Genomic DNA, 139977 nt, shown 5'->3' on the forward strand with positions numbered 1-139977 from the left:
ATGGTCCCAATAATATCATAAATTAATAATTATGTAAATTTATATATATATATATATATACTGATATAATAGTGTATGTTTCTCCTAAAGCTCAAATTTATAGAACAATTGTAATGTTGTATTTTCAACCTATAATAATATCTCTAAAATATTTTATAACATGTCATACAAATAATTAAAATTTAAAGTTTTAATTTTTAGATATGCATCATTTACAATTTGATAATTTGACAGATTATTAAAATAGGAGAATTGATATTATTATTCATAGATTTGAATTTATGTGTCTCATATGTATAAGTCAATTTGTCTATAATATTTGTAATTTATTGTAAATAGTGCTTTCTAAATATTACAAGTTCAATTCCTAAACCAAAAAATTTATAACATCCGAAAGTTTAATCTTATTTTGCTATAGTTGTTCCAATTCATAATTTTTTAAAAAATAAACAATTAAAAATATATCTATAAATTAATAATTATTAATTTATACTATAAAATAATAATTATTAATTTATAGATAAATTAATATCACTATAAATTAATAAAATGTCTTAGTCCCAACATTATTAATTTATAGAGGTTTTACTGTACGTTGAAAAACTGTTTAGTGGATTTTCAAAGGTATTATTTGGATGTAATAAAAAAAAAAAAAAGGAGCAAACCAAGTAAGCCCAACACAACTTAAAGCGCGGTACAATAACTCATTTTGTAAACTTTTTTTTTTTTTTTTTTTTTTTGGGTCAAAAAACTCATTTTGTAAACAGTTAATTAATTCCACATATCATTTCTCCTAAATAATGAAGATCTTACAAGTTATACAATCCAACATAAATAGAAAAAAAAAAAAAAAAAAAACAAGTTCAATTAACACTACAATTGGAAAACATCATATCAAGAAGGACGATCTACCTAATTAAGTTTGTTGTTACTTGTTAGTAGACCTAGTATTATCAAATCTTGGAACCGTTTTTGTTCTCGAAGCATTAGGATTAGCTCTAACATGACCCACCATTGAAACCTGAAGTGCTTCTTCTTCATAAGCTCTTCTCTCTATCTCCTCTCTCATCGCTTTCTTCTTCCCTTTCACTACCATCGCCACCACCAATAACCCTAACAAAAACGCTCCAATTATTGACCCAATCACACACCCAACCGCCACTTTCCACCGGCTCAATCTCCCTCCGCCACCTTCATTTACTGCCGGAGACGACGGTGGCGTTACCACTGCACCACCACCACTTTCGTGAGCTCTAACCACGAGGGCGTAGTGGCCTTGTGTTGTCCCCAAGCAAACGTAGGCTGAAACTTGCTCTCTAAACGTTATGTTACCGTTACTTGTGAAGCAAGCACACAATAGAGATGAGTTCTGTTTCGTGTTAGGTTTAGGGTCACCGCTTGCCTTGCTGCTCAAGAATTTGATCAAAATAGGGTTCTGCTCCGTTCCCATTACGTTAATCTCATAAGGGTTCATAGCCACACCGTCCGGGTTAGAATTGTAAGCCAATAAACCGAGAACCGGAGACACGAGCTGGAAATTGTAACCAGTTAAGTTATAACCGGTTAAGTAAAGATAAGAAGACCAGTTAAAACCCAAGTTCTGTCTCACCAGCATCACTCTCTCAACACATGGCTGTACCGTCAAGCCCGGACCTAAGTGAAACTCTCCGATTGTTGCACCGTATCTTCTCAAACTGCCGCATCTAAACCTAGCCGTGGCGATATCAATGGAGGAGAAATTCGAAGGAAGATGAATTTTCTGGATCGTGCCAGTCTTGAAATGTATGTTGAAGTTTCTGATTGTGTAATCTCTGATCATAAGATCAAGGAGATGTGCTGATTCAATCGTCTGAGATTTGGATCTCTGTAAATGAAAAAGAAAGATGATCATGAAGATGAATGGTATAGAGCCCATGTGAGGACGATCCAAAGATTCTATAAGATGAATTAAGTTGTTAAGGCTTTGAAGAGAGAAGTGATGAGGAAGGAGAGAAATAGATTGAGTATGTTTAACTTTGTTGGCATGTGTATGGGGGACATACATGATCAGTGTACAGTATATACTATGTATCTTTAGTAAACATAATAATCAATAAGCATGGCTGATGTTTTATAATGCTTACTATACTATCCTACTTGTTTTCTAGCCTCGTGACATTACTTTACACTTTGTAGTCTTGTAAGATCATTGCTTCTATCTAATTTATTTATTTACTATTTTTGAAAGTTTTGATTATATTCTTTTAACATGTAATAATACATTACAGAAAAGTCTTTACTGTAATGGCCCTAAGGACACTTTTATACCTAATTGTAAGCAAACAACAAAAAGACACTTTTATACCCAATTCGACAGTATGATAAGGTTCTTTTCTTTCAACATTTTAAATCGCAATGATGCAATAATTTATTATATTAAAATCCGGATAGAATGATACAATCCGGTCTAGTAATGTAGATGAAGAAAACTGACAAATGACAATAATTACATTCTAATTCAGTGAATCTTTTGGGAAAAAAATGGTCAAGTAGTGGATTAAATCTATATGAACGCATGTGGAAGCTAGGTCTAATGGTGAGAAAAAGAAATGGGTGAATGATGATGAAGAAGGCATGGGAAGAGGACGATGATGGTCATCATTGCACCTTTTTCTTATTAAGAAGATAGAAATTGGACTATTTCAAAAGGAAACATATTGAATTCATCTTATTAATAGAAATCACAAAGTTGTAGAGAAAAGCCTTGGACCATGTTGACACTACAGTTTTACATGGATTAACAAATATCATTTTTCAATGCAAGATTATGGAACACACATATAATCAAAACTATAACAAACAAACAAAAAATGAAATAAAAGTATTATTTCAAAATCAACCAAGGTGGTGCTATTTTTCCTGGTTTTCTAATGAGAGCAAAGTTTCTCAAAGAAGTAACCATACGATGTTTTTCTTTGATTGCGCCTCACATTACTTACAGACACAGTATAAGTCAATGACAACTACAAGAAAAGATCTGAAGATTATACCAAAAAGCACACAAACAAAGTCTTTTGCTTTTCTTCTTCTTCTTCTTTAATTTCTTCACCTCTTCATCTGTTAGTATATCAATTTTACATACATTTCCCTGTCAGAAAAAAAAAAGAAGAAAAACTTAATCTTGAACTTTCGATTGGATCAAGAATGGTTTGATCAGGAAATTAGAGTTAAGATGAGGATTAAACCTTGGCTCATAGGTTTAAGCTTTGCCACCTTCTGGTAATGTGATCAAACGAGAACCTGAGTCATAGATCATCTCCGTTCCACAGCTAAACCAAAAACAATCAAAACATTTTAAGATACGTTATAGAACTTTTTGTGATAGATTCGAGTCTAAAGCTGAGGCGCTTACCCAGAGCACTTGACATTGTTGGTGTTACCATCGTTGGAGATGGAAAGTATCGTTCCAAAGAAGGATACATTCTCTGTTCCACAGTTTGGACAAGGACCCTGTGAAAGATAGGTTCCAAGAAAATTAATAATCACATCCAAATCATATAAACTGATTTTGCAGTTGAAGAACTGATCTGAGATGATAATTGATGTTTACCTTCAAGATCAAGAAGTCTTTGATGATCAGTTTGGTGAGTGATAGCGCCAGATATACAATTGCAGGCACCGCAGCAAACCATGTGAAAATGAAACTGAACGGTTCCGGAAGCTGCAAAAGAATAATTTAGAAAATGGTGCAAGAAAAATTTGAAATGTTACGCGTATTATATTCTCCAAACCATAAAAGAAGAATCTAAAGAAGTTTTACCTCGAGCAGGTATGTGATTTCAAAACCCGTAACGTCATCAAGGAAGAAAAATCTGGAGAACAGTTGAAGAAAACAGCAATGTTAAATTAACTAACAAAAGCAGAGATCATGTGATTTGAAAGTTGAGAGAGGAACAGAATCGAATCGGTACTCACAGTCCCAAAGCAACAACAGTTGCTGGTACATTCAATAAGAACATTTTGAAGTAATCAATGGCAAGATCACTGTAAACCTGCATAAATCAAGGAGGTCACAAGTCATATAAAATCTCTAGAGTATGTCCCAAACAATGAATCTAATGTTATGTACTGTAAATGTCTAAAGAATAAATGGGCTATCAGAACAATTATACTGTCCTAAAAGTGTTTACCTTTTTACTACGAAGACTGCATCTTGGACCCTCGCACACAATTTCACTTCCATCCATCTACAGAAACAATCATAATGCTCATCCAGTTTACACATGTAACAAGAAAATAGCATTTGTTAAGTATAGAGAGATTTGAAACCTTTAGTTTCATTTTGAGCTTATCGTATTCTTCATCACTCAAGATTGGATTTCCAGAGACATAAGCCATTGAAGCTTCAAGAAATCTTTGTTCATCAGAACCTTCAGGACATAGATAAAACAAAATTGATCAAGCATCAAGTATTTAGGCGACTGGATCATAAAAGGAAAACTATAGTGTTTCATTACTTAGCATGACAACACTGCTTCCTTCCCACATCAACTCTTCTTTAAGGTTATCAAACTCTTCATTAGACATAATCGCCTTGCCTTCGTAATAAAACGACTGCAAAAGATATAAGAAACATAAAAAAAAAACACAATCCTCAGACTTTGAAAACTTCATTTAGGTAACACAAAATAAAAAAAAACTTTATTAATTTGGTGTGTTACTTGCATCGCTTGGAGAAACTCTTGTTCCATTTCGCCGATGGTTCTCTTCTCATTCTTGTTGATGCTACAGTAAGGTAAAATCTTGCTATCAACTTCTTCCCCACCAACCTGACCTGAAGACAAGTCTTATCAACGGTATAAGAACTAAGGAAACTCTCAAGGACCAATCTTTTTAGTTGATTAGATTATAAAAGACCAAAAATCTCAACTTTTTTCCACACCAATTATGTTCCCAAACAATATCAGAATTCAGAGGCATCACAACAAGTGTTGATCGGTTAAGACGCATCACAAAAATCTCAAAATAAAAGAGAAATCTTTGAGATTTACAGTAAGGGAATCCAGATAAAAATCGAAACTTTAAAGTGAGAATCGAACCTGATTGATCGGTAGAAGCTTGAAGGGGCAATAAGAGAAGTCTTCGTCTGAGAGAAATCGATCGTGCATGGCTGAAGTGAGGAACAGAGTGTGTCCTCGAAGGAGAACAAGTGTTAATGGGTTTGCGAGAAATCGAAGAAACTCTAGGGATTGATAGAGTAAAGGCCATCATCTTACTGCTCATTTTCTTTTTCTAATTCTTCTGGGATAAAAATGATCTGAGTGAGATCGTTGTTGTTTCTGGGAAGAAGAAACCAAAGAAAAAAAAAAAAAAAAGTAAGAAGGTTGAGATTTTGTGTGGTTGAGAATTGAGATGTTGATGTTTTGGAGTTTCAGGTTCCTTCTGGTTTTTTTTTTTTTTTTTTTTTTTTTTTTTTGTGTGTGTTTTGTTTCATTTCAACGTGTTTGGAGTTTGGAGGGAGAATTAGAAAGGAGATAAGAGAAGCAGGATCGTGTGGCGATTAAGAGTTCCACGTCAGCAAATACATATCTAAAGTTTTTCTTTTCAGACTTATACACATTTGATTGACTACTAGTCTACTACTACGCAATGTAACTGATTTTGCTGTAAAAGTTTATAAAATCAAATTGAATCTTTTCGGGACAAAAAACTCAAATCTAACTTTCAAAACATTTTTTTATTAGTATTGTTTGGAATGTGTAATGCCAATGACTCGATCATTATGTAGTTCTGAACACTAATTTAATTATTCATATGTTTGTTTATTTAAACAAAACTCATGATAGTTCACTATAAATATTTCAACTACATAATCGAATAAATTTCATATCGTCAAATAAATACTGTTTTGATACATCATTTTTCAATTATTTAATAATTAGATTAATATATGAGTTCCTTTTTGATATTAACCGTATCATAAATCAAATAATCATAATGGTTACTGTTGGAATTACAGAAAAATTATAATTGTAACCTATGGTTAACAATATAACTGTGGTCATGCCTAGTTGGTTTAACTGGTTCCACCTAAATCGTATTATATAAGAGAATTTATGATTTTTTTTGTTATATATAAGGATAAACAAAATACTTTCAAGAAATTAATATTAATTTATTTTTATATTACAATATATATATATATATATATAAAAATGAATATACTACCATTCTTGATTAACTGAAATTTCATTTTTTTTGCTTATAATTTATTTCATTGTCCAACTCCCAGAAATACAAGAAAATCCTGCAAAGTATAGAATTAACCACAATATAATATGTTTTCATCACCGTTAATTTTTAAACATATTGATAAATATATATATATATATATATATATATATATATATCAAATTGAAGCCGATGATGAGGAGTTCAAATTTACAATTCAAAATTTAAAATTTTAATATATGTACTTTTAGAAATGTTTAGGATCTGCTTATAAGGATTATATTGCATATTGTGTATATATTTTTGACTTGGTATGATTAATCTCCAATCCATTAATGGGAGATGAAAGGCAAGGCTGAAATAAATGGCACAATTAGAGGATTATTTTGCACAAAACCCATAATTCTTCATCGGTTCCTAATATATTTTGATTTGAGTTTTTTTTCTTATTCCTAAAACATTAATTTAATAATTTATAAAACTCAAATAATTTATCCGTTTGATGCCTTTCCTATATGACATGATATGTAGTCGTAATTCTCTTCACATCTATAAAGAAATCATAAATAATTAATAATTAAATATTTACTGGTTCTTAATTGTGCGTAAGTAAGTATTAAGAAATAAGAGTGTTTGTTGATAAGTATATTGTAATTAGAAAAAGAAAAAAAAACATGAAAACCTCAAAATAATTGTCGATAAGTATCAGCAATCATGAATCTCTTTTAATATATAAAGAATTTTGGACGTAATATATGGTTATGTATAACGCTATATTTTACCTTTGTATATGTTTTCCATAAGAGTAAAATCCAAAAAAATCTTGAATTTTTGTTCATTTATATCAAAAAAATATTTATCTAATCTTTGCTAGTATGAAAAAAGATTCAACTGTTGTAATTTTCCAACAAAATACTCTTGTATTATATAATATGTAGAGATTTATTGTTAACAAAAAAAAAACTATACGCACCAAATTATGTGGGAATTAATCAGATTAGACGGTATAATCGGATAATGGATGCTAGGCGGGGATTAGTCATTAATCGAGACGGAGAGGGTGGGCCTAGCGATTTTACGGGCATAATCGGTGCTAGGCGGGGATTTTTAAAACAGGGTGTACAGCCCCTGTTTTAGAAATCGCTAGGCGCTAGTAGGGCGGTCGGGATGGGCCTAGCGCCTAGCGAGAACATCGGAGATTAAACGGAGATTAATCGGGGACTAGTTTTTGGATTATTTTATTAAAATAATAGTAAACTAAAAATATATAGTACTAAATATATGTATAATTGTGTTTATGTGAAATGAAAAATATTAAATAAAATATAAAGCTATAGTATTGTCTTTAAAATTACGGTAAAAACATAAAAACGTAATTTTAAGAAAAAAATAATGATTTTAATTAAAATTTTATACATTAGTTATCGTAAAACATCATAAACTCTTAATTTAAATGTCTAAATAACAGAAATATATATATTTGATTTATATTTGGCTCCAAAAATAATCGGTATATACAAAATTATGTGGGAATTAATCAGATTAGACAGTATAATCGGATAATGGATGCTAGGCGGGGATTAATCATTAATCGAGGCGGAGAGGGTGGGCCTAGCGATTTTACGGGGCGTAATCGGTGATAGGCGGGGATTTTTAAAACAGGGTGTACAGCCCATATCTTTTTGTTTATCTTTTGGTTTAAACGTTGATTTTGAGGTTTATTTACAGATAATCTCATGATAATAGAGAAGTTGTGGATTGTCTTTATGATGATATTAAAAATCAGCGTACAGAACAAGTGCTTGTAGATAAGTAAGAAGAATTAGGACATAGCCTCACTCATGTAGTTTTACCAATTATGTAACTAATATAATAAGTGTGATACAAAGACCCAAAGATTTTAATTAATGTATATATTAGCATATTACAAAAAATCCTTAAAACTGACTAATTGTAATTTTGATCTGGTGACTCTTAACCTGTTGCTCACTTACATTAAATGGAAGACGCCTAGTGGCCTGCATTGCACGCCAAATAGGAAGAGGTGTGCGCTGATCAAAAGGAAGGCTCGCTAGCACTTCATTATAAATATCGGTGCATGCTTGAGACCATCTCCCTTCATTCAAAGACCCCCTCTTCATCTTCCCAACATGAGCATCTATCTTCTCTGCAAAAGCAGCTTCTTTCTCTGCAAAATACTCTCACAGTTCCTTCTCTCTTGCAACATTTTCCTTCCCTGCAAGAAATGACTCTTCCACTGCAAGGTGGCGGTGGAACCGAGCCCTCTCTGTCCAAAAAAACAATCACATTTAAAGATCTAAAAAAACAAATAGAGAAAAGATAACAAGTCGAGAAGAAAAGTAGGACTTACTTTTCTTAAGCATATTTAATGCTACCGAAACATCATTCTTCCCACTCAGAAGGGAGATCTCACGTTCGAGGATCTCGACATTCGTTAATAGAGTTGAAATTAAATCACTATGTGGCAACCGATTATAGGGAAGAAGCATTTTAAAATACCACTATAAAAACAAAAAAAATCTTTAAGAACTATACTCTAATCTCTCTAAAAACCTAAAAGAAACAAAGAGAGGAAGTTCGAAACTAACTAGCAAAACGAAAACGACGGACGTAGACGGAGAGAGGACGTTCGAAGCACGACGACGACAACTGACGGAGATGGAAAGAAGCGGAGAATGTTCGTTCTCGTGAAGCAAATGGTTTATATAGTGTGACTTTTTTTTAAGGCAAACTGCGTTCGTCGCTTTTTATACCTATATTGGGCCGTTGAAACTTTTTTAGTTTATAATTATATTTTTTGAGTGGTTAATCTTGGAAGGATTGTAGATTTTTGGCGAATTGATGTGATATATTTGATAAGGCTGTCCTAATCCAAACTGAAAGATGATGAAAAGCTACTTGGTGCATTAATTAATTGTAAGGTGATTTTTATATCCAGTAATTTAGCAACTCAAATCTCAGCAGAGCTAAGGATTTTGTGGAATAATATGGATTGTTGTGGGAAAAAATATCTTATCAGGCTTTGAAGGATAGTACTGTATTATGTTTTTATTCCAAAGATGTCAAAGCGCCATAATCACCGGTAATATGTTAAATAAATTTTTAACTTTAAAATGTACAAAAAAATCACAACAATTAAGTAATGTGAACCACTTCTATCGGTAAATTGACATTAACGATCATAAGAATACACATACTAAACTTCATCCAAAGCTGTTGTATTCAATTAAAATTCTGTAAAATCAATTTGCCATGAATTTATTTAAAATTAAGCCTTCAATACATACTCAACATACTTTTTTTTTTGGTGAGGCATTTGTAAAGCACAAGGAAACAAAAGTCTCTTTGCAATTTATTCAACTACTAGGAAAAAAATTATAACCGAATCTGTTTTGAAACAATGTTCCTTGAATATCATCTCTAACAATCAACTCCATATAAACTTCGTGAAAGTGAAATAAAATCTGGGACTTATTTGGTGAATTAGCCATTTTTTTTTTTTTTAATTTATCTAGAGTTTGGTTTGAATTATGTGTTTTCCATTTTAGTGTCATAGTATGTAAGTATTAAATTAAAAAATCAAGTTTACTATACATCGAATCATATATTTTAATATAGTTCTGTCTTACATTAATATTTAATTTTCTATTGAATTTATCTTTTTTTCTTTTCCTATCTATTAAATTGGTCAAATTTCATCTTTTAGAGGTTTTAGTTTTTTGGATTCTAAAATATAATAATCAGTAGAGAATTAAATTTGCAGTGGACTGAATTATATACATACAAATATACAATACTATCGCTGTTTCGATATGAACCATTTTTGATTGGATTTTAAGCTTTCATAGATTTTAAAATTTTAGGCACCAAAAAGAATTTGATTAATATATTAAAAATTTAATCGTATTGAAAATTTGAAATTTTGGTGAATTAAATAGAGATATAAAATCGATTGTGTGTACTCTACTCTGTTCTTATACTCTGTTGTAAACACAGATCTTGATTTTGGTTCTTAATAAAGTCATTGAAAGGAAAAGAAAAAAAAAACACCTATAGTGAAAGATTTGGTCGTATCTAAGACTCAATCGTTGAGGCCTAATATTGAAGAAGGCCTCATCGTTAATGTTATATGAAATTGGCCCTTTTAACTAATTTTGAGCCCATTGTTCTTTACTAACACCAGCGGTTTACTTAACCCTTAAACAGCCAAATCTTGTACCGTTAGATTAAATCACTCATCTCATCCTGACCGTTCGATTTACATCTTTCCTCACCTACACGTAACCCTTACCATAATCAGAGCCAAATCGAAAGAAGAAGAAAAAAAAAAAAAAAAAAAAAATTCAAAACAGAGAAGAAGAAGAAGCGAGAAAAGAGAGATGTCGAAGCCGAACAGAGAAGATTAGGGCTTTCGTTGGATTTTCAAATACCGAAATAAAATTAGTATCTTAGTCTTCTTCTTCTTCTTCTGTACTTGTGTTTCTCTCTTCTGCTTTTTGATAATTTAAAGGTTCGTTTTTTTTTGTTTTTCCTACTGTTAACTGTACTGTTCTATGTTCTTCATATTGTCACTGTAATATGTCTGCTGTTTAATGGGTTTCGTTGCTTTTCTTTGGAATTATTGTGGGAATGTATCAAAATGGTTAATTGTTTTTTCCTTCTTGCTTCAGATTTGGGGTTCTGGGTTCTGTTTGGTTATGTTGGGATATCAACAATAGAGGAAGAATTAGGTTTCTGACTTTAGATTAGATATTACTTCTTTTGAAATGTTTTGATTCGGTGAAGAAGTGTACTTTATAGCATTTTGATCCTAAGTTTAGTTTCATGGATACTAATTTCTCATTGTAGTAGACTAATGACTAAATGAGTAATGATTACTAACTATACTAATCTTATTAGTAGACTAATTTGGTAAAATGCTTACTAACTACACTAGCTTCTTATTGGAGTGTAGACAAATGTAAAGTGTGAATTTTTCTTGTTGTGTTTATTGTTGCACTGTGATTTGATTCTTATTTTTTGTTCTTTAAAATGGCTTTAATGTTACTTCTGTTGGTGGTGGTGATTGGTCGTTAATCGTTATGCTCTCTTTGATTAGAGTGGATTTTATGCTTTTGGTTGATGTTTATTTCCTCACGGTTTGCTGCCAAGTTTTATTGTTTTTTCATTTAGTTTTGTTTTGTTCTTGTGTGTTGTTTATATAGGGTATAAATAGGCATGTCTTCTGATACGGCTAAGGAAAATGCATCTGTTGTCGACTCATCTTTGACTTATTGGAAACAAGATTTAGGAAACTCTGATGATCCAGGTAAATTGTGAAGCTGTGTCTAGTTATTCACTTTTTCTTGTCTTTGTTTTTTTTTTTTCTATTGGAAATCTGTGTTGTAATCGTGTTTGAATATAATTTGGACAGAGAATTCAAGTCACAGAAGCAAGGAAGACCATAACCTGTCCAAGGTGGATGTTGAACGACGCAACTTTCCTGATCAACTTAAAAGCTCAAACCCGAATAAAGATAGTAAGCCAGGGTACCAGACGAGATATTTCATCATCAAAAGTCTGAATTATGAAAATATTCAAGTTTCAGTCGAGAAAGGGATTTGGGCCACTCAAGTAATGAATGAGCCAATATTGGAAGGTGCTTTTCATGTAAGAAACTCTCCTTTTTAGTTTGCACCATTCTGTAATCTTATATTTAGTGTCAGGTATACTGAGTTTATAGTCTTTATGTAGAAATCTGGTCGAGTGATTTTAATCTTCAGCGTGAACATGAGCGGATTCTTCCAAGGGTATGCAGAGATGTTGTCTCCTGTGGGATGGAGGCGAGACCATATATGGAGTCAGGGAGGCGGTAAAAACAATCCGTGGGGACGTAGTTTTAAAGTAAAATGGTTGCGGTTGAGTGAATTGCCTTTTCAGAAAACACTTCATCTCAAGAATCCTATGAATGATTACAAGCCTGTCAAGATTAGTCGAGATTGCCAGGTATACCTAAAGTTTATTCCATTTGCATCACCTCCTATAATTTATGCATTGGTTGTCTCGAAACCATATAATGACTCAGGGCTAGAATAGCCTAAGGTTTATGGAAATGACTTGACTTATGTTCTTGAAATGTGTGCATGCTCTAGGAATTACCTGAAGATATCGGTGAAGCACTTTGTGAACTCCTTGATGCAAATAGCTGCGATGACGGGTTGCTCAATAGGTATCTCCTCGAAATTTAAGTGGGCTTTTTGGTTCTTACATCTGCTTTTCCTTGATTCTATTCTTTCACAGCTCTTCAAGGGATGATTATTCAACAAAAAGGTCCCGCGCAGAACCTCCGTCTTCCTCAGGAGATGAAGAGTATAATAACAATCTGTGGGGCCATACAGCCATGCCTTACCCTCCTGCGGTCTACCCAAACCAGGATGACCTCAGCAGATTTCATCTTGCACTACAGAGAGGATATGGAGTACACTCGGAATATCTCCATACATCATCAGGTGCATCTAACTCTCACACGGAGCAAGAAAAGTCTTTACGATTCAACTGGTGGGGTCTGCCTTTGGAAAGCCCTCTTGCGAGTTCCCTAACCGATGATGATTTGCTTAACATGGTAGTGGCATATCTGCTTGTAATTTATGCTGAGAATTTCATCCAATTACAGCTTCTTGTTTTCGAACTAGATATTTTTTGTAAGTTGTGCTGTTTAGTTGAATCAAAGATGATCATGACAGACTACTGGAAACTTGGTGATAACATTTGTAGTATATTTCAAAATCTGAGCTATTTAAGTGAGCTATTCCTGATCAGGGTCTGGATCAAGTTTAGCCCTTTGGAATGATGTTACAGGGACTTCCTTCTGTTTGCTTGAGAAGCATCATGAGCTCAGGTTCTGTTCTGTGGTTTTCTAATTTTTGACAAAGTCTTGTGATTGTGTTTTTTTGTTGTTTTTGCAGTCTTATGAAGAATACCTTGAAACCCACAGCAGATGCATGAAACAACTTGATCATCCTGTCAGTATGTTTTATCCATCACTGTTTAACAATCATTCATTATTGCTATTTTTGGATTAAACTTCTGGCTCGATCTGATAATACTTTTTGAGTTTCCTTACTTTTTTACGAGGTGTATATGTCTTGATTCATTTTTTGTCATATTATCCTGGAGATGCTCATAACTTCATAATAATCATCGGTTGATTCTTACATGGTGAACCATCTTTTTCTCTGCAGGTGATGCCACAATCACGGGCCACTCAAGAGCCATCAAGTAAAACAGATGATGTGTAAGCTTGCGAAACCTTCTGATGAACCAAAGAAAGCTTCAATTTTCCCTGCAGTTTCCTGATTGTTTCTTGTCTTTGTCATTTTATCAGAAGCAATGGTTCATCAAAAGACAGGTCATCATCAAGAAAGAGAGGACGAGATTCATCCTAGAATTCAACTCCAAACTCCAAACTTAGCAGGATAGTATGGTGATCTGAAGAAGTTGTTGTTATGTTGTAATTCATGTTCATTTGGTCTGGTGGTTTATAGAAATCAGAAGATTGTAACTAAAAGTTTTTTCATTTGATTGCCAAAACTTGTACAGTTTCAAACTTGGCAAAACGTAAACTTTTGGAAACCTAAACCCGAAATTGGGGTTTGTAAGATCTTTTAGTTATAAAAGATGAGTTTCCAATCATACTTGGTACCGTGTTATAAAGTCATAACCGCAATAGAACTAAAATCTCCTTTTGCAACATTACAACATCTAGTCTCGATCTATGTATCTGGCTTGAGTCAATCAGAGATCTGTAGAAGATCCAGAGATGGATTTCAGTGTCTGGGCAGGAGACCCTCTCTCTGAGCCATTTCGTAGAGACCAATGCTCACAAGAACCTTAGCGTCAGCTGTTTTGCGCCAGAGCTCTCTGTATGGGATGAGTCGGACTTTGATGAACTCACCATGTTCACGGAGTCCTGTCTCTTTGCCTTGCAAGTGTCTGATAGTTTCTTGTTCCACTTTTCCTCTGTAAAGAAACACGCTCATCTCTTCATCACAGCCTCCCTGAGCCAGAGAGACACCAAATGAATAGAAGCAATCAATCAGGTTCCAAACACATTCTAAGACTACGAGATAATGAAACGTTTTTGAATTTCTGCAGCTTGTTACCAAGACTACTAATATGAGACAGGTATACTAGACAACCAGAAGATGGTTAGAGCAACGATTACTTACGGGAGAAGGGAAAATCCTGTGACCTGTAGATGGGTCAAGGAAAGCAGTGAGATCAACCATGTCTTCTTTTTTCAGTTTTATACCAATCTCCTCTTCGACCTGATATATCCACGAAGCAAAAGCCATTTAACTTGCGCAAAAACACGAATCTCAGATAATTTTTCAGACTCCTTTTTGAGTTATATATACTTCGAACTCTCTACAATTTCAGGTTCCTTTGGTAAAACAACTAAAGATCCAAAACATATAAAGGAAAACTCGTTTGCAGCCACAGTATATATCAACTCAAAAACTGCTACAATATTTCATCTTAACACTCAATTCCTTTCGCAAAGTTGTCAACAAAGACAGAGAGGTACCTCACGAACAGCAGTTCCAACAAAGTCACCTTTATCATCATCCAACATTCCAGCAGGTAATTCCAGAAGTATCTTCCCAGCTGGAACCCGAACCTTCAGTATACCAAGTACAATGTGATATTTTGTTTCGGGAAAATATTAAACTACATGAAGATTAAATCGATACCTGTTCTGTAAGAACCGCATAAGATTCACCATCCGACTCCAAGAGAATGAGCACGGCTACAGCTGGTCCTCGTGCAAATACAATACCTGGAACCTAATGGCGTTTTAGCTTAACAAACTAGCATATATATATATATATATATATATATAATGACTACATTGGTTGAAACAGAACACAAGAAGATGATGATAAAGATACCTTCTGACCAGTTTCATTATCGAAAATATCCGCTTTGAATTTGAGAAAGCCAATTCTTTTATCAAACATATCAACTCCCTGAATTCATCATATCATTGAAGACCATTTTGATCACTACACTAGCAAAATCTCAATGTGTGTGTTTTAAGATCAATTTACCTGAATAAGAACTTGCTTTAACGTCATTGTCCCATCAGCTAAGATACCAGACTCTGATTCCAAGTTTCTTAGCCAATTCCTAAACAGAGATGAATCTATTGCATCCCTACACACAAACACAAAAATTGAAATCGATTCACTGAATTTTTATGAATTCTAGGGATTTCGAGAACTCACTCACCTGAAATCAGAGGATGAGATCCCCGGAGCTGCAGAGACAAGGACAGGCTCGTTGGGTTGGTTCGTGAGCGTGATGGATTGAGCGAGAGAGGAAGAAGAAGAAGATGACATTTTGCAGCGAAGAATCAGGTTTGCATGGTGATGAAGAAGACGAGGCAGAGAGCGTGAAGGACACGCGAGTAACCGCGATGGAAGAAGAGTAAAGCCAGCCATTGAAAGAGGCAAAGGCAAGCAATTCTTCTGACTCACACTCCTTGGGGAAGATGGAAAGTTCAACACGTGTCGAGTTTTAGTGGGCTTTATTTGTCAAGCCTTAGTGGGCTTCGAATCAAACAGTATAATCCCACAGCCGGCTTATTTGACGTGAGTTATCTGTATAATTCAAGTATACAAAAGCAAGTCAAACAAAAAGGTTTCGTGGTGTAGTTGGTTATCACGTCAGTCTAACACACTGAAGGTCTCCGGTTCGAACCCGGGCGAAGCCATTAATGTTTTAATTTTTTGCCTTTTATCATCGTATAAATCACAGAGCCATATTAACCACATTTTTGTCTAGTCTGAGATCAATATACCCGTGGAGCAGACACAAGAATGGTCTAGTCTTGTTAAACTTGAGGACTCACAAGTTTAGTCTTTACAAGGTTGAGTAATCATCGGGAGATGAGAAGGAGAAGAAGTCTATGGATGGTTGCATCATGAGACATAGGCGGTTGCAATAGTATATGGCTTCATTCATTCATTCATTCATTCATCACGTAAAACCGCAAAAGTGATGTTGAACCTCTCTTTCTATTTCATTCATATTAAGAAATGAGTATCCACAATATACATATCCTTTGCCAAAATTAATCGACCACAATGTCATACCACACCCCCCTTGAGAGACAGATTTTAGTTCTTCATAATGTTAGCCTTCTTTTTGAATAGTTGTCACCTAAGAGTACCAAGTCTTAATGTACAAAAAAGAATGGAGATGATTCATATAACTAAGAAGGATTTTTTTCTACGATCAGCTACGCTCCTGCGATATCAAAATCAAGTAACAAAAATTATCCACAAAAGCTATATAAGAAGCACTAATATAAGAAGGAAAATAAAGTAAAGTAGTGTCCTTTTGTATATTACCTGTTAATTTAGTTGCACGGCTGCTTCAAGCTTACCACTCCGAGAAGTCCATTGCCGGCTAGTTTCAGGAACTACAGTGTTGTACCATCGGTTTCCTAGTAAACTTGCTTGTTTTCTGCAATGGAGTTAGTAGAAACAAGCTTCAGTCAATAGCTTATTACTTCATTCCCTGCTTGAAAAGAGTTCAGTTTGTTTTCCTTTGAGCTCTTATGCCAAGAATACGATTGTAAAACTTGATATGATTATAAAGCTGGGACATAAAGTTAAATGAAATCATGAGTTGTATCTTTACTTGTTCAGGCTGAGCAAATCTTGAGTGAGATCCATTGTTTTGCTGGAGTTCGGATGATAAGGAGAGCTGTACATTAAAACGAAGTAAGAAAACAAAGGGTTCATCAGATAACTAGAGTACGATAAGAACAATCTCAAGTTAACCCATTGAGGAAAATAGAACGTTTGGGAACCGTGAATCGAACCTTACTGAAAAGGTCTGTTGGCAAATTTGGTTGAGCCCTCCTTTCTGAGTGAAACCTAAGCCCCTGAGTTTGAGTGTAAGAACAGTTTGAGACTATTGTGGGAGATATAGACACCAAGTGTAGAGAATAATCCATAGACAGACATACCACGGGAGTTGAAATTTCTCGCTTGCTTTTTGTGAACATGCCAATGTCTTGTCCACTTGAAAGTATCTGTTCAGTGGAAAATGAGCTCTCTATGAGTGTACCTATTAGTATGTATGCAATAAAATGCAGCACGAGATAGAAAATGTTATACCTTATTATTAAGAGGCCGAGCTTTGAAGAGGTGTTTTCTATCATCATCCTTAGGTGTATCCATAGCTCTTGGTCTGTTAAAATTCAACTCGCAGAATTAATCACATTTCTATTATATAAAAGTTGGTGTAAGCAAGCAAGAGACCCTCATAATTTTTTTAATATCATACCTTCTTGGTTCTCTGTTAACACCGTCAAGATATGCTGTTGTATTAGGCTTATCTGACTCCTGTCAAAATGAAAAATTCTCTCCTTTAGCATCAGCACTTTGAGACTCATTGAGTGGTCCACATGAAAGACTGATTGATATAAAGTGATCTTGTAATATGATTTCAAGTAAGTTGAGTTGATGTATAACCTTACGATTATTATTTCCCTGATATGGCGACGTTGACACTGCTGATGAATGTTGCATAGCTCTTTCCGAGGTCTTCAAGCGAAACTCCTGATAAAACCACAAGAAACATAATCTTAAGTATTAATTCTTGACCCTGAAAACAAAGAGAAAGACCAGCCCAACTTAGTTTTTAATGCTTACTTGAAATTCTGGTAGTTTAGGAGTGCTCTTTTTTCGAATGGGTAATGATGGAGCCTCAAAGATCTACAGGCAACACAACACATGTTTGAGCAGGGAATACAATAACGAAATGAGTTCCATGTTAAGTAATTAGCAGTTACTAACTTTTCGGTTCAAGGGGCGTGCTTTGAACCTATACACTGATGTTGAGTCCTGGTCCAACTTAGCATCAACCCTGTACCTGCAATAATCCATTGGTGCAGATGTATGTAAGATCTGATTTTTACCATAACTATTGACTGTCAGTCAATGTCTAGGTCCTAACCTTATCCTATTTGCTCTATGTGACGTAGCAAAATCAGGCTCCTGAGGGACAGTAATCTTCATCCTGGCATGTAGTGAGTTTTTATCAAGATCCTGAAAACCATATAACAACCAATTGAATGATTAACACTGAAATGCTCTTTTTCAACAGAAAGGTTGATTCCATATGTTCAGGAGTACACAAGAAACAGATAGCAACCTTCTTGAGTGACTTATGGACCAAATTCGTTTCCTGCGTCACTTCAGCAACCTGAAACAGAAGAGAGCTTATTTGAAGGTCAAACGCTTAATTCATATTTTCTTGAAGGAACTAGATACAAGGAAACTCATGGCTACAAGAAAATCGACCTTACGAAGTAGACCTCCCTCGAGCTTCTGTCTTTTAGCAGATTGCATTTCAGATCCAGATGAAGGGAACAAACCTTTCTCCCTACTTTCATCAACTTGCCTTGGGAGATCAACAAAACAACCAACTGTTAATTTCATTGATTTAAAAGTTGACAGAAGATAATATACCAAGAATTATATGTTTCCATAGTCACCTGGCATTATCTAGCTTTGCCAATAGGCTAGCAGTAGGCTTCATCAATGTTGAGCTTCTCGGTATAGGCCTGATGCTTGACTTTGGTCGGTATTTCAGTTTATCAGAAGGAGTCCGACTGCTTAATGTAGGTCCTGGTATAAGTAGAAGGAAGTGAGAACTAATGAGTTTGATCAATAAAGTAAAATACCAAGAAAAGGAGGTTCGACAATAATTCATAACCATAAAAAAACATAGTTGAAACACATGTGTGTTGTTTCCCCACAGTCATGTTAGTAAAAGTGATCACCTTTATGTAAGGACTCATTTGGATCTCTGTTCAAAGTACCACCTTGGATGAATGTAAACACCCCAGACCTCGTTCCATTTCCTGACACAAAAAACAAGATCCATAAATTGTAAAGTTTTCAATTTTATAGTTGGTTATCTAAACCTAAACAGTCCTAAAACCAGTAAACTAGTTTAGAGATGCACGAACACAATCCAACAGCATTCACCTGTTTCATTCACATCTTGAACATCTACTGGAACTTCCCCACCTTCTGATTTTGACAAAGGCTTAGTCTTGGCTTCAGACAAAACCTCCTCTCTCTTTAACAATTTTACTGCAAAAGCTGAAAAAAAAACATTAACACACTTCAATCCTAACATGACGACATTGGTCCTCTGCATTTGTAATAATAATAAATAAAAAAAATTAAAATCCTATCAACGAATTAAAAAAAAAAAACAGATTCCTAAACACAAATCACGATAACATCGAAGAAGATTATATTTCATTACCGCATTGCGTAAGATGACGTAATTAAAAATCCAAAATTTAGAGTACACACAGTTCCACGAAAACACAATCACAAAGGCAGGCGAGTAAGGAGGCGATACTTACGAGACGGTGGATAAGACTGAGCGGTCTCAAACCAAAGTTCAGCAGCACGAGACTCCAAAGCCAACTCCTCCCGAGTAAAATCAAACCAACGAGCAGCATCAAACTCATACTCCATATCGATTTCAGTCACTTCGAACACCATCATATCTGTATCCATATCCTCATCAAACTCCGACTCCGTCTCCGTCTCTGTCTCCATCTCCATATCTCTCTTTAAAACCTCCACTGTGAGACAATAAACGCAATAACAGTAGATAAAAAAAAAACGAACCACTGGTTCCCTCACCGCAAGAAATCCAGGGAGAACCCTAATTTATGTGTGGTTTTATTATCATCATTGGGTTTTTTTGATGAGTAGAACACAGAAGGAAGGAGAAGAAGAAGAAAGAAGCGAGAAGTAAGAAATTGCAGAGTTAAGGAAATAAACGTCACTATTTTTTTCTTTAAATAAAAAAAAAAAAAAAAAAAAAAAGCGACAAAACGGCAAATTTTTTATTTTATGTTTTCCTTCTACAGAACAACAAAACGACACCGTTGTATGAGCGTGCAGTTTTCATGACGTGGATTTATTATCTAGAAAACATAATGTGTTTGAATTTGATTAGACTGATGAGAGGGATGGTGTGGAAAGACTAGAGTGCCCCTATTGAGTCAGAGAATGTAGGGGTGTTTATGTAGTTTGGTCAGGAAGTGACGTAAGGGTTTTTTTTTGGACGTTCGATGAGTCTGAAATTTTCGGCGGGGAATCGAGAAATGTGGATTTTTATTTTCGATTCTGCCACCACCAACAGTTTTGCATTCGTTCGTTTGTCACGTTTTGACCTGGCTTTATCTATCACGTTTTGACTGTTTGATTTAAACCTTTATCTTTGATCTTTGTGACTTTAGAATCTTGTTGGATAAAGAAAAACCTTGTTATTTGACATACTTGATTTTTTTCTTTTTTTTTTGGGTTCAGAATTATTTCATATAGTCATATATGCAGGCCTGGTCATATGTTTGGTTGATGGTCTTGTTTATGTGATTGGTATTCTACGAGAAGTTAGGTCTCGCTTTTCGCGTTTTGAAGACTTCTAATTTGACGTTTTTTGGCGTATCAACGTCGATGTCGCTTCCGAAAGTGAATGATCTTGCTTGTCGTGTTATGAAGTCTTTGGTTCTTGGTTACGAGAGATCGGCTCTCATCATGTTAGGAGGTGGTTGATGTTATTCTTGAGTTGGTCGTGGGCATCCTGGGTAAATCTCATCCGTTTGTGCGTTAGAAGAAGAAGTTATTTGCTCTCTTGGTTCTATTGTTTATGTTAAGGTTTTATGACTGGTTGCTTTTTTTTAGATTAAGGTTGTTGTCTTCTTTCGTTTTTGTTATCAAATGTTCTGTTATGTATGGTTTTTTTTAGTTTTATTGTTAGTTTCCGGGGAAATTTTGTTTTCCTCCGGCCTTTGACTCCGGAGACGTTCTTGTATTCCATCGGCTTAAGTCTCCTCTCTTTTAGGCGTAATATTCCACTTTATATTTTACTTTGGTTGGAACCAAGTGTTTTAATAATAATACAGTTGACAAAAAAAAAAGTCATATGTTTTGTTGATAAAGTTGTATTTGTCTATTAGTGTTTTAACTTTTAACCAAATGAGTCGTGTTTAAACAATAAAAAAAATCTTACTTAACCGAAAATTATCAATTTTGTTGGTGTTTTGTTCAATTTTATATGTATATGAATTATGAAAATAGAAAACACCTATACAAAAAATAATCTAACTAATTTATTATTCTTTATGTATTACTTTAAATGATGTTTTAGGAGTTTTTTTTTTGTATAAACTTAAGTAATGTTTCTATTGTGATGTAATTGATTTTTTTTTACTATTTATAGTGTGCAATATAATTTTTATTGGTTGAATTAGTTGTAGTTGATGTTGTTTTTATGTTAAAAAATAATTAAACGAAAATTTGTGAATTCTTCAAGAAATATATATATATATATATATATATATATATATCATAAAAAAATGCAGAGGATAATCCCACTAATCTCCAAATTAGGTCCAATTAGATATCATGTTAAAGCTTAAAATTTTCTTGTTGACTATAATTAAAAAAGAAGAAAAAAAAAGCCTAAAATTTGCTTAAAGCATTGATATTTACAATATTTTGAATGTGTAACTGAATTTGAAAGTCTTTTTCCTATATGATATAGGCTATATCATGAGCATGTGTTTCACCAGATGACAAATTGCCATTAATTACCATTTATGATAGAGCAATGGATTTTTATTTGCATGAAAGATACAATGTTGTTGACAGTGGTACCAAGTCATAAAGCATATTTAGGCCTTCAATGGCACCTGATTTTGCATCAGTTTTTGGCTTTAGATTATGATGACACCTACTTTTGAAGTCATACACGATTATGAAAAAATAGCTTTTCTAGAATTTAGGAAAATCAGATTTTGGTGGATTTTACCAATTTTTTCATAAAATCAAAAAACCACATTTTGTGGGATTTTAGCGTGACTTTTTAAAAAAATTTTTTTTTTTTCTAATATATATTTATTCTAATTTACTTAAATTTGCATTAATGTGTTTTCTATATACAATAAACCTACGTTTTCTTCTGCATCACTGTATTTTTTTATCTTTTAATAAAAATTTATAATTATTATTTTCCTATTTTTAAAATAATTATTATATATAAAAATCAAAAACTAATCAAGATACCATTCAAGGTTTTGCAAAAATAAAAACTAAAATCCAAAATCTAAAAACGAGTTAAAAACCAGCATCCATTTGGCCTTATTTTGATTAAAAAATGAAAACTATATTGTTTTGACATATCATTTTTTACTGCTAATTGGGCAACTATTTTTGTCGAACAGTTTTAAAAAGAAAAGTATATATATACACCAAAGACCCACGAATTTTTTTGAAGATAATAGGACAAATAATTAATTTTCTGGTTCATAGGTAGGACAAAATGTAAACGCTTAACTTTACATATAAACTTTTTTAGACAAAACTGTGTCAAAAGGATTTCGGGTTTTGTTCCAAAAGCACTTTTTGAAGGGAATTAAGACAACATTTATTTGGGGATGAGAGTGGTTGGTTGAACATATTTGTTTCTCTGTTTATTGTGTTGGAAGAGCTCAAATGCACCAATATGAACAATTTTAAATTGTAACCGATATAAAACCTGTATAAATTATGGGAAAATTGGATATATAGGCTACGTACAGTATACGTTTGGCTACTATATATATATATATATGTATATATTTTAACTGATTATATTTTACATAAGTGAAAATTAAACATATCGATTGACTCATGGTTTACTGTAGTTTATTGAATTGGGCTCACATGCGCAGTATTGGTCATCATAGGTAAGGTTTCTTATTGCACCGAACGCATTTGGAAACAAATTAATAAAAAGAAATCTAAAAGACAAAAACATTGGGCCTTTTCTCAATTTAGGCCATAATATTCAAAGCTGCAAGTTTTCAGTTCTCTCTCATTCTCTGCTTCTGTTACGTTTACACGCACATTATTCTATAGAATCTGGATGATCTGATAGACTGACATAACATCAACAGTCAACACTATTACAACGACTTCGTATTCTGGTCATATTCTAGTTACAAAATAATTTTTAATACAATTATCATGGATCACTCATCACATTCACACGACTTGTACGTACATACCAATTAGACAATTTCCAATCTTCAGATTTTTTCTTTTTTTTTTGGTTAAAGGGTTTGCTTGGATAAATTATGAAAGTCTTACATGAGAACTATAAACAACTATTTTACATGAGAGGACGTAGAATGAGACATGATCTGAAGTTTTCAACTATATAAACAACAAGGTCAGTTAATTGATTATTTTCCAACATCAAAAAGCAAAAGATCCAGAAAAACATATACTAAGATTAGATGTTAGAGAGTTTGCTGGGTTTATAAATTTCTTTTCTACCTTTTCTTTGTAAACAAACCAAAAACAGTAGTGAAGAACTCAGAGACCCAAAAATCAAGAGTTCTTTCACATATTGGACAAAACCTGTACTTTGGGACTAAAAGCAGAGACAAAAGGTTGTTGTCTCTCCATTACTGTAATAACAAAGCTTCCTCCTCCTTCTTCATAACTTCGAGCTGTCTTTTCGCATACTTAGTGATGAGAATAGTTGTCACAACGGTTGCTACAAAACCAATAATGTTGAGAACAATCTGAAGAATCGAGATGCCTTTTTGTTCCACAGTGGATGCATCTGCCAGTGTCCTTATAAGAATCCCTCTACAAACACCAAAACAGCAACATCATCAGCATGCTAAAAACAAATGATTCCATTATCATCAAAATTGCAAGACAATTCCACACTTACGTATAAAGTGCGACGAAAATCTCTGGCGCCATGCCCGCGAGGGAACCAGCTATGTAAGGACCGTACTTCACACGAGTTGCAACAGCGCAATAGTTATAAAGAGCAAAAGGGAATGGAGAAATCCGTATTAACGTTACAGCTCGAAACTGGTGAAACCAACTGCCTCCACCAGCAGCTCTCAACATTGCAGCTTGATCTGGATATTTTTCTAACCAACCCTGGCAACATAATACATTTTCAACAATCATGTTGATGAAGAAGCCAATTACTCATGAGTACTTAAGAAAGACACATACTTGAATTTTGTTGCAGAAGAGATAGCTGATGAAGTAAGGAAGTGATACACCAATAGCAACAGCTGGAAGAGTAAGGAGAAGACCATAGCCATAACCAAATGTAATCCCAGCCACCCACATTGATGGCGTAGTTGGAATAAGTATCACAGGGAATAAAGACACGGATGCAAACACAATAATACCACACACCGGGTGTGTAAATGTCTCCATCTCCCATTTTATAAGTGGGATTAGCTCCTGAAAACAAAGACAAATTGATAAATCCCCACTGTTAGCAACATAGCCAAAGATGTTACAAACTGGATTTGTTAAGAGAATCAGGCAACAATAAAGCCACAGAACATCAAACTACAAAATCTCAATTCTGATTTAACTTTCATTACAGAGCAATTGGGGGACTCGGAACCTGAGCTAATAGGAAAGTACACAACTCCAAGTCACATTAATCCTGAGCTAATAGCAGGGTAACACAACACAACCCCAATCATATAAAGGAACCTCAATTTCATCATTACAAACTTGTGGGAAATTACATATGTTGAAACCCAATTGATTAAAGAACAAAACTTTGAGAAGAACAAAACACATAGAACAACAAACCTTATCCATGATTAAAGGAGCGAGCCATTTGTAACCAGCGAGACACAAAGCAGTCAGAATCGTGAAGAAAAGACCAAGCTTGATCCAAAACCACACAGATCGTTTCTGTCCACAAGAAGAAGAAGAAGAAGAGGACGGTGATGATGATGATGATGAATCTTCTTCTTCTCGATGTTCTTCAAACTCATCATCACTAAGTTTAACGTAATTCCCTGATTTCTCATCTCTATCATCTTCAACTCTCACCCGAAATTCAGAAACCGCATCGTCTTCCTCGTGATAAGTCATCGAGTACGTAGTAGTACTAACCTAGAAAACAGAGACGAACGACTCGATTCTCCGATGGTTATCGGAGAAGGAACGGGAGGACACAACACAGTGATGACGAAAACCTCAAAACGAATCCTCAGAAACCTGAGGAAGAAGGAAGGATTGAGAGAAACGAATAGAGAAGATTTGTGTGATTTTTTGAGGAAAAGAGAAACAAAATCCAAAGTTTTTGTTTATTTCCTTTTTGTTTGTTAAAGTGTCATGGCTAGCCTTCTTGACGCAAGTTCCTTTCTTTAATTTTATTTATTTTCCCATTTATATTGGGTTTTTTTTGCTTTATTTTATTCAGTTTACGAAAAAATAATATAAATATACAAAATGGTTGAACTCACGGTTGACGTAAAATAATAGAATATTAGTTGGTTTGAAAAAAACACCTGGATCATGTCGGCAAAGGCGTGTGGATAATGTTATTTTGAAATTATTTTGGGTGTAATAATCCGATATCTTTGATTTAAAGGTATATATAACTAAAGAAAGACAACTATTTAAAAGAATAGTTTTTTTTTTTTCTAATTATACTATAGTTAACTGGCTTAGTTAAAAAAAAAACAATATTTAAATTGAAATACTAGGTTAAGAAAGAATTATATATTGTTTTTAACTTTAGACTGAAAAACAATATTTGATTATTAGACCGGTTTTGTAAAATCTCTCACTTTCAGCCAGTTGTGTTGAGTACAGGACCAATCAAACATAAGAGGTGGTGGCTTTATTGCCATACACGTGGCCATAACAAAGGACGCTTAGTTGTTTGCTTCCTTTTTTGTAGTTTGTCGTTAGTTTCGTTTTCGTGTGACTCTTTTATAACTTTTCATTTTCTTTTTTTTAGATTGATATCATGGTTTGCAAATCTTTAGAGCATTCGTTAACTGAGTGCATGAACTATGAAGCTTCGTAGACGTAGACATGTATCGCCTAAAGTTCCAAAATAGTTTTTTTTTCTAGCTGCATAAGTAAAGCCAAGATTTAATAAGTTAATTATTTTTATCGTTGTCAATGTTTTGGACCTCCTGTGAATGCACTTGGACTCTGTTCTCTTATTTAACGTGAAGTCTACTTTTACATTAGGATTGTGGCTAATCTTTTATCAAGTTATATTCGTCATTGTTGATTTTTCTAATAGATACAGGGTTCTTGAATATAACAATTACTTAATTATTTTAGAAGATGCGAGTATTTTAAATTAGTTTTGCACGTCCTCTTTATGTCTCTGTTAATGGTGGTGTGTTGACTCTGCATTTGGTATTACACATCTTTAGTATATGTTGGCTAGCTTTTTTTTTATCTATATATACTCATTTGTTGATATTCTTCACATAAATCTTCTTTTTAGTAGTGGAATACTATGGGACTTACTTCAGATTTCATTCTCATTGGAGAAATCAGATGTGTGTAGGCTGTAGCATATTAAATTGAGCATCTTTGATATGAAAGTGACATGGTCAATGTCTTCAATTTTGTATCGAATAACAAAAAGTGATTATGGGAAGCAGGTTTATTTAAAGACATGGATCAATTTCTTTGTCTGCATATTCTTTTGTTTACGAAATCACCTAATTATCATGCTACACATAATCATCATGAACTAATCCTTATTTTTCGATAGAAGATACACATATAATAGGCATTTATTATTTCCTAGATTTTATCACGCTGTGATCTTCTCTTCCTTCTTTCTCTTACAATCTGTTTCTTCACCACCAGCAAACTGGCGAAGTCCTCTCTTGGGTCTAACATCATCCATAACATCATCTAGACCGTAGGAATAGGTTGGTTCGGTCTGCAAACTTGACTGAACTAGTTTTGTCCGTTTCAGCAACATACAATCATCATCTTCATGAACATACACTAAACTCATCCCACATTTTATAACTTCACAAGTTTCCATCTTCTTCCTTGTTTCATCATTCGTCACATAAAATTTGAACGAAGCCTTCGTGTAGCAATAGTTTTCAGTTTCTGCATGGAGATTCTTAACGTGGAAGCAACTATTGTATCCCATGAAAACGTGATCAGAAGTGAGCTTTCTTGGTTCATGGTTAAGCGATCCACATGGCTCATTCCAGCCTGCGACAGTGAAATCAAATCTTGTGAAGGAACCCTCTTGGTTCTCGAATCTGCCACAACACTTTACCGACAAACGTTTCGCACGGTCTTCATAGTCCTTGAATGAGACAACTACAGATAAGGCAAATCCAACAATGTTCGTGTCACACCAATGCGGAGACAATGGGATATCTAGTGAGCGTCCAATCTTTGGTGGCAGAACCAGCTAGGTATATCAGTTGCCGGAAAACTGATTCCGACCAGAGGCTCTGGGATGAATCCCTGCAAAAGACCGACAATAAGATTTTGTTCTATTTCTTTTCATGGTGAGAGCTAGGGAGATAGAAGGATAAAAAGACAATACCCTATAATAACGTTTGACAGATGCATTAGCCATCAATTGACTTTTGATTCGAGCATGACCCACAAGGCTCTCATGTGCTTCTTTGTTGAGTTTGTAACAATTGCTAAATATGAACATAGACTGGATCCTCTCTCCCACATTCAACGGTGTCAATGGATTTGTCAAAGTTTCAAGTGACTCGCACTCATGTGCATCCAGATATTGCAGGTTTTGAGGAAGGGCTGGTATAGATTTGAGGAATTTGCAATACTTTAAATCAAACCATTTCAGATTCTGAAGTTGGTTGAAGCTCTCTGGCAGATTATCGATGTTGTTCCCGCTTAAACATAAAGACTGCAGAGAGGATAGACCACCAATATTATCTGGGAGTTTGTAGAGATTGCATCTTGAGAGGTAAAGATCTGTTAACCGAGAACAGCACAATGTTGGTGACATGAAGAACATACTAATAAAATCTTGACTGCTTGTTCCACATAGCGAAAATGTCTTGATATTGCTCAAATGCATCATCTTTGGCATCTCAGTGATGGCTGTATCATCTAGAAGAAAAATCTCCAAAGCCTCCATGTCTTCCTTGATTTCTGGAAAAACCTCTAGTTGTGAGCAGCCTGAAAGTATTAGCTCTCGTAGACAGTTCAACTTATAAAGACCAGAAGTAAGACGCTTCAGCTTTTTGCAGTTCCTCAAATTCAACAAAACAAGTTTTCTTAAGGTTTCAATGGATTCAGGAAGGGTCTTTATAGCAGTGCCATCTAAAAGTAGAACTTCAACATTTTCTGAGATTAGTGGACATTTCTTTAAGCTGGAGCAGCCGCTGAGAATAAGAGTTTGCAGGGATTGATTTTTTATTTCTTTTGGAAGACTCCTAAGGCTTGTGCATTCCCTGAGATTGAGGTAAATAAGCTTTTCCAAACAATTCATCGATGATGGCAACTTTTCCAAACTTTTACATCCTTCCAGATTCAATCTTTCAAGATTTTGAGCATTTGCCAAACCCAAACACCGGCGTAGTTCCAACGAATGACTGAGGTCGACCCATTTGAGCATTCTAGCATCCTGTGACAGAAGATCCAATCAGAAGTCAAATCATTGATAGAAATCAGCATTCAAGAGTTTAGCTAATGACTGGTGAAACTAGACATGAATATACATACCTTGTCATCACCCCAAATCTCTACTAATTTACTATATGGCAACTTAAGGTCGACTAGGTTCTTGGGGTAAAAGTTCTGAGGGAGACTTTGTAGAGGGCATCCATGCCAATGTAGATAAGTAAGTTCATCAGGAAGGAAATCAAACCCATTTCGAGAGTACAGTTTATGATCCACTTCACACCTACGAGAACACCGAGAATCATAAATTTTTATGTATTTGAGATTGTACATCCCGTTGAAGGCTTTGGATCTTAGACGCATTTCTCCTAGATTTGATGTGTCAAGAAAAATCCCTCTTATTTTTTTAGAACCCTATCAATCAAGTGGTAGTAGATATACAGTAGTTAGTTCAAAGCGAGATGCTAAAATAATATCAAATTTTAAACTATATAATATCACCAAGAATATGCCACTACGTACCATGTCTTTTGTCAGCTGGTCACAGATATCTTCACAATCCCATAGTCTGAGATGCCAATCGCGCTGCGGACGATGTTGTGATATCCACCTATAGTCTCTTATTCCGATTGGTTCTGGTTTTGTACTAATCTCCTTTCCCATCGTCTGCAACATGTCATGCATCTCGATGCGATTATCAACAAGGGTAATCAAACATTTGTCAACGAGTTCTTGTATCACGGTAGACACATTCGTTCCACGACTGTACAAAAGGCTTGTCACGTAATCCACCTTCTCTGATCGAAAGAAACATGCAATATCAAGAAAGATATCTTTCTGCTCAATGCTAAGTTCATCAAAACTAGTTTCAAGAACTTCGTAGATATCTCCATGAGATTTACTTTTGAGTATTTCCAACCTAGCTTCCCAAAACTGTTTATCCTTCTGGCAAAGATCAGATCCTAAAACCTTAAGAGCCAAAGGGTGGCCTTTAGCATAATCAAGAACCATATTTGTCAAACTCTGAAACTCTTTTAGAGGGCCAGTGTCACCAAACGCATTCGAGCTAAAGAGCTTCAAGGCTTCTCTATCATTCAATTTCGGGAGCAAATATTTCCGGCCTTGGATCGTCTCCACCAGTTTACAGTCTCTAGTAGTAACGATGATTCTACTTCCTCCTCGATACCAATTACGGTGCCCCATAAGATCTCTTATTTGTTTCTCATGATTCACATCATCAAGCACAATAAGCAGTTTCTTGCTCTTGAGACGGCTCTCAAATTTCGCATGTGCAGCTTCAGGAGCTCCAATCTCCAGATTTCTTTCGTTTAGCAATGTAGACAAGAGCTTCTCTAACAAATATTCTAACCCGCTTCGACCTAGATTTTCACTGATTTTTGAAAGAAAACAGCTACCATCGAACTGACCTCGCAACCGTCCGTACAAACAATCAGCAAGGGCGCTTTTACCAATCCCAGCCATGCCAACTATCCCTATGACACGAACAGAACCCAACTCATGGCACGATAATAGCTTTTCGTTCACAAGTTTAGCCTCGGACGTGCTAGAAGATGAAGCTTGGTTTTAGAACAAATCATATATATAGTGAAAGTTCACTTAATAATAAAGCATTATTAACCCGTGGACAAGTGGAGTTTTACCTAGATTCATTGATAACATAGCCAGAGATGTTGAAAGCTGTGGTCAACGCAGCTCTCTCTCCATGATGAAGACTCGTCCTCAGTGAAACGCTCGTCTCCCACCATCAACAACTCTGATTTTTCAATTTTGTAGAAGATTGGTATCACCACCTGTTTGTTTATGTCCCTACACTGGAGGATTTTCACAAGCTCTCGGAGGCACCACGCGGAGTTTGTGAAGTTCTTCGAGAAGACAATGATGGCAATCTTGGATTGCTCGATTCGATCGAAAAGCGCGGCGATGTCGTCCCCTCGGCGGAGCCTGTCGTCGATTCCCTTCCCGGAAAGCTTATCTTGTAGATGGCCTGTGAAGTTGTTTCGTGTGTCGAAACCTCTGAAACTAAGAAACACATCGAACTTTGCAGAGGAAGCAGGAGGAGACTCCATCGGTGAAAAAGCTTAGGATCCGGAATCAATATACTCTACAGATTACCTATGTATCCCAAGCTCACACACTGTGTTAGGGATAAGAGTTTTTTTTATTTGTACCGCAAATTGTGTCGGTTCCTATTCCTAAATAGATAAAGTCAAACTAATGGCTTCCCAGAAAGAAAAAAAGAAATTGAAACTCTGAAGAAGCGAAGTAGACGATGAAGAAAGATGGATTTAGCGATAATCTCAAGCTCTCAATTCCAGCTGCTGGGGAGCAATCCAACACCAAGTTCCTGTATATATATTTTTTTTTATCTATTTCTTCATGGATCTATGGATATAGATTTGATGATGTGTTTTTATGTGCGGAAATGTCTGTCTCTGGTTTTGTTTTTGGTGTTTGTGGAGGGGGAACTTAGGGTTTTGTGGTCTCTCTGTAGGACGACGAAGAGCGGTACGTTTAAGGATGGACATCTGCGAGTTAACAAGGATGGAATTCGGATCATCTCTCAATGGGAGCCTGAAGCTGTAAGTCTTCCTCTCTTTCTCTTTTTCTAGGTACTGAATTTCGAAATATGTAACTGTGAATGAATATTTTGCTGAGTTTAGGTTAGTTGGAATGCATAAAATGTAATGTGTTTTGTGGATCTGATCATAATTAGAAACTTTTTTTAAGTTCATTACTGTATTTTTGGACAAAGAGAATTCAGGGATTTACACATTTCAAGCTCATGTCTTCTTGATTACTTTTGTAACCTGTTTTTGTTGCAACTGTGTTTTTCAGGTCTCTCCAATTAAGCCAGCTGATGGTCAACTGAGCTTGTCGGATTTGGTTATGGTTGAAGTCATTGCAAAAGGAAGCAGTGGTGTTGTTCAGTTGGTTCGACACAAATGGACTCGCCAATATTTCGCCGCCAAGGTAACCATCCTCAGATTCTATGTCGTATATGATGAGCTAATTTGGTCTTCTTTTATGTGTTCTGAGCATAATAAATCTTTTTTAAATCCATTTAAAATAGTTCTGGGCCTTTTTCTAATGGTATATGCTACTGTTTCTCCTGTTTTCCTCAATTGCCTTTTCACCCTGCACTTTCTATTTTATTCTTCTCTTTCTCGCATGACTCTTATGCTATATAATTAGGTCTTTCAACTTAACGTCGATGAAGAAATCCGCAAGTCAATTGCACAAGAGTTGAAAATAACTCAATCGTCACAATGTCCATATCTTGTTACCTCGTACCAATCATTTAACAACAATGGAGCAATCTCACTAATTATGGAGTACATGGACGGAGGATCTCTAGCAGACTTTCTCAAATCAGTTAAAGCCATCCCTGAGTCATATCTTTCTGCCATCTTTAGACAAGTAAGCAACACGGGAAACACTAAATACCATACTTTCTTGTATCGGTCGATTGATGTGATTTCTTGAATCTGATAATAGAGGTGACCCAAGGACTGATCTATCTTCATCATGATAGGCATATCATCCACCGTGACTTGAAACCATCAAAGCTGTTGATCAACCACAGAGGAGAAGTCAAAATAACTGACTTTGGTGTGAGTACCGTTATTAAAAACACAGCAGGTTTAGCAACCACATTTGTGGAGACTTACAATTATATGTCTGTAAGTATCTTGTTTGTCTGTTTAGCATTGACTAGTTTGAAACCCTTCTCAGCGGTTAAAAATTGAGATTTTTAATTTTTCCTTTTTGCAGCCAGAGAGAATTGTTGGAAGCATGTATGGTCGTAAAAGTGATATATGGAGCTTGGGATTAGTAGTGCTCGAATGTGCAACAGGAAAGTTTCCTTATGCACCTCAAAATCAAAAGAGAAGATGGACCAGTGTTTACGAGTTGATGAATGCCATCGTTAACCAACCGCCACCTGCTCTTCCTTCAGGAAGTTTCTCCCTTGAGTTATCTTCATTCATCTCCGCATGGTAATTTCTCAAAAAAACAAAAGCAGCTTTCTTACTTGGATTGCGTACTGACTGACTTAATATATTCTACACTACACTCTCTTTCAGTTTACAGAAGGATCCGAACAGCAGAAGCTATGCTAAGGAACTAATGGTTTTTTTTTTTGTTATAAAATCTCTTTTGCATCTTTTTATCGATTCAAACGTTGAAGCATCTTCTGGATCAAAAATGAACTATTGTTGTATAATAATCCCTTTTGCTGATTTTGTTTTATCCATTCAAGTGTTAAACCATCCTCTGGGTCAAAAAAAATTTCAGGAACATCCTTTTTTGAACAAATACGACTACTCGGGGATCAATCTGGCGTCTTACTTCACAGATGCAGGATCGCCGCTTGCAACACGTGGGAATCTATCTGGTACGTTCGCCGTTTAAACTACAGGGAGACAGAGTATCACCTTTTGGTTCCTGTTATCATCTGAGGTTTCTTGTGTTAACTTCCAATTAAAAAAAATGCTCTTATCTTATTATATAACTATTTAAAAAAAACTTTTGAATATATTATAAATAGATCAAGTTTCTTTAAGTTTTAATATAAATGTTATGTTGTTATATATGTGTGTTCTCACAAGTAATTAATAAAAAGGTTAAGATAGATATTCATTATATATTAAAATAATTCAAATGTGAAATAATCTATATCTGAATATACTTGTTTGGTTACAAAAATTCTAAAAATATCTGTTTATAAAAATTCAAATAACATCATATACTAAAAAAAAATCTAAAATTTTATTAACTTAATGTGTTAAATAGTAATTTAAATAATTAAATATAAGATTAAATAAAAGTGAAAGGAGAATTATATTTTAATCTAATATATTGCTTTAAATTAGGTAGATAGATTTTAGGAAATTAATATTATCAAATAAGGAAATTATTGTTTTTGGTTGTAAGGATTGTAGAGAATTTAGTTGGGACTTGTTTGGATACAGAGATAAGAAAGGATGACACAAAAATGTACTCCAAAAATGTTAAGATAGAAGTTGGGTTTTTAAAGTTAGCCATTAACAGGATTGTGACACGTGTCAAGTATACTGATGAGATCTTGACATGAGATCTTGACATGTGTCGAAAAATTATTATTTTCAAAACAGCTAATTAAGATAATAACATTAAATCTACATAAAATTTACATGTTTAGATATATAAATACATATAAATTCCTAAATCAAAAAGAAAAAGTAAGAAAACTAATATATATTCCATTGTACGGTAATTATATTATACATGTTTTCTCAATTAGATTTTGACATGTATAAACAAAAAAATAATTCATTAAGCATGTATGTTATTATTAATCAATAAATAGTGAATAACAAATCTAAAAAAATAACAATAGATCTACATAAATTTACATGTTTATATCGAAACCTTTGATCTTTGATTTTTTTTTTCTGATATAATTTTACTGATCTATTGTGGGTCTTTCATTTATGCGGGTTCTTCAGTGGAAACTATCAGATGCAATAAAATGGAATTAAAATATATAAAGTCCGCTAAATTAATCGAGGATGGAAACACTGATGGAGGTTCCAAAAGTGATTCTATAGTTAGTAGCATTATAATTTTTGAAGATTAGTCGGTGGTTGATGTTTCTGATCAAAATCTAGAGTTTTCTCTTCTAGATAATGTCAATGATTCCAGTACTGATACAAGAGCTGCTTGATCAAGTAATTGAGAAGCGATTTTGAAATTTCGGAAGTTGGAACAGTAAATCATTCTAAAATTGGGTTCAAACGGAATTTATGTGGTTTTCTATCGAATTTGGTTAGTAAACCGTTTAAACCTAGATATATAGAGAAATATATAAGAACTTTTGATTCGGGTAGAAATAAGTTGAGAACTTACGATTCAAGAATATTTGAGACGAGGTCATAGTTCTAAATAGTTTTGGTACAATGTGATACTTCTGAGGTGTAAATAGATCATCAATTAACGTGATTATGACATATGTCATGTTTTGGATTGTTTATAAAGTTTCTATTTTATATATTTGAATTATCTAAGACTTATATATACTATCATGATTATAATTTTCAATTTTTTCTTTTTATTATGTTATATTAACTTTGTTTCAATTTCTTAAATTTTATTGGGTTGGTCATAAAATCATTGTAATCGAGTAGATAATTTTCACCAGTTGTTCATCCAAAATATTTTTGGAGTTAAAAAATTCATGGTCAAAGAAACTATGTCACAAAACAATTTTAATAATTATAAGAACTATAATCATGCCAAAATAAAAGTAAAGCAATATAAAAGTTGTTTAATTTGTTTAAAAGACATTTTATAGGTGGTGATAAAGAACATTAAAAGATACCGTAATTATATGTGGCTACTAATTATATGTTGGTTTGATGAATTCTTTGTATGTAAAATATTTTGTAATTAATTTTGAAACATTTTTGAAATTTGACAATAATAATATTTGTAATGATGATTATTTGACAAAAGTTTTGGTGGGATATAATTTAGCTTTAGATTATTGTAATAATTGTTATAATATATTAAAAATATAAAAATATAAATAAATTTATGAAGTTAAATACAAATATGATTTTTTCTCTAACTAAAATTATTTTAATATTTACTTCAGAAAATAATAATTTTTTTTTTTTTTTTTTTTTTAAATTGTTTAAGATTTAGGATTTATTTTCTTCAACAATTTTAAAACCCGCACAACGTGCGGACCCTTATCTAGTTATATATATAGATATTTTATGCGATATATCTTAAGATTATAGGTATATAAGCAAATGAGAGTGTTAATTGAAAATTTTCCACTTGGAATTCATATCTTGTGATATTTTAAATTGGAATCTTTTGGGAAAAAAGAAGAATGATCTATATTCAAAGAAAGCTTCTATTTTATCTAACTGTCTAATCATTGGTTTACATGAAGACGTTAACCATGCCGATGATATGAATTTAGTAGCAAACGTTCGATGTGAGAAACTGAGGATCCAGTAAGAAAATGTGAGAACTGTTTAGACTGCAGTCAGATAACATACATGGAATACTTTATGTGATTTCGATTTATTAGGTAAATCTGCCACCAACCAATAAACTGTTTTGTTTAACAATGGTTCCAGTCATACTGTTTACCGCTTTATTTTACTCATTCTAAACGACATCTTCCTTTTTTAACATTGTTAAAACTGTAGTTACCATTTACCAATCATACTTGGGCAAAGTATTCCATGTATGTTATCTGAATGCAATCTAAACTGCTTTGTGTGAAGACCATCTAGGAGAAACTTCATGTGAGAAGAAGTTCCAATGTTTTCATATGTTGAACCGTACAGTTTAGGTTGTAAGTAACAATTTTCGATGATGCAGCTTATGGGATTGACAAGCCACACCCTCCATATCGCCACGATGAGGTTTGGAGGCTGGAGGGAATCCCCAAATATGGGGTTGAAGCATCGCGTTTGGCGGAAGAAGGGATCCATACTGTCCAAGAGCTTCGCCGTTGTATTGCGATGAATCCGGACGCCTTCCACCGGGTAAAACCTATAAACACAATGACTTTATTTTTTGGCTTTTTCTAAAGTGCCGATGGAATAGCCTAATTCAACCATAATAGATATGTAGCCTGGCATGGAAGTGTGCAAGTCTTTTTAGTGTTCCTTGACGACCTCTTCTATTTTGTTGGGATACGTTTTCAGATATTAGGAGCATTGGTGTCCAAGAAAACATTGGACACGATTGTATCCCACGCAATGAGTTGCCATGAGGACGGGAAAAAGTATTATGCATACAAAGTGCAAGCTCAGGGAGCCTTTTTTCTCTTCAATGACTTTTACGAATTAGAAGAAGTTTCATTCGATGGGGTCACTACACTAAACTCCAATGAGTTGACCTTTAAACAAAAGGTCCGTAATTCCCCTAATTGCCTATGTTTTAGTTTTGCAGTCTCGGAATTTTATCGACATAAGCATTGTTGTCGGCGTGTATTTTCAGGAACTTATTGACAAACTGAAGCTTGACGCTTATGAAAACGTAATTAGATTCACCGAGGTGGATAAACAGATCTTTGAGCATAATCCACGAGATTCCGTAAGTGAGTCCTCTGATAAAAGTAACGTTTTGCCTCCAGACACATCACGTGAGTCTGAGTGTGATGTCTTCATCTCATACAATGAAAAGGACGTAAGCAGCAGTTTCATTAGCCATCTTCATGCTTCCCTCTGCCAGAAAGAGATTTCAGTCTTTGACAAATTTGATGTAGTTCCAGAATATAGAGTTATGATCGAATTCATAAGAAGCGGTGATGTCTCTTCTAAATACTCAATATTTTTGAATAGAAAGGAACGAGGCGTTTCTCAGATGTGGTACAGACTATCACAATCTTCAATCGGTAACAAGACGAATCTTGAGAGATATTCCCTCCAAAACAAGCGAATGTGGTCAATATGTGATGTTTTAAAGGAAGCGCCTGACTACATATTGACAAAAGAGTACGTAAGCTGGAGTAGTGTTTTTATGTTCTTTTGTTTATGTTTAAAAGTCTTTTCTAGTCTACACTCATTTTAGTATTATAACTAACTTCAGTATGATCATTTTTAATTTTTCCTTTCTTGATGTTGATTATCTATGAAATGGTGCAGATCTGAGTCCGAACTTATAGGTGAGATTGTTAGAGATGCTTTGAAGGAGCTATGTTCCAGTGATAAGGACAAAATGATTGGGATTGATGCACAACTTGATGAGATCCTGTCGCTACTATGCATCGAGTCCACAGATGTTCGCAAAATAGGTATATGGGGTACAGCTGGTATGGGAAAGACGACCATTGCTGAAAAAGTCTTTCGCCGAATCTCTGTCCACTACAAGTCTTGCGTCTTCCTGAAGGACATTCATGAACAAGTATAAGAAAATGGGCAGGTTACAGTTAGAGAGAAATTTTTGTCTAAACTCTTAGAGGTCGAACCATCTCTGATGCGGAATTCCGACATTAACACATGTTTCTTGAGGAGTAGGCTTCAGTGTAAGAGGGTTCTCTTATTCCTATTGTTTCTGCTTTTAAACTAATCTCTTTCCCCATCGTCTGCAACATGTCATGCATCTCAATGCGATTACCAGAAAGAGTAATCAAACATTTGTCAACAAGATCCTTAATCACGCCAGACACATCCACACCATGACTGCTGAGAAGGCTTTTCACGTAATCCACATTTTCTGATCTAAAGAAACATGCAATATCCAGAAATATGTTCTTCTGCTCAACGCTCAGCTCCTCATAGCTTGTTTCCAAAACTTCATAAATATCTCCATGTGATCTACTTTTCAGTCTATCCAATTTAGCTTCCCAATACAAATTATCCCTCTCGCAAAGATCAGATCCTACTACCTTAAGAGCCAAAGGGTGACCTTTAGCGTAATCTAGAACCATATTTGTCAAACACTCAAACCCTTTCGAAGGACAAGAGTCATTAAACGCATTCAAGCTAAAGAGCTTCAAGGCTTCTCTATCATTCAATTTCGGGAGCACATATTTCCGGCCTTTGATCGTCTCCACCAGTTTACAGTCTCTAGTAGTAATGATAATTCTACTTCCTCCTTGATACCATTTGCAGTGCCCCATAAGATACCTGATCTGCTTTTCGTCATTCACATCATCAAGCACGATAAGCAGCCTCTTGCTCTTAAGCCGGCGCTCAAACCTCTCATGTGCATTTCCAGGAGCTCCAATCTCAAGATCCCTATCATTTAACACAGTGGAAAACAGTTTCTGCAGCAAAGATTCTAACCCGCTTCGACCTGAATTTTCTCGGATGTTCGTAAGAGAGCAGCTACCGTCGAAGTGACCACGCATACGTCCATACAAACAATCAGCAAGAGTCGTTTTACCAATCCCAACCATTCCAACAATGCCTATGATATGAACAGAATCCAAATCCTCCCATGATAACAGCTTTTCAAGATTCTTTAGACGAGACTCTACCCCAACGAGACCTTCGTTCCCACTCGGAGCCAAATCATTCAGCTTCTTGAATGTGTCAACAGCAATCTCATCCACAAGTTTAGCCTCAGACGTGCTAACAACATAAAACCACAATTACAATAAACTTCAAAAAAACATCTCTAAGAAAATAAAAGGCAGAGGAAACAGAGTGATAAAAGTTAACCTAATCTCCTTGACAACATAACCGGAAATGTTAGATGCTGAGTCAAGAGCAGCTTTCTACGACGAGATCTCTTCAGGCGTAACACCGGGAAAAGTCAATTCCGGCAACTTGAACGGCACAGCGAAACTCTTCTTCTGCTTCTCGACGTCGGATTTGTCAACTTTGTAGAAGATCGGTACAACAAGCTGCTGGTTTCTGTTTCTGCAATCGAGGATCTTCACTAGCTCACGGAGGCACCACGCGGAGTTAGCGTAATTCGCGGAGAAGACGATGATCGCGATCTTGGATCTCTCGATTCGATCGAAAAGCGCGGTGAGATTGTCTCCTCGACGGAGCCTGTCGTCGATGAAGGAGTCGATTCCTCTTAAGCGAAGCGCTTTTTGGAGATGGCCGGTGAAGTTGCTGCGCGTGTCGAAGCCTCTGAAACTAAGAAACACATCGAACTCTGCCGAAGAGGAAGAAGAAGGAGGAGATGATGGTTCCATTGGAGAACAAAAAGCTCTGATGCAATATTTCCAGTTCAAGTCAACGGTGAGCAAACAAAGGGGCTTTGTGGCTTCTTCTCTGATAAAAACAATTTTTTTTTTTTTTTTTTTTTTTTTTTTTTGAGGAATAAAAGAAAAAAATAGAAGTCACAAATAGATCTGTGGGTTAACGGTAACTTTTTAAATATTCTCTTCTCCAGTTTTTTTTTTTGATAAATTTGGGGATCGATGTCGGAGAAGGAAGAGTCTACCGGAGCGGCCGACGCAGCTAGTGATTATTATCCGAGAGTTGGAAGTTCCGGTGAAGGGAATAATAGTAGTTCGAGTAGTGATGTTGACGCGAGATTCAAGCGGAAGATCTCCACCGGTTTGATGGTTTCCCAATCGCCGTCGGTGTCCACCGTATCATCCCCTTGGTTAGTTCCGGTGATGATTGGGTCGTGAATTTGCAGGCTGATTTGAATTTTCATGCGCTGGGTTTGTTTTGGAGATAAATTTATGTTTTTTTTATTTTTTAATATTTTGTGATGCAGTATTGGAAGGCTAACAACAGGTGCTTTAGCCTATCTTGAATCTGTCAAGGATACGTTTCAAGACGATAAAGAGAGATATGACACTTTCCTTGAAGTCATGAAGGACTATGATGATCAGAGCCGGTAAATGCTCTCTTCTTCTTCTCTCTTCCATTTTTATTTGGTCTTTTTATTTATTCTCACAGTAGGAAATGTTATTTTTGTTTGTGTGTTTCATTGTTGTTTCCTAGAGATGACACCAATGGCATCATAGCAAGAGTAAAAGATTTGTTCAAGGACCATGACGACTTGCTTTTGGGGTTTAATATCTTCTTGCCTAGGTGGTACCAAATAACTCTTCCGCCCAAGGATGAGACTCCTGTTGAGTTTCTTGACAAGTTCGAGGTATGTATGTGTATACTAATGTAGTAAACCCGATACCTATTTCGTCATGTTCCACACATGTGTGCTCGGATTTGTTTTCACTTGATTTAACCCGAATGTAACAATTTGCAGGGAACATATGGAATGACATATCAGCAAGTTGTAGCTCAAGCAGTTCAAGGAATTCAAGCCCATGTCAATATGCAACCTCAAAGCGAGTATCCTCCTTCCTCAGCGTTTCAATCATTTCCATCGGGTCAACCTCAGATCCTTACCCCAGCTCCAGATTCTTCAGTACTAGCTCACAGTAGTACCTCAGGTATAACTAGCATCGAGCCTCTAAATCGAGTTGATGATGGCTATTACTGGCGGAAGTATGAGCAAAAGAGTGCTAAAGGCGAAATGTTTCCTCGAAGCTATTACAAGTGCACACATCCAGGATGCCTTGTCAAGAAGAAGGTTGAGAGATCTGTTGATGGTCAAGTAACAGAAATCGTCTACAAAGGTGTTCACAATCACGAACCTCCTAAGCATGCAAAAAAAGGTAGCACCACAACTCTAAGTGGGGGTTCGATACATAACAATCGCAGGAGTTCTGGATTGGCAGCATCACAGTTCAGCTCCAACAAGCAACAGGAAGCAGCAAGTGACAGTGAAGAAGTCAACAGTGGAGATACTGCTGAAGATGAGCCTGAAACCAAGAGAAGGTAAAGTTATAAACTTTGTTGATGATTAATAATCCATTTCTTTTTTTGGGCTTTTTGGTTTTTTGAGTGGATAGATCATCGAATGTGCAGAATTAAACAAGTTGAGGATTGCGAACCAGCTGCTGCTACTTCACATAGAACCGTGAGAGAGCCTGTATTTACTGTCCGAACGTTGAGTGAAGTTGATCTTATAAATGATGGATTTAGGTGGCGCAAATATGGACAGAAAGTTGTCAAAGGGAGCCCTTATCCGAGGTTGCTATTACACTCTTTGAATGGTGGAACTCGTCGAGCAATATAGCTTTGTGTCTCCAAAAATTCTTGTTAATATTCTCTTTTTGGTCTGTAGGAGTTATTTCAAGTGCACGAAAGTGGGATGTGGAATGAGGAAACATGTAGAGAGAGCAGCAACAGATCCAAAAGTTGTAGTGACAACATATGAAGGAAAACATAACCATGACCTTCCAGCAGCTAAATCAAGAAGCCATGGTAGTGTCATCGCAGAGAATAGTGCGAACTTTGTAAGTTTTCCACCAACGTCCTCGAAGAATCTGCAAGACGCTGACTTAAGCGTTGGCTTCCCAAGGTCTCAGAGCTTGTTTGTAGATGAAGCATTAACTGATACAAGTGATTTCTTTGGGCCTCCAAGCACTTCTGTTACATTTTCCGCCTCTAAACACTATGATGTCGTAATCAGATACGGAAGAGGAGATATAAGCAACGATGATTTCATTAGCCATCTTCGTGCTTCCCTCTGCCGGAGAGGGATTTCTGTCTATGAAGAACTTAATGAAGGGGATGCAATTCCACAATGTTGGGTTTTGATCATACTATTAACAAGCACATATGTCCCTTCGAACCTCTTACACATTCTTGAACGCCAACATACAGATAATCTAGTGATATATCCGATCTTTTACAGACTATCACCAAATGATTTTGTCTGTAACAGCAAGAATTATGACATATTTTTTTTTCAAGACGAGCCAAAAAGGTGGCAGGCTGCGTTGAAGGAAATAACTCAGATGCCTGGCTACACATTGACAGATAAGTACGTGGTCCCTGGGTTCTAAATGTAGAATTGCATGAATTTTTATTTGGCAAAATAAGGCTATAGAACTTTAATATACTATCTTCTCTTTCCTCTGATGTTTGTCTTGTCTACTTTATTCTTAAAATCTCGCAGGTCTGAATCTAATCTTATAGATGAGATTGTAAGAGATACTTTAAAGGTGTTATGTTATGGTGATAAGGTGAACATGGTTGGGAGGGATATGCAGGTAGAGGAGATTTTGTCACTTATGTGCATTGAGTCTCTAGATGTTCGCAGCATAGGTATATGGGGTGCGGTTGGTATAGGAAAAACAACCATTGCTGAAGAGATCTTTCGTAGAATCTCTGTCCAATATGAGACTTGTGTCTTCCTTAAGGACCTTCACAAACAAGTTGAAGTAAAAGGTCACGATGCTGTGAGAGAGGATTTTTTGTCTAAAGTTTTAGAGATTGAACCTCATATTATTCGAATATCCGACATTAAAACAAGTTTCTTGAGGAATCGGCTTCAGCGTAAAAGGGTCTTTGTTATTCTCGATGATGTGAATGATTACAAAGATGTTGAAACCTTTCTTGGGAAGCTTAACTATTTTGGTCCAGGAAGCAGACTTATTATGACCTCCAGAAATAGACGTGTTTTCGTACTATGTAAAATCGATCATGTCTATGAGGTCAAGCCATTAGATATTCCTAACTCTCTACTACTTCTCAATCATGAGATATCTCAGTTTGTTTTGTTACCTGAGGTTTACAAGACAATGTCACTTGAGCTGGTCAAATTTTCGAATGGAAATCCGCAGGTTCTTCAGTTCTTGAGCAGTATTGATGTAGAATGGAATAGATATTCACAAGAAGTTCAGAATATATCTCCCATTCACATTCCAGGTATATATGAAAGAAGCTGTTGTGGGCTTGATGACAACGAAATGAGTATATTTTTGGACATTGCATGTTTCTTTAATAGGATGGATAAAGACAATGTCGCAATGTTGTTGGATGGCTGTGGTTTCTCCGCACATGTCGGATTTAAAGGCCTTGTTGACAAATCACTGTTAACAATATCACAACATAACTTGGTGGACATGCTCGGTTTTATCCAGGCAACTGGTCGAGAAATTGTTCGCCAAGAATCAGCTGACAGGCCAGGAGACCGCAGCAGGTTGTGGAATGTGGAAGATATCAGGGATGTATTCATAAATGACACTGTAAGTCAAAGTCATCTTAGTCCCTCTATTATGTAGTCTTGTAAGTATATTCGGGCTAAATTATGGCTGAATTTTTGTTCTCTTTGTTTTCAGGGCACATCAGCTATTGAGGGCATTTTCCTAGACATGTTGAATCTTACATTTGATGCAACTCCCAATGTGTTCGAGAAGATGTGTAACCTTCGACTGTTGAAATTGTATTGCTCCAAAGTGGAAGAGAAGCATGGAGTATATTTTCCTCAAGGTCTTGAATATTTGCCAAGCAAGCTAAGGCTTCTCCATTGGGAACATTATCCTTTAAGCTCCTTGCCGAAGAGTTTTAATCCAGAGAACCTTGTAGAGCTTAAATTGTCAAGTAGTTGTACAAAGAAACTTTGGAAAGGAAAAAAGGCAAGATTCAAGATTTTGTACTACCAATTTAGTCAAAAATATAGTAACCCATTAAGTGTTGATGATTTTTTTCTCTCTTTTGCAGAGTCTGGAAAAGCTTAAAAGAATGACACTTAGCTACTCCTACGAGTTAACTAAAATCCCAAGACTTTCAAGTGCGCCAAATCTTGAGCTACTTGATCTTGAAGGCTGCAACAGCTTGTTGAGCATTAGCCAGTCCATCTCTTATCTCACGAAGCTTGTTTTTCTAAATCTTAAAGACTGCTAGAAGCTGGAGAGTGTTCCATCTATGCTTCGTTTAGAATCTCTCAAGGTTCTTAATCTTTCTGGCTGCATAAAGCTAGAGAATTTCCCGGAGATTTCACCAAATGTGAGAGAACTGTACATGGGTGGAACTATGATAAAAGAAATTCCGTCATCCATTAAGAACCTGGTATTGCTTGAAAAACTGGACCTGGAAAACAGCAGACATCTAAAGAAACTTCCAACAAGCATCTGCAAATTAAAGCATCTTGAAACTCTAAATCTGTCAGGCTGCACAAGCCTGGAGCGGTTTCCAGACTTGTCGAGAAGGATGAAATGCTTAAGGTTTTTGGATGTAAGCAGGACAGCCATTAAAGAGCTACCCTCCTCCATATCATATCTGACTGCTCTTGAAGAGCTGAGATTCTTAGACTCCAGGAACCTCTTAAAATTCCCAATTGTTACCAATCCCAATGCCAGTTTTACAGAGTTGATGCCTCCCGAGTCGAATAAGATGGATAATTTAGGTACTCCGGCAGATGAGGAAGTAGTTGTTGGTGGTCCGAGAGAGAATAGGCGTGGCATTAAGGGGGTTAGACCACCAGTACTTAATCCCCCTATAGCAATGAAACGACCTCCCATTCTTCGAGGATCATCTTGGGATTTCCTTACGCATTTCGCTCCAAGTGATGAAGAGAAAGCCATGGAAGAGAAAGTGGAAGCGGAAGAAACGGAAGCTATGTTTATCCAGTTGAGGGATACAGAGGGATGCTCATTCACTACAAACAAGGGTGACTCCTCAATGACAGTATCCAACACGTCGTCTGTTTACGCCTCCGAAGGATCTATCATCACCTCTTGGCAGAAAGGTCAACTTCTGGGACAAGGATCATTGGGCTCCGTGTATGAAGGCATTTCAGGGTAAGTCTTACTTGTTGCTAATGTTTGATAAACTTAAAGTCAGATACTTAATTCACAAATGCTGCGCAAAGTTATACTAACAAAGCGAGTTTTCCTTGTGTCTTTGGGTGATGCTGACCAAGATGCTTTTTGATGGATGTTTATGTTAAATGTAGAGATGGGGACATCTTTGCTGTCAAGGAAGTTTCGCTATCGCTACTTGATCAGGGAAGTCGGACACAAGAATGCATTCAACAACTCGAGGGGGTGAGATATACTTGGTGTCCTGCTACCGGCATCTTATTTTAATATATGTAATATTGTGTCCTTGATCTGTTAGAAACAGTTTGCTAATCCTCCTTACTTTTACCACATTTTCTATTTTATAAATAGGGGATTGCACTACTTAGTCAGCTTCAGCATCAGAATATAGTACGATATCGTGGCACAGCTAAGGTATGATTTCTGGCTTTCCTGTTTTTCAGTTGCAGCTGACTCATAAAACATAAACGCATTTTGCTGTTTGCAGGACGAGTCGAATTTTTACATCTTTCTTGAACTAGTAACCCAAGGATCCTTTCAAAAACTCTACCAAAGATACCAGCTTAAAGACTCTGTAGTTTCCTTGTACACAAGACAGATTCTTGATGGTTTGAAATATCTCCACGATAGAGGTGTTATACACAGGTTAGACTAGTAACCTCTGTTTTGATAGCTTTCGTCCATGTCTTTACCAAGCCTTTGATTTCCTGTATTTTCTCGGTCGCTTACATTTCTAATTGATGATACAAAGGGACATCAAATGTGCAAATGTATTGGTGGACGCTAATGGAGCAGTTAAACTTGCAGATTTTGGATTGGCTAAGGTTCTTTTTCCATTAATCAATGTTTAGTCGTATTTGCTCTGAAGTAATAACCTGGTACATCGCTTATTCCCCTTACTTAGTACCTGTGACATTTTGTTATTTAGGTAATCGACATTAAGTCCCACAGGGGAACTCCATTGTGGATGGCTCCAGAGGTAATTATATATTTTAAGATCCTTCCCACTGTTTTAATTGTAAATACAAGGAAAGACATACATATCATAAAAGAAATGTTGAATACAGTTACTCAAATATGTTCCCTCATAAATACTGATGTAGGCTTGATAAGCTCAATAACCCCTAGTTATGATTCCTTCAGGTCTTTGACTAATCTGGAACTAGTTTTAAATGTTATTTATTTGAGTTTATAACCGTAATGTAAGTAGTAATTATACGTAAATGACATGTATATGTATTTCACTTTCATTGTACGTTAGGCTTACTTGTACAATTGTTTCTAAATAACATAATAATTTCATCAGGTTCTTAACCCGACGCATAGTGATGGCTACGGAAGTCCAGCTGATATATGGAGCCTCGGGTGCACTGTGCTTGAAATGTTGACTGGTCAGGTTCCCTATTCCGATTATGAACCTGTAAGTCTTTCAAGATTTTCAAACGTTCTTCATATAAGTAGGGAAATCCCATAAAAATCACCAACTGAAAATATATACGAACATTTTGTAAATTTGTACTTCTATTAAAAAAAACATGGACAAAGCATTTGGTTCAGTCTCAACAAGTGACTTTGTTTTGCACCTTCAGTTAGTAGATATATGTTGACATAGTGGGAATTTGGACATTTATCTTATTATTATCTTATTAGTTGTTCAAACACGCAGGTTTATGCCGCGTATAAGATTGCAACGGGTACGCTTCCAGAAATACCTGATACTCTATCGTTAGACGCTCGACATTTCATACTCAAGTGTCTCAAAGTGAAACCGGAAGAGCGGCCAACTGCAGCTGAGCTGTTGAACCATCCATATGTGAGAAGGCCCTTACCATCCTCGGGCTCTGGATCGGGCTTGGGATAAGCATCTCCGGTTCTCCGTCCATGAGGCTAATTTTTGCAGGTTGCCGTCTATAGGTGAACCTTTTGTTTTTGTTTTCATGAGTATATTAGAGTCAAAAACTGTATATTCTAACATTGATGTCCTAATAGTATGAGGAGGTGTTTGTTACAAAGCAAGACTCGATTCCCCTTTCTCATTACATTGTGTCATCAATATATACAAGAGTGTATGAATGACGTGCAAGTAATATCTATACAAATATGGAAACAGAATATTTCATATTCCCTTGTCTATCACTCCCCCGCAGTTGAAGCGTTGGTCGGTATGACGAGACTGTACGAAAAGCGGTGAACAATGGTGTTGGAAGGCCTTTTGTAAAGATGTCCGCGTACTGGTGCGACGATGGGACATGGAGGACTTGTACGGTACCAAGAGCAATACATTCACGAACGAAGTGCAAATCGATCTCGACATGCTTAGTGCGTTGATGTTGAACAAGGTTAGTAGAGAGGTACACCGCGCTGACGTTGTCACAGTAGACTAAGGTGGCTGTTGTCAAGGGACAATGTAGTTCAAGAAGAATGTTCCGGAGCCAGGTTGTTTCTGCCACAACATTGGCGACGCCTCTGTACTCGGCTTCTGCACTGGACCATGAGACAGTGTGTTGACGCTTTGCGGACCATGAAATGAGGTTGTCACCGTGGAAGATGCAATAACCAGAGGTTGAGCGTCGTGTGGAAGGACAACCTGCCCAGTTGGCGTCCGTATATGCTACTAGTCCGGAAGTCTTAGTTGGGTATAGCTGCAAACCAAAATCGAGTGTACCTTTAACGTACCTTAGTATCCGTTTGAGAGCCTTGTAATGAATGTCACGAGGATCATGCATAAACAAGCAGACTTGTTGAACTGCGAAGGAGATGTCCGGTCTTGTAAATGTCAAATATTGAAGAGCACCAGCAAGACTTCGGTAAAGGGTCGGATTAGCAACGGGCGGACCAGCCCCGACAGCGAGTTTAGTGCGTGTGTCGGCCGGTGTGGTGCAGGGGTTACAATGAGTCATGTTGGCACGATGGAGTATATCAGCTGCGTAGTTTCGTTGGTTGAGGAAGAGACAGATGCGTTTCGCGTGATGGCGATGCCTAGAAAATAATGGAGCTCTCCAAGATCTGTCATTTCGAATTCGTTGCTAAGCAAGGAGACAATGCGGTTGAGCAGCTCCGTTGAAGATGCGGTGAGACCAATGTCATCTACATAAAGAAGGAGATAGGCCATGCTGTCGGCGTGGTTGTACACAAATAGTGATTGGTCGCCTTTGCTTTGTTTAAAACCGATCCGACGAGCATACTCTGCGAACCGGTGATTCCATGCGCGCGGAGCTTGTTTGAGAGTAGAGGGAGCGTCGTAGTAGACAGACGTGGTCAGGTTTGTCGGAATCGCGGAAGCCCGGTGGCTGATGCATATAGACCGTTTCATCAAGATTGCCATTGAGGAAGGCATTTTTGACATCAAGTTGGTGTACCGGCCACTGCCGCGAGAGAGATAGATCAAGAACCAGGCGGATAGTAGCTGGCTTCACGACCGGACTGAATGTCTCATCGCAGTCCACACCGACTTCCTGTGATTTCCCATTTGCGACTAAGCGGGCCTTGTACCTGGAAAGATTGCCATCTGCACCAAACTTATGCGTAAAAAGCCACATAGAACGCACAATATTAGTGTTTTTAGGCCGTGGTACTAGATCCCACGCCCTCTTTTTAATTTGAGCGTTATATTCCTCATGCATGGCTGGATTCCAGTTAGGATCCTCTAGAGCTTTTAGGTGAGATGAAGGTAGGGGAGAAAGAACGGTGGTATGAAGAGAAAGGGGTTGTCTTGGCTTGGAGATGCCTCGTTTACTACGTGTCACCATAGGGTGCGACGTCGCAGGTGGAGGTCGAGCAGCAACTGGCGGAGCCGGCGGAGGTACCGGTTCCGTCGGAGTGGGTGGCTGCGGAGGTGCTGTGTTTTTGACTGGCGGTGTATAGAGGGGACGAAGGAGAGGCGATGGTGAGATAGGCACATTTGTGGGGATGACGGAGGGAGGAGTTTGTGTTATTTGGGAGAAAGGAAAAATAGACTCAGCAAAGGTAACATGACGGGAAATTATTACCTTGCGAGTTTGAAGATCAAGACATCGGTATCCTTTGTGATTGGTAGGATATCCAAGGAAGACACATGCGGTGGAACGAGGAGCTAATTTGTGTGATGTGATGGGAAGGAGATTGGGATAGCATAAGCAACCGAAGACTCGAAGGTGAGTGTAGGCGGTGGGCTTGCGAAAAAGCTTGGTATAAGGTGTGTCATTGTTGATGGAGGATGAGGGGAGGATATTGAAGAGGTGAGTAGCCGTCATGAGGGCTTCTACCCAATAGGAAGGTGGCATGGACGCTTGGAAAAGCAGAGAACGAACTCAATTGTTAAGTGTTTGGAGCGTACGCTCTGCTTTGCCATTTTGTTGGGAAGTATGAGGGCAAGATAAGCGAGGAACGATGCCATGTTGTGGGAGATGGGAGAGGAAAGTGTTGTTTTGATATTCACCACCATTGTCGCATTGCAATGCTTTTATGCTGCGGCCAAATTGATTAGAGACATAAGCCATGAATTGTAAAAATGTAGAGAAGACATCAGATTTTTTACGTAAAGGAAAAACCCAAAGAAAATGAGTAAATTGATCAATGTAAATAACATAACTTTTGAAACCCGTGATGCTGGAAACCGGTGAGGTCCAGACATCAGAATGAATTATTTCAAAAGGTTCAGAAACAGAAGAAATAACAGAATCAAAAGGTAAACGAATGTGTTTCCCCAACTGGGCAGCCTATGATCACCGCGGCAGCTAGGGGTTTACCTAAAAGGAATACCTACAAAAACAAAAGGTAGCATCATGAGTAATCTAAGATTACTCATGTGAGTCCGCCTAACTAACTGATATATCATGGTTTTTAGGTGTTTTTAGCCATGATATAAGTCTTATTTGTAGAGTCTTTTTGGTATTTTTAGAGTCTTTTGAGTCTTTATAGGATTTAGCATGGATGAGAGCTTAACATAGCTAAATAGGAAGATTTGGAGCTTAATCAAGCATTGGGGCTAAGCTATGAAGTTGGGAGACAAGTTCAGAGACTTGCATCGGTCGATGCAAGTGATGGTGTCGATCGATGCAGAGCCACAAGAAGAATCGAAAGTTTTCTCACAAGTTTTGAAAATTTACAAAACTGCCCCAAAGTTTCCATATTTGCATCATTAGTCCCTGGACGTGTTTTAGGAATATATATAGGATTTTTATAGTCATTGTTTAGACCTAACCTTTATTTTTCCTGCAACCTTTTGAGAGAGAAATCCCTGAGAAATTTAGAGAGATTTTGGAGAGAAGAATCAAGACTCCTTCTAGAGAAGATTCAGAACTCCTTTTCTACTTCTTTTTATCTCTTAATGCTATCTATTTTATTCATGATTTGTGTTCTTGCAATTATGTCTGAGTAGATCTCTTGTTAGGTTAAAGGCTTTTCATAGGGTTTTTTATGATTTATTAGATCTGTTATTTTTAGGATTCTTTATCTTTCTAGATCTTTATCTTAGGTTGTTCTTCATATTAATTCTTGATTGATAACCTAGAATTAATACCTAGGAAAATAAATTGATATGAGAATATAATTGATTTTCCTGATAAAACCTTTTGATGAGCAAAATTACTTTATGCAAAGAGATTTGATTTAGTGATTTTTTGAACAATCTAAACTTGTTTTTAAAGCTAATATATTACCTAGAATTTTGCAAAGAGATTTGGATTTTCTGGTTTTAAATTTAGATAATATTTGCAGTGAGAACTGATTTATTTTACAAAAGAGTTTAGAGTTCTAGATCTGATCTTAATTGCTTGAATCATAATTTCTTGATTGATTTAATATTTCATAAATTCCTGAGAAATTCCCTAGGCCTAGCGTTTTTAATTCCTGAATTTACAACACTTTTGAATTCTGTTTTTGCATTGCTTTTAAATTAATATTTCTGTTTAGCATAATTAAAAGATTATTAAATCTATTGTGTGATCTAGAGTCCTTGTGGATACGATCCCTAAGTACTACAATTGATCTCTTAATTTGAGAGAGTAGCTATAGGGTAAATTTGAGCATATCACTACCCTCTAAACAACACCCCAACTAGGACTCTATCAACAAACAAGCAACTAATGCAAGCAACGCATGCATTAAGATAAATCATAGAATCACGCAATCAAACAAATGCTTAAAGAAGCTAAAGTACTCAAATACAAAGTACCTGCACAACGACTCACATTACCACTTGTATGATACTAATAAACTTTTCCACTTTGCCTTAAGGTCTTTAATCTTCTACGATATGGATTTCCCATCAGGCAATGCTTCCCCGACCCTTAGCCAAAAAGGCTAGAAGGATCACATCCCTTTCCTAAAACCGTGTATAAGGGACCTATTCCCTTACGGTAAAATTTACTACTTCGTCAAGTAGTGCTCGTTGGTAGCTAACCACTCCGTGCCATTGGGACAATCACGTTATCGCCTTAGCAAGTCTTAACAAGACTAATGACTTAACCCAAAAAATACAAGTATCTCTAAAAACTAAGAATACTTGCAACATAAACTAACAATCAATCAAACAAACATTAGCCATGCACAAGCAAGACTAACACAACAACACACAACAAACTAAAATGCTTCCTATCCTAATAAATAACAAATAAAACACAACATCAAACAAAGCAACTCAAGCTCGTCAATAACTACCAATTATTGACTCGCAAGAAACGAGCAGCATAACGGCTATAACGATAGCATAACCGATTATACTAACATCTAAAATACTCACAACAAACAAATCTCACAATAATAACCACATCAAACTAAACACACAATAATGATCCTGAACTATACCAAAATAGAACATGACCCTAACATGCAACACATACCCTAAGAAATTACGATAATAAACACAGCAACCACACAAGCAAACAAAAACCGAACTTAACCTCACAGAAATTAAGGAAATAAATCCTAGACATGTGCTACTTCACATGTGTTCGGTACTCACAGGTTTAAGCTGAAACTTGGCTTCGTTCACGTCTCCGACTAGCTAGATCCGCGCGAACTCGAAAGCTCTGGATTTCGCATCATCAAAATCCGCTTAGGCTAGGATCTAAAAATAAAAGCTAGAAAGGAAACTGAACTAAGACTAGGCTACTTACCTACAACCTTGCTATCCTTCTTTGAAAACTCCTTGAGCTACTTGGAGACTTCCCTTATCTCCAAGAACAAACAAAGAACTTTAACTAAGGTTTTAGGTAAATTTTGGGTTTACTTAAGCTAATGAACGATGGGTGGGTATTTATGCTCATCTAGGGTCGGTGATGAGGTTCATTAGTCACCTAAACAAGTGTTTTTCGCTCAGTTCTCGGCCAATCACATCTCGCCATTCCGTTTTTGACCATACTTATCTAATTCCTATGCCAACACATGGCATTACAGCTCAACCACGCCCTCATCCTATTTTATTGGCTAAGAACAAACCAATTGGTCTCTTATTGACCAATCAAACTCTCCCAACTGATTCCAAGTCCCACTCTCACAAACCGTTAACCGTTTCTCGCTGAAAATATCCCGTTTCGACCAGTTTTATGTGACATTGCCCTAAATATAATTCCTCCAAGAAAACTCTGATTTTTCAAGATAAAATACCCTATTTTATCATCCTTAAGCTTCCCTAGAATCCTCAAGCTCAAATAAATTTAACCGTTTCACTTTTCCTTTCGGTGATCGGCTAAAAGAGCCTCTAGCTACTTGATTTTCTAAAAGAAAATTATTCTAAGCTTCAACTTGATTTTCTACTTCTTGCTATAGCATCCTCAACTTCTTCAAGGTCCTCTTAATTTATTTTATGCTTGACCTTAGCACAAAATTCTAATTCTGCTCCTTAGCGCTCTTCTGAGTAGCTTCTGGGTCAATTCTCTGGAAATCTGAAAACTGACTAATTCTTCTTGACTAAAACCTTTCAAGCGTCTTTTCTGATTTAATCATATGCCTTAGCCCACTGAATGCTTCATTTCTTCCTACCAAACTGATTCTTAGTCGCTGGACTAATTACCGGAAAAATAGCGTCTCTCGCTAAACGGCTATCGGCTCCTGTTGAACCTTAGCGCTGATCCTTAAATAATCTTTGCAGAGCTTTTTGATGTCAGCCCTCTTGGCTACTGATTGACTCTATTCTTTCTTAGAAATTCTCTTCTTCAACAATTTCTTCTCGGCTAGGTCGTTCGGCTATCTTACTGCAAAAGACGCAGTCACATTATTTTTCTGAGTAATAATCTGTCGGGACAAGTGCTCTGGATTCCTTCTACTGAGCTTCAATCATCGTTGTTCCTTTGGTTTTTAACCAATCTTTTACTCCTTTGGTTTATTTCCCTCCTTGGTCGAAAAGTCTTGTTCGCGTCCTTCCCGTATATTTTTAGATTTAGTACGGGGTATTACAACTACGCTTCTAGGAAGTTCCTACAACGATCCCAGCTACAGATCTATGCAGAAACCTGCTCAAATCTCCCAAAAACCTCAAGAACAGCAATAACTCCTTTTCTCTCTTCCTAATTTTTTTCCAGAAACGGCTATACTCGCCTAATGACGACAAAACTCCCTTTTAAACACGACCTAAGGGTTTTCCTAACCCAAAACACAGCGTTTAACTTAAACTCGAACCTCACAAAATAACCTTGCATCGACCGATGCATCCCCTAAACCGGGATTTCAGTTTGCGGATGTTACACTTACTTTTCTATAACATCTGAGTAATTTGTTCTAAAATGATTTACTTAGATATTTTTGTCAATAATATTTGTTGATTATGAACTTATTAACTTAATCTTGTTAAACTAAAATTTTAAACTACAAACATGATTAGGCCTGCTTATTAATGCAAATGTAAGAAAAATATGTGAAATTTTAAGTTGTATTCAAAATATTAAAATTCCCACACTCCATCTTGTAATACAATTTCTTTGTACATTACATGATAATAAAATTAGATTTTAATTCTAGAGAATTTCTTACTAATGCCCCTTCTTTGATACCCCTTTCTAAAAATGCCCCTTCTGGTGGCCATTTTTAATTCTACCCCTCTTTTATTTCGTAAAGACAATTTTGACCTTTTTTTATAATTATACCGACAATCTTATTTGACCTTCTCCGTCTCCGTCGTCGACCATATTCGTCTTCGTCTCTTCTTCTCCGTCGTCATCTATCCTTCTCCATCGTCATCTATCCTTCTCCGGTCGCATCACTCCTTCTCCGGTCGTATCTCTCCTTCTCCGGTCATATCTCTCCTTCTCCGGTCGCATCTCTCATTCGCCGTTGTTACTGCTTCTCCTGTCGTCTTAGTCCTCTCTTTTACTTCGTCGTCTCTTCTTCTCCCATCGTGTAAGCTTGTTTTCTGAATTTTAATTTTGATTTCAATTTCAATTTTGTGTTAGCTATTAGATTGTTGTTTCGATTTCAAATTTGATGTCAGAATTTTTTTAAGTCTTAAGCACTTGTTCTTTAGATCTGTTCGTGATTATAAAGTCCTTTATTAGATCTTTGGATATCTATTGTTGTTCTATGATATAGTTGTTGGGATCTCTCTTCTTTTAATGTAGTTTTGTAATTCGTGATATTGGTTTGTTTTCTCAGGACTTGTTTGGGTGTACAAATGATTGAATTGTATTTATTATGTGGATTGTGGAAGTTGAACAACAACATTCATTGGGAATTTGAGATGGATAATGAAAAGGGAGCTTCTTTGATTAACATTGATGAGAATACTAGATTTAGTGAGTTGGTAAAGATCTTATTAGAAGATTTTGACATTGATATTCATGCACAATGTTTAAAGCTTAGTTATATACATTGCCTGCTATGTTTGCTACCATAGGTAGTATTCCTATCTTTATTAGAAATGATAGGCAGCTTGAAGCTTTTAAACTCAAATATGCGCAAAGTGGAGGAGTTCTTTATCTATGTGTTATTGTTGAGGATTTTTGTGTGACTGTTGAGCAGGTATTTTTAGTAAACTCATTCTCTTATTCTTTCTAATATTGTTTTAGAAAAGTAACTGATTTGACGAATGTTTCTTTATCAGGGCCAACCTAGCTCTACTCCTTTTATTGAGAGTGTTACTGCTGTTACTCAGGTAACTTTCTACTTTATAATTTTTAATTATTTTTTGCTTACAAAACTTTATAAAATCCTTTGAAAACACTTGTAAAACATTTTAAATACTTTACATCTCCTTTCAGGATCAAACTAGCTCAAATCTGTTTGTTGGGAATGCTATCGATGTTTCTACTGCTACTCATACTCAGGTAACTTACAATGGCATAAATGTTTTAATTGCCTTTTCAACCCCTTTTAAAAATCTTTGAAAACAGTTGTAAACCTTATTAAATCCTTTGAAATCACTTGTAAAACCTTTTAAATACTTATACTTTCAGGGTCAACCAATACCAAATTCATATGTCGAGAGTGTTCCTCGTTTTTATTGTTCTCCTGTTGCTTATTCAAGTCAACATACTAGCTCCGATGATGATTTTACTGCTACTGCTACTCATAGTCAGGTAACTTACAATGACATTACCCCTTTTAAAACCTTTGGTAAATCCATTTGAACATTTTAAAAAACCTTTGAAAACAGTTGTAAACCTTATTAAATCCTTTGAAATCACTTGTAAAACCTTTTAAATACTTTACAAATCTTTTAAAAATTCATTGATTTGTACTTTCAGGCTCAACCAATACCAAATCCATATGTGGAGAGTGTTCCTTGTAACATGACAACCTCTGGTTCTTCACACTCAACTGGTCTAATCGATGTTGGTTCACTGTTTTGTGGGAAGTTATTCAAAGACAAAACAGAAATGAGAAGTCAGATGCGGATGTATGCAGTCAAGCATAGTTTTGAGTTTCATACTTTTAATTCAGACAACAAGAGGTATGTTCTTCATTGTATTAATGAAAAATGTAGTTGGAGGCTACATGCAACTAAGGTTAAAGCATCATATAGCTTTTTTGTTCGAAAGTGTATTAGTTAGCACAACTGTGACTCTGCTTTAAGGAATGTTAATCATCGCCAAGCATCTGCAAGGACTTTGGATGGTTTGGTTAGTAACCATTTTGCAGGAGGAAAGCTTCCTCTCAGACCTAAACAGCTCATGGAAATTTTTAGGAATGACCATGGAGTTGGTGTCTTGTACTCAAAAGCATGGAAAGCTCAAGAACATGCATCAGAACTTGCTAGGGGTTTACCTGCTGATAGTTATGAGGTTTTACCGAGTTGGTTCCACATGATAGAAAAGAAGAATCCAGGTACTATCACTTACATCAAAGCTGATTATGATAATAAGTTTAGATACGCTTTTCTGGCTTTTGGTGCATCAATTAGAGGTTTTAAGTTGATGAGAAAAGTTATTTCTATTGTTGGCGTCCATTTGATATCAAAATGTGAAATCAAAATTTAAAGGGACTTTGCTTGCTGCATCAGCTCAGGATGGTAATTTTCAGTTATATCCTATTGCTTTTGCCGTTGTTGATTATGATAATGATGCATCATGGGATTGGTTTTTGCGGTGTTTGAAGACTATTATTCCTGACGAAAAAGATCTAGTTTTCGTGTTTGATCGGGCTTCTTCAATAGCAACTGCGCTTTCAGTAAATTATGTACATGCTCATCATGGGATCTGCACTTTCCACTTGCAAAAAAACCTGAAAACACGATTTAGAGCTTCTGCTTCTCTTCTTCCAGTTGTTCATGATGCTTCAAGAGCTTACACTCAATATGATTTTGATTATTTGTTCAGTCAAATTTCTAATGGTGATCCGGAACTTGGAGAATATCTTTGGCAAGCTGATATTAGGAAATGGTCACGTGCATATTCTCCTTCTAACTGGTACAACATCATGACATCTAATTGTGCCGAGTCCATTAACTCCTTGTTAAAAGAGACTCGCAAGTATCCAATTGTCTACCTGTTTGAGACAATCAGGTCTATTTTGACTAGGTGGTTTAATGAACGACGTGAGGAGAGCTGTCGACATCCATATGCTGTTACTCCAAATGTTGGGAATAAGATGAATGCATCTTATAATAATACTACCTGCTGGCTTGAAGTTTGTCAAGTAAATGAAAATGTCTTCGAGGTTAAAGCAGGTTTAAAGACGAATGTGGTGAATTTGGACACAAGGAAATGCACATGTTGTATGTTTGATATTGACAAATTCCCTTGTGCACATGGAATTGCTGCTGCTGACAAACATGTCAATCTCAATGAAACATGTTTGTTGATGATTATCATTTCACTGAAAGGTTATAACTCTCTTCTTTAATTGGGTTTTGAAAAGGTTGCTAAAGTAACGGATCCGACAGGTTTTTACAATGTTTTAAAAGGTTTTACAAGTTGTTTATAAGTAGTTTTAAAAAGGTTTTTCAATGTTTTACAAGGTTTTTCAAAGGTTTATCAAAGTTCTATAAGTCTTATCTTCCTCTTTTTGTTTTACAGATGGCGTTTAGGATATTCAGAGAGCATTCACCCAGTAGGTGATATGGAGTATTGGGAGGTTCCAGAGAGTGTTAGTACTTCTATTCGGCCACCTTCTACTCGTATAGCTAGTGGCAGGCGAAAGAAAAAGAGAATAGCTAGTTCATGGGAGCATGGAAAGGCTAAGACAAATTCAAAACAATACAAATACAGTAGGTGTGGTCAGTGTGGACACAACAAATCTAGTTGTGTAGCTGCTATCTAACTCTCTCTCTCTTTTAATTCAACTTGAATTTGTTCTTTTTAATAAAATATTTCAGTCTGTGGTGTTGTAAACTCCATTTTCTTTGATTTTTTTTCCAGATTTTACTGATTTAAAATATTATAAACAACTTGTAATGCCTTTACAAAAGCAAGTCGTACTGTTTTAAATCATTATAAACAACTTGTAAAACCTTTTAAAACCTGTTAAAACCATATATACACTCTTGTAAATCATATATACTCTTGTAAATCTGTTTAAAATCATTTAAAAAACTGTAAATTTCTTTAAAAAATTATATATACTTTTGTAAAACCATTTAAAAACCTTTTAAAATGTTGTAAAACCTTTTAAAAACCTTAATTGATTGGCACTCAATCCATTACTTTTGTTCGGCTTTTCGGATTTAGTTTTTTTGGCCCACCCTCTGAAAGGATACCAAACAGTAAAATGAAAACGTAATTGATTGGCACAATTAGTAATGTTTATTACGAACATCGACGGAGATAAATCAAGATACTACAAAGGATTTTCGCGGTTACCCCAAGCCCAGAGAGAAACAGTGCTCCACTTTTGATTTCGAATCGCTTAAGTTTGTTTTGTGGAAGACGATTGAAGGGGTATTACGCGAAGAGTCGCTTTTGAAACAGCGAAGGGGTAAGATTTCGAAACAGCAAAGAGGCTCTTAAAACCGTAATTGTTTGAAGGGGTAATACGTGAAGCGTCGCTTTAGTTTACGAAAAGTACCACTTCTGTTATAATTACGCGTTGAAGGGGTACTTTTCGTAAACCAAAGCGATGCTTCGCGTATTATAAATAGTTTTTGCTCTTGACTTACAAATCAAACCTTTGTCTCACAAAAACGTAAAAACCATCTCTCAAAGTCCTCAATTTCTATTACCTTTTTCCTTCAATCCGTCAGAAATGTCGCAATTTTCTTCAAGCCATCTAAGGCATGCCTTGAAATCTTTGAACAAGGATCATTCGACAAATGTCACAGCAGGTAAACGCCTACATCTTCAGATTAGTTTTGTTTTACTGTCAAGGATAAAAGAGATTGAGTGTGTTTGCCTTTTTGTTAGTAATTGTTGATGACAGCATTTTCAAGTGGGAGGCTACTTTAATCGAACCGGTGAACACCCCATATGAAGGGGGAGTGTTTGAAATGAGTATTTACTTTCCGTGTGATTACCCAAATAATCCCCCAAAGATATTTGTTTTGAGTATACTCTCTTTTATTTAGCAAGCATGTGTATTAGGACTCCTCTTTTTGCAGCCACTCAATAGTTTTTTAAATATAATTTCTTATTAATGCAGGTTTGTTTCAAAACAAAATTTTTCCACCCAAACATATCAGAAAGAGGTGCTATATACCTAAGAGTGTTGAAGTCCACATATTGGCATCCAATGCCGATTATTTGGCTTTTCAAGACAATAGTGGAGAAGTTGATGGAACCAGAAATTGATGATGAGGACCAGGTCAATAAAAATCTTGCCAACCTCTACAAAACCGATAGGGCAGGGTTTGAAGAGACGGCAAGAGAGATGACAAACAAATACGCTGGGGGAGCAAACTGAAATATGATCCTAAATAGTTCAAATCTATTTTTCAAATCTTGAATAATTCAACTTATATTTGTTCTTTTTAATAAAATATTTCAGTCTGTTATGTTGTAAACTCCATTTTCAAACAATTTTTTTTCCAGATTTTACTGTTTTAAAACATTATAAACAATTTGTAAAGCCTTTTAAAAAAGCAAGTCATACTGTTTTATATCATTATAAACAACTTGTAAAACCTTTTAAAGCTTTCTAAAAACCATATATACTCTTCTAAAACATTATAAACAACTTGTAAAGCCTTTTAGAAAAGCAAGTCGTACTATTTTATATCATTATAAACAGCTTGAAAAACCTTTTAAAACTTTCTAAAACCATATATACTCTTGTAAATCATATATACTCTTGTAAAACCAAACAGTTATAGGATTAACACCATTTAAAAGGTTTTACAAGCGAAAAGAAGTAACTTAACATTAAAAAGACAAATTTTTAAAATCTACTTGCAAACTAAATATTGAAATATTTTGCCATTTATTATTCTTCTTGATGTGATCACGTTTATATACCAGCAAGATGCAAACTTGCATAACCTAGATATTTGCTAATTCTGCAAATTATGGATTTTTCTCGAAGTATTTGTCCCTGTACTCCTGCAAAAGAAAAGAAAAATTTAAGTTAATATTAAATAACAGTAAAATGTGCATTAAATCTAACAAACGTCGAGGTTCACTAACCTTTAATGTTGAAAACATTCGGGTACCGAGGTATCTCATTTGTGGAGTAACATCTTTAGGAATTTTGTCAGAATGAAGAATTAACATTGCCTTCCTTGCTAATTACATCTTCTTTAGTTTCCAAATCCATGAGAAAAACTTTTGTTAGTATTAACGCCTATGATAACAAGTATATGATTTTTTCAAACTTACTTCATCCATTGGAGAAAGCATATTTTGACGTCCCCGAGTATCCAACGACTTATAACTGCCTCGATTTGTTTCATTTCTTCATCACTTATAGTGTTTTCCTGCGTAGAAGGCGTTTGCACTAATACAAACATAAGAAAAAAAATATTATATGTCATTTTAAAAAGAACAAATCATCTATAATAAAGAATTCAATAACTTACAATTGCTCATTTCTTGGCTGGTGTGTTCTTGTTTGAGTGGGAGCTTCTTGTTGGCTTGGATCTTCTTGTTGAGTGGGAGCTTCTTGTCGGCTTGGGTCTTCTTGTTGAGTGGGAGCTTCTTCTTGGCTTGGGTCTTCTTGTTGAGTGGGAGCTTCTTCTTGGCTTGGGTCTACATTAATATCTGAAATATTAATACACTCTTCGTCATCCGATATAACAATGTACGCTTCTTGTTGGCTTGAGTCTACATCATCAGCATTGTTAGGCTTCTCATCCTGCATAAATAATTATATTTTCATTAACCATATGTAAATTATTTTCAAATACGTTTTTACAAGGGTTTTAAAATTACTCGATCATATTCAAGTAACACATACCTTATCATTGTTCATATCCTCCTCTTGTGGATCATTTTCATTAGTATATTGGGTAATTTCTTCAGGAATAACACTTGGGTCCTCTCTCAAGTCAGTTTGTTTCTCATGTTGATAATCTTGATTCTCTTCTTTAGGTACCTAGAAATGTTGTAAATTTTGTTTAATACTATTTAAAACACTAGCAAAACTTTTAAAAACTATTATATGATTTTGTTAAAAACTCGTTTAAACACTTTTAAAACGATTTTAAAAGGAATTAAGTTTTTTTTTTCAAACCATCGAAAACCCTTTTAAACCATTGTTAACACTTGTAAAACAATTTAATATGGTTTTGTTAAAAAACTCTTTAAAACACTTTTAAAATGATTTTAAAAGGAATTAAGTTTTTTTTTTTCACTTACAAATTCACTTGGAGAAGCTGGTACTTCCTCTTCTTCAAAATCGGTGGAAGAGGCTCGTACTTCCTCTTCTTGAAAGGCAGTTGCAGAGGCTGGTACTTCCTCTTCTTGAAAGGCAGTTGGAGAGGCTGGTACTTCTTCTTCTTGAAAGGCAGTTGCAGAGGCTGGTACTTCCTCTTCTTCAAATGCCCTTGATTCCCACTGTGGTGTTGCAGCAACAGTAGTGATCCCCACATAACTCTCCAGTCTCACTATTCTTTTGTGAATAAGTTGACATGTTTTTAAAATCATGTCAATTTTTCCACTACAAGATATTCTTTTTTTTTTGTTAGTTTGATTCAATGATGGCCCAAAAGCTTCTCTGACACGTTTGTTTTGATTTTGTTCTCCTTTTTCAACTTGAATCCATCCTTGAATCCATTCCTCCTTAGTCATCCTATAGCCTTGGATTACAAGTTTAACAACTTCATAAAAATCCTTGTCTTCATCATTATGTGGCATAACCAAATGGCTATATTCATCGGGATCACCAACAATTGTTTTCACTTCAACCTGCAAAGATAAATCGATTCATATTATATCTCAAAAGTCTATTACAGATATTGTAAAACCTTTTAAAACTCTTTTATAATTCTCGAAATTCCTTGTAAATCCGTTGTAAAGTCTGTAAACCATTTTAAACACATTGTAAATCCAAATTATGTTAATAACACTATTTTAAAAGGTTTTACAATGTTTTTTAAAACTATTGGAAAACAAAAAAATAGTTCTAGAGAAGTATTAGTACCTTGCCAGCCTCAAGAACAAATTTTATTTCATTGAATTGTGGGGATTTTGTCATTTGTCATTGCAAGATCAGTGGGAGATGTTAATTTTGGCTTGAAATGCTTTCCCTAACACCAAATTGTTCCCCTAACTAGCGAACTGAAGATAACGCCCAGATTTGGATTGCAAATGGAAAGCCAGTCATACCATACTGTATCTTTGCCAACGATCCCACATTCATTTTTTTCACGCCTATCACTAACGATTCATAAGCAATTTCACCCCAAGGATACTTGCAAAAATTCTCAAAACTACTGGCTCTCTTAAAAATCTTTAAGGGAAATCGAAATACTGGATTTTGTGCTATCAATATCCCTTCCACTAGTAACAAAGCACCTAATCGAATTCTTTCATCAGGTTTCATGTCTTTTCCTTTAAATTGCAAAGTACGACGAAGATCTTTGCAGGACATTTTATTATTCATCCACAAATATTTTTTTGATGTAACAGTACCTGATGGAACAATACCTACCGGAAGGCCTGTTGTAATGACGAATTCCCTTAGCGAAAATCGCATAGGTTGATCATCAAATGCAAACCAGAGCTCATTTTTCGCAGACAAAATCCTCCTCTGTAGTAAGTGGTAGACCAGTTGACTCGAGAAGTTGATTTCTTTCCGATTAACAAATTCTATAATTGGATCCAAGAAAGATTCCTCTAACTTCTTGAACTCATTTTTTTAATGCTCCCTCTACAGTTGCCAAAACAGCTTTCTCAGAAGAATATTTAGTTACTCTCTCTAATGTATCTCCCTCTTTGCCTGGCGTGATTAATCTTTTTGGGAAGAACAGTTTCTTCGCAGAATCTTCAAAAATACTCATATCGCAAAACCTGTCAACATTGTTTATAGAGAAGAACATATTCATGCCATGCACCCAAGATTCCTTTTAAAACCCCTTCACATTCTTTTAAAATCCTTTTAAAAATCCTATTTTAAAACCAATATAAAACTTTTTAAAGACATTGATCAATTTCCAACCTTCGAATTCTGAATTCACCAAAACATCATAAAAATTCAAATTGTAATAGAAATTGAAGTCAAAATTAAGTTCCGAACCAAACTTACAGATGGGAGAAGAAGAGATGACGAATTTGAAGTGAGGACTGAGAGGAAAAACGAGGGAGAAGAAGAGTCCGTAATTCGACGAAGAAAATGACAATTTGAAGTCCTCGAGTACCCAATCAGCCGACTCCCAGTTTCAATCCGACGACTTTATGTCTGCAATCCGACAAAATCGAGAACCCAATTTAAGCAAATACAGATTTGAGTGAATTTCGCGATTTTCAACCTCCCAGACGGAAAACTGTACTTTTTGGAAGAGGAATATGTGACTTTTTAGGATATATGATACAGGGGGTTATATTTTTACAATTGGGCCTAGGCCTAGGGCTTTCACCCTTATAAGAAAAAAACATTGTAAAACCTTTTAAAATATAAATTACGTTTTATAGTGTTAACACCATTTAAAAGGTTTTACAAACGTTTTAAAACGGATTTTAAAAGGTTTAAAAGTCTTTAGTTTGGTATTTCAATGAATTTTATAGGATTTACAAGTGGTTTTTAAAAGGTTTTTAAAAGGTTTTTAAAAGGTTTTTAAAAGGATTCGAAAAAGATAAACAACGTTTTTAAAATTCATGTAAATACCTAAACTTAAACGAAGTATATGCTAATTCTGCAAAGATGTCAAACGCTATTTACTGAATAATCGGAAAGTAGTAACTTAACATTTTTCTAGAATAGTGTCACAGTAAAAACACAAAAAAATTAAATCTCCTTGTAAACTAAACATTGAAATATCTTTGCCATTCATTATTGTTCTTGATGCAATAAGCTAAAACTCCATTCCTGCAATCACGTTTATATACCAGCAAGATGCAAACTTCCATATCCTAGGAATTTGCTAATTCTGCAAAGATAATATAATTGATGTTAGAACCTATTAAAATACATTGCAATACCAACCAGTTAACCAATTTAAAACTCTTGTAAACCCATTTAAAACCAGTTTAAATATCCATGTAAAAACCTACACTGACCTGCAAATGTGTCAACCGCTATTTTCTGCCGTAAATCACCAATTGACTCATTTGTAAGATTGCCATATGTCGGAATGCTCATAGCCAAACACTCTATTGTCTTTAGCATGAAGACATCATTATCTTCAATCTTAGCAACCTATCAAGAAAAAACAAAGTGAAGAGTCCACAATATTTACAGAGAACATATCACAAAACTAGAAAACAAGCTCAACAGTATTTACCTAAGGTATGAAATTTATGATATTGATTCTGAATGGAGATTTTTCTGTATCATTTTTCATCCCAAATTTCTTATGGGAAATATACGGCATTGCAACAGCATATGCACCCACTTGTTTGTCTTTAATTTTGTTACTGTAAAAAGACTTGCCTAAATTATAGATAGTCAACACCCTTTTCTCCAAATAGACCACCAAAGGCATCCAAAGTTTTTCCTTAACCATTATTGGTGCCAATTTTTTGTTTGTAGGTGCTTCCTTGAAGAGTTGACTGAATCTTTCTTCAGGGAACTCATATTCATCCTTGTCGTCAATGAATATGGAGTAATTTTCATCAATCTCTCTCAAAAAAGATACTCCTGCCAACGTCAATTCTTTGCTTTTATAGAACTCCAGATGACTTTCTACTCTTTTGCTTAATAACTTCACAACTGTATCAACATGCTAAACAACAACAAAAACCGGGTTAGAACTTAATTTGAAATTTAAAAGAGTTTACAAATTTAAACAACCCTTGTTGTCAAATAATTCATATAAATAAGTTCAGACCCGGTCACACATCATCTTGTAAACCAGTTTAAACACATTGTAAAACTCTGAAAACGCTTAAAAAACATATTTTAAATCCTTTTAAAACACTTTTAAACCTCTGGTAAAACTTTTTAAAAACCTTTTTAAAACTCTTTTAAACCTTTAAAATCTTTAAAACCTTATGATTTGTAATCATACCATTGTTGTTAACGACTTCCGTGGCGTCTCTAGTGTTGTGAACCACCTAGCATCAACTTTGTTACCCAGAATTGTTAGTTGCCTACATCCAAAAATAAACAGAATAACCATGAATACTTACAAAACCATGAATACATCTTTTAAAATGTCTATAAAAAACTAATTGAATTTTTACCTTTGTTGCTAGAAACTAAAACTTACTTTGTTTTCCGTGAATTCTTCCATTCAGTAAATATTTCTAACCGGGTATTATCAACTTTGGAAAAAGGATAAAAAATTGGGTGCTTCTTCTTCTCAGCCGTGTAAGGCGGTTGAGTGTGAATAGAAGGAACTGTATTTCGTTCACTTTTTCCTTGCACACCACCAACATCATCAGATTTTCTCTTCTTTTTCTGTGGCTGTACAAAACACAAAAATATCCCACTTTATATCGATACGCTGGAAAACAATTTAAATAACTCATAGAAATTATTAAGTTAGATACATACCCCTTCTCTAGCTTGAACATCACCATCATGATTGTCATTTGGTTTACGCTTCTTCCTCTGCAGTGCCACAAGAAAATCACAATTTTTTTTGTAAACATTAATAAAATGTAAAACATCATAAAACATTATACAACTAGATACTAACCTCTTTTCTGTTTGTAACATCATCATCACCATCATTGCTTTGCTTAGACTTTCTCTGCAGTTCAAAAAGTTTTTTAAGAAAACAATGTTTACATGATTTAAACCTAATGAGATACTTGATGAAATCTTTTAAAATACTCATAACAACTATATAAAAAAATTAATGATTTACCTGTTCTCTCTCTCTCAAAAACTTTCTTCTTACTGCTTGCTCCCTTCTCTTTACCCATGCTTTTATCTTTTCCACTATCCTGATCTTCTTGAGAAACAAGATCAAATTTTGGTGTAGAAGGGTGTAGAGAAGGAGATTTATCCTTCAAAGATGATAACAATTGTGGTTTGGTTTACAACAGGCTTTTAAAAGGGTAATTGAAAACTTATAAAAATACTAAATCATTGTACTTTGGTGTTTCTTCAAAGTAATTACCATCATCACCACCAGTTTTTTGGGTGTTTTCATCGTCTCCAGCGTAGCTCCCATCTTGTATGTTTGACGGAGGGACAGAATCTGCAGACGGGCTTTCTACGACATCTTCTCTAGCAATATCTCCATCAATATTTTGTTTGCCAGCCTGCAACAAAACAAAAGACCATATAACAACATCATTTAAAAGGTTTTACAATCTGTTTTAAAAGGGGTTTAAAAGGTTTTGGTCACCTTTGAAACCAGTTTTTAAGAACATTGTAAAACTTTTAAAACACCTTGTAAAACCTTTTAAAACCCTTTTAAAACAGATTGTAAAACCTTTTGAAAATCTTTTAAAACACATTGTAAAACCTTTGAAAACCTTTAAAAAGTCTTTTAAAGTCTTAGCAAAGACTAATTAAACATTTTATACAGTTTTTTACAAAATAGATATTGACCTCTTCATTTCTAACCTCTTCATTTCTATTATGTCCATCTTCATCTTTCTGAGGCTGCAAAGGAAAAAGAAAAAAATGGAGCTCAGTTAAAGAGTTTAGTGTCCAATGTATGGGAAAAGGTGTGATCTTGGAATCTTACTCCTTTATCCTTATCTTTCTCTGATGTGGTTTTGACAGCTTCTTCAATAACTTCTAGTCTTTTATTGAAGTCTTCTAATATGAAGAGGATTATGTCAAGTTTGCCAGAATCTGACAAATTTTTCTCCATTTTCTCATGTTTTTCAGAGACTGGCAATTTTTTCCCCATTTTGTTACCTAACTCTCCCATGGCATAGTAAATATCAACTAATCTACAAGATCATTCTTCTTTCTTCAATCTATAGCCTTTCATAACCAAGCCAATAACTTCTTCAAAATCATTGTCATCTTCATCAACCAAATACTTATATTCTTGTGGATCTCCAATTATAGTTTTGACTTCAACCTACAAAAATAATCAAAATCCATCAAAACAAAACTCATCAAATAAGATAACCAATGAATAACAAAACTACACTTTAATAGAATTCAAAACTTACACAAGTTGTTGTCTTAATAACATCAACAATTTCGTCAAACTATGGAGCTCGACTTGAGTGCCAGTTGAGAAACAACGGATACAATGTTTTGGAAAAATCACACATTTTCCCAAAGGTAGAACCAAAAATTGGTACAGCAGTCAAACCCCATATTGTTAATGCCAAGGGAAATCCCTTGACACTATATTGACCTTTTGCCCAAGAAGCAATATCCAATTTCTGAATGCATGAAGCAAGGATGTTATATGCTTCCTTGCCCCATGGTTGGGCTGTATACATCTCGAAATCTGATGCATGCTTAAGCCGAGATAGTGGTATCTCCTCTAAAGAATACGGTGTCATCAAAATACCTTCTGTTAACACCACTGCAGCGAGGCATTCCTTTTCTTGTTTTTTAAAAAGTCGATTTTGAAGCTGAGATAAAGTGTAGTCTCCTCTCACCGCCCAAGAATATGGTTCACTAACTGGATCTATGTCGTTATTCCTTGGTTCTCTAGGTTCGCATTGAATCCCTGGGTTTAAGGAAACAATGATGTTAGTTTGTTCAAACTTGCCTAATATACGAGGTTATTGATAAAAAAAAGAAACTGATTTAAACCCATTAAAAAGTCTTTTAAAACTTTTTTAAACCATGAAAACCTTTTTAAAACCCTTTTAAAAACCTTTTTAAAACCATTGTAAACCCTTTTAAAAAGGGTTTGAAATCATTTAAAACGGGTTTAAAAGCCTTTAAAAACCCTTTAAGAACCCTTGTTAAACAATTTTAAAAGGTTTTAAAACCCTTTTAAAAGCTTTAAAAGGGTTTAAAACCCCTTTAAAACCCTTGTTAAACAATTTTAAAAGGTTTTAAAACCCTTTTAAAAGCGTTTTAAAAGAGTTTTAAAGCCTTTTTAAAACCATTGAAAACACTTTATAATACCTGTTGTGAGAAAGAACTCTCTCATGTTGAACCGAAGAGGTTGTATGCCAACGGTAAACCATAAGTTACTCCCTGTAGTCTTCAGCCTTCTCTGCATCAAGTAGTTGAATATTTTCCGAGAAAATTTGATGTCTCTGGCAGAAAGCTTGATGATTGAAACGACCCGACCCATTTTGTTTTTTTTAAATAAAAAATAATAATAATAATAAATTCACTACAACTAGTGGTCCCATACCCACTAGCCACCTAACCACAAACACACCAAACAACATAAATCATAATACCAAATAACCAATAATAAATATCCAATAATACTCCAATAGTTATAACATAAACAATATCTAATACTCAACCAACAAGAAACATAAAACCAGCAACCTAACAATGTTTCTACTGACCCAACTCTAGCAACCTAACAAAAGCCAGACAACAACCAAACGAGCCACTAGAACATCATCCTCTTCATTGCCATGATCCCACGGTCACACTTTGCCTCTACCTGCACCACAAACACAATGAGATGCGTGAGTATTACCAGAAATACTCAGTGAGGCGATCCTCCCATCTATGAGCTATACACACAAGCAAATCAAGAGTACAAATACAAATAAAATATAACCAAACCAACCATTTAAACAGAACAACCAATAACACTTTCACCACACCTACCCATCATCACACAAAACAAGACATACAACCCAATCGCTTAGATAAGTTCATGGTCACACACCCACCTTAGCAAGTGATTCACGAAAATAACAACAACCAAATGAGAGGCTCTCCAATATCCAAGAACAACCAAACTCGCTCCTACAACCAATCACACCAATAAACAAACATTGAAAACAAACTGCCAGAAAAATCAGAAAAGAACAACCTCACAAGTGAAACCACGAAATCAAAAAGAACCGTTCACTTTCTAATCCCTTCGGTGAAAAGCAAGGTCGACACGTCCAGAAGATTCCCACAAAATTTCAGAACGATCAGATCTCAGGTGAAACCGAAATCGATCCCGACACACCCACTAAACTGCCAATAACTCCTAGAATTTTAACCCAAATTCACTTCTGTAAAAAGGAGAGTGTACGAAAATCTCATAGCTACAACCCTACCAAAAATCAATACCTTTCGAAACATTTTGAGTAATCAGATCTTCCTTCTCCCACACCCTGACAGTTCTGTTTCTCTCTTTACTCTAAAGAAAAAGCTTAATCTCCTTCTCTTTCTCCTTTACACACAATAACCAAAAGTTATCTCTCCTTCTCTCCCTCTCTATGATTGCAATGTCGACAAAAGCACAAAAAAGAGAGGAGGCGTGACTTTATGAGAGAAATTAGGGATTTTTTTGGTTTAATTAGATTAAACCAGGATTTAATTAAACCAAAATCAATTAAAATCTACCTCTTTGGTTTACTCAACACATCCCAAACTCTAATCCCGGAACACGGATGTTACAATTCTCCCCCACCAATATGGATTCGTTCTCGAATCTCGAACAACCATCAGCCAAGGACTCCCGTGCAACCGTCTCCACGGCCCGCACTCCTCCGACCGATCTACGAAGGTCACCTCTAGGGGATAGACTCACGCTCCATGCATTATTTGCTCTCGACTTTTGGACTTTCCTTTACTCATAGGCCTAAACCTTGAGTTTTTTATTGGCTCCTCATCAGACCTAAGTCTGCATGCCACCCTACAGCGCGCCCCCGGATAGTCATCCGAAGTCGATATACCAACCATACTCCCAAGCCACAAAGTCTCAGAATATGGCAGTACTAGGAGAACCAAAGTCCCCAAGAGTCGCGAGCAAACAATTCTGAACACGTCTGAGTCCTATCCCTATCCAGGTTTCCTTCTCGTGGCTCGCGTATGACAACAGAATGTCCTACCAACCACATATCCCCTCACTGGGATACCTCATGACCACACAAGGATCATCTCACTGTCTCACGGGCCGCCATAAAGGCCAAACAAATGTCCTAAACAGGACAGCCACAAAGGCCAAAAAATGTCCTAAACAGGACAACCACAAAGGCCAAACAAATGTCCTAAACAGGACCGCCACTGGTCCCGAAAGACCGTCATAAAGACCACTCGTCCCGAAGGACCGCCTAAATATGCAACTCTAGCTAAACAGCCTGCCACAAAGGCCACACATCTGGCTAAACAGCCCGCCACAAAGGCCACACATATGGCTAAACAGCCCGCCACAAAGGCCACACATCTGGCTAAACAGCCCACCACAAAGGCCACACATCTGGCTAAACAGCCCGCCACAAGGCGACACAATGGCTAAACAGCCCGCCACAAAGGCCATACAATTGGCTAAACAACCCACTACAAAGGCCATAAAATATCTCAAAAGACCGCCACACACGGGCCCAATGACTCAAAAGTCCGCCACGAAGGCCACACTAGCCCCTCCAAGGCTCACAACCACTAAAAATGGACAATTTTAACTCCCATAAAACTTTCCATTTTTAGAACTTTCCACTTTTGAAATCTTTCCTCTACTAGAAACTTCTATTTCAGGAAACTTCCCCTCAACACCATCACAGTCCCAAAAGACTCTCATCAAAGGAATCTTCTTCTTCCGAAGTTCCTTGATCCTCCTCTCGAGAACCCTCACTGGTCTCGCCTCCAAAGTCATGTTAGGCTGAAGATCTTCAGGAATCTTAGCCAACAACTGATCATCCTCACGGAGACACTTGCTCAACATAGAAACATGGAAAACCTTGTGGAACGCAGGCATAACCTCAGGCAACTACAGCCTATATGCTACCGGTTCCACCCGTTCAATCACTCTGAACGGACCCATATACCTCAGACTCAACTTAGTGTCTGTCAATGACCTGTTCGGACCCTGCAACATAGCCATCTTGAGGTACACTTTCTCTCCTACCTGAAACTCAAGATTTCCTCTCCTCTTATCAGCATAACTCCTCTGCCTATCCTGAGCCTCCTTCATGTTCAGCTTGAGAACCCGAATCTTCTCTGTGGTCTCCTGAACAAAATCAGCCCCAAACATGCTCCTCTCCCACACCTGAGTCCAGCATAACAGTGTACGACATGGCCTCCCATACAAAGCCTCATAATGAGCAATCTTAATACTCGCCTGGTAGCTGTTGTTGTAAGCAAACTCTACCAGGTTCAGGTGATCTACCCAATGGCCACCCAATCCAACACACACATCCTCAACATATCCTCCAGCGTCTAGATCGTCCTCTCCGACTGTCCATCTGTTTGGGGATGATAAGATGTACTCATATGCACCTTAGTGCCCATCTCTGCCTGAAATGCTCTCCAGAACACTGAAGTGAACTTAGAATCCCTATCAGACACAATGCTCGCTCGCACATACCGCTGCTCCATCAGTCTTCTTAATGGCCAAGAAACATAAAACCAGCAACCTAACAATGTTTCTACTGACCCAACTCTAGCAACCTAACAAAAGCCAGACAACAACCAAACGAGCCACTAGAACATCCTCCTTTTCATTGCCATGATCCCACGGTCACACTTTGCCTCTACCTGCACCACAAACACAATGAGATGCGTGAGTATTACCAGAAATACTCAGTGAGGCGATCCTCCCATCTATGAGCTATACACACAAGCAAATCAAGAGTACAAATACAAATAAAATATAACCAAACCAACCAGTTAAACAGAACAACCAATAACACTTTCACCACACCTACACATCATCACACAAAACAAGTCATACAACCCAATCGCTTAGATAAGCTCATGGTCACGCACTCACCTTAACAAGTGATTCACGAAAATAACAACAACCAAATGATAGGCTCTCCAATATCCAAGAACAACCAAACTCGCTCCTACAACCAATCACACCAATAAACAAACATTGAAAACAAACTGCAAGAAAAATCAGAAAAGAACAACCTCATAAGTGAAACCATGTGAAAAGCAAGGTCGACACGTCCAGAAGCTTCCCACAAAATTTCAGAACGATCAGATCTCAGGTGAAACCGAAATCGACCCGAAACACCCGCTGGTCTCAATCCGCGTTTGAGACGAAACGTTCCACTAAACTGCCAATAACTCCTAGAATTTTAACCCAAATTCACTTCTGTAAAAAGGGGAGTGTACGAAAATTTCTTAGCTACAACCCTACCAAAAATCAATACCTTTCGAAACGTTTTGAGTAATCAGATCTTCCTTCTCCCATACCCTGACAGTTCTGTTTCTCTCTTTACTCTAAGGAAAAAGCTTAATCTCCTTCTCTTTCTCCTTTACAAATAATAGCCAAGAGTTATCTCTCCTTCTCTCCCTCTCTATGATGACAATGTCGACAAAATCACAAAAGAAGAGAGGAAGCGTGACTTCATGAGAGAAATTAAGGATTTTTTGGTTTAATTAGATTAAACCAGGATTTAATTAAACCAAAATCAATTAAAATCTACCTCTTTGGTTTACTCAACACATCCCAAACTCTAATCCTGGAACATGGATGTTACAATGATAGGCCCAAGGAAGGAATCTTGAAGCTTTTTGAAAGATTCTTTTCCTAATACACCTTAACCTTGTCAACTAGGTTTAAGTCTGAATGTTGACATATGGTTGCTCCACCAATAGGTTCAAAACCCATATCATATGTGCTTTATGGTAGCATAAGGGCTTCAAGATCATTGGATGCCATCTGTTTAAAGAAACACACTTAATTAAAGTTTTCAACGGATTTACAAGAGATTTAAAAGGGTTTTTTAAAGTTCAAATACACACTCTATCGATCTGAATTCGTCTTATCAACACACTTTATCAACATAATTCAACTACGATTAATCTGAAAATTGATTTCAAATGATTTAACAGGGGCTTTTAAAAAGTGTTTTACAAGAGATAACAAAAATCCAAATTTACAAGACTTTACTAATTCCAAATCCATATCAAACACACTTATCAAAAAAATGTGCAATTGTATCAAATTTATATCTTACTTAATACTTTTTAAAAACTAAAAATTAATAAAACATAACTCTCAAAGAAAAAAATGAAAAATAATTTTATCTCATATTTGAAAAAGTAACAATATCTTAAATATATTTGTTTCATATTTTGTAACCTCAATGGTAATAGTTTTACTACTTGTCCAACTAATTTTAAATAAAACTATACTAACATTATCATAAATTAATCAAAAATTCAAAAACGTTATTATGAGAAAAATTATTTGTTTATGTAAAGGTGAGTATCTACAATCTTTTTTATTTTAGGATTAATAATAGTATAATTTATTTGATTATGGTATTATAGTAATTAATTGTATAATTTTGTTAATTTTTTCTTATAGAATTAGTAATTTAAAATTAGAATTAGTATTATTTTTTATATACATATATGAACAGTCTTTTATGATAAACTTTTAATTTCTTATAATTTACAAATATGTTAAATCAAAATTTTTGTATAACACATGACAAAATCTTTAATTGTTAAACTTGACAAGTGTCGCGATCACATGAATTACTAACTTTGAAAACCAAGGTTTATATAATAACATAATATTGAATACGCTATCAAATCATTTATCGATTGAAAAACTTAAGAGAATTACATTAATTTCTTATTTTGATTATTTTATTTTTCTTATATTATGTTAATCACTAATTTTAACACATTAAACCTTTTTGTACTTTAATCAATTTCAATTAAATTGCAAATATTTTCCTTATTAATTGCATATATTTTCTTATTGTAATTTGTAATTTAACAGATAACTTTCCTATTAGAATTAGTGATATAATAGATTATTTTGGTTTTATATACTTTTCAAAAATATTAATTGTAATTCTTTTATTTTTCAGATTTTTTTATTTTCCTATAATTATTTAAAAAGTATATATTTTCAAACATGTCAAAATATTATCGATATACATATCACATGTCATGATTACATGAGTTATTAACTTTGAAAACTAAAGTTTATATAATAAAATAAAGAAAAATATCATTTGTGGAAAGTTAAAAGCATACATACTCTATTTGTCCCAAAATATTGTCGTCTTGCAAGATCGTTTAAGATTACACTCCGATGATCATAAAATCACAAAGACTGTTTGATCCATCACAAAAGCACCCATTCAAATTACTACACTCGGATCACAAAAGAACAAAGACTGTTTTGTTCCACCATAAAAGCAAAGCATTCAATCGTTTTCATCCAAATCCATATTGAGCAAAGTATCAGGATCTACGACCACAAAATTGAAACCTTTCTTCAACAAAGTGGCACGAACATCAGAGAACTTGGTGCCTTGTCCAAAGTTTTTGTTACTTGAGCTTACCACCGCATTTCCTGTCTTTTGATGAAAGGCGCTCAGGGAAAACGCCCAAATAAGAAAGCTGATTAACACAGTGTTGAATTTTGCATTCTTTTTTTTTGTCAATCATTGGGTCACAATTGGCCGGTCCATTAGCCAAATTCCTACATTCGTAGATGTGATGGTGCCTTCTACAAATGGACTTACCTTCTACCACTGCACTAACAGTACGTATACCAACCAAACATGTAAATTATTTATTTAATCATATACTAGATGATAACTTGCACTGTGCAGTGCGGGGAAATATTTACGTAAATTTTGATTTATTATTTACAAAATAATAGTATTATCTTTATTTGATTTATTCTACATATTTCATAATTTATATATTTAATTTACTTAGTTTCATACTCTGGTTTTGACTATAGTCAGTATAATAAACTTAACAACTTACCATTATTAGGTTTTGGGTATAATTGCTTAAATTTTTTAGAATTGATAGAATCAAAAAAACCCTTATTCACTCGTGATCCGCTTTACAATTTGTAGCGGTACTGAGTCAACGTAAAAAATGAATTAAAGTGCTAGAAAATTATATGATTGGGAGGTAGAATGAAGTATAACAAAATATTTTTGGTACTAAAACTCATCGATCTCAGTGCAAAATCATAAAATTTGAATATTTATAAGTATCAAATAAGTTAACCCGTAAATATATATATATATATATATATATATATATATATATATATATATGTGAAACAACCCAACCCGTTTTTTTTAATACAATATAATATATAATTAAGCATCTTATACTACTTAATCAAACCAACCAAACCACAGTTCAACAATAAACCAACAACAGACAATATGCACAGCGGAAAACATACTAACAACAGGAACATTCTTAACCATTCTAACTGTGACAACCCATCCCGTGACCCCACTAGCTCACCGCTAGCTTGCCCCCATGGACCCCGAGCTGGCCCTGCAGGGCATCGATCCTAACCTCTCACCGTGTAAAGGAACTATTCATCCAAATTCACCAGTAGGTTATTGGTGCGCCAGACGTTCCTCGAACCCTGGTCCCCACCCTTTAACAACCTTCCCACAGGACAAGCTGTCACCAATTGATTTGGATGTCCACGGTGAGGGGTTAGGATCGATGTCCTGCAGGGCCAGCTTGGGTCCATAAGGGCAGCTAGCGGGGGTTAGTGGGGTCTACGGGACGGGTTGTTACACTAACCAACAACCTAACATGAGACTAAACCAGGTTCCAACATTAATACACATAACCATGACCCACAACACACAACCGAGACCCTAGATCATCCTCCTCTTCATTGCCTTGATTCCACGATCACACTTTGGCTTTACATGCACCACAAACACAAATTAAGATGCATGAGTATTTAATAAACACTCTGTGAGGCAATCCTCCCATCTACTGGGCTATACAAACAAGCAACTTGGATACCAATGTCAAACACAATCAACAAACAACACATACGAACCAGGGAACAAGTATTGTCTTCACTAGAAGGGAGGTGTCGACCGACAATGGCTTTGGTGTTGACCGACACTACCCCACAGTGTTGATCGATGCTGAACCTTGGTGTCGACCAACACCCTCTTAGTGTCGATCGACACTGACTCTGCAACCGCGATTCGCTCGAAGCCGAGAGTCGAATCTCGCTTCCTATCATCTCCAATCCGTCCAATACTCAAACCCAAAACCATATGAATCCGTAGAGACCCTATAGCAACCATAACAAGAAACAAAACACCACAAACAACAACAAGCAAGTAAGACAAAGGAAAACTCACTCTTAGATCAGCCATGATCATGTACTCACCTCTATATAGCAAGTTTCTGACCCAACAACGACGAATCCAACCCTTAGAAGCCTTCTCCTTTGTTCCTAGCACAAGATCTCCACTCCACAAGAACATATCAAACCAAAAACAGCTTAGAATCTCTCCAAAAAGCCTCCAACTCTCAAGAACACTCTTTTCTCTCTAAAAAACTGTGGAATGGCGACAAAACAACTTCCTCACAACCCTTTTCGTCTACCTTCCACTTAAATAACTCGGTTACACGGTTTCCTCAAACCAAACTGAAATCGACAATTACGACAAACTCGCCGAACAAGAAATCATTGGTGTCGATAGAAAATTTTGAATTAATTTACGAATGAGCGAAATCTTTTAGAAAATAAAATCATCAATTGTAAAAAATTTGCTAAAAAAAAAATTGTAACCCGCACTTTTTAGATAGTGGAGGTTTAATAGTTTTCCGTGGATAATTATTTTTATTTTTATTTTGAATGATCAAAATAATTATTTAAGGAAAAATAATATTATGATTGATCATAATTATTATTTACGATTTTCTAGTAAAAACATTTGTGTAGATGTTTTTGAAAAATTAAGGTTAAAATTATGTGTAAGAAAGATTGGATCTCTAGTTATTCAAATATCTTATGTTACAATCTAATATTAATGTTATGAATAATTGTTTTATTGATACTACTGACGAAAGTAGGTTTTTTATTTTAATTGATTAAAATATCTCTACTATAAAATTGAGATTTTCTGAGTTGATTTATGAATAAATGTATTCTGAATTATTTTTTTGTATAAATTCTATTAATACGGATTAAGTTCAAAATAAAAGGCATTAACCTATGTAAATTGGAAACACTATACTTTTGATCTCTTGTTAAGATTTTGATAATTTGTAATCAAAAAAAAAGAAAAAAATCAGTTGATATCATGATTTAAGCCTCTTAATTATTTAAATGTTAAACAGTTCTTAATATATTATATAAGTAATGTGTTGAATAATCAAAGAAAAAAAATTAAAAAAACTACTATAATGAGTATATCTTGACTGAAGAATATTTCATTCAAGATAGTTAGCACATGGAAATGTATAGATAGTTCATGTGCTATACATTTTATAATCTTTTACATTTCATTTACTTAATTTCATACTCTGATTTCAACTCGCTTTGGCTACATGATACAATGTTCAAATCCGTGAATCATATAAATTTTGTAAAATCCTAAAAAGAAAACAAAACCTGTATTGAAGCGGTCATGTTTAGAAATCTAGATTTAACTTTTTGATTTTTTTTTTTAGTTATATATATTATTCCAAAATAAAATATAATATTTGTGATTTTTTAGCTTTTAATATAATGTCTCTGCGTCAATGTGAAGTGCAAAAAATATTTAATAAATTAGATATAATATTTTAAATTTAAAAAATATAAGCAATGTTGTATTTTAGTTTTAAAATATGTATTTCAGTATTAAACAATTTAGGGATGCATATATTTAAGAGAATATTTAATCTTAGTTTAATAAATAAAATAAATTTTTATAATTGTTCTAAATAGTTTATTATTGTTTCCTAAGATTTCTGAAACAATAAATGAAATCTGTTAAAATAATTTCAAAAATATTGGGCTATAATTGTATTAAATATTTTTTATTTTCCAAAATATTGTTGCTAAAATATTTATAATATATTTTCACCTAATTATTTATTGTTCAAGATTTTTTTCTGATTTAATAAGATTTTTTTAGTTTCAAAAATAAAAAGAAAACAATTAATAAACACTAAAAATAATATTTACGTGAATTTGTTTTCTTTCAATAATTATATTAATAAAAAATTTGTTTTCTGATTACAAAGATGAGATTATTATATTTGGTAATTAAATACAGTAATATTTTGTGTAATATAGCACATGAGAGTAGGGTTATTCCTTTAAAGATTGCTTAAATAATATAATAGAGATAGAAGAGGGTTTCAATTTGAAGTAAAAGAAAATTCACTTTTGCCTTCCGCAATCTCGAGATTGATACAGCAAGACATATACTCTTGCCGCAAATCATTTACACAAATACAAAACTTTGAGGAATTTTATTTCATAAATTTTGTCTGATATCTAAAATGTTAATCAACTTTTCTTTAAAAATTTTTAAAAAAAAACATATGTATTGATGACATTGGTTGGGAAATTCACCAAATCAGTTAGGTCTTGAGGTTCAGCTTTGTCTTCGAAGAGAAGCTTGTCTGATGAATGAGCCTCTGAGCCAATACTTAAAAATTTTTGCCTAGTAACTTCAGGCTGAATGTGAACTCTTAAATTCTCTGCCTCAGTAAGAGTATATGTTCCTCATTCTATCACCTTTAGATGTATCTGCAGAAAGAAAAGGATTCACATAAATGACTCGCTTCAATTCCACTTTCCGACTAGGCTTTTGACTCCATGCAGAGAGACATCAACATCTCAACCAAAGCATATCGTCAAAAACAGATTGACCATCACGGATAACCGGAGTTGCATCAACTTTTGCCAGAGAGGAACATTTTCACTGACTATACAACTAGGTTCATCAGTCATACTCGTTGCTTATGATGAAAATCCATAGGGACCATCTGTTGGAATTGCAGGTTTTGAGACAGTGATTTTCCGGTGACTTTCCGGCCAAATTCCGGCCACATGTCTGCTCGGAATTGTCGATTCAATAGTGCAATGGAAAGCTGGTAACGAGTACTACAAGATGGTATATTCATACTCCAAAACGGAGTTGATCTGAATGAGAAATAAGAGTGTGAAGTGAGCTACTTGGGATGGTTTGGGAAATATCTCACATCGGAAATATGACTGATTTTTCACTCATATATATATAGTTTCACACTCTTCTAGTTTCAAAAGTGTGTAGAAGGAAGAAGGAAGTTCCCACACGCGCGCCGAGCTGGGCTGCGCCCGGCGTGGGCCGTGGGCCCTTGGGAATTCTCGCCTAGCCGAGCATTTTTTGGTTCGATATAGGCCATTTAATTTTTGGAAAGACTTGGCTTAAACTCCAAGTAAACTTGGCAGTACTCCGAGAATATTCAGAGAATATTTTCTGAATATTCACGAGAGACCACATCCTTCTACTATATATAGAGGTGCAGCCTCTCATTATTTCTCACACACAAAAACACAAACCCTCCTTCTAATAAGTCCAGCCGCAGAGCTCTCTCTCTCTCCGTCTCCTTGCTTAGTCCAGAGTAAGTTCTTCTAGTTAGTAGTCTCGAGAGTATAACGTAGATCTATTCGCTTGAGTTCTATTACTGGTGTGCTACTGTAATAGTTCGTGATCGGTTGTATCCTGGGATTCATAAATTGTGATTGTCCAAAAGCACTTATGACCGATTTATTGAATTAAGGAAAGAGATATCATATCTCGCTTCCGTGATTTATTTACAGCTTCATATTATGCTATTGTAATTCGTTTATGATTTCGTTATTTTAAATATAATTTGCATATTTTCTCAATTCGATTTTTGCGTTTTAAAGGAGGTGTGTTCAACAATTATAAGGATGGAGAATAGTTGTTTCTTTATTTTTTCACTTAAAATACCATATTCATTTCCAACAATCAAAAACTTTTTTGGCTGATGGTCGTGACTCGTGAGGATATATAAGTTGATGGCAAAAAAGGAATAGAAAACATTCTTTCGGGCTTGACAATATGAACAAGGAATGGCGAGAAACCGAATGATTATTATTACAATACTAGTTGCTCAATAATTTTTATGGGGTATTATCTTTTTATTTAGCCATAAAAATTATTGGGAAGACTCAGAGATATGATTCTAATTAGACACAGGCGGTTGAGTTGCGTAGCAAGAGCTAAACTGCCTGGAGACATATCTTCAGGTTGTTTCTGTCTCATTCGTTGGTTACTTTTGTAAGCTGTGTGTTGGGCTGGGAATTTGGGTGTCAGACCTTGGGGTTTTGGGTGTATACTTTTGTAATTTTGTTAAATTATAGTGTATGTTTGTATCCCATATCATGTAATGTAATGTACCTCTGTAAACATCTCGTGCCATGATCGGTATTAGCTTCTGTTTGTTGCTCCAATCAGTTATTCAAAAAGTATATATGGTATCAATTATCAAAGACTCAAAACAGTTTCTTGTTCAAAGCCACTTTAAAAGTCTCTTGACTCATGATTTGCATATATCTGATTTAAACATATGCTTTATTTTTTAATCGTTTTTCTAATATGCATATATGATATATCTTATTAAACACACATACTTCGTATAATTCCATACTTCATACTAATCTGACCATATGCTTTCATCATTTGCAAATAAAATAAAACATTGTTTGTGTGAATTGGTTTCTCATATATCATTTTTTTTTTTGAGCAAATATTTCCCAAAAACATTTCTCACATATCATTGTTCTTTTTTCTTTTTTCTTTTGTTGCTTCGTTTGCAGGACAGGAAGCTAATAAAGTTTTGATCATCTTTTTTTTGCTACCACAATACACTTCAATTAGAATTAATAAAGTAAAAAACATTTCTCTCAAACTTAAATCTTAAAAGTAACCGTAAAATTCAGAAATATATGCTCCTGATTGGTAACCTATTGAGAAGGAATAGGAATAAAAAGAACGATCAGAAAAAAAGAAAATTATAAAACAAGAATGTGTAGAAAAATCTGTTCCTTATCAAATATGAAGAGGAACAATTTTTTTCTACAATTCCTATAAAAAAAGGAACTAGTAGGAATAATATGGGTTCATATGTTATAATTTGGAAAATAAATTACTTCTAAATGGTAACAAAAACGAGGAACAACACATTCTACTCCATTGTTTTTAAAAAAACTGGTCACCAATTGGATCCAATAAACATATACCCAAAAAAACCGTTTGATAGGATTTTCTGTTTCAATGCTACTTAATTTTTACATTTCTCTATTCATCCTATGAAATTTTTTCTTGCTCAAAATGCGAATTGTCAAATCGAAACCAAACTTTTGAGAATTTATATATATATTTTTTTCTTATAAACGAGGGCTATTGAGTTTTTGAGACGTTAGGTTGGTGTGGCGTTCGCACGTGCGTATCATGGAAATGTATGAATAATTTACACGCCTAATGAAATACGTTTCTTTGGTTAGGTTGGTAATATATAGTACGTCGTGGTCGTGCTTATAATGCTAAACAAAATATATAAATTAAAGAAAAAACGCTGCGTTTTGTTTCCACGTCTATATCTTTCTCACAAGTCTCAAAGCAAGATCCTCGTTCTTGGTTATTTTTGAAACAAAACTAAAAATAGAATGGGTGTGATCTCTCCGATTGAGACTCTGTTCTTAAAGTCTCATCATCGTCTTCTTCAACCTCGAGACTATTCCTACCCAGTCGTTTTAAACAACACTCGAGGACATTTTGCTAATTTCCCACGTAACAGCTTCTCATCCTCTTCTCTAGGTTTCACTTTTGTTCTTCTCTGTTTTTATGAAATATATTCATTTCTTTAATCTTCAATTCTTGTTTTTAATGAGTAATTTCTCTTGCAGGATCATGCTCGGTTGAGTTTCCACTAAGAAGTAACCCGATTTCACAAAGTAAGTTCTCAGCTTTTTATCTCTGTTTTTTTTAGGGTTGCAGCAATTCAGGTTTTTAATATTTTTGATTATGTGTGTTCAACAATCCAAAGATGGCAAGTCAAGTTATCATTGGAGGATATATGTCTCGGAATCTGACACAAACGAGGTAAAACACAGTCAACGAAATTGCGACTTTATGTTTAGCTTTCTTGGCAAGTAACAGTTCTGTTTTGTTTCAGATGTACCATAAGAAAGTTTCTATAATGGAAACATTAAAACAAGCCAACTCTTATATTCCTCATGCAATTCTCTCAAGTACAATATTAGCTCTTCTCTATCCCCCTTCTTTCACATGGTTCAAGCCAAGGTTTGGATCAACCTAATTACTAATTCGATCAAAATCTTGATTAATACTTTTATTAGACATCAGCAATCTTTAATTACTATTTCATCTTCTTTAGGTACTTTGTGCCTGGCTTAGGGTTTATGATGTTTGCTGTTGGAATCAACTCAAACGAAAGAGACTTTCTCGAAGCTCTTAAAAGACCAGATGCTATTTTCGCCGGTTACATCGGACAGTACTTGATAAAACCACTCTTAGGTTACATTTTCGGCTTAATTGCTGTCTCTCTTTTCAATCTACCTACTTCTATAGGTGCTGGAATCATGCTGGTGTCATGTGTTAGTGGAGCTCAGCTATCGAATTACACAACTTTCTTGACTGATCCTTCACTCGCGCCGCTTAGCATCGTCATGACATCTGTCTCAACTGCTACTGCCGTCCTCGTTACACCTATGCTTTCACTCTTACTCATTGGTAAAAAGCTTCCGGTTGATGTGATTGGGATGATCTCTAGCATTCTCCAGGTCGTGGTTACACCTATTGCCGCAGGACTACTTCTAAACCGGTAGGACATCATCTCAATCAATTAGAAAAACCAAAATTTTCGGTTTATAATTTATATTACTAACTTAGAAATTATGTGACTGCAGGTTATTTCCAAGGTTATCTAATGCAATCAAACCATTTCTCCCGGCGTTAACAGTTATTGATATGGGTTGTTGTATAGGAGCACCCCTCGCTTTGAACATAGACTCAATCTTGTCTCCGTTTGGTGCAACCATTTTGTTCCTCGTCGTCACGTTTCATCTCTTGGCTTTCGTTGCTGGTTACTTTTTCACTGGTTTCTTCTTCAGCAAGGCATCTGATGTTAAAGCCCTACAAAGAACAATTTCATACGAAACCGGAATGCAAAGTAGTCTTCTCGCTCTGGCCCTCGCGACAAAGTTCTTTCAAGATCCTCTCGTTGGAGTGCCTCCAGCAATCTCCGTGAGTTCAAAACCGACCCCGTTTTGTTGCATCTATTTGGTTTTTAGTTCTTTAACAATGTTTTTCTTTTGATTATCTTTTGCAGACGGTAGTTATGTCTCTAATGGGTGTCTCGCTCGTTACCATATGGAAAAACAGAAAGGAGTAGTGACATGAATCCTAATTGTTTATTTTGTAACGATCTAGTGTTTCTGTAACTGTAATGATCTAGTTATGGTTTCTTATAAAAGAACCAAGGCTGTCTTTGTAAACGATCTAGTGTTTCTGTAATGATCCAGTTATGGTTTCTTATAAAAAGAACCAAGACTTTACCCATAAAGAGTTTATAATGGTTTCAAATTTGTGTCTTGATTGGTTATGATACAAAAACAGGTTATAGTAAAACCAAAACAGAGTTTAAAAAAAAAAACAGAGAACAATACAATTTCTTTATTTACTTCTCATGTGTAAGACTTGTGATGTAAATTTAAGGGTGGGACTTTCATGGAATCAACCAATATCTCAAGAATACAATTGTATTCATGTGGGAAAATGGATGTTAATTATGTGGTTAAATATAAGTTTTGATTAAATATTCTTGATCCATATATACCTTTATTGAGTACAAGAGTATCTTCTAGATAATCTCCGGATGAGCCCAGCATTATTCTATATTCTGACTTTTCTGAGCATCTTCCTTCTGCATTAATACTTTGTAATATTCAAATCCTTTGTTTGAGGTCTTTAGGTTATCTAATGGTCCTTTGCTTAATCATGAAAAGATAAAAATTCTTTGGCTTTACTCATAAAAAGATTCTGACAGATTCTATGCGTTTGGTTTATCAATGAAAATGAAAGGTCAAATTCATGCTTACAACATAAACTTCTACACTTTTAGACTTTAATTTATTAACTTCTGACTGTGCCACTTGTTCAATTCTTAGTAATAAGGTAGAGTTTACCCCTTTTTTTTGGGCTCTGTTTATTCACTTTTAGCATATTGGTCAGAAAGGCAGCAAGGGGTTTTGGCTCTACAAAGTCAAAACAGCATGATGTCTCGACCATTAGGGATGGGGTTGGGTTCGTACTTCGTTCGTAGGGGGGATGTGTAAGCCACCACCCATATATTGAAGGTCTTATGATTGATGATTCTTCCATTTGAAAGTTAACATAAATAAAATAATAAAATGAAAAGGTTTCTGATAATCTGTTATATATATAAAAAGGTTTTTGTGCAAAAAATCCTCCAACTAATTTTTTTTTTACAGGAAAACTCTCCATATCTATAAAATGCAAGTCAATACCACCAACTGGAAAGTCACCCTCAATACAACCCCTCCCCCATATTAATGATGTGGCATTCGTCTGTACCGTTTAAAAACGTAACAGAAATCAAAATGACACCGTTTTATTACTCTTGAAAACCACACAAAGTCTACATCCTTGTCGTTTTAAAGTCTCAAAAATGACACATAACAAAACTCGGGTTCTGTCATCTTTTAAACAAAACTCGATATCGTGAAAGAAGATTCAATTTGGGGATTAAGGTTCAACTTGGGCTCGATTTGAGGAAAACAGAGATGGTTTCTTTAGATCTCTTAGAGAATTAGGGATATGTTCGATTTGATTACGGTTCATCGTTGGGTTGGGTTCGATTAGGGTTTGGTTTTCTTGCGATTAGGGATATGTTAGAGCGAAGAGGTAAATGGCAATTAATCTCGTTGGGTTTGAGTTGAAGGGAAACGATTCGGGGAGAAGATTCGAGTGTTGGGGAATCAAAGGAGGGCAACGATGAGGTGAGAATTGATGATTTTGAGAGTATCAATTGTTATTATCCATTCATTTCTGAGATTTGATATGTGCAAATTTTCAGATTTCTAATATTTTTGTTTTTTTTTTGGTTCAGTTTTGATTTGTTTATGCATGATGGAGGATATTGGTCAGCTGAGGACCAATATCTTGGAGGAGAGAGACATACAGTGGGTTTGGTATCAGCTGAATCATTCAGCTTACGTTCGATTTTGGTGCTTCTTTCGGAACACCTCGGGTATGAAGACAACATGAAGAAAGTGTCTTGGTTCCCAATTGAAACGCCTTGTAAGAAAGAAGATATTGATAACGATGAAGCGTTGAAGAAAGTGGTTCATTATGCAGTCAGAGCTGGTGCATTAACCTTATTTATTGTTCGGGAAGATGATCCTTGTATAGGTAGGCACATTGATACTAATGCGTTGAGGTATTTGTCAGACGATGAAACATTGGTTGATGGTGAAGTTAGTGGTGGTAGTGGCTCTGAGTCAGATGATGAAGTTGATGAAGTTCAGTTTGAAGACATTGTTTACAGCGATAGTGATGATGATGACAGTCCACATGTTGAGGTAGATGAGAGCAAGTATCGAAAGTTTTGTATTGGTGATGAGTACAATACAATTGATTCCTTGAAAAGAGCTGTTACGAGATATGCTGTGAAGAAGAGGAGGGACATCAAATATGAGAAGTCAGATGGCAAACGTGTAGTTGCTATTTGCTCTGGAAAGAAATGCCCGTGGAGGCTTTCAGCAACCATCAACAACAGTTCTAATAGAGTAGTAATCTGATCGTAAATGAGGAGCATAATTGCACTTGGCCAGGGGTCGTGTCCTTGCTGACTAACTCTCGGATTGCTGATCTTTACATAGAAGAATTCAGACTAAATCCAAAGTTCTCAGCAAATCAATTACAACAGAAGCTTCTAAGAGGCAACATCAATGTGCCTTGGACAATTTGTGAGAGGACACGGCTGAAATGTCTTAAGACATTTGATGAAGAGCAAGAAGAGTATTTTGCTAGGTTATTTGATTATGTTGCTGAGCTGAAGAGAAGCAATATTGGATCCACAGTTGAATGTGAGGTAAGGGAAAGTAGGTTCCATAGGTTTTATGTGTGCTTTGCTGCTTTAAAAAATGGGTGGAAGAGAGCATGTCAAAAGATCCTCCATCTAGATGGAACATTTCTGAAGTGGAGAATGACAGGAATGTTATTAGTTGCATGTGGAAGAGATCCCAATGATCAGATGTTTCCTGTAGTTTGGGCGATTGTGGATTGTGAAAATACGCCAAACTGGTTGTGGTTCCTTGAACATTTGGTTGATGACTTGGGTTTAGAGTTAGGAAATAGACTAAGACTAGGTAGTGATCAACATAAATGATTGATTGCAGCAATGAAGGTAGTATTGCCTTATGCTGAACACAGGATGTGTGCAAGGCGTGTTTATGCCAACTGGAAGAAGAAGTATGCTGGAGCAGAATATGAGGACATGTTCTGGGCTGTTGCAGCCTCTTACTATCCACAACAAATTGATAGAAATATGCAAGAGCTGAAAGAGTATGATCCTGCTGCTTTTAATGACTTGAAGATTTCTCTTTTTTTCCATGGTCAAGGTAATCTCTCTTACTTGTTCTGTTTTTTTTTTTTTTTTTTGGGATATGACTTTGTTTTATTTGATTGCTAACTTGGTGTATCTCTTGTAGGGCTTATTTTACAGAGTTCTCAAAGTGCGCTGCTGTAGAAAACAATCTTGGAGAGTCATTCAATGCAACAATCCGGATAGCAAGAACTAAACCGGTTGTTGAGATGCTGGAAGAAATAAGAAAAAGGGTTATGGTGAGCAATGAAAAGAAAAGAGCCGAGGCTGAGAAAACAAAAGGAGAGTACTCTCCTAAAGCAATAGCTTTACTAGACCAGCAGATTGGTTTGGCAAAGAATTGTAGACCTTTGAGCTGCGGATTAGGGAATTATGAGGTTGGCTACTTTAACTACAAAACTAATGTGTGAATTGAAGGTTTTGTGGTGCAGATGCGAGGTGAGATCAAATGCAGTTGTAGAATGTATATGGTCAGTGGGATCCTATGTAGCCACATTGTTTCTTGTCTTAAACATGAGAAGAATACTAACCAAGATCCTAAGAAGATGATTTCTCCATGGTTCACCGCTCAGAAGTTGAAGACTTGTTATGCTGATGGACTTTGTGGTGTGAATGAAATGAATCTATGGGAGGTGACTACAACAGTCAGGGTCTTGCCACCTCCTTACAAGAGGCCTGGTGGAAGACCTCCAAGGAAGAAGAGAAAGAGGGAGAAGGGTGAACCAAGGGAAGGAACCAAGCTTTCTAAAAGAGGAACCAAAATTGTAAGACTCTCTTAATATCTTAGGTTTTTTTGTTTTGTTTTGTATTTGCATTCTGATTTCTGACCTTATCGTTCTTATTTGATGTGCAACATTGTAGCTTGTCTGGACAAGAAGGCCACAACAAGCTGAAATGCAAGAATGGACCAATGCCTACGCCGCCAAAGAAACCACCAGGTATACCAAGAAAGACAGCTACTGCAAAAACACCATTTGCATCAACCTCTACTTCTGAACTTGATTTAGAAAGGCCAGCCCAACCAAGCTTTTCATCTGTTCACCCAAAAAAACGTCCAGGAAGATCTCGGAAAAGTCAGCCTTATGGTACATCATCTTCACAACCAACTGCTGACACACCATTTGAATCAGCCTCAACTACTGAACTTGGATTAGAAAGACCAGCCCAAGAAGATCTTCCAAGCCTTTCATCTGCTCTCCCAAAAAGACGTCCAGGAAGACCTCGGAAAAGTCAGCATGATGATGCATCATCTTCACAACCAACTCCTAAGAGACTTCCTATGTATGACACATGGCCCATGTATCTACCAATAGCGAGACCTTCCAAGCCTTTTTGTTTGTTGATTCTTATTTATGTTGGTTTATTTTCTTTGGAAAAACTGATGTTGTGTTGTGATTGTGCAGGAAGGTTATGGTTTATTCACCAGTCCTGTAACTGGTGACGACTATATTCAGGTAGGCAGGTCTGTGACTGATGCACGAGACAACACTATATTACCAAGCAGTCTGTATCAAGCTAGAGAACGCAAGAAAATGGAGGTTTCACGTGGAAAGAAGAAATGAGTTAAAGCATCGTGTGTGTTATTTGTGTGTTTTTAAGCATCATGTGTTTTGAATCTTTTCAGTTGACTTGTGTTTGACAAACCTTAGTTTTGTGTGTTTTAAGCATTGTGTGTTTTAAACTTGACTTTATTTCTTATTAATGTGTTGTGTTTGTTGTTAAAATTGTCATAAGAATACAATGTGTTTGTCATTGTCAACGACCAAAATATATGTCATCACCAAATTTCACAAACGAACACATTCTTCTACACCAACAATCAAAATACAAAACCATACACTTAAACTAGTTGAAGAGCCTTTAAAAAACAATCAAAATTGAAGGTCTTCCATCCGCAATTACTTATTATTCTACTAAAACAAATAGATTATCATTGCAAGCAAAACAAAAGCCGCAACAAACACATTCTTCAACTCCATAGCTGTTCCATCGCTTTTATCTACAATCAACACCTTAAGGCTATCCAACACCATCTGATTTTCCGATTGGAGATCATAGAGGTGAGCAATCTCGTCTCTTTGGACCTGAAGCATTTCACGCATTTGATTCAAACTAGGATAGCCATGAGTTTCTTGCTCCAATGACCTTAGTTCTTCCATCATAGCTTTATCCCACCATTTCCAAATATGACATTCTCCATCCTACACATAAATATTTTTATTTAGACCATAATTCAAATAATATTTACCATAATTCAACCATATTCACAAAATATAACCAAATAGAAAAACTTACATCTCTATTTTGACATGTGTAGAAGAGCCTTCCTGGGTTTGTCCTTGTAAAAGAAGGTTCAAGCTTTGGCCTTCCACCACAATAACAAATAGTTGGAATCCTATTCTCAGGTTCGTCATATTCAACTTGACTCGTGTTGGGTGAAGAGTATGAATCAGACATTGTGAACGAGAAAAAATCAACGGGGAAACAAAAGACTGAACTTTGAATTCCTAAATATAATAGAATCCTCAACCCTAATCGAAATCTAAAACCTAAATCTCTCTTTTCCCCAAATGTAACCCAAAGATGAACCCTAATCCCCAAATCGAATTTTATGCTTCACAAACTTGTTCTTTGAAACTTTAAAACAACGAAGATGTAAGACTTTGTGTCGTTTTCAAGAATAACAAAACGGTGTCGTTTTGATTTCTGTTACGTTTTTAAACGATACAGACGGATGCCACGTCATCAATACAGGGAGAGCTATATTGCGGGTGACTTTCGAGTTGGTGGTATTGACTTGTATTTTATAGATATGGAAGGTTTTCCTGCAAACAAAAATTAGTTGGAGAGTTTTTTTTTGCACAAAACCCATATATAAATCATGGTGGAAGATGATCTAAGCATTATCTATACAAAAATGATTCGTGGTTATGCTTAAAAAGAAGAATGTCATGTCTGATTACATCAAATTATTTTGTAATACACATTATAAATATTTTAGCTATTACCTCATCTGTTTTGGTTGGTAGAGTATCTTTCCATACAAGTGATTTAAAATACAAAAAAAAAAAATCATAAAAAAAAGAGAATTATTATTATTCATTTTCTTAATACAACCCCCTTAATCTTAATAACAAGAGAATTATTATTATTGCTTTAGTAATAATCTTTGTTAAAATTCTGACTTTTTGGTAAATCTCATCACAAAAATGTTTAAATTATTTTTAACATTTAATTATATAATTGATCCAATGGACGACTGTTGAAAAATAAAGGAGGAAACAGTGGACTGCGGAAAAATGGTAAATGACCTTATTAATTGTAAATTATTACTATACTACCATTACCCCCAAAAGAAGCAGTTCGAAGAGGAAAAAAAAAAAGAAGAAAACAGAGTAAACGTCACATAAAACGTCGGTCGTAAACAGATCCAACGGCTGAAAACAATTCAAAAGCACGCCAACACTGACGTCGTCAAAAAAAAAAAAAAAAAGGAAACCGTGTGTCGTTCGTCGTCGTCGTAACTCGTAAACCAAAAAACCAAATTAATGATTAATTATTATTTATATAATAAACAAAAAAGCCTCATTTCTCTCATCAACTATTGTTGCGTGTTTGGTTATCTCTCTCTTCTCTTTTCTTTTCTTCTTCTTCTCTCTCTCTTTCTCTTTTACCTAAATCAAAGGGATTTGTTCTGATCAAAAACTTATTATTTTTTTGAACAGAATTTAACAAACAAATCCCTAAAAACGAACCCATCCCTTCAAGATTAAGAAACCCCACCGATCTGTTGAAATTTTTCATTCCGGAAGCTTTTTTTTTGCAAATTGGTGGCAACAAAAATCTCATTTGATCTGACTTTGTTCTGGTAAATTTTCTCTCTTTCAGAAATTTTTTTTTCTCCACAGATCTGAATATTTTTATGGGTCATTTCTTAATGATTAATCCGTGTTCTTAATTTGACTAACGTGATAGATCTTATTTATATAGCTGGGTTTAAATCAAATTGAATCGATTTTGATTATGTTGAATCTGGGTTAGGTCGAATTGAATCGAATCGTGTAAATGAATCGATGCCAACCTTAATAAAAAAGGTTAAATGGGTTTTTTTTTTTTGTTATTTTGTTAATTGAAGGTGAGATTTGAGAAGGTACAAGAAATGGGCTCTGAGCAGAACAACAGCACAAGCTTTCCACCAACAGAGCCAAAGCTCTGCGATAACGGATGTGGGTTCTTTGGATCACCGTCCAACATGAACCTCTGTTCGAAATGTTACAGAAGCTTACGTGCCGAGGAAGATCAAACCGCGGTAGCCAAAGCTGCGGTTAAGAACTCTTTAAAGATTCCGTCTTGCAGTATCGTTGCGCCGGAACAAAAGCAGGTTCTGGAAGTTAAACAAGCACCTGTTGAAACCGTTGTTGTAGCGGCTGAGCCGTCTTCGGCTGCGGAGGAAGATGGTGAGCCGTCGAGACCTGTACGACCGAACAGGTGTTTCAGCTGTAACAAGAAGGTTGGTGTAATGGGTTTTAAGTGCAAATGCGGTAGCACGTTTTGCGGGAATCATAGGTACCCGGAGAAGCATGAGTGTAGCTTTGATTTCAAAGAAGTTGGGCGTGATGCTATCGCAAAGGCCAACCCGGTGATTAAGGCCGATAAAGTCCAGAGGATTTGAAAAAGCAAAATGTTATATTTCTGAAGTTATTTCTTTGTCTTCTGCAATTTGATCAGTTTCTTCCCGGGAATGTTGATGTGATGTGATCATGTTCGATTTGTGTTTGGTTTCCATGAATCAAAAATGAAAAATTTCTGCTCTTGATTTCTCTTAAAATGGAGTCTCAGTTGCTCGTACGTTTATCTTGTAAAACTAGACACGTCGTGAGATTGAATCTATTTGCTTTTCTCCTTTGTTATGTTTTGATTCAACTCAACTTAGAGATTGAACATGTTTAGAGTGCCTTTGTTTTAGGGGAGAATCTCAAAAATAGCACTAAAATAAGTTTTTTTTTCTAAATTTAACACAATATCTCTAAAATTCCAAAAATAGTATTAATTAATCATTCAAAATTAAATTTTAAATTTAAAATACTAAACCATATTCCTCAAAACTATACCCTAAAAGTGAAATTGAGAATCCAAACTTTAAAAAAAAATTATAAAAATTAATTTTAAATATTATAACATGTTAAATAGTGCTATTTTTGGAAAAATTTGGAATGTGTGCTATAATTATCCACAAAACTTGTTTTAATGCTATTTTAGGGTATTTCTCTTGTTTTATTATCTCATATACTCCCTCTGTATCAGAATACTTGATGTTTTAGGATTTTATTTTGTATCAAAAATGATGATTTTCTAGAGTATTTAATGCATTTTTATTTTTCAAATCAAATAACTATTTAATGATGGGCAATTGACAAAAATAACACCATTTTAAGTTTTTCTTCAACAATTAGCACATGATTTCAAATGTTCCAAAACTAGCACAAAATTATATTTTATTAAAAATAGATTAATAAAACTAAAACAATATTGAAGTCTAGATCGTGACATTGCAACCACCGCATGTTCTCTCTCGCTCTTCCTTTTCTTTGATTCCAAACCTAACCATTGATGGTGTTCCACCGGTGAACCCAATCGAATCTGAATCGACGGTGATTCATGAAGTTGAAGTTAGTGATTGAGACACCGCAGAGGAGAAATCAGTGATTGAGCCCAAGCATCGATAATATTCAATTTGGATGGATTTAATTCCTGTAAAAGTTGCATAATCGATGGGAGAGGAGAAGAGGAAGTTTGGCTTTTCGGTGCTAGGTCATTTCCTTTCTATTGTCTGTTTCATTCTTCTATTTATCACCCTCCATTGCCATAATCTTCTACACTTTTGTTTGATGTGAGTATTGGTTTTAGAGCTTTCTCTAGTGGTAGTTTTGATGTTAGTGATGGTGAAATTGAATCTGAAGATTATAATGATGTTATTGATGAAATTGGGGTCACTGGTGTTGAATTGAGTACTAATTATGAAGAAGTAGATAACGATCTGATCAAAGTGGTTTTAGAACAGTTTGGACATACTCGGAAACCTGTAATTATGTTCTTTTGTTGGGCTGCAAAGAAACCAGGATTAGCTCATGATTCAAGAACCTGGAATTTTTATGTTGTATTATCTGTTGGGCTTCATAGAAATTCCATGACGAGTATTGTAGCAAAGACTAGACAATTTGATGTGTTTGGTTCTTGAAGAGATGGGATACGGTCTTGATATGATCGTGGCCAGCAAGGAGACAGAAGCTGCAGAGCAACCGGAGATCGTGGGAAGGATCACTTGTTCAAGAGCTAAGGAGATGGCCAAGGAAGCTCATGCACTCATAGCTGACGGGTCATTCAATCTACCGAGGATCCAAGTCTTCAACATATCCATCCTGAAGACTTCACCCGGTAATGATAACTAGATAACTTAGGTGTGAAGTTTGTACTCTTTTTCCCATAGCTGAGTTTTGTCCCACTGGGTTTTCTCGGTATGGTTTTTAATGAAGCAAATGGATCACTACGTCGAGTTATCTAGAAGTCATTACCAATGGGGAATAATGTACTAATACAAGTGGCTTCTGTACTACTACAGATCACTTAAACGCTTCGTTGTTTTTCTTATTTCCTTTACACACCCTGTTGTTTTATTTGGAGTGTCGAACCCTAGGGTTTATTATAAAACCCAAAAGCCACGCCTCCTTGTTTGGTAGCGAAGAAGTTGTATGAACAAGTATTGTCACACTTTTTCTCTCAATTTGAATTCTAGAATGCGTTCTTGATTTCTGGGTTTCTATACACTTTGTGATTCAGAAACTCTTCACTTTGTTCCAATCCATACAACCACCTAAACATCTATCTTCGAACCATTGTTTTCATCATCCGATCTTCACACATCATCACTCAAAGTCATTCGTCCATCATCATCAACAAGATCACGTCGCCTATCACCTATCTTCAGCCTTTCATCGGAGTTCTATCCTAGGGAGATCGTATTATGTGGTATCAGAGCCAACTCTGTGCCAAAGGCTAAGCGATCCTAAAAACCCTAATCTCGTTTGTGTTGCTTGATTTATTTCGTTTGTCTAGTTTTTTTTTAGGGTTTGTTTTCGTTGTTCATTGGTGTTTAGATCGAGTTCTGTGAGTTTAGGATTTAGTTTTGGTGTTGTTTCGAATTAGACTACAATTAGGGTTAGTTATTTCGAATTTTATTCATCATAGGGCTGGTATTGTTCGTTTTTTCTAATAGTCTAGATCGACAGTAGGTCTGCAGTCGTGTTTTCTGTTTAAAAATTCAGAGTTTCAGAGTTTATTTTTGTTTTTCTCATTCAAGGAACAGTTTACTTCGAGTTTCTTCTTTAATTTGCAGGTACAATGGAGCTTTCTCCAGAAGCTATGGAAGCTTTGAACCAAGCCATGGCTAAGCAAATAACAGAAGCAAACAAGACAATGTCTACCCAGTTCCAGCAACAGATGGAGCAGATCAGTAACAAGTTCGAGAAGCAGATAAAAGATATAGCTCAAGCATCTAACGCTTCAGATCAAAGTTCTACAGAACCACCTAGCCCTAAGGAGGCCCTTCGTTTAGCTAAAGGAAAGGCTCACGTGGGAGCTTCTTCCAAACATACACGGATCAGAACAGCTAAGTCACCTACTAGGGGAAGAGAGACTTGTTTCAATCAGAGAAGAAACACTCAAAGCACAGAAAGAGAGCATCGAAGAACTGGTAGAGATCCTACACGCCCACGACGAACTGAACAAGTAGCTGGGCATCGAATATACATTGAGTCAGATAGAGAGTATTCTGAAGAAGAAGAAGTTTCAGATCATAGTCAAGAGACAATGAGGAGAAACAGAAACAGAGATCATGGCAGGGATTATGATCCTTTGAGGCAGCAGCTGAAGCACCTCAAAATTCAGTACCCTTCTTTTCATGGTACCAATGATCCAGAGACTTATCTAGACTGGGAAAGGAAGATGGAATCTAACTTTCAGGTTCATGGTACTTATGAGTTGAACAAGGTAAAGATAGCCATATCCGAATTCAATGGCTATGCTTTGTTGTGGTGGGAGCAGCTGGGACTTACTCGACATCGACAGAGAGAGCCTGCTATCACTACATGGGAACAGCTAGTCACGCAGATGAGAAAGATGTTTGTGCCTACACATTACCAGAGAGAGATTCTTAACAAGCTTAGGTGTCTCATTCAAGGCACTAAGTCTGTAAGAGACTACTATCAGGAGCTGGAAACGCTTATGATCAGGGCTGATCTGAGAGAAAGTGAAGACATGGTTATGTCTAGGTTTCTTGGAGGTTTGAACAGAGAGATTCAAGACAAGATAGTGCTGCAGAACTATGAAGATGTACAAGAAATGGTACATAAGGCAGAGTTGATTGAATCGCAGATCAAGAGAAAGGGAGTGAGGTCTATGTTTACGCCTAACATGTCCAAGCCGAGGGAGTTCAGCAAACCCGCCTTCACCAAGGACAGCAAACCCGTGACAGCCACAGTCAAAGAGGAAGTTAAAATCGATTTCAAGCCCAAGAGTAGCACCTCTACAAGTCATATCAGGTGTTTCAAATGCCAAGGAATGGGGCATTATTCCAGAGACTGTCCTAACAAGAAGATGTTTCTTCTTCAAGAAGGAGGAGAGATTGTGCCAGTAGACAGTTCAGAGAGTGAACCAGAGTCTGAATTCGGTGAAGAAGGTGAACCAGCAGTCATGGGAGAGATGCTAGTAGCACGCAGAGCTTTAAGTGTTCAGATTCATCCAGATGATAGAGGGCAGCGTGAGAACCTATTTCACACCCGGTGTATGGTTCAAGACAAGGTCTGCACCTTGATCGTTGATGGTGGTAGCTGTACTAATGCTGCTAGTGAAGAGATGGTACAGAAGCTTAATCTCAAGACCACTTCACATCCAAGACCTTATCAGCTACAGTGGTTGAATAACAAAGGAGCTTTAACAGTTTCGCAGCAAGTGGTAGTGAAACTCACAATTGGGAAGTATGAAGATGAGCTGCTTTGTGATGTGATTCCGATGAAGTCTAGTCATATCCTTTTGGGAAGACCATGGCAGTTCGACAGAAGAGTGTTTCATGATGGCTATACCAACAAGCAGTCATTTGAGTTCAAAGGAGGCAAGGTCACTCTTCTACCACTTACACCCAGCGAAATCTACAAGGATCAGCTTCACATGAACCGAAAGGATACAGGGAAAGTGTCTCACAGCCTGTACATCAATCACAGCGAGTTCAACAAGCTATTTGATCCAGAAATGACCACATTCATGTTTGTGTATAAAGAGACACTCACCAGTATTAAGTCAGCAGGAGAGCTTCCACGCGAGATGATAGAGATTATAGAGGAGTACAAGGATGTATTTCCAGAAGAGATACCTCCATGTTTGCCGCCAATACGTGGGATAGAGCATCAGATCGATTTGGTACCAGGTTCAGCTATACCAAACAAACCAGCTTACAGAACCAATCCAGTAGAAACTAAAGAGCTTCAGAAGCAAGTAGAAGAGCTGATGAGCAAGGGACACATCAGAGAGAGTCTCAGTCCATGTGCAGTACCAGTTTTGCTTGTACCAAAGAAAGATGGTTCATGGAGGATGTGTGTTGACTGTAGAGTTATTAACAACATCACAGTGAAGTACAGACATCCAATTCCGAGATTAGATGACATGTTGGATGAGTTATGTGGTTCAACAGTCTTCTCAAAGATAGATTTGAAGAGTGGGTATCACCAGATCAGAATGAAGGAAGGAGATGAATGGAAAACAGCTTTCAAGACCAAGCAAGGGCTCTACGAATGGCTAGTCATGCCGTTTGGTCTCACCAATGCTCCTAGCACCTTCATGCGTTTAATGAATCATGCTCTCAGACCTTTCATAGGCATCTTCGTGGTTGTGTACTTCGACGACATACTCATCTACAGCAAAGGTCTAGAAGAACACTTAGAACACATCCGCCAAGTTCTAAATGTTCTTCGTTCTCAATCCCTCTTTGCTAATTTTTCTAAATGTTCATTCTGTACTACTAAGGTTGTTTTTCTAGGCTTTGTTGTCAGTGCAGAAGGAGTTAGAGTGGACGATGAGAAGGTCAAGGCTATCAAGGAGTGGCCAACACCCAAAAACGTAGCAGAAGTCAGGAGCTTTCATGGACTAGCAGGGTTCTACAGGCGATTTGTGCAAGACTTCAGTACTATTGCAGCGCCCCTATTCTTTTACTTCATTACTTTATGAAAACGAGATTGAATTTGATGCCTCCGGAGTGGGTATAGGTGCTGTTTTGATGCAGGATAGGAAGCCAGTAGCTTACTTCAGTGAGAAGCTAGGAGGATCGACGTTGAACTATCCTACGTATGACAAGGAGTTGTACGCCTTGGTCCGGGCTCTTCAAACGTGGCAGCATTACCTGTGGCCCAAGGAGTTCGTTATTCACACAGATCATGAGTCCCTAAAGCATCTCAAAGGACAACAGAAGCTCAACAAGAGACATGCCAGATGGATGGAGTTCATCGTATTATGTCCCTAGGATAGAACTCCGATGAAAGGCTGAAGATAGGTGATAGGCGACGTGATCTTGTTGATGATGATGGAAGAATGACTTTGAGTGATGATGTGTGAAGATCGGATGATGAAAACAATGGTTCGATGGAGATAGATGTTTAGGTGGTTGTATGGATTGGAACAAAGTGAAGAGTTTCTGAATCACAAAGTGTATAGAAACCCAGAAATCAAGAACGCATTCTAGAATTCAAATTGAGAGAAAATGTGTGACAATACTTGTTCATACAACTTCTTCGCTACCAAACAAGGAGGCGTGGCTTTTGGGTTTTATAATAAACCCTAGGGTTCGACACTCCAAATAAAACAACAGGGCATGTAAAGGAAATAAGAAAAACAACGAAGCGTTTAAGTGATCTGTAGTAGTACAGAAGCCACTTGTATTAGTACATTATTCCCCATTGGTAATGACTTCTAGATAACTCGACGTAGTGATCCATTTGCCTCATTAAAAACCATACCGAGAAAACCCAGTGGGACAAAACTCAGCTATGGGAAAAAGAGTACAAACTTCACACCTAAGTTATCTAGTTATCATTACCGGGTGAAGTCTTCAGGGTGGATATGTTGAAGACTTGGATCCTCGGTAGATTGAATGACCCGTCAGCTATGAGTGCATGAGCTTCCTTGGCCATCTCCTTAGCTCTTGAACGAGTGATCCTTCCCACGATCTCCGGTTGCTCTGGAGCTTCTGTCTCCTTGCTGGCCACGATCATATCAGGTCTATTGTCTTTAGATACAATTTTGTGAAATGTTTAAGCCACAGTTTGTAAAATTTACAAGCAAATGTATGAAATGACTTAAAAGTTATCATTTTTTATATATGTTTGGCCACGCTAAATGTCTAGGATCTATTTTAAACCTTGTAACTCTTGTTCAATTTTATTTTTTCTTGTGAAGAAATTTATTGAATTGCTGAGAAAAGGAACACATGAGACTGCAATTGCTTGCTTGAGGACTTGTGTTGCTCCCTGTGCTTTGATGCTTACTTGGTACTGGAAAATTCCATCCTTTCTTATTATATTTTCTATTTTTTTTTTTTGTAATCTTATGTTTTCTTAGATTCTTGATCTCTTTGTTATTATCTTATGCTTTTTTTTGGGATGGTCTTGCAGATACTGTTGTTTGTTAATATATTCTGCTCTTTTTTAGTTTTCACGTATGCTCTAAGATATATAGGTTCTTACTTCCATCTTATGAAAATTCAGGAAGGATTGAACAAAATTTAAGAAAATTTCCTTGAATTTCAGGATGACCTTCATAAAAAGTTTAGGAAGAATTAGAGCTGCAATAACACTCAGAATCAAAGATGAACGGTGCTCATACAAGATTGAAGTATTTACAGTTTGATTCTTTGTATTCACATGGTCTTTGTTTTAGCATTAGGATTTTGGTTATGAAAGATAGTTTGAATGGTTTTCACCAAAAGACTTGTTTTAAAACATATTCAGGAAGGTTTGGTATTAATTAACTCGATATTTTGGTAGATAGCTATGTTTTCACCGGTAAACATATAAGAAGGATTTGAATGTAACATTCAAGAAGGATTATCATATATTTATGAATGATTTCTTGAATTTCAGGAAGACCGTCATGAAAATAAAAAAAAGAGCATTAGGAAGGAGTTATTGACGTTTAGGAAGAACTCCTTGAAATTTAGGAAGAAGTCATTGACGTTTAGGAAGATCTTCCTAAAACATCATGTTGGATATTTCTATTTGCTACATTTATTGTAAAACACCAATATTTGTACAAAATCAAATCATTATACATCACTAATGAAGTAATATGTGATACAATAAAGCAAAACACATATAATGAGATTTAAAAACACATTTTAAAAAAATTTAGGAAGGATTCCATAGCTTTTAGGAAGGTGTTCTTGAATTTTAGGAAGACCTTCCATAATGACGAACTGAAACTTCCATTCAAGTGCTCATTTTCCCATCTTCATCATCAACTCTCTGCTTTGTTCTTGAAATATTTGTCATCATGTATATCATCAATCACTTGAGCTAGAGCTGGAAACCTTATTCAACAACATGATCAGTCCATGAATTCAATTTTTGTTTTAACATTACTTTAAGAGATATCTTATATATCACCCCACATTTAAACTAGTTCTGCAACACTACCAGATTGATTAACCTTAAAACCCCAAGAAACACTACCAAGTTGATCTATGCCATTAGCAAAACAATTCAAAAACTCATAGCAAGCTAGATACCTACCAATTCAAATCAGTCCTTCTAATCTACATTTCCTTACAAGCTTCACTATAACATACTTATAGAAGCTTCAAAGCCTTGATTCATCAGTTTCTTTTGCTTCTCTTTCCCCATTTCTGAAAAAATGTGCTCTACACATCATCTGTTTTGACAAACAAAAAGCTCACTCAAACATTACAATAACATACAAAAAAAAGTTTAAAGATTGGTGTTTTTTGTTAGTTAACTGACTTGCAATGATTTGAAACGAGAAGCAAGACTAAAGAGAGCTTATGAACAAAATCCGAGAGTCCAAAACTCCAATTGATTTGATATCTTATTTGATCTCATTCATCATTGGTAACTCTCTCTCATGTTCCTCATTTGCACTTTTAACATCCCTACACACAACAACAAGTCAGAATTTACAAAGAACAATTTCAACATCTCACAATGAAAATTCCAGAAACTCAATCCTTACTTCAATCCTTACCTCGATTAACAGATTCGAGAACAGCGAACAAAATTCTCTCACTGAAGCTTGCCGTCTTCATCAACACCACAATCAAATCGAATTCTATCGGTTCTTCCCTCCAAATCTAGCTTTCATTGTGAAAACCCAAGCTCCAAACACATGCTCTTTCTTCAAAAATAGAGCTTGTGGATTCGTCGGAGATTTTGCCGATTTAGTACGACCCTAAGCTTCTTGTAAGATTCTGATTATTATTATTTTTTTTATCTCTTTTTGTCATTAATTAATATAATAATTAATATTAGAAAAATACTAGTTTTGGAAAACTTGAGCGTGTGTGCTAATTTTGGAAGAAAAACCTAGAATGATGCTAGTCTAGGATATTTCTCTTTAATGATTTTGCTTTTTATAATATTTAAACTATTAAATGTATACATGCAAAATGACCTAGTCAAAACTAAATAAATGCTCACATTCGACTCTATCTACTCCTATATATACTCAGAGACGTGTTTTGTTTTCATTTATTCCTTTTCCTTAACAAAAACGAAACAAGAAAAAAACATGGAAAAAAAATAAAAGAAAATCATGAAGAAAATTACCAGAATTCATATGATGATCATTTTTCTTGTTTGTGTTCTATGGCTGGACTTTGATTCAAATCAAATAAAAATTCTCTTTCATTATTTTGAGGTTGTAAATTTAGATTAAAACTATGGAAAGCCATAGATAATTTTAAGTAAATGATGTAAATCTATGTCAATATATATAGAAAATTAATGGAACTTAATTATTTTGGTTTTGGCTCCATTCTAAAATTTTCATTTTTCAGAAAAAAAAAGTTTTGGCTCTAAATTTGAAAATTTTAAACAAAATTTCGTTTTTAAAGCAACTCCTATCATTAAAATTGTAAACATAATTTTAATTTAATTTTTTTTGAAGAGTATTGTGTAGAAGAAATGTGAAAAGACCTTAAATATAATTATGAAGCATTTAATATATTAGTGGTTACAATTGTTGGAAAAAGTCAAGTGACATAAAAATAAAAATAAAACACACGATTACATACCAAATTTAGTCATCATTTATTATTCTGAATTAATAACAATACATCGTTAATTATTTTCTTAATCCTAGTGAAAATCTAAAAATATCAAGTATTCTGATACAGAGGGAGTATTATAAGAAAATGGGCATAAATTGTGGGTCTCAAATCAGTACGATGTGGTGTGTCGTCGGGTCATCAGATAACACCTGTGACTCTGTTTGAAAAAAGACCATTCATGGAACTTGGAGATAAGATTCACAGATTAATTTTCATTCTGTTGGCAACTTGACGACATACACACAACTGAAACACAAACAAAAATAACATACTGAATAAAATAAAAAATGAGCATTACAGGCCCAATGCGGCCCAGGATATATATCACAAATGGATCTGAAACTGGCTTTAGGAAGATATATATCATTCACAATTATGTGGCTTGTCATGCAATTAATCGAGATTGTAACAGTATGAACATTGCATATGAAATCTTTTAAAATGCCTATGTTTTTGAAAAAAAATAGATCCTCGAACTTTTTTTTTACTATTGTAACTTTCTATTTTTTCGCAATTTTTTTAAAAGACAGTTTTTTTCTTTTTAATTCAAACAAAAAAAAAACTAATTTTGTTGTGGTTTAACTAATCTCACACTACTACTCTAGACCCACAAGAAAATTTAAGCCTAGTTAAACTAAAGTTGACCGACTCTAAAACATAACTTAATGAAAAGTTCTTACCAATAAAACTAAATGAAAAGTAATCAGACGGTTGTGATCATTCGATTCAAGTTTCACGAGTAATCTCAGCCGTCCACTTATTCGTGATGTCCACTTAACTCGTGATGGACGGTTGTGATCATTCGATTCAACCTTGGACGGCTGAGATTATTTTAATCCAAATACATTTAAATGAAGATTTTATGACTGTTTACAAATATTTTCATAATTAGGTTAGTACGATCCCAACGCTAGATTATTTTAATTTAAACAAAGACTCGAAGAAGACTTTAAGACCGTTATAATTTTCTTTTCTCAGGTTCGGATAAAAAAAAAATTCATTTGTATCAGTTTCCCTCTCACGATGAACGGTGAAGGAAAAGGTCTCTAAGAGAAGATTATTTATGATATGAGTTTCGTTTCTATGCATCCCTTTTTCCAGGTTTCATTTGATCTTTCTCAGGTATCATGTCTTTGTGCTAAAATTATCAGTGCTAATATATGGTGATGAACCTTTGCTGTTTTGGCTGGATTTTGTACGGAAGTGTTCATGGTTTGACAATTAATACAACATTCCGCAGCAGAAATCAACATGATGTGGTAAGAGAAACATGAATGCATCAGAGTATTGTAAATTTTGGTGCTCTTGTTCCTAATCGGATCAGTTCATTTAGATTTTGGTGTCTTGAATTCTATGAACAAATGTGATTTTTCAACAGGGAAGAAGCTTGAGGACCATTTGAGCCAATGAAATCAATTGGAGTCAGTACAAAGTTGCCAAAGAAGATAAAACAATATATATATCCTCTTTTACACCCAGCTTGGAATCTTGAATCTATCTCCTGTCTCAAACTATTTTTTGACCCTAGGCAAAATAAATTTGCAGGCCTTTTATACACTAAAAAAAATTATGGTTTTTTTTGGATCCTTTTTCTTTAGGAGTTTTAGTCAAAAGAAAATTTGGGCCATAGTTTTTTGTCTACCTTGCCACCCCTTAGAGACAGGCATGTATTCATGTGTGAATACATACATGCATACATTCATGATCATGTGTGCATACATGTATTCATACGTTCATGTATATTTGCTTCTTGATTTATTGCTTCGTTTATTACATTGTAAGCATGTTCTTGTTTGTTTCTTTTGCTAATTTCAACGTTGCTTACTCCATTTGCCTAACTTGTTTGCTTAGTTCTTTGATTTACTTCATAGTCTTCATTGCACAGCTTTCTTTGTTTCTTACTTGATATAGTATTTATTGGACAGCTTTCTTTGTTTCTTACTTTATTTATTCTCTGAAAACAACATGATTTGTTGATTCAATTCAACTAAGAGAATGAACATTAGAACATACTGTGCCTTTCTTTTAGTATCTCATATATTATAAGAAAATGACCATAAATGGTGGGTCTCAATCAGTTTAATGAGGAACCAACAATGTTGATCTTTTCGAAGAGGTAATTTTGAAAAGTGGTATGGAAAATGGATAGTTTTGAAATTATCTGTACAGAAAAAAAAAAAAAAAAAACGAGGTTTTATGGAATGTATCAGACACTATATAAAGCCTACTTTTAATTGTTCTACTAGAAAAACTAATTTTACACCAACGATAATTAAAATCACAAGTGAGACCAGCCATTTTCTATTCTTGGAAGCGTCCTAGAATTGTGTGTATACATATATTGACAAAATCATGGAAATTTTCGGCCTATAATTTCTTCTGATATTTAGAATCAAACTTTAGTTATTTCGAACTCAAAAAAATGACATTGGTACGAAGAAAAGATTGAACCCGTATAAGAACACACTTACCATATATGGTAATTATGGATGGCAACTACCCACCTCTTTAAACAACATATTTCCACGTAAAATAACTTTTGTTTTGTAACTATAATTTTTTTAAGAAAACTATACATAAAAAATGTTTATACTACTTGAAAATGGGAGAAATTAAAACCAGAAATTAAAACAAAGAAAACAAACCGAACATAATTAAGAATCAAATTCATCAAATAACTCAATAAAGTAAAGAACAACTTAAAACCTCACATAATCAAACATTAAAAAAAACAACTACCACTAAAACAAGACAAAAATAAACAAAGAAGAACCTGAAACATCTACTCAATTGTTGATCCACAAACCCATCGGAAAAGGCTTCTTCATCATCGCCGTCTTCATCTTCTCGTCATACTTAGTATACACCTCCTCTTTAATCATTCCATGTTAGCTTGCTTTATATATATGTAAGATCTATTAGTAAATAGCTACATATATATAAGTACATAGCTAAATATATTCAATTCATGTGTAATATATATAAGAGTAGCAATCTAATCAATACGGTGGCCGACCCGTAGACCAATACTGCTGATCATTTTGCTGTGGCAGCGGCAACTGAACCGAGCCAAGGAGATTTGGTGGTAGTCCTTGAGCCGCCGCCATAGCTGCCATAGCTTGTTGCTGCCCCATCATTGGTGGAGATCCCATTCCACCACCACCTCCTCCTCCTCCTCCCCCACCTCCCTGAACAGGCGTTTGCATCTCATCTTCTTCCAAAGGCAGTCTCTCGTACGCCGCATTGCTAAAAGAGGCCGCCATAACCACCACAGGACCCGAACACAACAACGGTCCTACTACACTTCCTCCAACGACCTGCCCTTGTCCTCCGGCTAGGTAAACGCTTAGCCCAGTGGCTGCAGGAGGCGCAGGTGGCGGTAAGAAAGATCCGGAAAGAGAAAGGATTTCAAACCGGCCGTGGAGGCTAACCACCGAGCCAGCAGGTGATCCGGGCTGACGTATAGTGACGTTAGTAACGTTTCCTGTGCCGCTCATAACGCAAACGCCTCTTTGGCGGCGTCTAGCGAACGTAGCCATACAGTCAACTATGTCACATCCGTCTCCGATCTCCATAACATGAGTTCGAAGAGCGTTTGCGCTGTCTCTTGTTATGATTATTGGAGCTTTAGGTTTGTTCTTGGATCCTGCTGGTCTTCCTCTTGGCCTTCTTGTCATCTGTTCTCCACTTCCTCCACCGCCGCTTCCTCCTTCTCCTCCATGTAAACTCATCTCTTTACCTTCGCTACCACTGTTGTTACCCATGTTGTCCATGTTATCGCTTGTCTCTTCGCGATCCATCTTCATAGATCGATTCAATATTGACCCTCCTTGCTGCTCGTGATCTTGATCAGGGTTTCTTTGCGGCTGCTGATGATGGTTGAGAAAGAACTGTTGTTGTTGTTGTTGATGATGATGTTGTTGTTGTTGTTGTTGAAGATGTAATTGGAAGTCTCTAGCGTGGAAAGGAGGAGGGAGAGAGCTTTGTGATCCATGAGATTGAACTGGATCCATTTCTATGTTGAGATTGATCGGTGAGGGAGAGATGAGAATTGATTTTGACCTGGGAGAGACTCTAGCTAGGTAGAAGAGAAAAAGAATAATAATGTTTTCACAACAAATATCAAGCTGGATTTTTCTTCTTCATCTTGTTCTTTGATTGATTTGGTAAGCTAAGGTTCTCTCTCTCTCTCTCTTCTCTCTTTTTCTTGTCTTCTTATTCTCTTCTCTCTTTGTTTATAGCTTCTCTTCTGTTGAGTTGTACTTGGCAGAGGAAGTGAAAAGGGCTTATGGTAGGCTTTTATTATTTAATTTTTTTTTTTTAGTTTATATGAAATGTGTTGGGGGATTGAGGTGTCTGTGGGGGTTGTCTGCTTAATTTGCTTTGGTTGGTGATTGGTAAATTAGGGTTAGGAAGAGAGAGACAGAGAGGGAAGAGTGAAAGAGAGATGGATAGCTTTTGTTTTGTTGTTGTTTTTTTTTTTTTTTTTTTTTTTTCTGCTTGTGCTTATGACAATGACATCATTCTCATGTTTTAGGCGGTGCTTTGGTCCCTACCTCTACGCCATTTTTTCTTTGTATAACATTTCAATCGCTCTCGTTTACATTAACGATCTTATTTATTTAGAGGTTCTCTTTTTTCATTAGTAGATTTTACTCTTACATGATATAGATTGTTCGTTATTTTCTGATTCTAAATACTGGCAAAGACTTTTCAATGACTATAATTCGATAATCGATGGATATATACTTTTCAAAATTTTTAATTACATATATTTCATTAATTTTTATTATAAATCTGTCATATAGTTATCCTAGTTCTCTATATTAAATATTGGCAACCCTAGCAGTCAAAAATAAAAAAAATTGTTTAAATCAACTTTCATAACTTTGTGAAGCACCGATATATTTCATTTTCCAACAACCTATGTAGTAATTACACCTAACATCATATCTTCAATTACGTATACATTAATAATTAAGTATATATAACTTATTTTGTATATATATATATATATATGCGCACATGTAAGTGTTTCTCTATAAAAATAAGAATCTTCTAACTTCTAGGGCAATGCAGGTTATGGCCATGGCTAAGTACTAAAAGTAGTGAGATGTAGAGTTAAAAATGTTTTTATAACATATATTATTGAACAGGAGCATGGGCAATAAAGTAGACAAATTTGATTGTATAACAATATACTATATGAAGAAAAAGATATAGAATGCAATGCGATGTGTGGATATGGCATTGGAGAGAGTGAAGTAATAAGAAGACGCGAAGAAGGCGCTGACAAATCTCAAACCCAAAGGAGAAAGCACGAGAGAGAGAGACAAGAGATTGTTGAATTGAATGTGCAGAGAGAGAGAGGATCGGAGAGGCAATGGCATGACTCTTGTGGACGCAAACCCATGTCTTAAAAGATGCTCTTTGTCGGCTCTCATGCTCTTTCCTTCTCCACGTGCCCTTCTGCCTTCTCCCCCTTCCTCTCGTTTTGCATTTTTTTGATTAGCAATCAAAGTGTATATATATGTTTGGAGTATAATGTATCTTTTAAAAGAAAGATTAATGCGAATTGCTGAAAAATCATTTTGATTAGTTTGTGGTACTTTTAGAATTAACTATAATTCTATCTAGTATTTTCTTTTTGGACGTTAGAACAAGACTGGTCTATTTGGTGTAATGGTTTATGCCTCATGTTCTTAAATGTGGTATATACTATATATGTTCATACATCATACTGCATCAATTGTAATGAATTTACTGAATATTTAAAACCTTTTTTTGTTGTTGTCAAAGATTTAAAACCTTAATATCTAAGATGTTTAAAGTTTTCAAGATAACACCTCGGATCGTATGTCTTCATCAAAAGTCAAAAGATATAAATCACCGCATATATAGTACTCAAATAAAACTCATATCGAACTATATGTCCAACGAAATTATTTAAATGGATTGATTCGTCTTATTCTATCATCGTACATTATGGTGATTTTTGATTGATTCAAGATGCTTTAGGTCTTAGTTTTAATACTAGCTAGAACTTTACTCTCCATGTGTTTTTAATGCTAGATTAGTGTTTGATTAAGCTAGTCTAAATCATACAAAATTTATTGTAAGGTGTTTGAGTGCTTATCATTCCCAATCAATGAAAATTGATGATTAGGATTCTAGATGGTTAGTTAGGCTTGGAATTAATACTCAGTAATCATTTGATTGCAAACGAAAGTTGTTAATTATTATATGATTAGTAAAGAGATTACATGGAAATGGATTAGTCTAGATTACTGATATAATACCAGTGGATTAGCATTGTTAGATTGGTAGAGATTCTTGGATTTATTTAGTGATCACTCGAGTCAATAATCTAACCCGAAGACTAGTCTTTTATCCATTGCTTAAAACTGTTTAGTTTGAATTGTTGATTTCCCGCTTTAATTTATGTAATTTTGAATCTTGCTAGTCTTTTGTTCATTATTTTCTTATGGTTTGCCTTTGGCTTGTTTGATTTCAATTGCTTAGTTTAGTTAAGTTTGTGTAATTGTGTTCAAAAACCACCTCTTTATCGCTTGGATTAAGTATAATAATGGATTCCCTTTGAGTTGGTTCTTCTCCTTGTTGTTCGATACCAAGTTAAGATTTATGGTAATTGAACTCCAAATCTGGCGTAACACTAGACGACCTTTGGTTAACCACTAGAATAATTTAGATTTTACTAGTATGCTAAATGGTACTTTATCAAAAAGTAAAAAAGGTATGCTAAATGGTAAAGGTATCACAAATTTTTACAAAGTAATATACTCCTTAAACACATTTACGATCGGTGAACTTTCCATTAGATAGTACGTATACTCCTTTAATTTACACCCATTATATCATAATTGGCTGAGTAGTAAGATATCATCCAGTTCAATATCACATGGAGAAAAAATATTTAAAGATGCATTATTATTAATCGAAGTATACATTATGCTTAGGTCTTTTGTATTTAAAAATAAATAAATGTATTCTTTACCTGGACCAGCTTATATGAGATGATTGAGGGAGAAAAAAACAAGTTAATACGAGAACACAGTTCCACCAAACGAGGAAGTTGCTGTTGCTGTTTGACTCTATTAGATTGATTAGCTAATCTCCAATATGACTTATAAGTTCTTAATTACATCGCAACTCATATATTAACGTTAGATTATAATAATAAAAAAGGTTTGATTAAAATCGCCCCCTTACAATCTTTTATTCTTCTTTTTTTTGAATACTATTAAGAATGTGATTCCCTTGTTATATTACCAAGCCTATATTAAAATTAATCATTTTCTTATATTTAGAAAAATTAGATATATATTATGCACGTGTTAAGAATAAACTTAATAAAATTTGAACTGTCATTTGTTTTACAGTTATGTTCTTAACCATTTTATGTTTATCATGCAAACATTTTTTTTTATTATTATTATTACTAGGTTATTAATCCACGCTACGCGCGGATATGGTTGATCGCAAAAGACATCATATCTGGCGCCGGCTAACCCCTAAATTTGGTTACTCAACACAACCTTTATCTCCATCATCCTTTCATTTTCATTCTCTTCTTCCTCTTTCCCTTCTCAGATCTAACCTGTCTTGGCTCCAGCACCACCATCAAAACTTGCCACAACCAAGACATGAGTCACATACCCGCTAATGGTTTTCACCACCTCTGCCGCGTCTCGTCTTCATCACGATTTACTCTTCTTCACATAATCTCAACCAAGGAGCATAATAGTCCTCGCTCTCTGCTCACGTCTCTCTACTAATCCATGTCATTTGTTTCTTTTTTTTCATTCGATGGAGTCTGATGGAGAACAAACTCAATATAACGACAACGACGACAACAACGCAACATACAACAACGGTTCAAAATCCCATATGTCACGATGGATACAATTTCGATGACTCTGCCACAACTATAATCTCAAGTTACAAAGACTTAGGGTTGCACATAACAATAGTTTCTACAGAGGCACATAACAACTTTTATTTATTAAATAAACATCACAACTATCAATATGCACCTTTCAGATATTGACTACAAATCAAGTAATTAAGGAGAAGATTACATTATTGTTCCATGACCTTTAAAATACACAAAACCTAATTGTAATCTTAGAACCTTGAATCATAATACCAAAATAGTAGACTGTAGTCGTATTATATAGATATTACATGTTAATCACATGAACTAACCAACAAAAATTAAAAGGAAAAATCCACCCATTAAATAATAAAAACAAACATGTTACAGTGTAGAAGAGATCACCTGAAGGATGAATCCTAGCTTTTTTTCTCAAGATCACGTGGAACGTAAAAGTAAAACATATATGTAAACCATGCATATATTTGTTTCTTTCTCTCTTGTTCGTTTTAGAAGCTAGCTAATATGATCACATATGAAAACATATAACAAATCATGAGAACTGAGAAGAGATGAGAGCATACCTTGGAAAATTATCCTAAAACATTGGATCCAATTTTCTGGCGAACAACTAAACCATTAGAACACAATATAGCGAACATAAAATCAAACATTAAAGTTAAAAATTCACCGGTTGAAGCGGCATCTAAATTTCCATGTATCAATTCACGACGTTGATTCCATACAACCTACGATTAAATACTATTAATGGATTAGTACGATTAAAAAAATTTGCACAATTCAAATAAGAAACAATAGGTAGCCATGATCTGATAATTAATGAACATAATGTAAAGTATTTATAAGAAACTAAGATACGTTCATAATTTAGGGTTTTACTTTTTTACAATTTCTAGAAACACAAAAAAAAAAAAAGAAAATTTCTATTTTTAAAAAAATCGACTCGCTATTATGTCAACTAATATTTGCAAAGTTACATTTATTTTGTAATATTTTATTATATAGATTTTATTTCTATAGATTAAACTTTTTCTTTTTTAAAAATAATCTTAATAATATTAAAAATGTAAGATACATTTCTTTGAAAATCGTATATTTTGTTGTTGTTGGTATAGTTAACGTTAACAATAATGAAAATGGTAATGCATTTTACAGATAGAAACTAATTGCTTACTAAACTTTCAGATTATGCGTTGTCAAAGTTAAATTCGTGATGAAGACAAAAAAGGAGTAAAGGCAAAGACAGACATTACATATTGGTAAAAGGCCAAAGGAATGCAAGCTTGTAAAGCATACACAATTGTAATGTTAATTAAAGCTATAAACCTAACTTACATTGCCCACAAAGAAAATATAGATTATATCTATGTCAGTATGTCACATATCTTTAAAATAAGTTAAACAAATCAATGAACCTATCAGCTTAGAAGAAGAAAAAAAGTCTATGGCAAATTGAATATGTTAATAATTTTATGAGCACAACTTGGATACAACAATTAAATAAAGAAAGAAGTTGGTAGATTAAGCTGATTAATTATATAATTTAAATTAAGTCCCCATGTGGATGGCACCTAATTGCCTCGAATCTTATCGTGCTTCTGCTTTCCTCACGAATTCAATTTATGGTCCCCTCCCAAACAAATGTGAATAACGTAGTTTCTACTGAGATTAACAAATGTTGAAGTAAATAATATATTGGTGATTTAAATACAAATTGGAAAAAAACTAAAAAATATTTCATTTATTTTTTATTTGGAAGTTTAGTACTTGATCTTTTTTTTGTTAGAAGAAAAATACTTCATCTAATTAGCGTTGGTCTAAAAAATACTTTATTTCTAAAGTTGTTGGTAATTTCGTACCCTTGACTTAACATCCGTCAAGGGACGTTAAAGAATTAATTTACGGTAGTAATTTGTAAATACACGTATGAAATAGATATATACGACTTCTAAACAGAAGTTAATTATTAGATTCTCATGGTGTGGTGGTAACTGAAAATTTATTTTTTTCGAAGAAACCTGGGTTCGAATCTACCCTTGGATTTTTTTTACCTATTTTTTTGTAATTAATGGCAAACTCGTAAATACATCATCTTCTTCATTCTTATTACTGTAGCAGCGGTGGCCGGCGGTGGTATGCATCCGTCGATTAAAGTTGAACCACCGAATAGATCTAAGGTTCTTGCATCTTTCTTCTCCGTCTGATGAGACAGAACTAACCTGCGAGTGTAAGAATAGCCAAACCCAAAACAAAAGCTCCAATCGCAATACCTAGGTATCTCTTCCGCTCCCGCCGCCGCCACGCCTTCTCACTCCTTACCCGAAACTCGACCCTACCGATGTCACTCCTCCTCCTTCTCAACCCGTCCCCGCCGTAGCCACCACCATGCCGTCGGAGATATGTTCGTTGGTTCAATTGACGGTTGGACATCACCGCTGTTGCTAATGAAGAAGAAGATATATTTACAAATTTGCCATTAGTTTAAAAAAAATGGAAAAATAATAACGCATATACATGGATTCGAACCCAAATTCAGATTGGGAAACAAACTCTTTGTTACCACTAGACCATGATAAACTAACTGTTTAATATAATTTGTTAACAAGTTGTATATATCTATTTAACTCGTGTATTGATAAAGTAATACCGTCGACTTATTCTTTAACGTCCGTTAACAGATGTTAAGTAAGGGGTACGAAATTATCAACAACTTTAGAAATGAAGTATTTTTAGACCAACACTAATTAGATGAAGTATTTTTTTTCCAACAAAAAAAACAAGATATTAAACTTCCAAATAAAAAATAAATGAGATATTTTTTAGCTTTTTTTTCCCTATACAAATCCGCAACAAAATTATAAGCTAAAGTAATATATCGGTGACTGTCTTCTATATTGTAAATTAACTTCTTTTCCAAAAACTGGCGTTTAAGTTTAATTATAAGATTTTTGAAGTCTCTATTTAGGCAATTTTTTTATTTGAAAACGGAAAAAGAAAAAAGTTGTTGCCCTGAAGAAGATACATGTTTATATATCATCAGCCAAAATATCAACAGTATTAAGCACATTATAGTTATTTTTAACTGACATGTTTTTAAACTGTTAAATAAATCATGACCCCAGAACAAACTGTTTAACAAATATCCGAAACCCTAAAGTTGAATTATAGCCTAATCGTTTGATAAGAAAATAATAATGAAAAGCTGGACTGGACTCTAGTATTCATGAAAAGTCGTGATAATAGGAGATTAATGTCAAAGTGGTGGGGGCATGTGAGTTAAATAATAATAACGTGATAATTAGTGGAGCATTAAGACGGCATTGTTGAGACTAAGTGGAGACAAAATTGAGCTAAATGACAAAGCTGAAGCTAAAAATAACTCACACATGACATGATACTATATCAACGGTTCTTCTATCCATGAGGAATCTCGTGATTAATAATTAATTATGTCTTCTTAGTTTCATACTATTACATAGTAGAATCGTTAACATATTCACAACGTCTATAGGCTCTAGGTTAATAAATCTTATGAGTTTCTGAGTTATAGCTTTGATTGATTTAGTTTTTATAACGAATTTTGAAATTGTGTTATACAGATATACATTTTTTTTTTTTTTTGTGTAGAGATATACTTGTCTAACCCATATACACTATATGTATTTTTGTATGAAAATCTCTTTAAGTTAAATCCAAATTTAGGGTTTGATTCCCTTAAGTCCATTCTTTAGCAAACTGTAAAATCGTCTATCTATTAGAGATATATAATGTAATGTGGTACAAATTAATATATTTATAACTGTCTATCTTAAAACTATTTGTCATGGAACTATCCAACGCGATCATGTATTATGGGGTAATTATAATCATTAATAGGTTACTTAACTTTTGTTAAAATTACTATTACTCCATCTTATATACAAAACATATTTGACAGGTTTTTCCACATCATATTCTATGTCTTGAGAGAATAGTTCTATAATAAATTATTATTTCTAGAGTGATGAAATAACAATCTAGCTCGTACATATAAAGTTATTAAAAATAAGAATGCTCGAATGAGATCATCGTTAACAATTTTAAGGTATCTGAACTAAAATAACAAATGACTTTGGTACGAAGAAATTAATATTACAAGTTAATCGTCCAACCTTTCAGGATCTATTTCAGGGTCAAACTATATACTTAATATTTTTGCTCGAAGTTCATCAATTCAGAATCTTTGTGGATTTTCATTGCTAAACATTAGAAATAAAAAAATTTGGATTGTCTTTTCCATGGTGTTAACTTTTTAAGTCTAGATCTCGAATTTTATTAAGTCTAAACTAAAATAATAGGCTAACACATTAATTAAGAAAATACACCATTTTCAGGTTTAAGGTTTAGTGTATCTGATTCAGAGTCTCATTTTCTTAGATCATGATTATGATTTCGGTTAAGGTTTTAATATTTAAAATTGAAGTTTAAAATAGACTATTTTAGTGGGTTAAAAGTTAAAACAATAGAGACCTTTAAATTTTAGTATTAAAGTCTATTAGTTAGTGGTACATCTTTAGTATTTTGGTCATTAAAAACAAATATACGTATTTTTTTTAGTTCCAAACAATTGTATTACAGAAAACTCAGGTATTTCTCTAATTTCCAAATCTCAAAGTTTTTACTCTTCTTGTTCACAAAAAGACTCGAAAATTATTGATCACCAAGTCTCCAAGATTCCATTCCATTTCACTGAAATTACCATCTCTTGTTTAGGCCATTGATTGGTATGTATGCAAATTTGGCGTTCAAGTCTAGAGAACGGCTTGACATTGTAAATTCGTTTCTCCTCTAGATATAAAAATCTAACTTGGGGAAAGAAATGCCAATGACAATTAAAGTCGAGATGCTATATATAACAAGTAAAACTCAAGGATCCAGTGTTAGTAATTTCTATGGAAAAGCTTCTTTAAGTCTTTACGGCAAAGCAAAGAACTAAAAATAAGAATCAGTAAGGATGGACACATTATTGCAAACTGCAACTATGAATTTGAAGATTTTGCATTAATGGAGAAATGACAGATGTAATATACTACTCATCTAGAAAGCCAGATTTAGAGGCAAAGGACTCTAACTCTTTAGACTTTTCATCTGTGAAACCAAGGGTTGCCAATATCTTGTGACCTGGAGAGTCAACTTCAGACCAGATTCCCAGTAGTATATGTGCTGGCATTACTTCCCCGATACTACCTGTAACAATAAGCAATAACAATAGTGCTTAAGTTCCTGTCTTATAATCGAAGCATGCATATATGCATATATAGTGGAACATTTTATAACCGAAGCTATCTCTCTTCCGCAAGATTTGATAAGCCAACGACATGAAACTTCCGAGTAGGCTAAGAAATTACCAGACTCTCAATCAGTATAAACTGTTCTAAAAGTTATGTTGCTCTCACAACGAGTTAACGACATTTTATTACCATCTTGCATATACTGGAATTTTTTTAGAACCAAAGCTATCTCTCTTCCGCAAGATTGATAAGCCAACAACATGAAAACTTCCGAGTATGCTGCTAACAAATTACCAGACTCCAAGTAATGTTGCTCTCATTAGACATTTATCACCGTATGCATGTACTGGAACAGTTTCTAAACAAAGCTATCTCTCTTCCACAAGATTGATAAGCCTTAGCCAACGACATGAAAACTTCAGAGTATGCTAAGAAACTAACCAATCAATACAAACTTATATCCAGGTAATGTTGCTCTCACAACGACAATTATATCACCAATTCACAGAAAATGAGATTCAAAACACTAGAGTGACAAGTTGAGTTCGAACAAAACACAAACCTGCTTTAAGATTCTGATCCAGAGCAGAGTCAAGTGCCCGTTGAGCATCTTCGGTTAAAGGAGGATGCTCAGGGCTAAAGAAATACAAATCTGCTTTTCCTAGTAACTTGATCGTCTCTTCACGAACTTTGTATAGCATTATATTATTCGCACGCAAAAACTTTGAAGTAAAACTAGTTCCTGCCCATTCAATCAACATTACCACACTTATCACTACCACCAAGAAGATCCTAATGAAGCTTTTAGGTATCAATCTCAATTTTGATAGCAAATAAAAACCAAAAGTAAGTTATAAAGGTACCTTCAATCAAAATACCCATGAGAAGTGCTTCAGTTCCAGTATTTGGATACTTAAGCTTCCTAGCTTCAAGCTCTCCCATTGCAAACGACTTAATTGCTCTCCATGACCATCTACATTTTAACCCTAAATCAAATCAGAATACTTTCAAATCCATTAGCAAAGCAATTTCAATACTCTCGCTACACTTACTTTGGCTTTTTCGCATCAGAAACCACTGAATCTGGATTCCTGAAACAAAATCAGAGCACGTTATTTGTTAGAATTTAGCGGACTAAAATTGATCAAAATTAGATTTCAAGATTTGGTGAGAAATTTACGCGGTGGGTAAGCTGGAGATGACGGATTTATGGATTCTACGGCGATTGGTTTGAAGAGCGGAGACGGGAGAGGTGAGAGAGAGGGATGATGAATCAACAACGCCTAACCATGGATTCGTCAAAGGGTTTCTTGTAGAGAAGAAGTATAATGGAACAGATGGTTTCTTCTGCTTAGAGGAAGAATCGATTCGTGAGATGATCGGATTCGCTAAAGCACAGTTGCAAGAAGAGTGAGCCGCCATTTTCGCGAGTGTGTCTCTTCTTCTTTGGATAACGGAAAAAAAAAAGAAAAAGTGAAGGAACGTCAATTTGGGGAAGGAGAAGAGAGTTGTGGAGGTTGAAGAAGATTATCAATACGATGTCGTTTTCTTCATTTCATCGGCGTAAGCTTGGGCTTTAAAGATTGGAAAATACCCAACACGGCCCATTTAGTGGAGTATTGTTCCTTCTTAAATAAATTATAACTAAATTTTATTTTATTTTATTCAAGTTTGTGTTTATTTCGTGTGAAAAGGAACAATTCATTCGTGAAATATTTAAATGTAATGGATAAAATATTGATCAAATGTTACCATTTGTGGTAATATATATTTTTTGTGTGTTCTAAATATCAAATTCATATCTTTTATATTTTATAGAGTAAACACAACAATTTGCATATTTTTTAATGGAACCATAATAACATACATTATATTATTCAATAATTTATATAGTTATTTTTTTTATATATTAGTAACAATCGGATTTGAAACTTATTTTTGGAGATAATCTAATTGAATGATTTAATATTTTCGATTAGGCCATTTAAATTTGTTAAGTTAGTCGGTTTGTTAAAATTTTCTATACATAGAGTAATATTAGAGAAAAAAAGTTATTATGGAAAAAAAATATAATTAAATTCTGAAATGAGAATGTATCTATTTTCTTAAAAAAGATACTCTCAATGAATGTCATCTTTATTTGAATATATCTATAAACACAATTTTTTTTATATCATAATATAAGCATGAAGGAATTTTGATTTTAGTCATATTATTCCAAAATTCATTTCTTAAAAGGATACTCTCAATGAATGTCATCTTTATTTGAATATATCTATAAGCACAAACTTTTTTTTGTCATAAAATAAGCATGAATGAATTTTGAATTTAGTCGTATTATTCCAAATTTCTTTCTAATCTTAATATGTTTGAGATGATGATCATGATTAAATCATCACATATAACTTTTGAAATTAGACAAAAAAATCATTATGGAAAAATATAATTAAATTCTGAAATGAAAATGTGTCTATTTTCTTAAAAAAATACTCTCAATGAATGTCATCTTTATTTGAATATATCTATATGCTCAAAAAAAAAACAAATTGTCATAATATAAGCATAAATGAAGTTTGAATTTAGTCCTTTTATTCCAAATTCATTTCTAATCTTAATATGTTTGAGAGGATGATCATGATTAAATCATCACATATAACTTTTGAAATTATACATGTTTTGTACATTAGGTACGATATATATATATATATATATATACACACACATTAATTATGTAAATTAACTTTACTAAATCACGAATCATATGAATTTGATGAATATGATAAAACGCTGCAATTCTTTTTTATGTTATAGTATCCATTTTGTCTTTGAGTTCATATAAGAGCATATGACTTTGAGTTCATATATTAATCTATTACATTTTTTCATTTTGTGTGGGTGTTGAATATCTATGTGACTCCACAAATTATTCAGATTAATCTTTTGTTAATGATTATTAAGATTTTTCAAATTTTAGTCTTATAAAATGCATAGTAATCAGAGGTTAAATTTATTTGTAACTTTTTTTAATATATTGAATGAAATATCACTTAATTAAACAAATGGTTTTTAATAAGTCAATCCTCTATGATTATGATTATTGTGATGATTCAATTTTTTATTTTTCAAATATATTAATAGTAATCATATTTTTAAAATAGGTGAATAACTTTGGGTTTTGAAAATGTTTTTAGTCTAATAATTATATATTTAATAATTAAATATGTTATAAGAATGATTAAAAGTATTTTTAAATTTAAATGTTTTGGTTAAATGCTTGTGAGAAAGAATTCTCTTCAGCCTTCTCAGCATCAAATAATGAAATATTTTCCTCAAAAATTTGATGTCTGTATTTTTTGCAACAAGCTTGATGACAGGGCCAAGGAACGAATCTTCAAGCTCCTTGAAAGATGCATCTCCTAATACATTTCTAACCTTTTTAATAAGGTGTAAGTCTGAATGTTGAGATATGGTGGCTGCATCATTTAGTACAAGAACCATATCATATATGTTTCTAGGTAGTGAAAGAGCTTCAAATGAATCACTGGATTCCATCTGTTCCAAAATAAAACGATTTAAAAAAAGAATTTTATTAGAGTTTACAATGGAATTCGTCAGATCAACTACAACCACCTTTATCCATCAACTATGACCAATCTAAAATTGGATTTTAAAATGGTTTAACAAGAGCTTTTACAAAGTTACAAGAGGTAACAAAAATCTAAATCCATATCAAAAACATTTATCGATCTAAATTCGTCAGATAAACTTCTACCACCGTTATCGATCCACTACAATTTGGCATATCTGAATTTTTGATCTAAAATCAATTTCAGATTGATGTATATAACAAAGAAAAACGGAATCTATACCACAAACATGACAAAGTGAATCTTCGATCCAACGAACACGAATCCCAAAACAAGATTGATGAAGATGATGATGGAAGGGATGCAGAGATCGCTCGAACAAGAAGAATGAAGATCGCCAATCGAGGAAAAAGGAGTGAACAATGGAGAAGAGAACAACAGCACAGCGAAAATTAAGTTTAGTTCTTTAAGAATAAAATTACGTTTTTAATATAATTTTAAAAATAATGGTATTCTTAAGTTATTTTTAATAAGAAGCTCACCAAAAAAGGTATGTTTTGAGAATACCCCTTTAATATTCTTCGCTTCATTTTCTAATAACTCACGTCAAGATTTTTTTTTTCCAACACTTATTCAATAGAACCAATTAAAAGAATCAAGAATGTAACATAAGAAACAAAAACAACCACTTACAGCCAGAAAACAAAGCTGTAAAACAGAGCAACCAGAAAAAACGTTAGAGATTACCAGAGCAATTTTTTTTTTTTTTTTAACATCTGACTTATATTAAGAAATAAAAGGTTTTAAAACATTATAACAGCCAATAAAGCGGTTCATCAAAACAGTTGATACAAAGGAAACATAGAATTAGCATAACGTGAGAGCTTATCCGTCGCTGCATTTTTGACTCGTGTAACATGGTCAAGATAATTACTGTAACTTTTTATGGGTACTTATTATGGTTAAAAGCATATTTTTTAGATTTCAAATGGTAACTCTTTTTTATATTTTGGCTGGATCAAATGGTAACTCTTTATGCTTACATTTATGTTTGGTTTGATTAAATTTAATATAATATTTCAATAGAATTACTGTAAAATCTTCAAAATTTCAAACAAAAAATAAATGAATTAACATGTATATCAAAAATGTTTTAAGCTAGAATAATTATTACTAAATTTATGTGCGATCGATTCAATATTATACTTTCTTTATCACATCTCATATACTCTCATTCACATAGGAATAAATAAACCTAACATATGAAGATATATGAGAAAATTCAAAATAATATTATAGTCTTTTTTTCCACATATCATCTAATATTATATTCTATTATATTTTTTGTTTCTTTGACATAGGTCCAATATTTTAATTACAATTTACAAACCAGCATATATTCGAGTCCTAATCTAGTTGAATATATAAATGGCACGTTCTAATGTATCTCTAATTCTAATATGTTAAAATCATGGTTACTCCCTGCACAATATAAGACCGACTTCTGAACCCGAAACACAAACACGCATTTAAAGGCCGCTAAAATTAAAAAGGATGATGACACGTAGGGTTGTTATAAAGGGCATAAAGTTACAAGATTGGCTCAGCTCGTGTTAAAATTATAGACCCTGTATTTTTAAGTAAAATAAAATCAGTTGATATAGAGCCTGTGTATGCTAAATTTAGAGTTGATCCTGTTTTTTTTTTTCCTCTAAACATTTGTTTCAAAACGACATAATTTGATTCTAAACGACAATTTTTTTTTTCTCATTTCTTCTCTTCTTCTTTAGCCACAAAGACGATTCCTTGATTCACTAACACACAAGTTCATGTTTCACAATTTCTTCAAGCTCAATTGGCTTCAAGTAAGGTTCAATCTATCTTTCTTTTTATCAGTTTAAATTTTGTGATCTTAGATTTTGAGATCTAATTGACAATTTGATTATACTTACAAAATTAGATTGTATTTAGTATTTACGGGTTATGATTATATTAGAAAATTTGATTGTATTAAGCTCTAAATGATAATTGTCAATTTGATGGAGTATGGATTTGCAGCAATTAGAAAGAATTGCAATTCTAAATGCTGAAAATTATTACATGGAGATGGAGATGAATAAAGACGGTCAAGCAAGTATGATTCAGGGACAAGATCAAACAAGTATGACTCAGGGACAAGGTCAAGCAAGTATGATTCAGGGACAAAGTTAAGCACAAAGCATGACTCAACCAACACAAACACCCAGGCCATGACCTGCTCGACGAACTTGGAGAAGGAATCCATGCATTCAACCGGTACGTCCAAAATGTCTAAGAGCGAAATGGTGGCTAGAGTTTACTTCTGTAAGAATAGAGGAAGATGGAAGAGAAAGGGCTAGATGTCACCATTGTGGTATTAAGTTATTAATAGATACGAAGTCATTAGGAACATCAACATTTAATTGTCATCTAGGTCTTTGTCCTAATAAACCTCCATCTGTTGATAGGCCTCAGTATGATCACAAAATTGATAGAGAGATGACTTCTCAGATCATCATATATATCATGATTTGCTGCTTCCTTTGTTCTTTTGTTTCTTGTTTTCTTGTTTTCCCCAGAGTCTCCTCGAGGTTTTGGACCCCAACTCCGACCATGCTTCAGCTTCGTTCTCCCCTTCCCCTGCCTCAGCATCCGGTGAATCATCTCGATGGGCTTGCTCCTCTGTGGTCCCAGCCACGAGATGCTTTCGCTGAGACCCTTGAATGCCCCAATTGCCTCAGTTTCCGCCGGTCTTACCGCCTCTTAACACTGTCAACCGTAACAACTCTCCGCTCCTTGGATTTGTTTTCCCTCACCAAGTGCTTTGCTTGGCTGCAGCTGGACGGGAGCTCTGTTTTGACACTGGAGACAATGAATACTTTGATGTTGAAACCTACATCCTCGGCGCTCCCTCACACACCATTAATTCCGCTCTGGTCCAGGTTTGACTTTCACTCTTTACCCAAATCCCTGACAGATAGGCTATCTTGGTCAAATGCATTGCCCCTGAACTGGAAGATGTTTAGATCCGCTAAAGCTGTTTTAAACCCAAGCCCTTTAGACCTTTGTGTCCCCGGTTTGATTGGGTGTACTCGACAAGATGTTTATGAGTGTAGAGCCTGCCTCCTCAGAACCGGTTGTGTTAAATTTATTTCAAGCTCAAAATCATTAGTGTAACATCCGTGAACCAAAACTATGCGTTTTGGCGATGGGTGTCGATCGACACCATTGGTAGTGTCGATCGACACCATTAATTTCTGGTTCGACCAGTTCGATTTAATTGTCGATTTTGGTCGGTTTGGTTTAGAGAAAACCATTGAACCGAGATATTTAAGTGGTTGGTCGAGAGAAAGGGTTTGGAAAGTTCTCTGGTCGCCGCTTTTGAGAGTTTTGAGAAAGGAGAAGTGTTCTTGAGTTTTTGAGAGAGTTTGTGAGATTTGTTGGCTTTTCTTGGGAGATCTGAGGCTGGGAAGGTGTTAGAAGCTTGCTAGGAGGGTTGGATTCGTTGTTGTTGGTCTGAATCTTCCTGCAAAGAGGTGAGTGCATGACCATGGCTTATCTAAGTGTGAGATTTCCTTTGTCTTGCTTGTTTGGTGTTGTTTGTGGTGTTTTCTTGCTTGTTTGGGTTGCTATAGGGTTCCTACGGATTCATATGGCTTTGGGATTGAGTATTGGATGGATTGGATGTGTTAGGAAGCGAGATTCGACTCTAGCTTCGAGCGAAACACGATTGCAGAGTCAGTGTCGGTCGACACCAGGAGGGTGCCAGTCGACACCAGTGAGCAGCATCGGTCGACACTGTGGGGTAGTGTCGGTCGACACCAAGAGCCAATGTCGGTTGACACTTGGCTGGTGTCGGTCGACACCTCCCGTCCAGCAATACTATGTGTTGTTCCCTGGTTTGTATGCTTTGTTTGTTGATTGTTTTGGACATTGGTATCTCAGTTGTTTGTGTGTATAGCCCAGTAGATGGGAGGATTGTCTCACTCAGTGACTATCAAATACTCATGCATCTCAAATTGTGTTTGTGGTGCAGGTAAAGGAAAAGTGTGATCGTGAAATCAAGGCAATGAAGAGGAGGATGTTCTAGGGACTCGATTGGTTGTTGTAACAACCCGTCCTGTGAACCCCACTTGCCTTCCGCTAGCTTGCCCCCATGGACCCCGAGCTGGCCCTGCAGGGCATCGATCCTAACCCCTCACCTTGGAAAGGAACTCACATCCAATCAATTGGTGACAGCTTGTCCTGTGGGAAGGCTGTTAAAGGGTGGGGACCAGGGTTTGAGGAACGCCTGGCGCACTAATAACCTACTGGTAGATTTGGATGTCCACGGTGAGGGGTTAGGATTGATGCCCTGCAGGGCCAGCTCGGGGTCCATGGGGGCAAGCTAGCGGTGAGATAGTGGGGTCCACGGGACGGGTTGTCACAGTTGTTGTCTGGCATTGCTAGTTTGCTAGAGTTGGGTCATTAGAACATTGTTAGGTTGCTGGTTCTATGTTTTTTGATGTTTGGTTATTGGATATTTGCTATGTTATAATATTGGTAATTTATTATTGAATACATATTGCATATTGGTATTGTTTATTTTCTCTTGTTTGGTTTGATTGTGGTTAGGTGGCTAGTGGATATGGGACCACTAGTTGTAGATTATTATTATTATTATTATTATTATTATTATTATTATTATTATTATTATTATTATTATTATTATTATTATTATTATTATTATTATTATTATTATTATTATTATTATTATTATTATTATTATTATTATTATTATTATTATTATTATTATTATTATTATTATTATTATTATTATTATTATTATTATTATTATTATTATTATTATTATTATTATTATTATTATTATTATTATTATTATTATTATTATTATTATTATTATTATTATTATTATTATTATTATTATTATTATTTATAATTTATTTAAAAAAAACGGGTCCGGTCGTTTCAATTAGAATCGGATTTCTGTACTTGGTCAAGTCGAGGTTTCCTCTGGTCTCTTCTGATTTGCTTAATATCTAATTATGTTGAGGCCAGTTGATCAATATGGTATGGAGGAATGCATCGCAGAGCCACATTAGTAACCTTGACCCGTCTCTCTGGCGTTTTCCGCTGCTTGCATCCGTTGTTTCAAATTGCTGCATATCACCAAACTTTCGACTTTTTCAGCCCAGCGTATAACCAGGTTGAAACTCAGCATTATGATCCCACCCCTATGGAGCGGGGATTACCGATGTTTAGCCAGTTTTTCTTCACATTTTCCTTGTTCTAAGCCCTCTCTAAATGCCAATCATATACTTATTGAAGTCCCCTCCTTTAGGCTTGAAGATTAGTGGCATTATAACCACCACTCCAAGGAGTAGTGATTACCACAAACTCTTCAAGCATCCCCCTTTCAACCTTAAAGCCGCAACCACCCTTGTAGTGACCGGTAATCAGAGCACTCTCAACCCCGCTCACACCTTTGTCAAAGCGCTACCTTGTGTAGACCTTCTCACTTCGGTGAGATCCTCAGCTTTGAAATTCTCGTCGCCATCTAGTCTCCGAATCAAGACAGTGGCCACCATCCCTTCCATTGACCTGCTCATGGAAGTTGCATCGATATGCCTTGACCTCACAAGTTCCAGAATTCTACCCAGCATTTGGCCCATAGCTCTCAAGCTCTTTATATTGTTTGCTACTATCTATCCTTATATTGTTTGCTACTATCTATGCCCTCCCTTGTTGTTGTTTAAGCTATTCTACTTGTTGTGTATGTTACTTTCTATTTAATGGAATGGAAGCATATCGTTTGTAAAAAAAAAAAAAAAAACTATGTATTTTTATGTAAAATAAAATCGTGTTGATATAGGGCCTGAGTATGCTAAATTTCGAGTTGGCCCTGTTTCTTTTATTTTTTTTTCTCTAAACATTTGTTCCAAAACGACAAAACTTTTTCTTTTCTTTCTCATTTCTTCTCTTCTTCTTTAGCCACAGACGATTCCTTGATTCACTAACACACAAGTTCATGTTTCACAATTTCTTCAAGCTCTAATTGGCTTCAAGTAAGGTTCAATCTATCTTTCTTTTTATCAGTTTAAATTTTGTGATCTTAGATTTTGAGATCTAATTGAAAATTTGATTATGTTTACAAAATTTGATTGTATTTAGTATTTACGGGTTATGATTATGTTTAGAAAATTTAATTGTATTAAGATCTAATTGATAATTGTCAATTTGATGCAGTATGGATTTGCAGTCATTAGAAAGAATTGCAATTCTAAATGCTGAAAATTATTACATGGAGATGGAGATGAATGAAGAAGGTCAAGCAAGTATGACTCAGGGGCAAGATCAAACAAGTATGACTCAGGGACAAGGTCAAGCAAGTATGATTCAGGAACAAAGTTAAGCACAAAACATGACTCAACCAACACAAACACCTAGGCCATGACCAGCTCGACGAACTTGGAGAAGGACTCCACGCATTCAACCGGTACATCCAAAATGTCTAAGAGCTAAATGGTGGCTAGAGTTTACTTCTGTAAGAATAGAGGAAGATGGAAGAGAAAGGGCTAGATGTCACCATTGTTATATTAAGTTATTAATAGATACGAAGTCATTAGGAACATCAACATTGAATCGTCATCTAGGTCTTTTTCCTAATAGACCTTAATCTGTTGATAGGCCTCAGTATGATCACAAAATTGATATAGAGATGACTTCTCAAATCATCATATATTATGATTGCCTTTTAGATATGTTGAATATGAGAAGGTTAGAGCTAGGGATGCATTTCTCAATCCGGACTGTCAACATATATGTAGACAAACTGCTGGAGCTGATGTGTATAAGAGATACAAGATAGAAAAAGCAAAATTGATAGAGTTTTTCTCGAAATGCCAAGGCAGAGTGTCTTTAACAACGGATTTGTGGTCTGCTCATAGTACAATCATGGGTTATATTTGTGTTACTGCACATTACATTGATGATAGTTGGAGGTTTTGGCTTTTTGTGATTTCAAACCTCCACACAATGGTGAAGAAATTGCTAAGAAAATTTATATTGTTTAAAGATGTGGGGTTTAGAAAAGAAGATTTTTTTTATCACTCTAGATAATGCTAAATCCAATGATAGTATATATGCTGAAGATTATTAAGCATCGTCTTGATAATGGACTGTTTTGTGATGAAAAGTTTTTGCATGAGATGCTCGGCGCATGTTCTAAATTTGATAGTGAAAGCAGGGTTGGATGTAGCCAATAGTCTTTTGGAGAATATTCGAAATAGTGTCATATTTGTAAAACTATATGAGTGGAGGAAAGAATCATTTGCAACATGCGTTGAGAGCTTAGGAATCAAAGGTGGAGCTGGGTTATCTTTAGATGTTCCAACTCGTTGGAACTCAACATATGAGATGTTGGCTAGAGCTAAAAAATTCAGAAAAGTGTTTGGTATTTTGAATTTGTATGAGAGAGATTACGGTTCATTACCATCAGAGGAAGAATGGGATCGAGGCGAGAAAATATGTGACATGTTAGAACTATTTCTTACCATAACCACATATTTTTCAGGAGTGAAGTAACCAACAGCCAATGTTTATTTCATTTAGGTGTGGAAAATTGAGTTGCTGAAGAAATATTCTATTTGTGATGATGTTTATGTGAGAACAATGGCTCCGTTGATGCAAAAGAATTTTGCAAAGTACTGGAATCAATACATTATCATTCTTACTATGGGAGCAGCTTTGGATCTGAGATTGAAGTTGCAAATACTTGAGTCAGCTTATTACAAGGTCGATTCAAGCACTTCCAATAAACTGACTTCTTCCCAAATATGTTCAAGCATTAGTTTGCACTAGAAACTGGTTGCGTGGATTTGCAGAGTTTGAAGGTAAAATTTCAATTGTTTGCACTTGCTAATTTGTTTTAAATTGTTTGACTAACTTATATGATAATATTTTAGGAGACATTGGAGATTATTTTGATGATGAAGATAATAATGATACAAAAATAGCAGGAGTTGGAGAGTCTAACATATGATGAAGTTGGTGATTTAATAAAATTATCTCTTTGTTTGTGGTTCTTCATAAGGTGGTTGTGTTTAACATGGTCTGTTTTGTTTCTCACATTTCAAAACCGAGTTTAGGCTTTTGAACATAACAGAGTCTGAGAAAAACGTGAGGTGGATTGTGATGGGAGACGACGACACTGTGTTTTTCTCGGAGAATCTCATCAAGGTTTTAATAGGTGCTTGGCCAAGAGTTCAAAACTGAGTTTTTAAATAGCAATGATAAACAAATTTTGATTTCTTTTGATTTGAAATACATTTGAGTTTTGAATTTTTAGAACTGTTTTACAGAGCATGAGTTTTGGATATTGATGAGTTTTTGTACTTTTAGAAATGTTGGATTTGAGTTTTGAAATAAAATAAAAGAAAGTTACAGGGCCAGGGCTGAGGAGGGTTCAACCCTTTAATATTAATTTTACAAGGCTTTTTTCATATTTAGGGTTTTAAAGTGCTTAATGTATACAGGGCCAGAGCTGAACATGGCTTAAAAACCTCTTTTAACATCCCTAATGACATGCATTTAAACAATCATTCTCACATTCAACATATCGATTCTAAAATAGTGAGTGATCAAACTTCTTTAAAACACACAAATAAAAGTCGCATAAAACAATCTTAGGCCATGAATGTTCGAGAGATTTTAGGTAGTTTATAGATTATAGATTTTAGTTTTCAGATTTTAGTTTTTTTTTTTAATTTTGGTTTTTAGATTTTGCAAAATAAATTTAGAAACAAATGAAAAATTAGAAAGAAAAAAAAATGTTTCCTAGAAGAAATCTAAAAACTCATTAAAGTGGGATTTTGGATTTTGTTAAGAAATTAGTAAAATCTTCAAGAATCTTGATTTCCTATTTTTTAGAGAAATCATTTTTCATAAAATCTTGAATGGTTAAAAAATGGATTTTCAAAAAATCTAAAACCAAAAACCATTTGAAAAACCACATCCATTCAAGGCCTTAATTTCAGACTACCAACTGGGTTCCACAACAAATATAGTATAGGATAGGTTTTCAAGATACTCAACTTCTTAAAAAGAAGATAAGTCTGATAATAGAAGACCAACAAACAAGTTCCACAACTATCATAAAGTTGGCACCATGACATCTCTAAGTCCAACATAGTGGTTGGTGTTTTAGTCGCTAATAAGCCTACAATGATTTAGTTTTCATCCAGAAAAAACCAGAATTTGAAAGATTAGAAATCTCAACGTTTTCAGATAGATATCAAAACATGCCTTTGGTTGCTTCTTCACTCACCAAGGTAGGGTCAACTCGGGCTTTGGAAGAGTCTTCGTCTTTGGACTCAAACCTAGAAGAAATCTTCAGATAGCTAGGAATCAAGGGGAGCCTCCTCCACGTACCCACTGGGGGTGAAAAAGAGCGGAAACTGCTTGAAAACGAAAATGAGTCATGAAAAAACTAATAGTTGCGGGAAAAGAGCTTGTTTGAGTAAAAAAAAACAGTTAAACAATGACAAAACTTGGGCTTAGGATGCTCTTAATTACCCTTTGTTCATGTTCTAGACTCAGAGAGATGCATGATGAAATTATCAAAACATGTGCCAGTTTTTTGCTTGCACACAGAGCAAACCCAGAAGGCAGGTTTACCTGTTTCAGTGCACTTATCCTCCTCAAGTGGCCCTGAACCTGCAGACAAAAAAAATAGTAGCTAATTCAGAAGGATTCAACAAGGCCAAGAGAGAGAGAGAGAGAGAGAGAGAGAGAGAGAGAGAGAGAGAGAGAGAGAGAGAGAGAGAGAGATGAGGACAAACACACACCTGACAAAAGAAAGTTTTCCCAGAGTAGGTTAGTGGAGGCGGGAGAATCAAATGGGAAGGGGAAGATGGTGTTGTATCTCTTATTTAGAAGGCTGAGAAGATAAGACACCTTTGATGTTGGACGGGATATAAACATTAAATCAGATGGATTCTCCAAATAACGGAGAAAGATACCTTGAAACATGGCTCTGTCTCTCTAATTATTAAGGGGTGGGTGTATTCAACTTGACATTTTAAGTGATTTGTGTAAAATTTACAAATCCTATATTATTCAATTATGGATTTTAAAAAGTCCATTAAAATCCACAGTTATTGAACTGATGATTTAAAAATCTACTTTAAAATTCACTGTTATTTAAAACAGTTTGTGAATTTTGATTTTAATAAGTTTTAGAGATTCTAGAGAATTTGAGAGGATTTGTTTAGTTAAAAATACAAAAATCCAAATTTCATGGTTTTAGGTGGAATTTAAAAGAATTTTACCATAAATCATATCAACTTCCCTAAAATCTATCAAAATTCAAATTTCCTAAATCTCATCAAATTCTCCAAAATCATGGTTTCAATACACCCCCTAAAAAATGAGAAGAAGAATATCCTAACCTGGCCGTGAAAAAAAAAAAGAGATTCCAGGGAAAAGACCGCTTCTAGGATGTCACGAGGGACCTTTGATAGTACCCCAACGACAATGATGGTGATAGGTCCAGAATAGCCTAACTTCCTCAAATTGCGTTTAATACACGAAACCACCCAACGAGCATCATAGCCAACAGGGAACCTCTTTATGTCCCAATAGACCGATACTGGGGCCAACTCTGCCTCCATCATTCAAAAGACTAAAAAAAACAATCAAATTCAAAATGAGGTCTTCAATATAGAACGGGAATCAAACATAAACTGACACGGTTAAAGCACCGAGATAGAGAACTTATCTGATATGTGCAAATATATAACTTGTAGGGAATCGATCAAGTTTCTAGGATAATGTGATAAGAGCGAGAATTTTACCTGAGAGATAAAAGCAAAGTTGGTTGGATCTCTATATCGACTAGGGTTTCGAAATCCCTGATAGATTTGATAGAGATGATGAAACACCAACGCCGCAAATATCTCCTATATAATAAAACGGAAGTACACAACATTGTTTAGTAGACTATATAACTTTAATAAGTTGGTTACAAATTATAGATTAATTTATATATTAATTGGTTACAAGTTAAATTGTAGGTACAACATTAATTGTTTTCAAAAAATTTAAAGGGGATATTCCAAATTGATATATTAATTTGTTACCAAAAATCTTAAAGAAGATATTTTAAATTGATAGATTAATTGGTTACAAGATAAATAGTGGGTGCAACCGAAATTTATTTTCGGAAGCACCTTATTTCCAAAAAACTTAAAGAGAATATTCCAAATTTATTTTTGGCAGATTTTATTACTAGACCATATTGTTAACAAACTTATTAAAGATAATAAAAATATACTATGAAGCATAAAAATGAATAAAATCTTGATAATTTATCACACTTAATCGTGATTTCCGAGATCTTATTCTCCAATTGAAAATAAAATCTTAATGAGAATCTTCCAAACTTTCAATATAAATCATGCAAATCTCCTTTCACCAGGATACATTACTCATATTCATACCGAAAACACAAAAAAAAATGACAATGGTTTCTCAGTTTACCATGCTAAACCGTTTGAAACTCTATAAAAATGCATGGTGTATTAAAGCTAAGATACTGCATACTTGGACACATTGTTCTAAGGATGTTGGTATGTCATTCGAGATGATTTTGTCGGATCAAGATGTAAGTGCTAGATAGGCTATGATTTTATTGCATAATATTTTATCCAAAAAAACTATCAAAAACAATCATATAAATCTATACTAAATAAAAGTAGGAGCTATAAGCTTCTTAAGCTGTTCACATAAGATTTTAAACAACCATTCGGGATTCAACATGTTACTGATTTACATTTTTTTCTTTCTCACTAATTAACATTTTAAAATTTTAAATATTTTCTACAATAAGATATTATTAATAAAAAGAAAAAATAATATATAGAAAAAAATAAATGTAAATTTTCTTTTGTCAAACATGGAATATATAAAACTTACATTCTTATTTTACAACAAAAGAATATTAACATAAAATTATTCGATTAACCCATATCTTTTTCTAGTATAAATAATAATTGGAGGCCATAATTGGAGGCCATGCGACAGGGCAATCTGTTAATTATAATGAGAATGTGGTCGGGGTTGGTGACTTTAGCGATGGGAGGAATCTTGATGGATTGATAGAAGAGACGGTGAAAAATTGTGTATTGCCTATGATCAAAGAGATGATGAATGGTACAACGGGGATAATGATGGTTGTAATGGGTGGGTTTCCTGTAGGTGTTGCTCCTGCTCTAGGTGTGTTGCAGTTAGCTGCATATCTCCTAAAGAATGAGAAAGCATATGCGCATATTGAATTAAGCTTTTAGAGACGAAATGTTAGATGCTTAAAAACAAAATGTTTGAAAACACAAAATAAACAAAAAGCATGGATCAGAACATTAATACACAAAATGTTCAACTCCGTCTTGTACCTTTAAGACTTTTCACCATTCAAGATATATGGAAATAAAAAAAATATTTGAAAAAAACTATTTCTAAATTTAATTTGTATAAATAAAAAAGAAATATGATTAAAAGAACATTTGTATAAAAAACCAAAACTAAAAAACTATAATATTTTTACATACTACATATCAATCAATGTATAGCTATTTATGTAATTATAAAATTTATAACAATTTTAAAAAAAATTAATACAAATATACCCGCGCATAGCACGGACTTCAGTTTGTATGATTTTGAGTTAAATTAACTATAGTTATATAGATATTTTTCATAAAATAATACTTTTTGTAAAAAATGGAAAATTAATATTCATTTATTTTTGGTTAGGGTGATATTCTTTATGTCTCCTAAACAATGAAAAGTATACTTTTATACTAGTAGAGTCGGCATATCTAAGAAGCTGATAAATTATGAAATCGATAGCCAAAAAAGAATTATACATCGATGAACAAAACAAACGATCAATAATTCAAAAAAATCAACTATCTTATAAATTTAATTAGTGAAACCATATGTACTTTGTTTTAAAATAAGTAGAAGGAAAAAATAATAATTTTAATAAGTGAAAAATAAGTTGTTGTTTCAAAAATGATTTTACTATTCAAATCAACATCAAATGAAATAAGTTGACCGAAAAATTCGGATATATTACATTATAGTTTATATAACTCTGAATTACATAGTTTGGAATAAATTTCAATTCTAAATAATATTATCAACAATAATTTTTTGCTCACTCTGTTTCATTTTAAATGTTGGTTTAGGAGTTTTTTTTTTCAAGTAAACTGATGCTCTCATTATCTTATACAATTATTTATTACTTTTTCATTAAAAAGGTCTTATATGATTAACAATGAATTATTTAAAACCAAATCAAAATTCGAAAAGCTTTTAGCTCCATGACAAGTGGCGTTGTTTAAGATTTAAAATTATCCTAATATCTAGTAGCTCGAACAAAAATCATAGCCAAGTACGACTTTTATATACATCTCTCTCTCTCTCTCTCTCGAAGATTCCGTGTTACAGAATCATTTCCACAAATTTAGAAATCAGAACTCATAAAATTTTCACCAAACTCTCTCTCTAGCTCCTCTATCTCTATGGATCGTAGCTACCAACCCGAATCCACGACCCGACCCGGAAACACCGTGGTCCTCTCCATAGACTGTCTAAAAGGAAGCTCCAAAAGCGAAGAATGGAGCGGCGATATGCTTCAAACCGGAGACATAGTGGAAGAGATCCGGATCGGTTCAGGACCCGGTTCGGCTATTTTCAAAGCTCCGTTTAAAGGAGGCAAAGCTTGGCTTCAGAAGGTTCTACACAATTCTTTTAGGAATAAAGAAACTTCCATCGTTGTGAGAGTTCGTCGTGGCTCCGATGAGTTCTCCGATCTCTCTGCTTGTATTGTTCCTAATGAATCCGCCGGGAAGAAACAGTACATGCTTAGATCCATTGATGACCCGAATTATACCGTTGGGTTTTCGGATCGGACTGAGTCGGATTGTCTCGGTTTGCAAGGTGGGTTGAGTTTAACTCGGTTTTGTTAAAATATCTTCTCTTTGTTTTGTTTTTTTTTGTACTTTGGTTGACTTTTCGTGGCTTACGTGTTGACCTGTTTCTTTTAATTTTTTTTTTTTTTTTTTTTTTTTTTTTTTTTTTTTGTCACGAACCTGTTCCTTTTAACTCATGTCGTGTTTCTCAGTTTGGTGAATCTTATTATTGCTGTTTTTATTAATACGTACGATTTTTTTTTCTTTTTGTATTAAGCTTAATTTATACGAATTTGTCGTCGATCAAGATAAAACAAAGTTTTATGTTTTAAATTTTCATAATAAAATGATGTTTTTGACATAGAAGGAGCATGTTTGTGTGTCTTGCAAAACATTAAATCTATTTCATTTATTTATTTGATGATTAGTTATATACTACGACTGCTTCGTTTTTAACTTTAACAACAAAGAATATTTATTTTAAAAATCTTTAAACCAAGAATGTTACTATTTCTTATTTTCTAATATTTAAATTCTTTTACATGATTTGTTTCATTATTTTATAAAAATTATTGAAAGTGGAATGTTATTTTATTTAAGGATTAATTATAAACTAAGACTGTTTCGTCGCTCAAACTTTAACAACAAAGAATATTTTGATTATTTATTACAAAAAAAAAAAAAAATTCTTTTGACCACCTAACCAAGAAGAATCTTACTATTTTCTAATTTTTTAATATTAAGAAGAATCTTTAAATGATTTGTTTTCTTTTCTGATGAAAATAATTGAAAGTAAAATATGTGGAGATGCGGGGTATCGATCTCCGTACCTCTCGCATGCTAAGCGAGCGCTCTACCATCTGAGCTACATCCCCAATTTGATAAACGATGTGATGTGCAGAATCAAGAGGATCAAGAATGGTGGAAGCATTGGTGAGAGCAAAGCTTCAAGATGGTTACGTTTCATATCCATGGGAAAGACGAATGCAAGAAGCTTTACCAATCTCTCGTTCTAGCAATTTCCTCTCCATTCTTTTTCTTCCCAAAGCTTCTGGTAATATATAGACATTGTTCTTACTTGTTAGTCACACATTCATTTTTATAAATCTCTATATGTGAATAATGTTTTGACGATTGTTTCCGAAACTATAGCTTATGGTAGATCAGGTTCTCGGTACAATGACTTGGAAGACACACTTGCTCGTGCTAATGCTTGGTTAAGTTGTTCACAAGCTAATGGTGTTCCTATTGTCTTTATGAATATTCAGACTGAATCTTTGCTCACAAAGGTTAGAGATTTTGGTATTTTTTTGTAACATTTTTTTTATGTAGAGAGATTGATATGATAATGTTGATTGCATTGTGTTTTATATGGAAAAAAAAAAGATATCAGGAGAAACAGCGTTGGCAACGGTTAATACGACGTCACTTGCGGATTTGTCGAATCTTGCAAACGCTAGTCTCTATGGTTTCGAGGATTATCATGGAGTTGATATTGGTGTGGTGAGAGCGGTTAGGCTTTGGTTTGCTCCTCTTGGTGTTGAGTTCCCACTCGAAATCAAACTCAAAGATGACGATACCAAACTTGGCTTCTCCATTAGCCGCACTGAAGAGGTAAAAAAAAAATATCTTTATGGAATTTGTTGCATCACTAGGGACTAAAATTCAAATCATGGCTTTTATTTTATTTTTTGGTAATATTCGGGACTTTTTACTACCAGTTCAGACAAAACTACCAAAGAAAATCATGTTCTTCCGCTTTATAGAGTTATGACTTTAGGATGTTTTCACACACATCAGATTTTGTTTACACCTGGAAAAGTTATCGTTTTATGAAGGTGGAATTTTACATATAATTTAGCAAAAAAATAAACTTTAGAAAACAAAAAATTAAGTTGAATACATCAATTTTTATGAAATCATAATCAACTATTCAACTACAATCATATCCTACAAACCAAAGATATATTCATTTGTACATTAAGTATTTTGTAACTTGATTTTAATTGGCAGGAGCTTTTCAAATAAAAATGAAATAGGAAAAAAAAAATTACATTTTAATATTTGAATTGAAACATTTCTTGGACAGGGTTTCATTTACGTTTCATCAGTGACGGACCACGAAGACGATAATGCACCAGCTGCAAGATCCGGTCTAAGCTCATTGTACAGAGAAGCAGCCAAGGCATCACGTCGTCTAGTGGTTTCCCGTGTGGGTAACCAGAAGGTATTGCCTTGGATGGTCTCATCCACAGGAGCAATTCGCTGCTACGACACAGTTTCGCTCAGCCAGAAACTGTCACTGCACCGTCACGCAAAAGTCCCCATAGGCCTCCACGTCTTTCTCTGGGACACCTCTGCCACGGCAGATTTCTCCTCGCCTCCCAGGAGTAGCAGTGGTGGGACTCACTTGCTGTTTAGTAGCGAAATGCTCGATACCACCGAGTTTCCGCGGCTTAGTGAGGTTATACCACCGCGACAAGTTGGTGACAGACAGGTGATGCCATTGTCCGATGATGATGTGTTCAGATTTGAACGCGAAAATGCGGGCAATGCTTCGTTTAAGTTCCAAGAAATCCCTTTTACAAACGAGTCTTTGTGATGATGAAATTTGTGTGTGCTGTCGTTAATTTATGTTATATTTGAAGTTGGAGTTATGACTTGTGGGATATATTTTGATACGTGCATGTTAATAATTGGAATAACTCAAGGAGTGAACTAAGGTTAGTTAATTATATTAGGGCCTTGAATGTGTACTAGATTTTAAGTAATTTTTGGATTCTGATTCTTTGAAAATCTATTTTTTTACCATTCAAGATTTTCAAAAAATAGATTCCCTTGAATTTAGAAAAACTAGTTTTTGGGTGGTTTCTTGCCATTTCAAAGAGAAACTAAAAACCATAATTTGTGGTTTTTGTAAAAAATAATTGTTTTCAACGAGAACACTTTTAATTTTTGAGTTTTTGAGTTTTTGATTTTTTATTTATTAATTTTAAATTCAATAGCAAAAACTAAAAATTAAGAAATCAGAAACCAAAATTCAAAATCTAAAATCTAAAAACCAAAAACCATCTAAAAACTAATTACCATTCATGGCCTAGATATTTTAGTACGTAGTTTTCACCATTGATCTTTGTTTATGTTTTAATGGAAGTTTTTTTCTTAACTGCATAACTTAATTTAACTTAAATAAATCTCATGTTTCAGAGTCAACTATAACATATGAAAAGCTCTATATTTATTTGTAACTGAACCCTATATTTAGTAGAAGAGAAAAGATATATTGCATAATCGCCCTTGTCATAACTTAAACCATCTTCACTCACATTTAAATCATTAATATATATATTCGACCATCATAACCTCCGTTGGTGGCAATACAAACAGCAAACCCTAGTTCATCTCCTCGAGGGTTCCAACTATCCGCGCATGGAAACAATCGTAAGTCATGAGCTAATCGACGCAGTCTAAGTGTCTAACCCAATAACTAGAATCGGATGAAAGAAAGATTGAATTATGACGAGTGTTTCAGAATTATCGCTCGACAAATTCCAAATTATTTTGTCAAGTTTCTTATATGATAGACAAAGCAAACTCATGTTTAACACATTAATAAAACGTTGGTGTTTTCGACAAAACCATAATACAAATTAAAATGTTTTGGATTAGTGGAGAAGTTTGAGGTTCTTTTATCGGAAAATTGACTTAATTTAGATGGGCTCTCAATGACTATCTACGACAGTGGGCTCATGTATCAAAAGATTTGCAATTTAGAGGGTTTTTAACAAATGTCAAGCGTATATGTGTAAATCAACGTCAACGGTTTGTGATAATAGTATAAAATATTGCTTTAAGATGAATCAAGGGTGTACTTACCTACGAAGGTTTTGAATGACAAGATTAATTAAGTAAAAATAAATTTATATATACACAAAGTATATTTTGGGTTTTACCCTTTTATTTATATTTATTAAAAAACTTATTTACAAAATTAATCTCTATAAAATTTTCAAAATAGCATTATTTCAGATTTTGTTTTCTAAATATTTTACATGCCATTCCAACTAAAAAAATTACAGCAAAATCAATATGGAAATAAAAACAATGATATATTCAATCATATCTTCTATTGTGTACTGAAGATTTTTTATCTTTGAATCATTTGCAAACAAATAAAACAACAATTTGATTCCTATTTTATTTTTCAAAAAATGTGAGCTTTGATTCTTAATAAATTTTTAAAATATTACGAATATGTAAAATTAAAAAGTTTAAAATACTATATAATATGGTTATGTTGGAATTAATAAAGTATCATTAAATTTGTGTTAACACGGATTAAATTCTTATTTTATTATTTGTCAACACTATTAATATTAGAATATTTGATATATAAAATTAAGTTGATTTAAATAAGATTGGGTAAAATAATTAAATTATTTAAGAAAAATGTGACTTAATCATAGCGTATAAATAACTTATTATGTATTAGATCCCTTATTTTTTTGTCATAATAATTAAAAATCAAAATAAAATCTCAAACACTAAACAAAACAAACTAAATATAACAAACAAATGGTCATAAAGTATATTACAGATTAAAAATTAATATAAATATGTAACCGTACAAACGGTCAAAAAATTTAGTTATTTTTCTATTTGTAAAATATCCAATATTTAACAAACAAAAACAATATAGAATATAAATAATAATAAAAATTATATGTACTCGGTATATCGTATATTAAAATCTAGTTAAAGGTAAAAAACAATAAAGTATGACAAGGGATATTTAACTCTTGTAATTGGAATATGGAAGTGACAACAAATTATTTATCTTTCTTAAAAGCACGCCGATAGTTTTATTATTTTTGTATAAAAGGTTCACATGATGGGGTATTGCAAATACATATTGTCAATTTGCCATGATAAGTTTCTTTAATAATAAAAAAAAGCTATAATATTGATTACTTGTAAGTTGTAACCAATCCAGTTTCACCAGAAATGAACATGCAATATCAGCACCACCACCTAATATTAATAAATACACTATAATTACGTTATATTTTCCTTTTCTTGGTATGACTACCATTCACACGCACAAAATTATAATGGGTTTACATATTACTATAAAATATATAGAAAATGTTGTATTTCTTTGACATACTTTTGATAAAAATGAAAACAAATACAAACGTCAAAAGAGGAAAAAACAAAAATATGAGTAGATTTAACCCAAAAAAAAAAGTCCTTCACAAAGTTAGGGAAAAATGAAAAGTAACTAAAAAAAAAAGTTACTTAATAATGTAAACTTCTTGTTGGGTTCGGTCAAAGTTTTTAATCAAGTGGTGTATATACTATATATAATAAATATTTGATAAATAACTATTGTTGTTTTAAAATATATAGCTTTTCAATTATAAATATTTTATGTTTTGCAGTGAGCTGTATAATGAAACCAAGTTAGGTCAGAAATGCCGACCACAATTATAAATGTGAAATTTTCCAAATAAAAAAGCCATGTGAAATCGATATTTTACTCTATCTCTATTAAAAGAGAATAAAATAAAATAAAGTCGTGGAGGAAATGCACATCGAGAACATCACTATAATATTTAATTTTACAGAAAGATTAAGTTTAAACGTTTGAAAAATATAAAGAAAACATTAGACGATTAATAAATGGTTCGTTCTTATCTAAAACTCCAGGTTATTTAATTAATCTTCTTCTCTCTTTTTTCTTTTAATTTTTTTTGGCGAATTAGATGTGCATTTCTATTGGTCAATGACTAGATGCTTCGTGGTCCCAAAATAAAATTATATTTAAATGATTTTACGATTCATGATTGCTTCCATTTCCTGTAATTTAATTATTTATAATTTCATCAAATCTTTAATAGAATAAAAGAAAACAAAATGCACTTTGCATTATGTTTACTTTTAAAATAAAAATTTCCATAATAGATATAGAAAGTGAAGAATAGCTAAAACAGGATTTAAATAGCTCTACCTTGTTTGTAATTTAGAAATTTGTAAAAATTTGCTATATTTTCAGAATAAAAAATTTATGTCTGCTAATATTTAAGTGACTGTAACAACAACGTTCGACAATCTGAATCTTTTAATTCAAATTTTTCCACTGTCGTTGTTTATCTCCTTAAAAGATTTTATTCTGTATTACAAATCAAAAAGACAAAAACTCAAACTATACAATTTTACTTCAATAAAAGAATGGTATTAATTATTAGAATTCTTTTATTATTTTAAAATGGGCATAAATTAGTTGGGTAGCTATAATTGTGACGAAGACTTTGGGAAATGTAAAAGGAAAGAAATGAATGTAAAGCAAACACATAACAATATTCAATATTTTAAAAAGGTTTGCAAGTATAAAAAAGTAAAAGTTAAAAATGACCTTCGGATTCCCAGAAATACACGAAACAATATAAAATAGGAGTAACTAAATAGTAATCACTAACCATCAGAAACTAAACATAACAAAATATTTTAATTTAGGTTAATGTAAACATCCATTTTTTTTTAAAGAATTTAAATATTTCATTAAAAAATGAAAAATAGTAAGAGTTTACAATCGATGTTTATAGATCTAAGCTAATGGTCTCATAGCAAAAATAATAAAAACATGGAAGCATAAAAAAGTAGCCAAAGTTTTTGATCTATCTACTCAACCATAGCGAAAGAACTACGAGAGTAAAATGAAGCGATGACGATTTTGTTTTTCTTCCTGAATGTGTTGCAAAAAGAGAAGGGCAACTGCAAATTGTGACCGCCGAGTTGCAGAAGACACTTAGCTCTAGAAGACTTTCAAAAGGGGCCCAAGACCGAGATGTCAACGGTCAAGAATTCCAAATCATGGCTCACATTCTCTCCCCTCAAAATGTGAGCGATTCTTCAATCAAGTCCATGAGTTTTCCCTGACCGAAGCCTCACAAGCCAACTTCTGCTAACAGTGTGTGCTCCCTCTACCAAGTTCATTCCTCAAAGTCGGCTAGCGCAGAGCAAGAATAAAAACAATTCACCACCACACCAAAAGCCATTAGCCTTACTAGTTCCTCTATAGCAAAATCTTAACGCAAGCATGAGGCAGCACGCAGAGCATTACAAACTTCTACCTTGAGACAACAGCAAAAGCAAACCACAACAAAACCAGGCCTTGAACGAAACCAAAAGTCTTGGTATGCATGTAACGTTCTCAAATGGTGAAGAAAGCTAGTTACCACCGATAACTAAATCATCATCAAATCAAACACTACAGCAGCCACACGAGAGAACAAAAGAGCATCCGTAAAGACAAAAGAACTTGACCTGCCACGAGGAAACACTCTCCTAATAATCCTACCACTGTCCACGAGCAGAAGATGCCAACAGAGAAGTACTTCTCCCAAAAGTCAAGGCTTGTTAAAACAGAAGACTCGAAAATGAAACAAACAGTAGCCATGCCCTGAAACCTGAGTGAAGGAGAGACGAAAGAGAGGCCGAGGCTTCAATGACTCCGAAAGTCGAAGAACACCACCAGCTAGGCTGGTACGAACTCGACAGAGCCACTGAAAACCACTCGAGTCATTAGTCCAAACACCCGAATTGACACGTACGGAGTAGACAGAAGCAACTAGCTACTGGTAATTAGTCGTCCTCGAAGCGAATATTCCCGTCAGAGAGCAGTCCACAACCTCCGGTAGACACGAGTCGAAGCGCAGCGGTTAGTCCAAGAGAAGACTTGGAAAATGCGAGTCCTAGGAAGGCGGAGAAGCGAAAGCACAGCCCCGCCGCTGGAAACGCCAGGAAGAAGGAGATCTGCAAATAGATCTACAAAAAAAATTTTGTTCCGCCGCTTAAGATGCGAGGCGCTAGGGAAGGAAAACGAGTCTCCGCCTTGGTCTATCACCGTCTACAAGCAATAGAGACAGAGAGCAAGAACTTCCGACCACCGAAAACGGCCGACACGCACGATGGGCCTTCAACACTCGCCGCGAGAAACAGGGCCAAAACAAGACCTCCAATTACTTCAAGTGCACAAATAGAATCGGACAAGAGTCCACTTATTTTGACATAATTTTTTTGCTGTCATGCATAAAATTATTACCGAAAACTATATTAGAATGATCATGTGGTGTCAATGTAAGTAAAAGTGAACATGTATTTGGAGAATCATGTTCGTCCTAGATAAAGTTGACCTATATACTAACATTTCTTGACTCGTTAGATGATTGAAAACTTCATACATTTAAGTTTAACCCTATCATCATCGATCACGTTTGTCATGTTAATATTGATCAAGTGAAAGAATTGGGCTCCAAAAATTTTCCATGGAATAATGAAACAATTGGATAAGTGGGGGAGAAGATTAGAAGTTGGAACTTTTAATTACTAACTTTATACTATATTTTTGTGGAAAACTATGACAGAAATATATATATATATATATATTTATGCGATTTGATACGTTTTTTGCTGGCCCCATGTTATTGTCATTCTTGCCTTTGGCCTTTTTAATTGTTAGATGTTAGATAAATTTAAGTTATTTCTATTATAATTTATTTATTCATCATTTTAGCAGCCTAGTTTTACTTGTCCTTTACTCCAAAGCCCGATTATTAATTAAGGAAAAGTATTT

The 139977-nt window shown here is 34.8% G+C and overlaps 17 protein-coding genes, 2 non-coding genes and 3 pseudogenes across 30 annotated transcripts; 10 read left to right on the forward strand and 12 right to left on the reverse strand.

The window, feature by feature from the left end:
• Nucleotides 1-707: 707 nt before the first annotated feature.
• LOC147940295 (uncharacterized) lies at nt 708-2002 on the reverse strand. Its single transcript, XM_087461425.1, has one exon. It carries the CDS (start codon nt 1913-1915, stop codon nt 929-931), a length of 987 nt encoding a protein of 328 aa, XP_087317551.1. The 5' UTR covers nt 1916-2002; the 3' UTR covers nt 708-928.
• An 846-nt stretch (nt 2003-2848) lies between these two features.
• Nucleotides 2849-5617, reverse strand: LOC104737201 (PGR5-like protein 1B, chloroplastic). Of its 2 annotated transcripts, none has more exons than XM_087461426.1 (11): nt 5079-5617; nt 4701-4813; nt 4497-4593; nt 4309-4409; nt 4170-4226; nt 3955-4031; nt 3800-3851; nt 3590-3700; nt 3392-3489; nt 3225-3308; nt 2849-3127 (listed from the first exon to the last, which is right to left on the reverse strand). In XM_087461426.1, the coding sequence occupies exons 1-10, from the start codon at nt 5260-5262 to the stop codon at nt 3239-3241; spliced, it is 960 nt and encodes a 319-aa protein (XP_087317552.1). In that variant the 5' UTR covers nt 5263-5617; the 3' UTR covers nt 2849-3127; nt 3225-3238. The 2 variants fall into 2 exon arrangements, with proteins under 2 accessions (XP_087317552.1, XP_087317553.1); XM_087461427.1 differs by having other exon boundaries at nt 4705-4813; nt 5079-5487.
• Nucleotides 5618-10523: 4906 nt separating this feature from the next.
• Nucleotides 10524-13902, forward strand: LOC104709678 (uncharacterized). 5 transcript variants are annotated; one of them, XM_087461428.1, is made up of 9 exons: nt 10524-10741; nt 11436-11539; nt 11645-11880; nt 11965-12216; nt 12363-12439; nt 12511-12832; nt 13176-13232; nt 13452-13504; nt 13595-13902. In XM_087461428.1, exons 2-9 carry the CDS (start codon nt 11449-11451, stop codon nt 13653-13655), a joined length of 1149 nt encoding a protein of 382 aa, XP_087317554.1. In that variant the 5' UTR covers nt 10524-10741; nt 11436-11448; the 3' UTR covers nt 13656-13902. The 5 variants fall into 5 exon arrangements, 3 of the variants coding, with proteins under 3 accessions (XP_087317554.1, XP_087317555.1, XP_087317556.1); XM_087461429.1 differs by having other exon boundaries at nt 10526-10741; nt 13176-13236; XM_087461430.1 differs by having other exon boundaries at nt 10541-10741; nt 11645-11869.
• LOC104707490 (nudix hydrolase 14, chloroplastic) lies at nt 13834-15765 on the reverse strand. 4 transcript variants are annotated; one of them, XM_087461432.1, is made up of 7 exons: nt 15502-15765; nt 15321-15426; nt 15162-15275; nt 14964-15056; nt 14798-14890; nt 14439-14537; nt 13834-14267 (listed from the first exon to the last, which is right to left on the reverse strand). In XM_087461432.1, the coding sequence occupies exons 3-7, from the start codon at nt 15228-15230 to the stop codon at nt 14037-14039; spliced, it is 585 nt and encodes a 194-aa protein (XP_087317558.1). In that variant the 5' UTR covers nt 15231-15275; nt 15321-15426; nt 15502-15765; the 3' UTR covers nt 13834-14036. The 4 variants fall into 4 exon arrangements, with proteins under 4 accessions (XP_087317558.1, XP_010422150.2, XP_087317557.1 ...); XM_010423848.3 differs by having other exon boundaries at nt 15162-15239; nt 15502-15759; XM_087461431.1 differs by having other exon boundaries at nt 15162-15239; nt 15321-15415; nt 15502-15754.
• A 146-nt stretch (nt 15766-15911) lies between these two features.
• Nucleotides 15912-15985, forward strand: TRNAV-AAC (transfer RNA valine (anticodon AAC)). Its single transcript has one exon. It is a non-coding gene; the product is annotated as a tRNA-Val (tRNA).
• Nucleotides 15986-16628: 643 nt separating this feature from the next.
• Nucleotides 16629-20111, reverse strand: LOC104707492 (protein TPX2-like; annotated as a pseudogene). The gene is made up of 17 exons (XR_015563313.1): nt 19667-20111; nt 19278-19394; nt 19070-19150; nt 18782-18914; nt 18588-18687; nt 18439-18489; nt 18241-18332; nt 18081-18156; nt 17937-17999; nt 17757-17843; nt 17569-17627; nt 17400-17472; nt 17249-17314; nt 17102-17164; nt 16916-16983; nt 16787-16835; nt 16629-16740 (listed from the first exon to the last, which is right to left on the reverse strand). The product of XR_015563313.1 is annotated as a protein TPX2-like (transcript).
• Nucleotides 20112-23496: 3385 nt separating this feature from the next.
• On the reverse strand, nt 23497-25592 carry LOC104707493 (uncharacterized). Its single transcript, XM_010423855.3, has 4 exons — nt 24939-25592; nt 24339-24575; nt 24043-24260; nt 23497-23954 (listed from the first exon to the last, which is right to left on the reverse strand). Exons 1-4 carry the CDS (start codon nt 25224-25226, stop codon nt 23768-23770), a joined length of 930 nt encoding a protein of 309 aa, XP_010422157.2. The 5' UTR covers nt 25227-25592; the 3' UTR covers nt 23497-23767.
• Nucleotides 25593-26751: 1159 nt separating this feature from the next.
• Nucleotides 26752-30820, reverse strand: LOC104707498 (disease resistance-like protein DSC1). Its single transcript, XM_010423867.3, is given in 6 exon segments — nt 26752-27599; nt 27682-28737; nt 28836-29147; nt 29256-30297; nt 30395-30450; nt 30452-30820. Coding segments are annotated over 6 exon segments (2925 nt in total). The 3' UTR covers nt 26752-27509.
• A 139-nt stretch (nt 30821-30959) lies between these two features.
• LOC104707497 (mitogen-activated protein kinase kinase 2) lies at nt 30960-33288 on the forward strand. Its single transcript, XM_010423865.2, has 8 exons — nt 30960-31100; nt 31246-31333; nt 31590-31724; nt 31947-32171; nt 32252-32434; nt 32526-32749; nt 32837-32882; nt 33048-33288. The coding sequence occupies exons 1-8, from the start codon at nt 31024-31026 to the stop codon at nt 33162-33164; spliced, it is 1095 nt and encodes a 364-aa protein (XP_010422167.2). The 5' UTR covers nt 30960-31023; the 3' UTR covers nt 33165-33288.
• Nucleotides 33289-35956: 2668 nt separating this feature from the next.
• LOC104717937 (putative WRKY transcription factor 19) lies at nt 35957-37838 on the forward strand. Its single transcript, XM_087461802.1, has 5 exons — nt 35957-36055; nt 36132-36298; nt 36461-36667; nt 36756-37252; nt 37403-37838. Exons 2-5 carry the CDS (start codon nt 36275-36277, stop codon nt 37665-37667), a joined length of 993 nt encoding a protein of 330 aa, XP_087317928.1. The 5' UTR covers nt 35957-36055; nt 36132-36274; the 3' UTR covers nt 37668-37838.
• LOC147940296 (disease resistance-like protein DSC1 pseudogene) lies at nt 37355-39593 on the reverse strand (annotated as a pseudogene). The gene is made up of 3 exons (XR_015563883.1): nt 38924-39593; nt 37726-38833; nt 37355-37640 (listed from the first exon to the last, which is right to left on the reverse strand). The product of XR_015563883.1 is annotated as a disease resistance-like protein DSC1 pseudogene (transcript).
• LOC104707496 (disease resistance-like protein DSC1) lies at nt 38980-39408 on the reverse strand. Its single transcript, XM_019228779.2, has one exon. It carries the CDS (start codon nt 39406-39408, stop codon nt 38980-38982), a length of 429 nt encoding a protein of 142 aa, XP_019084324.2.
• A 43-nt stretch (nt 39594-39636) lies between the features above and the next one.
• Nucleotides 39637-46965, forward strand: LOC104707494 (putative WRKY transcription factor 19). The gene is given in 16 exon segments (XM_019228540.2): nt 39637-39824; nt 39942-40064; nt 40172-40325; nt 40437-41011; nt 41102-41266; nt 41361-42062; nt 42198-43269; nt 43363-43659; nt 43745-44823; nt 44979-45069; nt 45196-45258; nt 45332-45489; nt 45596-45668; nt 45773-45823; nt 46151-46264; nt 46511-46965. Coding segments are annotated over 16 exon segments (5100 nt in total). The 3' UTR covers nt 46706-46965.
• Nucleotides 46966-54496: 7531 nt separating this feature from the next.
• On the forward strand, nt 54497-57516 carry LOC104709680 (uncharacterized). The gene is made up of 9 exons (XM_010426252.2): nt 54497-54551; nt 54653-54777; nt 54860-54910; nt 55017-55082; nt 55212-55334; nt 55614-55708; nt 55832-56160; nt 56237-57053; nt 57273-57516. Exons 1-9 carry the CDS (start codon nt 54497-54499, stop codon nt 57514-57516), a joined length of 1905 nt encoding a protein of 634 aa, XP_010424554.2.
• Nucleotides 57517-81041: 23525 nt separating this feature from the next.
• Nucleotides 81042-83153, forward strand: LOC104707499 (putative sodium/metabolite cotransporter BASS5, chloroplastic). 2 transcript variants are annotated; one of them, XM_010423869.2, is made up of 7 exons: nt 81042-81338; nt 81455-81502; nt 81595-81650; nt 81724-81851; nt 81946-82392; nt 82478-82814; nt 82900-83153. In XM_010423869.2, the coding sequence occupies exons 1-7, from the start codon at nt 81215-81217 to the stop codon at nt 82960-82962; spliced, it is 1203 nt and encodes a 400-aa protein (XP_010422171.2). In that variant the 5' UTR covers nt 81042-81214; the 3' UTR covers nt 82963-83153. The 2 variants fall into 2 exon arrangements, with proteins under 2 accessions (XP_010422171.2, XP_010422170.2); XM_010423868.2 differs by having other exon boundaries at nt 81060-81365.
• Nucleotides 83154-85797: 2644 nt separating this feature from the next.
• On the forward strand, nt 85798-87758 carry LOC147940297 (uncharacterized; annotated as a pseudogene).
• Nucleotides 87759-88109: 351 nt separating this feature from the next.
• On the reverse strand, nt 88110-88653 carry LOC104709681 (uncharacterized). The gene is made up of 2 exons (XM_010426253.2): nt 88492-88653; nt 88110-88397 (listed from the first exon to the last, which is right to left on the reverse strand). Exons 1-2 carry the CDS (start codon nt 88651-88653, stop codon nt 88110-88112), a joined length of 450 nt encoding a protein of 149 aa, XP_010424555.2.
• A 978-nt stretch (nt 88654-89631) lies between these two features.
• On the forward strand, nt 89632-91008 carry LOC104707500 (zinc finger A20 and AN1 domain-containing stress-associated protein 7). The gene is made up of 2 exons (XM_010423870.2): nt 89632-90064; nt 90332-91008. Exon 2 carries the CDS (start codon nt 90356-90358, stop codon nt 90866-90868), a length of 513 nt encoding a protein of 170 aa, XP_010422172.1. The 5' UTR covers nt 89632-90064; nt 90332-90355; the 3' UTR covers nt 90869-91008.
• A 12222-nt stretch (nt 91009-103230) lies between these two features.
• On the reverse strand, nt 103231-104998 carry LOC104707502 (AT-hook motif nuclear-localized protein 26-like). Its single transcript, XM_010423871.2, has one exon. The coding sequence runs from the start codon at nt 104590-104592 to the stop codon at nt 103579-103581; it is 1014 nt and encodes a 337-aa protein (XP_010422173.1). The 5' UTR covers nt 104593-104998; the 3' UTR covers nt 103231-103578.
• Nucleotides 104999-113359: 8361 nt separating this feature from the next.
• LOC104707503 (ATP-dependent Clp protease ATP-binding subunit CLPT2, chloroplastic) lies at nt 113360-115363 on the reverse strand. Its single transcript, XM_010423873.3, has 5 exons — nt 114945-115363; nt 114817-114855; nt 114628-114737; nt 114327-114506; nt 113360-113720 (listed from the first exon to the last, which is right to left on the reverse strand). The coding sequence occupies exons 1-5, from the start codon at nt 115184-115186 to the stop codon at nt 113563-113565; spliced, it is 729 nt and encodes a 242-aa protein (XP_010422175.1). The 5' UTR covers nt 115187-115363; the 3' UTR covers nt 113360-113562.
• Nucleotides 115364-130753: 15390 nt separating this feature from the next.
• On the forward strand, nt 130754-134153 carry LOC104707504 (uncharacterized). Its single transcript, XM_010423874.3, has 5 exons — nt 130754-131370; nt 132244-132396; nt 132495-132631; nt 132729-132956; nt 133432-134153. Exons 1-5 carry the CDS (start codon nt 130953-130955, stop codon nt 133942-133944), a joined length of 1449 nt encoding a protein of 482 aa, XP_010422176.2. The 5' UTR covers nt 130754-130952; the 3' UTR covers nt 133945-134153.
• TRNAA-AGC (transfer RNA alanine (anticodon AGC)) lies at nt 132145-132217 on the reverse strand. Its single transcript has one exon. It is a non-coding gene; the product is annotated as a tRNA-Ala (tRNA).
• Nucleotides 134154-139977: the final 5824 nt, after the last annotated feature.

The sequence above is a fragment of the Camelina sativa genome, chromosome 8 (genome assembly GCF_030686135.1).
Source record: "Camelina sativa cultivar CO46 ecotype springtype chromosome 8, ASM3068613v1".
Taxonomy (NCBI): Eukaryota; Viridiplantae; Streptophyta; class Magnoliopsida; order Brassicales; family Brassicaceae; genus Camelina; species Camelina sativa.

Coding starts and splice junctions, on each gene's coding strand:
- LOC104707490 (XM_010423848.3), bottom strand. CDS start 15,713: ATGGCTGGCTTTACTCTTCTTCCATCGCGGTTACTCGCGTGTCCTTCA. Junction 15,427..15,501: donor ATCTCATCCTCTGATTTCAG/GTGAGTGAGTTC, acceptor GTTTGTGTGTAG/GGATGCAATAGATTCATCTC. Junction 14,891..14,963: donor ATGCGGTTCTTACAGAACAG/GTATCGATTTAA, acceptor GGTATACTGAAG/GTTCGGGTTCCAGCTGGGAA.
- LOC104707502 (XM_010423871.2), bottom strand. CDS start 104,592: ATGGATCCAGTTCAATCTCATGGATCACAAAGCTCTCTCCCTCCTCCT.
- LOC104709678 (XM_087461428.1), top strand. CDS start 11,449: ATGTCTTCTGATACGGCTAAGGAAAATGCATCTGTTGTCGACTCATCT. Junction 11,540..11,644: donor AGGAAACTCTGATGATCCAG/GTAAATTGTGAA, acceptor TAATTTGGACAG/AGAATTCAAGTCACAGAAGC. Junction 13,505..13,594: donor TCAAGTAAAACAGATGATGT/GTAAGCTTGCGA, acceptor TCATTTTATCAG/AAGCAATGGTTCATCAAAAG.
- LOC104707496 (XM_019228779.2), bottom strand. CDS start 39,408: ATGGAACCATCATCTCCTCCTTCTTCTTCCTCTTCGGCAGAGTTCGAT.
- LOC104707503 (XM_010423873.3), bottom strand. CDS start 115,186: ATGGCGGCTCACTCTTCTTGCAACTGTGCTTTAGCGAATCCGATCATC. Junction 114,856..114,944: donor ATCTCCAGCTTACCCACCGC/GTAAATTTCTCA, acceptor ATTTTGTTTCAG/GAATCCAGATTCAGTGGTTT. Junction 114,507..114,627: donor CATGGGTATTTTGATTGAAG/GTACCTTTATAA, acceptor TTGAATGGGCAG/GAACTAGTTTTACTTCAAAG.
- LOC104737201 (XM_087461426.1), bottom strand. CDS start 5,262: ATGAGCAGTAAGATGATGGCCTTTACTCTATCAATCCCTAGAGTTTCT. Junction 3,852..3,954: donor ACTGTTGTTGCTTTGGGACT/GTGAGTACCGAT, acceptor ACTGTTCTCCAG/ATTTTTCTTCCTTGATGACG. Junction 3,490..3,589: donor AAGACTTCTTGATCTTGAAG/GTAAACATCAAT, acceptor TATCTTTCACAG/GGTCCTTGTCCAAACTGTGG.
- LOC104707499 (XM_010423868.2), top strand. CDS start 81,215: ATGGGTGTGATCTCTCCGATTGAGACTCTGTTCTTAAAGTCTCATCAT. Junction 81,366..81,454: donor CTTCTCATCCTCTTCTCTAG/GTTTCACTTTTG, acceptor TTTCTCTTGCAG/GATCATGCTCGGTTGAGTTT. Junction 81,651..81,723: donor CGGAATCTGACACAAACGAG/GTAAAACACAGT, acceptor GTTTTGTTTCAG/ATGTACCATAAGAAAGTTTC.
- LOC104709680 (XM_010426252.2), top strand. CDS start 54,497: ATGGATAATGAAAAGGGAGCTTCTTTGATTAACATTGATGAGAATACT. Junction 55,083..55,211: donor CTACTGCTACTCATACTCAG/GTAACTTACAAT, acceptor TTATACTTTCAG/GGTCAACCAATACCAAATTC. Junction 57,054..57,272: donor AATCTCAATGAAACATGTTT/GTTGATGATTAT, acceptor TTTGTTTTACAG/ATGGCGTTTAGGATATTCAG.
- LOC104709681 (XM_010426253.2), bottom strand. CDS start 88,653: ATGTCTGATTCATACTCTTCACCCAACACGAGTCAAGTTGAATATGAC. Junction 88,398..88,491: donor ACACATGTCAAAATAGAGAT/GTAAGTTTTTCT, acceptor ATTTATGTGTAG/GATGGAGAATGTCATATTTG.
- LOC104717937 (XM_087461802.1), top strand. CDS start 36,275: ATGAATCCGGACGCCTTCCACCGG. Junction 36,299..36,460: donor ATCCGGACGCCTTCCACCGG/GTAAAACCTATA, acceptor ATACGTTTTCAG/ATATTAGGAGCATTGGTGTC. Junction 37,253..37,402: donor GACTACATATTGACAAAAGA/GTACGTAAGCTG, acceptor GAAATGGTGCAG/ATCTGAGTCCGAACTTATAG.
- LOC104707493 (XM_010423855.3), bottom strand. CDS start 25,226: ATGACTTATCACGAGGAAGACGATGCGGTTTCTGAATTTCGGGTGAGA. Junction 24,261..24,338: donor TCTTCTGCAACAAAATTCAA/GTATGTGTCTTT, acceptor TTATGTTGCCAG/GGTTGGTTAGAAAAATATCC. Junction 23,955..24,042: donor ATTTTCGTCGCACTTTATAC/GTAAGTGTGGAA, acceptor TGGTGTTTGTAG/AGGGATTCTTATAAGGACAC.
- LOC104707500 (XM_010423870.2), top strand. CDS start 90,356: ATGGGCTCTGAGCAGAACAACAGCACAAGCTTTCCACCAACAGAGCCA.
- LOC104707497 (XM_010423865.2), top strand. CDS start 31,024: ATGAAGAAAGATGGATTTAGCGATAATCTCAAGCTCTCAATTCCAGCT. Junction 31,334..31,589: donor CTCAATGGGAGCCTGAAGCT/GTAAGTCTTCCT, acceptor TGTGTTTTTCAG/GTCTCTCCAATTAAGCCAGC. Junction 31,725..31,946: donor GCCAATATTTCGCCGCCAAG/GTAACCATCCTC, acceptor CTATATAATTAG/GTCTTTCAACTTAACGTCGA.
- LOC147940295 (XM_087461425.1), bottom strand. CDS start 1,915: ATGGGCTCTATACCATTCATCTTCATGATCATCTTTCTTTTTCATTTA.
- LOC104707504 (XM_010423874.3), top strand. CDS start 130,953: ATGGATCGTAGCTACCAACCCGAATCCACGACCCGACCCGGAAACACC. Junction 132,632..132,728: donor CTGAATCTTTGCTCACAAAG/GTTAGAGATTTT, acceptor GAAAAAAAAAAG/ATATCAGGAGAAACAGCGTT. Junction 132,957..133,431: donor CCATTAGCCGCACTGAAGAG/GTAAAAAAAAAA, acceptor TTTCTTGGACAG/GGTTTCATTTACGTTTCATC.